This window comes from Lygodium microphyllum, chromosome 9, assembly GCF_053477565.2.
Source record: "Lygodium microphyllum isolate KBCC chromosome 9, Lygodium_microphyllum_v1.1.10, whole genome shotgun sequence".
In the NCBI taxonomy this organism is placed as follows: domain Eukaryota; kingdom Viridiplantae; phylum Streptophyta; class Polypodiopsida; order Schizaeales; family Lygodiaceae; genus Lygodium; species Lygodium microphyllum.
In genome coordinates this window covers 142,311,512-142,455,690 of record NC_141143.1, presented here as the reverse complement: position 1 = coordinate 142,455,690, position 144,179 = coordinate 142,311,512, and the positions used below count along the sequence as shown (strand labels likewise).

The following is a 144,179-nucleotide window of genomic DNA, read 5'->3' as shown; positions in this document are numbered from 1 at the left end:
TTGTCGTAGATAACCTTCTTTAAACCTGTCGGCCTAGAGGAAACTGGAGAGGGATCGCAAATAGGATATGCATGATATCCTGACATGGTTAAACCTGAAAAAACAAGTGAATTAATAAAATGCAATTGATTCAAGTCTTGAATTTCAAATATAGAGTTATATATATGTACCTGAACACTCTCCGTATATTTATCTTTTTCCTGTGTTTTTTTTGCAGATGTCGTATCGTGGTTCATGTAGCAATGACCCAGATGTGGATCGCATGAATGATACATTGGCCTCCTTTGGCAGGGGGGTCAATGCATTTTTTGGAGGTTTTCCTAGTAGGGAAGACTTCATGGGAGAGATGACCAGACACCTTGGCCGCTCTCCCACAATGGACGAGGTGTTCAGTGTCATGTCTGGGACGCCTCTAACGTCTTTGCCTGGCACTACTTCCCAAACTCCACATGCAGATACTCCACATACAGGTACTCCATATGCAAGTACTCCATTTGCAGGTACTCCACGTGCTCCACGTGCATCGGCTGAAGCACAAGCATCTGCAGAAGCATGTGCATCTGCAGAATCTTGTGCGTCCAGCGAGGCAGAGGGCAGTCGACAGAGAGGGAGGAGGGAGAGTCGAGGGGGAGGACGAGGGTTGTGTGGGGGTTGCCTAGGAGGTGGCGAGCGATCACCCTCACCAATAGATCATGTAGAGGAGGTTGTACGCCATTACTATAGAGTTACAGATGCTAGTGGCATCTTTCATGATGATGAGGGAAGGGATGTAATGGCGTACATGAGGAGCATCGTGCATGTGACGTATAAAGATTGTTTCATTGCCTTCAAAAATCAGAAAAGCGGCTTGTGGCAAGAGGTGTTGAGGGCAGTCCATAGGAGGTACCCAAATCCTGAGGGTCAGCGATTCTCAGATGATTGGGGACGTACAAAAGTGAGGGATATGCTTCACAACAAAAGATTCCACCTCATGACACGGGCCAGGGTCTCACTGCGGAGGCTGGAGGAGGGGCGTGGAGCCTTTAGCCAACCACCTATGTGCCACCGCGTAGAGTGGAAGAAAGCCAAGAAGAAAGCAGTTGAGAAAGTGAAGAGTCACCAGCACGCAGAGGCGTGACAGATCCAAATGGAAACCATGGGATCGCGGATCAGGCGACAGAGAGTCGTGGGAGGCAGAGTTTGTAAGTATATTTTGATTTCTAGTTTTTTTTAATGTGTATTTCTTTAAATTCTTTATATATTTTAGTCTAATATATTGTGACATCTAATTGTTTGTATATCTCTAAATGTTTTGCAGACTACCATTGTTGGTAGGACACCTACCCCTAGAGAGGTAGGTTACCATCGAGTCCATAACTGCGCAGCGACATGGCTTCACTTTTATGAGGAGGGTCTCATCACTGAGGACCAATACAACCGGGCCATGAGGATTTGACAGCCAGAGGAGGTATGTTTTTCTTACTTTTCTATTAAAAGTATAACTAATTATAACTTTTTCTCCACCTTGTCTATGTAAGCAACCCTAATCTTTTGTGTGTGTAGGCGAATCCGGATGTGGAGCACAGCGAGGAGGGGGATAGCGACGCTAGTAGCCATGGTGGTACTAGCGAGGATGTTTCCTCTTCAGATTCGTAGAGGAGCACCATACCTCCTCATGAGGCCTTCTTTTCTTGTATATGTATGATATCTCTTTGAGCCTACTGCTTGCGGCCACGCTTTAGGTCACAAGCACTCAAAACTTCCCTTGTAAATGCTTTGATATATAATGAATACATGGACTTTCACTTTCAATTCTCGTGCCCGTAAGATACATTGTCTTTTTCCCAAATACACAATCTGATGTATGGAAGGGGGAAAAAAAAACCAGAGAGCATGTGGTTGCTTTGCAAACACATGCTCTCTGGTTTTTTTTTTCTAGTTCTATTTTGCGCGTTTATCAGCGCGTCTAAATTGCAGGTAATTCGCGTTTATTCCCGCGTCTATAATGAAAACTACACGCGCTCATACAACGCTGCATAATTCAAATTAAAAAAGGAAATTAAATATCTTTTTAAAAAAAGACATTTCTTGTTTTTCGTTCGCGTCTATCAGTGCTTGTAAAAGCACGTATAAAAGCGTGTCTATATGCGCGTGTATATGTGCGTCTATTGCGCGTCTATTTGTGAGTGTAAATTCGTCGATGCATGCGATTATAGACACGAAATGATAGACGTGCAAATAGACGGGCAAATAGACACGCCCGTAAGTTTTTCTATGTATTCAAAAATCGCGTCTAAATGTGCGTGTATGAGGCCTTTTTGTTGTAGTGATATTTTGTTAGGCCAAGAGGAACCCTTGTTCTTGTAGAGAATTATTTTATTTCATTAGGCCAAAAGAGCTCTTTGTTCTTATAGTGAAATGGTTTATTTCATTAGGCCAAGAGGGCCATTTATTTGTTTGGTGCAAGTGAGGTTAATGGTTTTTATTTTAGTACTCTATTAAATAGATTTGAGGAGCATATAGAGAGAGCCTCTTGCTGTGCAGAAGCTTTTTGTGGCCAACTCTAGTTGATATCCTTCATTTACAAGTTCTTTCCCTTTATGTTCCTATACATATGTATGTACTTGGGGTATTTTTCTTTTGTTTGGGATTATTATCCACGACATGAAGTCCTAATATTAGGTTAGGTGTATTTGGGGAGGTTTGAGCAGTTGTCTATCTCTTGTAAAGACATTGTTTGGTACTCTAAGATTTGTTTTTAAGGGTAGTTCAAGTGATCATGTCCTGTGTACTTGTTGGGTGGTTGTTTCTAGGAATACCTTTTAGTCTTGAGGCAGCCAGGGAAGCTTGCCAAATAAAAGATAAAAAATAATAAATATATCTCAAATCTATAAGATACGAAGATGTTTATAAAGGGGTTCCAACCCCTAAGATAAGAAAATAAAGAAAGAAAAATCATAAGTGTAGATATTCATTGCCTTGTTGTAACGTGTCCCCTAGTATCATCCAGGACACGTCTTAGCAGTCCATCGGAAAGGATGTCTAGAAAGTCCCGCTCGGCACTCCCATGGAATGTTACAGGTTTTGTGATCTAGTTCTTCCCGCATCTGCCACGTAGCAGAAGTATCCTGGCTGTTCCTACTTAGGATCAACCGGAATTAGGGTTTTCCTAAAGGGGTCATTAGCTAACAGCAACTAGCGTCAGACCCGAGTGAACTACTTTACGCAGAAACGCCAGGTTCAAAGCGGATTCACGCTGCACTTGATTCAAAGAGAATGGGAAACGAGAGGGATGCAAAGCTCAACCTCTCTGCCATAAGGCATAGTCCCTTTCCGTTCCCCTAAAAGAGCGTAGATCGGGTAAGACATAACTCTAGGTCATCGTTCTCGTTATTCTTTTTGATGATGATGATCATTCCGCTGTTCTTCGAGATTTTTGAGAAAAGTTCCCGGCTAACCGGGACCACCCAACCGTAGGACGGACCCATGGCCCATCCTCCGCACTTTCCTCGATTTGTTTTAGTTATGTAATTATCTAACACATTAATTTGACATATAACAATCAGCTTCTTTAATTAACCTTGTTAAGCATTGGTTCCTTCACATAATCTTATCACGAGACATAGAAAAACAACATCAAGCAAGTTCTTTTAACATTTCATCATTTTATCTTTGAAATACAAGGAGTTCCGCTCGTAGGCTTTTCCATAATCTGCCCGAAGGCTAACCAGTAATCTCCAGGGATCACTATTCCAAGCTTCCGCCCGTCAACTAGTATGCGGGCCTCGAGATCCAATCCCGAGTCACGTTAGTCTCTTGTGTAGGACCCGGAAGGCAAGGGATTTACGGCCAGAGCCCCCCTGGCACCCAAGCGTCCTCCTGCTCCAAGTAGAACTCAACGGAGAGACCTCTCACGGCGGGTTCGGTCCACATTCCCGGCGCGGTCAAACAACCCCCTTGGTTAGGGTCAGGCAGGCAGTCGGGGGTAACTGAAGCTGCCTCTCCCTTCAGGCCTTCAACCTAAAGTATAGGTACTTATTTAATTTGTAATTCATAATTCAAACAGAGCCCTAAAATCTCTAGCAAGCACAGACATTTCCATTAATCAACCCAGTTGTATGGCAAACTGCTAAGGAAGTTTTCTTTCCTTTTTTTGAGTGTATCAGCACTCGTTCCCAAGGTGTCTTGTAACTTGGCAAGATCTCTTACATTCCGCTGTAGGGCGTACCCAACTTGGTTAACCCTAAGGTACCTTAGATATGCTAGTTTCTGGTTTACGACTTTCCTTATTTAAAAGGATATCCAAAAATACGTCTTTTTGCAAGATAACTAGCGTAAGGATTTGCCGTCCTTGATAAGGGTTTTTCCCTTTTCTCCTTGTGAATCAATCACAAAATGATTTCATACATGTTGCGCAAGCCCTGCGATGGAATAATCTGTCTAGATTCTTTAAGCTGACGAATGTCAGGCCTAGGGTTTCTTCTTTTAAGAACCTTAGGGACAAACCCTAGTTTCTTATCTTTATGAATTTATTGTCTCTATGGTAAGGAAAGTAGTCAAGTGTTTAGGGTATGAATGTTTCTATGTTTAGATTGGTTCAGTTATCTTTTGGAAGGTAATATTAATCGTCTTGTCACCGTTTTTTTTTTTTGCTATCCTTGTGACAATTTACTTTCCCAATCAATACAGTTTAAATTGGCATATAGCATAATGCCAAGGTGATACAAAGAGCGACAATACTCCTTGGGACAAAAAGGCATAGCTGAGAAATTGGTGTATACACACTTTATTAGTCCCAAGTCCTCAAATAGCAGGGGAAAAGTGTTAATAGAGTGTCATCCAGCAGTCCCCTTTTACATTTTCTTTCCAAATGAATTCGTATATCTAATTTTTATACTTGTTAATTCCTAACATTTAACTTCCATTTTCTTTAAAGATGAACTCATGCCAAATAACAACAATTTCCTTGCTAAGATGTGCAACTAGCAAAGATAACTCCCTAGTAATTTGAGCATCGAAAGAAACCTTTCTTGAATTTAGCTATTTACCATGAATCGTTGCGAAAGGAATAAGACTAATGGTGCAAGATATAATTTCTACACTTTAGGAATATATTACTATAGTAAATGATTAATCTTGCTTGTAATTTTATAATGCTTGATGCAATTTGAAGAAAGCTAAGTTGTATACATTGTCATTCATAAGCTAACTCCTTCGTTAAAAATAACTCGAACAAATATATCCTATCCTTAACAATTTTTCTTTGCATGATCGAGTTAAAACCGAATTAACACCAAGAAGAAAAAACTGGGCTTTGAGGTGAGATATCCACATGGATACCGAGAGATGACCCTCCCGCAGCTACACCTTGGACTTTCTTCGGCAGCATCGTAGTTCGAATGTGAGATAGCCTTTTCCTTTTTCTTCTTGGAATTCCACCGTCTTCTCCTTCCTTTTCTTTTACCTTTTTCCCACTCTTCCTCCTTCACTCCCTCTTTTCACTCCCTCTACTTCCCTCCCTATCTTTTATCTCATGGCTATTTCTTCCTTACGGGATACCATACGAGGCCATGATGATGAATTGGATTTTTAGGACATGGGAGTGTGTGGACATCGGCTTGTTTGATAAAACTAAGAACACAAAGCTCAACTAAGAGAGCACTTGCACAAAAAGATCTAAAAAGTGAGTGAAGGAATTAATGCAAGAGAATGGAAGTCCACAAGGTAGCCTAAGGACAAAGTAGGCCTATGGGTGTGACTTGAATAGTCTAAAGAGCTAAGAGGGGGTAAAAAGAACAAGGGCTTAGGGGGGAATTAAAACCCGGGAGGGGGGGGAAACAAGGGCTTAGGGGGGATTTAAAACCCGGAGGGGGGGAAAACAAGGGGTTAGCCCCCGGAGGGGGGAAACAAAGGGGGTTTAAAGAGAAACATAAGGGGGGGTGAAAGGGGGCTAAGAAGGTTCTTTTAGAAGCTTCCCCCCAGGAAGCTTCTAAAGCTTCCACGTGGGGGGGGGGGAGGGGGGAAGCTTATTTAGCAGACTACAGTGGCGTGTTGATGGAATGGACGGACTGCGACAGTCAATGGCGATGTGGTGGAGGGCAGATGTCAGCGTGATGATCGGCAGTGACGACTCATCTTCCTCCCTCGGCTCGGAGTTATGGCGGCACTTCTCCTCGTCTCGCTCGGCCTCTTCTCTCACGGCCCAGCCTCTCCCTGTAGAGCGGCCCCCCCCTTGGTTAAATAGTGGAAGGGAGGGGGATCTTTCCTCATGGTGTGTCAACACGCATGGTCCTCCTCCCTCCTAAGGCTCCACCAAGGAGCTTATAGCTCCTTCTATTCCCCTCCCCCTCCAGCTCGTCAGTCGGCTGGAGGGATAAGGGGGGGAATTTTTAAAAAAAATTCCATAAGTCCCATTTATTTTCTCAATGCGGAATATTACATTCTCGAGATAAACTGGGGATATTGATGGTTGAGAGTGCCTTCATCTACCCAGGTCGCATCCTCTTTGGAATAATCTTTCCACTGGACGAGGCATTCTCTTAAGGTTCTAGATCTTAACTGTCTTTCCCTAACATCTAAGATCCTTTCCGGCCTTAGTTCAAGGATTCCTTGACTAGGCATTACAATTTGTTGGTCATCAAGTACATGATTAGGATTGGGTACATATTTTTTTAACAAACTGATAGGGAATACATTGTGAACCTTTAGGTTCTCATGGAGTTGCAATCTATAAGCATTGGGTCCTAGGCATTTGAGGATTTTATATGGCCCACAATACCTTGGACTTAGCTTCTTGCATTCTCCTAGGGATAGAGAACTCTTTTTAGGGCGTACCCGAATGAAGACCATGTCTCCTTCTTCGAAGACTCTTTCTTGACGTTTCAAATCTGCATATGCATTTTGTCTATCCTTGGCCGCATGTATGTCTTGTCTTATTGACCTTATTTGATCATCCATGTCCTCCAACATTTCTCTTGAAGCTTCAACTCTTAGGGTTGGATCAGAAAAGTTTAGGGGACTTCAACAATGATGACCATACAATGCCTGGAAAGGGGTCATTTGAATGCTCTGCTGGTAAGAAGCATTGTAGGCAAATTCAACTAATGGCAAGTATTGAATCCACCTCTTTGGCTCTCGACAGCAGTATGCCCTAAGCATATCCTCAATGATTTGATTTACTCGCTCTGTTTGGCCATCTGTTTGGGGATGGTAGGCGGTGCTAAAACAGAGTTGAGTCCCCATAGCTTCAAAGATAGCTCTCCAGAAGTGTGATGTGAAGAGAGAATCTCGATCGCTAATGATTCTTCTAGGTAACCCATGTAGCTTGAATATCTCCTTGATAAACAATCTTCCAATGTCGGAGGCTTTATAGTTTGTCTTTACTGGAATCAGGTGTGCAAGCTTGGTAAGCATGTCAACCACAACCATAATGGAATTGTATCCTCCTTGGACTTGGGGTAAGCCCACAACAAAATCCATACTAATGAATTCCCATTTCATTTGGAGAATGTCAAGCGGTTGCAGTTTCCCTAGCATCATGACATGTTCGGCCTTGATACGTTGGCAAGACAAACATTCAATGATATACTTGAGAACGTCACCTTTAAGCCTCTCCCAATGGTAGCTCTTCCTAACTGCATTAAGAGTTTTTGCATAGCCAGGATGTCCTGCGAAAGGAGAATCATGAGCTTCCCATAATATCTTCTGCTTAAGTGACTGGCTTGCTGGTATACACAGCCTTGTTCTGTAGTAGACAAGTCCATTATCAATGGAAAATTCCTGATACTTAGCTTGCAACTTCTGATTTTGCTCCTTGGTAGATATTTCTTTTATCATTGTTTGGTAGGCCAAATCATGGCATGCTTCCTCTCTAGCTAATTCAGGTATAGGGTTGTTTGGCATAGATAGCTTTGTAGCTAGAGATTTGGCCGTTGATGGATTCTGCAAGATTAGGGAATTTAGGAATGCCTTGCGACTGAGTGCATCGGTAACTATATTCTCTTTCCCTGGTCGGTACTTGATTTCAAAATCATATTCCTCCAATACTTCAATCCACCGACGTTGCCTCATGTTGAGCTCGTTCTGGGTAAAAATCCATTTGAGACTCTTATGATCGGTTACTAGAGTAAACTTGTTACTCAACAGGTAGTGTCTCCAAAGCTTTAGAGCATGGATGACAGCTAGTAATTCCAGATCATGCATGGCATAATCCTTTTCATGACTCTTCAATTTCCTTGAAGAGTATGCTACTGGATGACCTTCCTGCATAAGTACACACCCCAAGGCAAGAATGCTAGCATCAGTTACTACCTCGAACTCCTTATTGAGGTCAGGGAGTTTTAGAATAGGTACTGATACCAAACTTTGCTTCAATTTGTCGAAGCTATTTTGTTCGGAAGTTGACCATGTAATAGAAGTCTGCTTCTTTAGTAAGTCTGTAAGAGGTGTTGCAATCAAAGCATAGTTTTTGATAAAGACCCTATACCATCCTGTCAAGCCAAGAAAGCTACGTATTTCTTTGACGGATACTGGTATTGGCCATTCAAGCACATCTCTGACTTTGGCTGGGTCTACTGATATTCCTTTTGATGATACTATGAATCCCAGATATTCAATCTGATGCTTGAAGAATGCACACTTCTTCATTTTTGCATACAGCTTATGGGCCCTCATTGTCTCCAGGACAAAATCCGAAGTTGAGGTTCATGATCTTCTTCCTATTTAGAATAGACTAAAGTGTCATCGAAGAAGACAAGCACAAAATCATCAAGATATGGTCTAAAAATATCCTGCATTAATCTATTGAAGGTGGCAGGTGCATTTGTAAGCCCGAATGACATAACCAAGAACTCAAAGTGCCCATATCTTGTATTGAAGGCCATTTTTGGAATATCTTCTTCCTTGATCCTTATTTGATAGTAACGTGACCTAAGATCAATCTTGGAGAAGATCTTTGCACCTTGAAGACGATCAAGAAGCTCATCTATTCTAGGAATAGGATACTTGTTCTTAACTGTTGATTGATTCAACCCTCGGTAATCAATACGTAGTCGAAGTGTCCCATCTTTGTTTTTCTGGAATAGTACTGGAGCTCCCCACGGTGAGTTGCTAGGCCGGATGTAACCCTGATCCAACAGTTGCTTGAGTTGTTCCTTCAACTCAATTGCTTCAGGTATGGACATTCTATAAGGTCTCTTTGCAATTGGTGCAGCTCCAGGCACTAGCCTAATTTCATGATCTACTTCTCTTGGAGGCCGAAGTTCAATCAATTCCTCAGGGAATACGTCAGCGTATTCCTTTAGCCAAGAAGGTCCTTCATGAGACTCTTGCTTTTGATCTAACTTGTTGAGTTTGATCAGGTAAACGGGTAATCATTTTCTGACTCCTTTTATGATCCGAGATACTTTAGCTAATTGGATTCTTGGCACTCCTGCCCCACCTTGAGTTGTGACAAATTCCCTTTCAGAGTTTCGAAAGGAAACTTCACCCTTTCCACAATGAATGTGGGTGTCATTAGGCTTAAGCCAATCCATCCCGAGTAGACACTCATGGATACCTAAATTCATGACTCTGAATTTGACTAAAGTCTTCTTTCCTCCCAGGAATAATTCCACCTTAGCAGTTTGCCTAGTACAAGTTACCTCACGACCGTTTGTCAATTCCACAAGTAGGGTAGGTGCTTCTACTGTGGCTATTCCTAATCTTTTTGCACATGCTGGTGAGATAAAGGAATGTGTACTACCACAATCAATCAAGGTTTTGAAACCTTTACCTTGATAGTCTGACGGTGTGTGAATCACCGCGAACTGGCGATTCGGCCCTTTCTTGTGTAAAGCGGAATGGACTGTCGATCTTTCGAATTCTGCTTCCATAGTCGGATCTTCCTCTTCTTCTTCTTTGCATCTTTTCCTATTGGCAATGCAGGCAGTTCTTCCTCTTCCACGGGTGGCGGCTCCTTGATCGCGGCCTGCACCTTGGAAAGGCATTTGACGATGTCCCCCGCTGAGCTTGGAACATTGCCTCTTGAAGTGACCGGGTTCGTTGCAATGGAAACATCGGAGGTTTCGGCCATTACTTTGAGTAGGAACAAAGTTATTGACGTTATTTGTCCTTGCTTTCTTCCTTTATCCGTGATTGTGACCTTGAACTCTCTTCACTTGAGGTCTGAATGCTCCTCTGTTCGGGTCATTATAGGACCAAGTTTTATTACCCCTTGGTCTAGCTTGCACCTCCTGAATTATAGGTGCCGCTCGAATGAGTGCATCCTGAAGATCTGATGGACGCATAGATTCGAGACGGGTATTTACGGGTGGATTTAAGCCCGCGCAAAATTTGGACACCTGCTGCGTCATGTCCATCTGTGGCGCATACTTTAAAAGTGAGACGAATTTAGAGTAGTATGCGTCCAGAGTGAGTCCTAGCTGTTTTAGCTCGTAGAACTCATTCATTTTCTGTGTACGATATGCAGGTGGAAAATATCTCCCCTGCACGGCTTTCTTTAACTTCTCCCAGGTAACGGACCCCTCTGAAGTCCCTTGATCCCTGCACCATTGTTTCCACCAAAGTCTGGCTTCGCTGGTGAGTTTTAACTTGGCGAGCATGGCCTGATTGGTAGGTACAATACCAGCTGCTTCAAAGTAATCCTCCATAGATTCAATCCAAATTTCAGCATCAGACTGGACGAATCTGCCTCTCCCGTCAAACTCGGGTGGCTTTATCTGCTTGAGGAGGAACTTCTTCTCCTGGGTCACAGCAGTACTTGATGTAGGGGGCGAATTTGGAACCTGTACCTGGGGTTGTGCCTGGATAAAAGTTTTCTTAACGTTATTATATGATAATTGACGTTAGCTTATCTTTAGTTCAGCTATCTCGTAAATAATGAAGCTAATTAACTTTTTAACAACTCTGATGCACAGCCAGATATTGATAAAAGAAATCTTTATTTATATTTACATGGGCGTAACCTTATACAACGTCTCGTGTGATGATAATCCAATCATTACATTCAGTTTGGGGAGTTAGGAATCAATAATTCATTGGAAGTTCAGGATACCCTTTTCGTTGGAATCCATACTTCTCATGGCGGCCCAACACTTTAATCCTGTCGGCTAGGATTACACGGGTTACTTTCTCACATACATATGAGTTCATTTCAACCCTCTGACCTTGAATATGTAAAGTCGAATTTACGTGAGCTTCCACAAAAATGAATAGCTTCACGACTTTCAAGTCTTCCAACCACTTGATCCTCTTTAGGTTGGTCTGTAGATAAGCGAACCGGTGGGCGACTATGTAGTAGATTCCTGAAGACCCTGTCCATCTTCGTTCTATGTATAAAGGTGATGGATTATAAATGTGCTCCAGGATGTTCATCATCCCAATTCTTTGTCTATAAAGCGGAGAATGCATTGCAGTCGTAAACATGACCTGAAACACCAAAAACTTGTTCCATGCTTCATAGTTCTGCAAGACAGCATTGAAGATGAGGAAATGTTTGGACAGCAACAATTTCTTTATTTCACTTTATTGAGATCTCATAAAAACAATTCCGTTGTTGGTCGGCTCTGATACCAACTGTAACGTGTCCCCTAGTATCATCCAGGACATGTCTTAGCAGTCCATCGGAAAGAATGTCTAGAAAGCTCCGCCCGGCACTCCCATGGAATGTTACAGGTTTTGCGATCTAGTTCTTCCCGTGTCTGCCACGTAGCGGAAGTATCCTGGCCGTTCCCACATAGGATCGACCAGAATTACGGTTTTCCTAAAGGGGTCATTAGCTAACAGCAACTAGCGTCAGACCCGAGCGAACTACTTTACGCAGAAACGCCAGGTCTGAAGCGGATTCACGCTGCACTTGATTCAAGGAGAATGGGAAACGAGAGGGATGCAAAGTTCAACCTCTCTACCATAAGGCATAGTCTCTTTCCGTTCCCCTAAAAGAGCGTAAATCGGGTAAGACGTAACTCTAGGTCATCGTTCTCGTTATTCTTTTTGATGATGATGATCATTCTGCTGTTCTTCGAGATTTTTGAGAAAAGTTCCCGGCTAACCGGGACCACCCAACCGTAGGATGGACCCATGGCCCATCCTCCGCACTTTCCTCGGTTTGTTTTAGTTATGTAATTATCTAACACATTAATTTGACATATAACAATCAGCTTCTTTAATTAACCTTGTTAAGCACTGGTTCCTTCACGTAATCTTATCACGAGACATAGAAAAACAACATCAAGCAAGTTCTTTTAACATTTCATCATTTTATCTTTGAAATACAAGGAGTTCTGCCCGTAGGCTTTTCCATAATCTGCCCGAAGGCTAACCAGTAATCTCCAGGTATCACTATTCCAAGCTTCCGCCCCGTCAACTAGTATGCGGGCCTCGAGATCCAATCCCGAGTCACGTTAGCCTCTTGTGCAGGACCCGAAAGGCAAGGGATTTACGGCCAGAGCCCCCCTGGCACCCAAGCATCCTCCTGCTCCAAGTAGAACTCAACGGAGAGACCTCTCGCGGCGGGTTCGGTCCACGTTCCTGGCGCAGTCAAACAACCCCCTTGGTTAGGGTCAGGCAGGCAGTCGGGGGTAACTGAAGCTGCCTCTCCCTTCAGGCCTTCAACCTGAAGTATAGGTACTTATTTAATTTGTAATTCATAATTCAAACAGAGCCCTAAAATCTCTAGCAAGCACAAACATTTCCATTAATCAACCCAGTTGTATGGCAAACTGCTAAGGAAGTGTTCTTTCCTTTTTTTGAGTGTATCAACACTCGTTCCCAAGGTGTCTTGTAACTTGGCAAGATCTCTTACATTCCGCTATAGGGCATACCCAACTTGGTTAACCCTAAGGTACCTTAGATATGCTAGTTTCTGGTTTACAACTTTCCTTATTTAAAAGGATATCCAAAAATACGTCTTTTTGCAAGATAACTTGCGTAAGGATTTGTCGTCCTTGATGAGGGTTTTTCCCTTTTCTCCTTGTGAATCAATCACAAAATGATTTCATACATGTTGCACAAGTCCTGCGATGGAATAATCTGTCTAGATTCTTTAAGCTGACGAATGTCAGGCCTAGGGTTTCTTCTTTTAAGAACCTTAGGGACAAACCCTAGTTTCTTATCTTTATGAATTTATTGTCTCTATGGTAAGGAAAGTAGTCAAGTGTTTAGGGTATGAATGTTTCTATGTTTAGAATGGTTCAGTTATCTTTTGGAAGGTAATATTAATCGTCTTGTCACAGTTTTTTTTTTTTGGCTATCCTTGTGACAATTTACTTTCCCAATCAATACAGTTTAAATTGGCATATAGCATAATGCCAAGGTGATACAAAGAGCGACAATACTCCTTGGGACAAAAAGGCCTAGCTAAGAAATTGGTGTATACACACTTTATTAGTCCCAAGTCCTCAAATAGCAGGGGAAAAGTGTTAATAGAGTGTCATCCAGCACACCCCTTTTACATTTTCTTTCCAAATGAATTCGTATATCTAATTTTTATACTTGTTAATTCCTAACATTTAACTTCCGTTTTCTTTAAAGATGAACTCATGCCAAATAACAACAATTTCCTTGCTAAGATGTGCAACTAGCAAAGGTAACTCCCTAGTAATTTGAGCATCGAAAGAAACCTTTCTTGAATTTAGCTATTTACCATGAATCGTTGCGAAAGGAATAAGACTAATGGTGCAAGATATAATTTCTACACTTTAGGAATATATTACTATAGTAAATGGTTAATCTTGCTTGTAATTTTATAATGCTTGATGCAATTTGAAGAAAGCTAAGTTGTATACATTGTCATTCATAAGCTAACTCCTTCGTTAAAAATAACTCGAAAAAATATATCCTATCCTTAACAATTTTTCTTTCCATGATCGACTTAAAACCGAATTAACACCAAGAAGAAAAAACCTGGCTTTGAGGTGAGATATCCACATGGATACCTGGAGATGACCCTCGCGCAGCTACAGCTTGGACTTTCTTCGGCGGCATCATAGTTCGACTGTGAGATAGCCTTTTCGTTTTTCTTCTTGGAATTCCACTGTCTTCTCCTTCCTTTTCTTTTACCTTTTTCCCACTCTTCCTCCTTCACTCCCTCTTTTCACTCCCTCTACTTCCCTCCCTATATTTTATCTCACGGCTATTTCTTCCTTACGGGATACCATACGAGGCCATGATGATGAATTGGATTTTTAGGACATGGGAGTGTGTGGACACCGGCTTGTTTGATAAAACTAAGAACACAAAACTCAACTAAGAGAGCACTTGCACAAAAATATCTAAAAAGTGAGTGAAGGAATTAATGCAAGAGAATGGAAGTCCACAAGGTAGCCTAAGGACAAAGTAGGCCTATGGGTGTGACTTGAATAGTCTAAAGAGCTAAGAGGGGGTAAAAAGAACAAGGGCTTAGGGGGGAATTAAAACCCGGGAGGGGGGGAAACAAGGGCTTAGGGGGGATTTAAAACCCGGAGGGGGGGAAAACAAGGGTTTAGCCCCCGGGGGATTATACCCAGGAGGGGGGAAACAAAGGGGGTTTAAAGAAAAACATAAGGGGGGGGTGAAAGGGGGCTAAGAAGGTTCTTTTAGAAGCTTCCCCCCAGGAAGCTTCTAAAGCTTCCACGTGGGGGGGGGGGGGGGGGGGAAGCTTATTCAGCAGACTACGGCGGCGTGTTGATGGAATGGACGGACTACGATAGTCGATGGCGATGTGGTGGAGGGCAGATGTCGGCGTGATGATCGGCAGTGATGACTCGTCTTCCTCCCTCGGCTCGGAGTTATGGCGGCACTTCTTCTCGTCTCGCTCAGCCTCTTCTCTCACGGCCCAGCCTCTCCCTATAGAGCGGCCCCCCCCTTGGTTAAATAGTGGAAGGGAGGGGGATCTTTCCTCATGGCGTGTCAACACGCATGGTCCTCCTCCCTCCTAAGGCTCCACCAAGGAGCTTACAGCTCCTTCTATTCCCCTCCCCCTCCAGCTCGTCAGTCGGCTGGAGGGATAAGGGGGGGAATTAAGAAAAAAATTCCATAAGTCCCATTTATTTTCTCAATGCGGAATATTACATTCTCTCCCCCTTGGAGGAATCGAGATGTCCTCATCTCGAGTTAAACTGGGGATATTAATGGTTGAGAGCACCTTCATCTACCCAGGTGGCATCCTCTTCGGAATAATCTTTCCACTGGACGAGGCAATCTCTTAAGGTTCTAGATCTTAACTGTCTTTCCCTAACATCTAAGATCCTTTCCGGCCTTAGTTCAAGGATTCCTTGACTAGGCATTACAATTTGTTGGTCATCAAGTACATGATTAGAATTGGGTACATATTTTTTTAATAGGCTGATATGGAATACATTGTGAATCTTTAGGTTCTCAGGGAGTTGCAATCTATAAGCATTGGGTCCTAGGCATTTGAGGATTTTATATGGCCCACAATACCTTAGACTTAGCTTCTTGCATTCTCCTAGGGATAGAGAACTCTTTTTAGGGCGTACCCGAATGAAGACCATGTCTCCTTCTTCGAAGACTCTTTCTTGACCTTTCAAATCTGCATATGCCTTTTTTCTATCCTTAGCTGCCTGTATGTCTTGTCTTATTGACCTTATTTGATCATCCATGTCCTCCAACATTTGTCTTGAAGCTTCAACTCTTAGGGTTGGATCAGAAAAGTTTAGGGGACTTCGACAATGATGACCATACAATGCCTGGAAAGGGGTCATTTGAATGCTCTGCTGGTAAGAAGCATTGTAGGCAAATTCAACTAATGGCAAGTATTGAATCCACCTCTTCGGCTCTCGACAGTAGTATGCCCTAAGCGTATCCTCAATGATTTGATTTACTCGCTCTATTTGGCCATCCGTTTGGGGATGGTAGGCGGTGCTAAAACAGAGTTGAGTCCCCATAGCTTCAAAGATAGCTCTCTAGAAGTGTGATGTGAAGAGAGAATCTCGATCGCTAATGATTCTTCTAGGTAACCCATGTAGCTTGAATATCTCCTTGAGAAACAATCTTGCAATGTCGGAGGCTTTATAGTTTGTCTTTACTAGAATCAGGTGTGCAAACTTGGTAAGCATGTCAACCACAACCATAATGGAATTGTATCCTCCTTGGACTTGGGGTAAGCCCACAACAAAATCCATACTGATGAATTCCCATTTCATTTGGAGAATGTCAAGCGGTTGCAGTTTCCCTAGCATCATGACATGTTCGGCCTTGATACGTTGGCAAGACAAACATTCAATGATATACTTGAGAACGTCACCTTTAAGCCTCTCCCAATGGTGGCTCTTCCTAACTGCATTAAGAGTTTTTGCATAGCCAGGATGTCCTGCGAAAGGAGAATCATGAGCTTCCCATAATATCTTCTGCTTAAGTGACTGGCTTGCTGGTATACACAGCCTTGTTCTATAGTAGACAAGTCCATTATCAATGGAAAATTCCTGATACTTAGCTTGCAGCTTCTGATTTTGCTCCTTGGTAGATATTTCTTTTATCATTGTTTGGTAGGCCAAATCATGGCATGCTTTCTCTCTAGCTAGTTCAAGTATAGGGTTGTTTGGCATAGATACCTTTGTAGCTAGAGATCTGGCCGTTGATGGATTCTGCACGATTAGGGAATTTAGGAATGCCTTGCAACTGAGTGCATCGGCAACTACATTCTCTTTCCCTGGTCGATACTTGATTTCAAAATCATATTCCTCCAATACTTCAATCCACCGATGTTGCCTCATGTTGAGCTCGTTCTGGGTAAAAATCCATTTGAGACTCTTATGATCGGTTACTAGAGTAAACTTGTTACCCAACAGGTAGTGTCTCCAAAGCTTTAGAGCATGGATGACAGCTAGTAATTCCAAATCATGCGTGGCATAATTCCTTTCATGACTCTTCAATTTCCTTGAAAAGTATGCTACTGGATGACCTTCCTACATAAGTACACACACCAAGGCAAGAATGCTAGTATCAGTTACTACCTCGAACTCCTTATTGAGGTCAGGGAGTTTTAGAATAGGTGCTGATACCAAACTTTACTTCAATTTGTCGAAGCTATTTTGTTCGAAAGTTGACCATGTAATAGAAGTCTGCTTCTTTAGTAAGTCTGTAAGAGGTGTTGCAATCAAAGCATAGTTTTTGATAAAGACCCTATACCATCCTGTCAAGCCAAGAAAGCTACGTATTTCTTTGATGGATACTGGTATTGGCCATTCAAGCACATCTCTGACTTTGGCTGGGTCTACTGATATTCCTTCTGATGATACTATGAATCCCAAATATTCAATCAAACGCTTGAAGAATGCACACTTCTTCATTTTTGCATACAGCTTATGGGCCCTCATTGTCTCAAGGACAAAATCCGAAGTTGAGGTTCATGATCTTCTTCCTGTTTACAATAGACTAAAGTGTCATCGAAGAAGACAAGCACAAAATCATCAAGATATGGTCTAAAAATATCCTGCATTAATCTATTGAAGGTGGCAGGTGCATTTGTAAGCCCGAATGACATAACCAAGAACTCAAAGTGCCCATATCTTGTATTGAAGGCCGTTTTTGGAATATCTTCTTCCTTGATCCTTATTTGATAGTAACCTGACTTGAGATCAATCTTGGAGAAGATCTTTGCACCTTGAAGACGATCAAGAAGCTCATCTATGCTAGGAATAGGATACTTGTTCTTAACTGTTGATTGATTCAACCCTCGGTAATCAATACGTAGTCGAAGTGTCCCATCTTTGTTTTTCTGGAATAGTACTGGAGCTCTCCACGGTGAGTTGCTAGGCCGGATATAACCCTGATCCAATAGTTGCTTGAGTTGTTCCTTCAACTCAATTGCTTCAGGTATGGACATTCTATAAGGTCTCTTTGCAATTGGTGCAGCTCCAGGCACTAGCCTAATTTCATGATCTACTTCTCTTGGAGGCCGAAGTTCAATCAATTCCTCAGGGAATACGTCAGCGTATTCCTTTAGCCAAGAAGGTCCTTCATGAGACTCTTGCTATTGATCTAACTTGTTGAGTTTGATCAGGTAAATGGGTAATCCTTGTCTGACTCCTTTTATGATCCGAGATATTTTGGCTAATTGGATTCTTGGCACTCCTGCCCCACCTTGAGTTGTGACAAATTCCCTTTCAGAGTTTCGAAAGGAAACTTCACCCTTTCCACAATGAATGTGGGCGTCATTAGGCTTAAGCCAATCCATCCCGAGTAGACACTCATGGACACCTAAATTCATGACTCTGAATTTGACTAAAGTCTTCTTTCCTCCTAGAAAGAATTCCACCTTAGCAGTTTGCCTAGTACAAGTTATCTCACGACCGTTTGCCAATTCCACAAGCAGGGTAGCTGCTTCTACTGTGGCTATTCCTAATCTTTTTGCACATGCTGGTGAGATAAAGGAATGTGTACTACCACAATCAATCAAGGTTTTGAAACCTTTACCTTGATAGTCTGACGGTGTTTGAATCACCGTGAACTGGCGATTCGGCCCTTTCTTGTGTAAAGCGGCATGGACTGTCGATCTTTCGAATTCTGCTTCCATAGTCGGATCTTCCTCTTCTTCTTCTTCTTCGCATCTTTTCCTATTGGCAATGCAGGCAGTTCTTCCTCTTCCACGGGTGGCGGCTCCTTGACCGCGGCCTGCACCTTGGAAAGGCGTTTGACGATGTCCCCCGCTGAGCTTGGAACATTGCCTCTTGAAGTGACCGGGTTCGTTGCAGTGGAAACATCGGAGGTTTCGGCCATTACTTTGAGTAGGAACAAAGTTATTGACGTTATTTGTCCTTGCTTTCTTCCTTTGTCCGTGATTGTGACCTTGAACTCTCTTCACTTGAGGTCTGAATGCTCCTCTGTTCGGGTCATTATAAGACCAAGTTTTATTACCCCTTGGTCTAGCTTGCACCTCCTGAATTATAGGTGCCGCTCGAATGAGTGCATCCTGAAGATCTGATGGACACATAGATTCGAGACGGGTATTTACGGGTGGATTTAAGCCCGCTGTCGTGTTGCTGCTCATCCGAGTCGTATACACCTCCATTTCTTTTATTGTGCATTTGTGTTAATTTCCGCATGTGATTCATTGTTTGTGTGATGCATTTTAATAATCCGCATCCAATGTATATATTCCCTTAGTGCATGCGCATGATTTTGTTTGGATGCATGATGTGCGTGTATTAGAAAAATATGAAAAACTGATGCCAAAGGATCTTTGTCCTGCTGCTATTTGTTCTAGCTCTATGTGCAATGACAGTCTTTAAGATCACCACATGCTATACATCTCGGTATGAAGGTCAAAAACCAGGAACTTCAGGGTTGAGGAAAAAGGTTACTGTTTTCAAACAATCAAATGAAGTTACTTTTGTTTCTGTAGTCAAAGTTTGCTCCAACATGATAGCCTTGGTGCAAGTGTTTTGAAGATATGCTACAAGAAGGACATTTAAAGGAGGAAGCAGAGTTGCTGCAAGATATGCCTCTTGTAAATAATCTTGGTTGCTTGGTTGTCAATGTTAAATTAATGCAAAAGGCATGGTGACATATTGCTAGCACAACAATACTTTGACAAAATTGTCTCATTGAATTCACATGATGCCTCATCTTATATGCTCATGTCAGACCTTTATACAAGGGCCGGAATGAGGGAAAAAGCTAAGAAAAGAGAGATATTTTTGAAATGCTATCAATGGCAGGCTTGCAGAAAAGCCAGGAAAAGGAAGGACGCTTTTGGAACGAAAAGAGGGGAGGAGCGGCCTGTGCAATATAGAAAAGTGTAGAATTCGAATAGTGGGCTCCTCCGGTCTCTCTCTCTGAGGTCTGTCTGTACAAGATGCTTGTGACATAGCTTAACTTTTGGTGGCGTTCGTGCAGGAAGACGCAACACTGTCACGCAGATACTCTATTGTCATTGTTTCACCGGCCAAAATGCAAGCAATTGCCAGGTTTTTTTCCATCAAAGGAAGGCTTCTCTAAGAATCCGTGCTGCAACATATTCAAGTTGTCAGTCCCTCTGCACGTCCTACCATTTTCCAGCGGTCTGAGTCTGGAGCCCCTGAGCGCCTGGGAAGAGCGGGCTCAAGCAGTGAGGCTTCTTGCCGTTCTTGTAGTCTTTGGGACTGTCGCTCTCTGGACATTCAGAAAGCAACGGTTATGGCAGATTGAGTTTCAAGTTATTCCTCGCTCGACAGTAGATGATGCCAAAGGAGGACGGGATGAGACACTGAAGACGAGATGAAGCAGGGTTTATGTGAGAAAGACTACAAGAGCCGCCAAGTCAACTGTGCAATTCACATGCGGATCAGAGGTCAAAAGTGTCAAACGAAATGTAAGTCGAAGCTGGTCCAAGCTAACCAGATGGCGCCTGTGATCAGTTCGGACGTCGTCTTGCAGCTCCAAGCGATCCTACCTTCAATCTTAGCAAAGCTCATTGAGAGAAGCAGAAGATCTGCATCAAGAAGTTCAGTTACAACATCCAGAAAGCTGGCCTGTCTCATCAACAGGGCGCAACCTGACAGCCGTCTTGCAGCAGCAATCGCATGCTCCTGACCTCCCCCCTCTGCTAATCCTCCAGAAATCAACAGCTAGTGAGTCTGCTGACTTCATGCTTGTGGTTCTTGATTATCAGCCCTGATAGCTGCTTTTGTATATTTGAAGACATTAAAGAGCTCCTTCAACCGTATGGAGGTGCTTTGAATGGTATGACCACTGGTATCTAATTGGCCGTGAAGGTGGCTATATACAGAAACATTGCAGCACCGCAGAGAATGAATTTCCACTCAAATTGTTTTACGTGACTACAATCGAATGAAACTGGTGGTTGAACAGATTTATCTGGGTCCTTCCAAGGGGGTGTCATTCAGCGACCTATTAAGTCACCAGAAGAGAGCACCTCCGAGAGTGATGGTTCTTCTGGAGAAGATGAGGTTTTACTTGGTAATGAACTGGAGGAACCTGCTGTCAATCCTCACAGTGAGAAGGAGAAGTATGAAAAGGAAACAAAGAGTGTGAGAAATACTAGAGTACCTGAGAGTCCTTGTGAAAGTGGTGTATTGATAGAAGGCAACCTGACCCTGTACCCTTACCTTGTTGTGAATATTGGGTCTGGAGATGCTCAAGCTTTCAGGAAGCTATTGTCCTTGCAGTTGAAGGTGATTCCACAGAGATTGACATGTTTGTGGGAGATGGCCATATTCAGGAGGTCTTACATGCTTCCCACATGGGGGGGGCGAGAGTACTGTAGATTATCTACTCAGACCGATCGATGGGATGCATACTATCGAGTCCTTTGGCCTTGGGAGACTTCCACTTGGTGCCGATCACACCTTTCTCAGTTTCTCACTCCTCACCTCATTACCATCACCACCTGCAGATATCATACCCCACATGCATACTACCACACACTTCACTCATGAGCTCTCACATGTTTACTCATAGCATGTGGAGGAGCACATCACGTCACTTGATCCATACGCACCCCTTGATACACTGACCACTAATATCACACGCGTTCTGCATGATTCTGCTACACTCAGTTTTCCACATCACACATACACGCACCCCCTCGGACCGGTACCATGCCACAGAACAGGTGGTATGATGATGAGTGCCGAGATCTACGTTGACAGCTACGCGATTTGGAGGCCAGAGGAGAGATCACACACAGATAGGCGCAGAGACGCATGCACCACTTGACCCACCGTAAAAAGCGGGAATGGGAGGAGGAGAGATATTGGGATATATACCACCTTCTTATGAGCAGAGATTGTGCAGAGGCATGGAGGCAGATCAGAGAACCACGCTCACCCACACCGATACATGACCCTGCAGTATGGCATGGATACGCATAGAGTTTATATCATGTACCCGCATAGCCGCCGCTGATACCCACACCATGTACACCAAGACCGGGTATTTCATCATTTTTCACCACTAGTATGGTGAAACATGTTATCTCACGATTACAGCATGGCCGCACTCTGATCTTCAGGCAGAGCATATTATATATGGCAGAGACACATTGGCTCCACTCATTGCTCACCTCTTCAACCGTGCATTGTCTGAGGGGTTCCCTGACTCGTGGACAGAGCACACAATTGTACCTATCCACAAGTCAGGGGATCCTATGGATCCTAACACGTATAGAACCATCATGATTGGGCCAATTTTGGCCAAACTTTATGGCACGGTGATGGAGGAGGAGCTCAGCACACTGGCAGAGAGAGAGTGCATGTGCGCACCCGGACAGGCAGGGTTCAGACGGGCATTTTCTACCATAGACCACATCTTCACTCTCCGTTGTCTGATCGACCAGACATGAGTGAAGAAACAGAGATTGTATTGTTGCTTTGTGGATTTCCGCAAAGCCTTTGACACGGTTCCGAGAGAGAGGCTTTTCAGACGCCTACTTGATCTGGGGGTGGATGATGACATGATGTGGGGTATTTATGCACTATATGAGTGGGTTACTGGCAGAGTCAGATGTCCGGGAGGTATATCAGATCCCCTTGTGAGCACCATTGGTGTGAAACAAGGATGCCCACTCTCACCGACTCTATTTGGGCTATACATTGATGAGATAGCAGAGTTTATTCAATAGCGAGCCAGTGGAGGTATGGATCTCAGTGGAGCCACAGTTCATATCTTACTATATGCAGATGACATTGTGTTGATCTCAGATTCAGGTCAGGGATTATAGCAGCATTTATTAGCATTGGATGATTTTTGCATATAGAGAGGCATGACAGTGAACCTTGGTAAAACCAAGGTTCTTATATTCCATATATGAGCTCAGATACGCAGACAGAGTATTTTCATGGCACTAGGAGGGAGTATTGAGGTCACTGGATCATATGTATATTTGGGAGTCACCTTTACAGCAGCTTCAGGGATTTTCTCAATGATACAAGGAGCTCGTGACCGCCTCACTAGAGGATACTCAGCATTGGCTCTTACGGAGTGACAGTGTCATCAGGCACATTTCCAGGAGCCCCGCACAAAGGGGTGGCTCTTTGATACTCTAGTCACTCCAGCACTGATGTATGGAGCAGCTATATGGGGGCCAGGCCTTGCCGATTATGTATGGACATTGATGGAGAGACCTCAGGTGATCATGATATCTAGATTGATTCGCAGCAAGGCCTCAGTCCCACATGACATTGTGCGAGCAGAGCTTGCCACACCGCCCATGCTAGTCGAGGCATTATTTCAGACAGTCTGCTTCCTACACAGATTTCAGGATATGAACAGAGATCGCATTGCATACAGAGTATATACGGCATCTCAGGAGATGGCTCGAGTGGGGGATACCACGTCATGGTATGCACAGACTAAAGCTTGGTTTGACAGACATGGGCTGGACATTGATAGACTCCCACCTCTTCTATATGATACTCAGGCTCCCACTTACACCCTCTCTCTCTCTGAGAGGAACAGAGTCATCAGACAGGAGATATGGCATATTTATATACAGAGGACATGGGTTAGCCCTGCATAGCCCCACTGCCATCGAAGATGGCACATTATTATACACAGTTCTTGAGCATATCAGAGCAGGGATTCATAGAGATTCCGAGATATATGCAGATCTATATGCCACATCGATTGAGAGTTCTTATTGGACAGCTCAGGGTATCATCACATCAGCTTATGATTGAGAGTGACAGAGCTTATGATATGATATCTCTCAATTTTACAATGAGATCATCAAGAATAATCATTCATAACCCCGATTAGGTCATGGATACCCCTTCCAAGAGGTATTTCTAGTATGAAAAGTTACTAGGACTACTACAGTATCCCCAGAGACCTCACTATTATCACTTCACTTCAGTCTTTACTTCAAGTCTTCAACAGCTACCTCTTAGAGCTAATTTCAACTTATATTCATCCCTTCCCAAGATTGGAAAACTTTTCCAAGCTTCACATCTATCCATCATCACTTTTACAGAGGCATTTAGAACATAGCAGAACAAAAAAACATCTCTACAGACACTCAACAGAGGGTCAATAGAAGGCATCAAAAAGCTTTTAGCTCGACTTAAATCATTCCAAACTATCAAGAATCAATCAAAAAGCTTCCAAAAACTCTCATCATTCATCAATCATCACTCCAACCCTTCATACATAAGAAAAATAAAGCAAAACAGAAGGTCAACAGACTCAAACAGGCACATTCAGACATTAATAGAACATCAACAAAACATGTCAAAACATCATTTCTCCACTAAAAACATCATGAGCTTTCAAAACATAGTCAACCTCATCCAAAAAACTCCCAAGCGCTACCAGAATAAATAAACATCATGAAAAATCCATAAAAAATCAACCATTCAGTCCACAAAAACAACAAAAATCAACCAAAAAATCAAGTCGTTTCAACCCTTAATATATCCCCACACTTAATTAGGGAGCACCCTCACGACCTAGAAAAAAGAGGATATAAGTTCAAAATAACTCTATCTTCTTTAGTATCTTCAATAAATACCATCCAGCCACGATCCCATATTATAACATGTATCTAATAAAGAATACAACGAAAGGAAAACACCTTTATCCATTATCATAACTTAAAAAGATAAAAGCATAACAAACTCTTAAAGGATATAAGAGGTTTGTTATCTTCCATCAAAAGCATCCATCCTGTGGATAAAATCTCGAACTACCATTAATCATGTTTTCAATCAGCTTTATCTTCATCTTCAACTCCACTCAAGAGGGATAAAATACAATATATACACCATAAAACATATACTCAACTCACATGGACACTAAACAATGTAGTCTAAATGGCACATGCTCCCAAAAACTGAAGTGCAAGGATAAATATTTTCATTGAAAAATATCAATACATCCAAGAGAGTGTCCATAGGCTATGCAGGATGAATATATTTTTTCTTGAACTTCATACTTAGCATGAGACGTTCCCTGACTCTTGTTCTCATCCACAAAATGTAGAGGCACATTTTGAAGAAATTGTAAGCAACACATCCTTTTCAACATGATAATGAACCAAGTAGGAAAAGCTTGTGCAAAATAATATAGAACATCCATCTGAGCAACAATCACATCCTCATTTGGATTAATCATAAAGTTCAAAATAGTCTTTCTAGTAATCAAGTGAGATTGTTGATGCTTAAAAGCAAGATACCAGCAAAAATTAGATTCCAAGCATACCAAAGTATCCTTAGAAGAAGCATGTCCTTTAGCAAATTTCAAATAAGAATTGGAACATTGCACCGAAGTGTCCCAAGAACCAGGAATGATCAGCCAATTAAACACTGGTCGTATCAAAGAATCATTCAATGTTCATTGCGATCGATGGCGGATATCACTATTATACCCAAGAGTATCCATCACACTGACTGGGGAGGATGATTAATATAATTTTATGGAGATGGTAAATGGATAATATGAGAACACTGAAGAGGGGGGTAAGATAAATCATAGAATGAAGATATCTAAAGAGATAACGAGGGTGAAAAAGAATGGAAAGATAATAGGAATTTTTGAAGAGATTCTGCTGGAAAGAGAGAAGGAATAGGTTCAACAACATAAGTAGTTTCAATAGGAGTAGGCAAGGATATAGGATTATGGGCATGTAGTAAAAACTAGAATGTGAGGGAAAACTATAGGAGTAAAAGATAAAATAGGGATACTATCTAGATTAGATTGGAGAATGGCAATATAAAAGGGTAATCAATAGGAGATTAAGGAATATGATAGGATATCATGAGGATCATAAGGAAAATAGAACAACAAAAATCAAAGGATGAGAAGAACTCTTCATTGAATAAAGGATTATTAGCAATATGGTTTAACTATTGATATCTCAAGGGCTGAACATGAGACTTGTGAAATACACTTTGTCGATGGCAACGCTCCAGAGCATTATCCTCCAAAGGAGGATGCCAAGCATAGCCTTTACACCATAATGTCTGCTGAAGATAAGTCTTCAAGCCATCCACCATATTCATTTCAGCTGAATGGATAAACATAATTTCCTGTAAAATCACATCTCCTACATAAAATTGCATATCCTCTTTATCAGGGATGTGCAAATCTCCTCAAAGATACATTAAAGATAAGAGTTGAGCTTCATGAAAGATCAAATCATCAAGAAATCTATCAAATACTGCTTTAAGTAAATCTGTTGACACATATTTACCTACCCATCCTCTAGAGGTTCTAAATCCACATTACTCAAAGAGATATACAACACAAAGCATTGCTATTGATATTGAATCCAAAAGGATGATGGAGGTGACACCAATTCAACACAGTGGGAAAAATCCTCCTTGACACAATTTATGTGCTACTAAAAGGTGTTCTACCTTTGCAAAAAATCCATCACACAATTTAGCCTTTTAGTACAAATGATCTAGTCCTTCCTTAGACAACAACGAAGACATTATAGGAGCTGGAGAAGGAACATAAAGAGTGGCAACTTTCTGATTAACTTCTTCAATAAAATTCTTTTGCGACTCTATAGTCTCTTGAGAATGCTACAATTGGCCCTCACAAACACCAAGTTGCGAGCTGATTCAATTATTTCCCTAAGGGCAACATCCTTCTCTTTGATTAAGGACACATTTTCTTCCTCTAAAGTAGCAACCTTGGCTTCTAACTCCTTAATCATGGGCTGTTGTGAATCCATCAAAGTCATAGCTACCATCATTTGGCTATGGATATCACCTAAAGCAGTCTTTTCCAAGGCTAAATCTACGAGAGCTTTACTAAGCTAACTCGTCAAAGAATCCACCTTATCTTGCAATGAAGTATACACTCCCCTATAAATGGTTTGAAGACATGAGTCATGAAGGTCTCCAAAGCATTTTAAACACCCGAAACTAGTTGTGACAGCATAGATCAAGAAATGATGGTTTGTAATGAAGAAAGAATCCATGGATCCAGTTGTCCTTCCCTTTATATAGCAAAAAGACTAGTACATGATAGGAATGAGGAAAGGGAGCTATGAGACACTTTAGGAATTGGAACCTGTGTCACAAAGGTTGGAATATGTAGAGGATCAGAAGGACCCTATATGCGGCACTTCTTTCAAATGAATCTGGTAGGGGGTTCATCTGCTAGATCAAAAGCTCCCGTCGGCGTCATATCCGCCCGCGCAACAAGCGTACCATTTCAAAGTCCTCGTCTTCAATATCAGTTGACGCGGCAGGCTGCCTTCCCGTCCTCCATGCCCTACCCTGGACTTACTTCGACGTCGGCACCCAGGTCCTCCTCGACAACCAACGCTCGCCCTTCCTCAAGCCCACCCACAACCCGCACTTCATCCATAACCTGGAGGTGTACCTGCACCTCATCGACGGCTATACCGGCCCCGAACTCCACCAAGGTTTTATACCCCACGGCCGAGACCCAGCTCTCGTAAACAAGCACACTGCCCTCCTCCTAGATGAGTATGGGATTCCATCGTCCTGGTGGCAGGAGCTTAACAAGGGTCTGCACAAGGATGCCAACGGGAGGTGGATGCTACCCCAAAGGGAACTCGAGTAACACCTCGACAGAACAAAACTATAGCGCGGGTGAAGCAATCTTGTGCTTTTACTTGTAAATATGCTAGAAAGACATATATATATGTGTGTGTACACGTGCATGCATGCATGTGCACGGGTGTACATATATACATATATGTGTTTGTGTGACCATCATATCACACTTCTCTAAACACAAGGATTGAAAGCACCTTGAAATCTTACAATAATGTGCATACATCTTCTTGCCTCCTATGGATATGGAAAGATGCTAATAGTGAGTATTGAAGCCCGAACATTAGCCAAAAGATAGAATTTGAGATACTCGATGTGAGTACAACTTGTTCAATCCATGCTACATGGCTTGTTAGAGAAGAAGCATCGTGACCCAACACATGGTTTGGAAAAGTTTGTTTATAAGTGAATTACCTAGTCACTCATTAAACTCAAAAAACCTCAATCCCACGTGCTTCTATTATTATGTTTGTTAAACAATCACATTAAAGAGATTCACTTCTTGAAAGAAATATATGAGAAATGAAGAAAGAAGAAGATGCCTAGTTTAACTTTCTTGAGTCTAATATGAGTATTCCCACACCTAGAAAATTTGGTTCCGACTTTGGGCCATGAAGATTTTCGTCTCAAAAATTTACTTGTTTGTAGTCTTAACTAACATAGCTATCCAATCATCTGCATATGCCATTTTAAGGGCCAAGGAAAAATCATATTCAAGTGCAACAATCTTAAAATCCAATAGTATTTGATGAAAATTAGGTTCTTTAAACTATGCTTAAATAGATTCAATCATGGCAGTTGTTAGGACTTAAAATGGGCTTGATACGAGCTCTAGGGCTCTATCCAAGCCTCTTATGCTCAACAAACTATCCTCATGGCCTCATGGCTAGGAGCTAGAAGCTATACACTACTCTAAATAAATCATGCATTTGTACCGATTCGTAGTCTTACAAATTTTCCCATCCCAATTCCAATAGAGGGACTATCCAAAGATTAAGGTGGCTAATACCATTATCCACTCTTTTGATAAAGCATTCCAGGAGAGAATTTTATTTCCTCACATAAGAGTCCCCACAGACAATCGTTCTATCCTACAGCTCGGGAATTCTCACACACTCTCATCATTGGTCAATCATTTTAGTAATCAAGTGCCATGCATCCAAGAGATTTTCTTTTAATACCATGTTTAAATGTAGATACACTGTGTAATACTATATAATGCTCAAACAAATTAGCAACAAATCAACCAACATGTCATGTATAAAATATTATTTCAATGATTTCCTTTCTAACATAGTGTTTCATTGCTCAGAAACAATACTGGACTAATCCATGCTATTGTCCCATTAAACTTAAATAAAGCGAGTCATATATGCTTAGTTCAATACACAAGCACTTATATTTTTATGTAAAATTCTTAACATTTTAACTTCTGTATGTATTCATTTATTATATAAGGTGTTTTCTATAGTTCACAATATTTTTCCATAAAAACACCCTCTAAATCGATTATTTTATCACCGAAATGGGTGTGACTAAGGGCAACCTCATGCTTTATAACCATTATATACTCATAGACCTTCCTCTAGTTTTCAATATTTTCTTTCATTCTTAAACTAATTTGTTTCATTAGAAATTCTATTTTTACAAATTTTATGATTTATTTAAACATGAATTACTATTTTTATTTTATTTTTAGATCTTATAGCTTATATGGATTGTGATTCAACAATATATTTAATATCACTCCATAAGAATACCATTGGAGTCATAAAAATCCATGAAATTATCATTTTACTATTTAATCTCGCATTGTGGATTTTACGATTTTAATTTTTATCATGTGAATTTCTAAAAATTGTGGTTTCTTCTATGATTTTAGATATATTCAAGCATATTCAACCATTTCCAACCACTTTCCATCACAAGAATGAAAGATTCATCATAAAAGTTAAATAAAATACACTTGCGCTATAATCCGCATACGCATATATTATATTTCTTTAAAAAAATCCATTTATGCTTTTTTACAGTCTCATTCATGTCTCATTTGCATTTCCTTAATCCATCCCTCACATTTCGTCATAAATGGGCACCCATTCTCCCTCACTTTCTCAGGCAATATGAGCCACGTTTATGGAGAGAGAGAGAGAGAGAGAGAGAGAGATTAAATTCTAAACTTTGTATTCCTTGCATCAAATTGTGTGTATTCTCGAGCAAATTGGAGCAAATAATTGTAGCAATCCATAGCCAGAATGAAAAAGCTTTATTCGAAGAGTTGCAAAATTGCCGAAAATAAAAAGAAATGGGATGTAAAAAATTTTGTACCCCCTCCCTCCTCACGACATCATTTCTTGATTTTTTGCTTCTTTAAATCAACATTCCCACTTAAACTTGAAAAACACTGGTTCATTCCTTCATGTTCACACTATCTTGTGGTTTTGGTCCGACAGAGGGACAAACAACCTTAGATTCCTTATTCGATTGGACAACAGGCTTCTTGGCATTGAAATTTATTACCTTGGCTTCCATCACTTGCTTTTCGGCTTTTGGATCGAATAGTTGATTCATAATACTAAACCTTATGGCCATTAATGGGGGGTCAAACTGACTATCGACAAATAGACACTTGCTTTGGATTCTCGGCATCGAAATGCATTTAGGAAAACTCTAGCTCCATTTTATTTTTTGCCAAAAATGTCTCTACTATGACTCTCATGCTATTTTTGCACATTAAATGCTGACTTAAAATTAGCTCTCATTGGCAACCACGGGATAGGGCAACTTATCCCATTGAATCCACGAACTGATCTACACAAATGGAAACCGTAAAGAGTGTCAAGCTACTATAAATAAGAATATACAACAAGATAAAAACACACTATCTCTTTACAAAATCAAAGCATGAAATCCACGATGGATAGGCCAAGTATAGTTTGACAGATATGTGAAGCTAGTTGCTTACCTCTAGAAAGTTACTATATGTATATCCTCTACATCATGTGCCTTCAAGGCCTATTCATAAATATCCTTATCTGTGAGTTTTTCTTGAATAAAACAAAACCCTTTTCTATTCAATCAGTAAATAACCCCTTTATATTATACCCTTCTATATGTAAAAAAATGTATAAAATTTTTATTTTAAAAATACCTTATTTTGAACCTACGTGATGTACACATATTCATGAGTAACTTACTCGAGTTGCTAATCAACTACTCAAACACATATCGACTAAAAAGAACTATCAAAGGAGTCATCCTAAGTGGTGGTCTTTAACCTACCTACTTGACCTAGGACAACCAGAGCAAGAACTCTTACTAGACGAGGACTCCTAAAACTTAGTCTATTGAAAATGATATAGCTTTTCGTTTTACCACATTATTTTTCTTCAGTATTTTATAGTTGGTGTGTAAAAAGGAGAGAGCTATGCATATTGTGACCCAAGGAGAACAAGGCATCGGCCTCAGGTCTTTTCTTAGTACCCAAGAATCTACCAAGCTCTCGCAAGGCGACATTAAATCATTTTTCTTTTACTCACTTTTTCTTCACTCCAACCGTCCTTATTTATTTTTTTGTCGACTAAATGCCCACCCCAAGAAGACAAGATATCAGCCCTATAGGAACTTACCAAGCCTTCACAAGTGTAATATTCTGCATTGAGAAAATAAATGGGACTTATGGAATTGTTTTCTTAAATTCCTCCCCTTATCCCTCCAGCCGACTGACGAGCTGGAGGGGGAGCGGAATAGAAGGAGCTGTAAGCTCCTTGATGGAGCCTTAGGAGGGAGGAGGACCATGCGTGTTGACACGCCATGAGGAAAGATCCCCCTCCCTTCCACTATTTAACCAAGGGGGGGGGGGGGGGCACTGTACAGGGAGAGGTTGGGCCGTGAGAGAAGAGGCTGAGCGAGACGAGGAGAAGTGCCGCCATAACTCCGAGCCAAGGGAGGAAGACGAGTCGCCACTGCCGATCATCACGCCGACATCTGCCCTCCACCACATCGCCATCGACTGTCGCAGTCCGTCCATTCCGTCAACACGCCGCCGTAGTCTCCTGAATAAGCTTTCCCCCCCCCACGTGGAAGCTCTTCTAAAAGAACCTTCTTAGCCCCCTTTCACCCCCCCCCCCCCCCCCCCCCCCTTATGTTTTTCTTTAAACCCCCTTTGTTTCCCCCTCTCGGGTATAATCCCCCCCTAAACCCTTGTTTTCCCCCCCTCCGGGTTTTAAATCCCCCCTAAGCCCTTGTTTCCCCCCCCTCCCGGGTTTTAATTCCCCCCTAAGCCCTTGTTCTTTTTCCCCCCTCTTAGCTCTTTAGACTATTCAAGTCACACCCATAGGCCTACTTTGTCCTTAGGCTACCTTGCGGACTTCCATTCTCTTGCATTAATTCCTTCACTCACTTTTTAGATCTTTTTGTGCAAGTGCTCTCTTAGTTGAGCTTTGTGTTCTTAGTTTTATCAAACAAGCCGGTGTCCACACACTCCCATGTCCTAAAAATCCAATTCATCATCATGGCTTCGTATGGTATCCCATAAGGAAGAAATAGCCGTGAGATAAAAGATAGGGAGGGAAGTAGAGGGAGTGAAAAGAGGGAGTGAAGGAGGAAGAGTGGGAAAAAGGTAAAAGAAAAGGAAGGAGAAGACGGTGGAATTCCAAGAAGAAAAAGGAAAAGGCTATCTCACATTCGAACTATGATGCTGCCGAAGAAAGTCCAAGGTGTAGCTGCGGGAGGGTCATCTCCTGGTATCCATGTGGATATCTCACCTCAAAGCCAGGTTTTTTCTTCTTGGTGTTAATTCGGTTTTAAGTCGATCATGCAAAGAAAAATTGTTAAGGATAGGATATATTTGTTCAAGTTATTTTTAACGAAGGAGTTAGCTTATGAATGACAATGTATACAACTTAGCTTTCTTCAAATTGCATCAAGCATTATAAAATTACAAGCAAGATTAACCATTTACTATAGTAATATATTCCTAAAGTGTAGAAATTATATCTTGCACCATTAGTCTTATTCCTTTCGCAACGATTCATGGTAAATAGCTAAATTCAAGAAAGGTTTCTTTCGATGCTCAAATTACTAGGGAGTTATCTTTGCTAGTTGCACATCTTAGCAAGGAAATTGTTGTTATTTGGCATGAGTTCATCTTTAAAGAAAACGGAAGTTAAATGTTAAGAATTAACAAGTATAAAAATTAGATATACGAATTCATTTGGAAAGAAAATGTAAAAGGGAACTGCTGGATGACACTCTATTAACACTTTTCCCCTACTATTTGAGGACTTGGGACTAATAAAGTGTGTATACACCAATTTCTCAGCTAGGCCTTTTTGTCCCAAGGAGTATTGTCGCTCTTTGTATCACCTTGGCATTATGCTATATGCCAATTTAAACTGTATTGATTGGGAAAGTAAATTGTCACAAGGATAGAAAAAAAAAAACCGTGACAAGACGATTAATATTACCTTCCAAAAGATAACAGAACCAATCTAAACATAGAAACATTCATACCCTAAACACTTGACTACTTTCCTTACCATAGAGACAATAAATTCATAAAGATAAGAAACTAGGGTTTGTCCCTAAGGTTCTTAAAAGAAGAAACCCTAGGCCTGACATTTGTCAGCTTAAAGAATCTAGACAGATTATTCCATCGTAGGACTTGCGTAACATGTATGAAATCATTTTGTGATTGATTCACAAGGAGAAAAGGGAAAAACCCTCATCAAGGACGACAAATCCTTACGCAAGTTATCTTGCAAAAAGACGTATTTTTGGATATCCTTTTAAATAAGGAAAGTTGTAAACCAGAAACTAGCATATCTAAGCCACCTTAGGGTTAACCAAGTTGGGTATGCCCTACAGCGGAATGTAAGAGATCTTGCCAAGTTACAAGACACCTTGGGAACGAGTGCTGATACACTCAAAAAAAGGAAAGAACACTTCCTTAGCAGTTTGCCATACAACTGGGTTGATTAGTGGAAATGTCTATGCTTGCTAGAGATTTCAGGGTTCTGTTTGAATTATGAATTACAAATTAAATAAGTACCTATACTTCAGGTTGAAGGCCTGAAGAGAGAGGCAGCTTTAGTTGCCCCCGACTACCTGCCTGACCCTAACCAAGGGGGTTGTTTGACCGCGCCGGGAACATGGACCGAACCCGCCACGAGAGGTCTCTCCGTTGAGTCCTACTTGGAGCAGGAGGACGCTTGGGTGCCAGGGGGGCTCTAGCCGTAAATCCCTCGCCTTCCAGGTCCTACACAAGAGGCTAACGTGACTCGGGATTGGATCTCGAGGCCCGCATACTAGTTGACGAGCGGAAGCTTGGAATAGTGATCCCTGGAGATTACTGGTTAGCCTTCGGGCAGATTATGGAAAAGCCTACGGGCGGAACTCCTTGTATTTCAAAGATAAAATGATGAAATGTTAAAAGAACTTGCTTGATGTTGTTTTTCTATGTCTCGTGATAAGATTACGTGAAGGAACCAGTGCTTAACAAGGTTAATTAAAGAAGCTGATTGTTATATGTCAAATTAATGTGTTAGATAATTACATAACTAAAACAAACCGAGGAAAGTGCGGAGGATGGGCCATGGGTCCGTCCTACGGTTGGGTGGTCCCGGTTAGCCTGGAACTTTTCTCAAAAATCTCGAAGAATAGCGGAATGATCATCATCATCAAAAAGAATAACGAGAACGATGACCTAGAGTTACATCTTACCCGATTTACGCTCTTTTAGGGGAATGGAAAGGGACTATGCCTTATGGCAGAGAGGTTGAGCTTTGCATCCCTCTCATTTCCCATTCTCCTTGAATCAAGTGCAGCGTGAATCCGCTTCGGACCTAGCGTTTCTGCGTAAAGTAGTTCGCTCGGGTCTTACGCTAGTTGTTGTTAGCTAATGACCCCTTTAGGAAAACCCTAATTCCAGTCGATCCTATGTGGAAACGGCCAGGATACTTCCACTACGTGGTAGACGCGGGAAGAACTAGATCGCAAAACCCGTAACATTCCATGGGAGTGCCGAGCGGAGCTTTCTAGACATCCTTTCCGATGGACTGCTAAGACGTGTCCTGGATGATACTAGGGGACACGTTACAGTTGGTATCAGAGCTGACCAACAACGGAATTGTTTTTATGAGATCTCAATAAAATGAAATAAAGAAATTGTTGCTGGCTAAACATTTCCTCATCTGTAGGTCTTAAACCATCTTATTAATGCCGATTAATTCTTAAATTGGCATTCGATATGGCTATGAACACAAGAGATGACTTAATGCCTTGTATCAAATGACTGGACTCAACTTTCACATTATTTGCTAGAAGCTATGAACACTTGGACCTAGCCCTACTACTTGAAGAACACATAGAAAATGAGGTTTGCTCCATGCCTTGTTCTTGGGAGGAATTTGAATTCATATTCAAAAAAAAAACTTCCACAATTGTAGAGGAGTTGATTGCCACTAAACTTTTTGAAGAAAAAGCCTTAAACCAGTGGTGGGTGGCTAATCATGCCCTTCAAAAAGAGTAAAATTCCAATGTTGCCCGATGAATTGGATGAGCTGAAAAGCTAATTGAATCCAAATCTAATTTCCTATGAAAATGCTATGCTCTTTGCAACCAATGGGAACAAGAGGGGTGCCAAATCATGACCAATGCAGAACAACAATGAACCATCAAGACTTTTGAATATGACTTCATCTATGTAGCCCCAACTTTGTTTAGAATGTTGACCTTGATATGAAATAGACCATTAGAGGACAATATCATGTTGAATCCATACTTAGATATGATCTTGATATAGAAGAAAAACTTCATATTGCTAGTAGAAAGAATTCACGTGATCTCTTGACGAATGTCTTGACCTATATCACACATATGGGCATGCACCCACAAGATATGGACCACCAAGCTACATTGGAGTATAATTCACACTTCTATGATTGGCTCTTGAAACACTAGAGCCCATCAAGAGCATACCAAATGCCCTTATCCCTTCATTCTCTAATCCTGGGAATGGTTGTCATTATTCCAAGAGGGGAGAGAAGGTGAAATGTGTGTAAAAATTACACGCCGCAACAAACAGAATCTGAGAAAGAGATAGAGAGTACACAATAGATAAAAGGAAAATAAAAATTTTATTTAGGTCCAAACAACTAATACAAAGATGACTCTGTCCACCTGTCTGCTTCCACTATGAAGCTTAGTAGATGGAGATCTAGACAAAAGATTGTAAAAATTACACGGCGCAGTGAACAAAATCTGAGAAAGAGATAGAGATAGAGAGTACACAAAAGATAAGAGGAGAATTAGAAAATTTCTTTAGCTCCAAACAACTGATACAGAAACCGTGTGCTTTCAGTGTGAAGCTTAGATGATGATCTAGACAGAAGATAGGTGAAGATCTTAAGGCTAGCTAGAACAACTCTAACTGGGTGAAAGATAGATGATTGATGGTTGTGAAGGGGTTTATCTTTTATAGCCTATGAAGATGGCTAGGTCGGCATGACCTATCTACCATATGAGCCTCCACTAGTTGGCTAGAGAATATTTCCTTTACCATCAAGCCGGGGGCATTGCCCCCGGACCCACACCAAGGGGGGCCCTGGCCCCCTTGGGACCCCCCCAGCTAGGGGCCGCTTTCGTGGCCCCCAGACCCCAAAATAGGGGCCCTTTTTAACTCCCTTACCCCGCAAATTGATGCAATGTGCCTCGAGTTGCTACTATCTTAACTACTCAGTCCAACCAAAAGATTAGACCCAAAATGGTTACCTTTTTGCCATCCGGTCACATAGACTTCATCTGATATACAAGTTAGGACTCAACCAATGTCCGGGCTCACATTTGTCTTCTCCTCATAATGGGGTCCTTACAACTTTGAGCACCATGGATCATTGGTGGCACCTTATGAGGGTGGGGCATCGAGTAACAAAGATAGGTGAAAATCTTAAGGCCATCTAGAATAACTCTGACTGGGTGAAAGATAGATGATTGATGGCTCTGAAGGGGTTTAACTTTTATAGCTTGTCAAGGGGGTCATGATGGATGACCTTCCATATGCACATGTTTCTATTGACCTTCCATATGCACCTCCACTAGTTGGCTAGGAAATATTCCTTGGAATATTCCCTTTACCATAGGCTAGGGCCCCTGATAACTCCCTTGTCTTGCAACTCGATGCAATGTGTCTTGAGTTGCAACCAGCTTAACTACTGCATCTAACCCAAATATTAGAGCCACAATGGTCACCTTTTTGCCATCCCATCACATAGACCTCATCTAACATACAAGTTAGGACTTAACCAATATTTGAGCTCACATGCATGTGGCTTCTCCTCATAATGGGGGACCTTACAACTTTGAGCACCATGGATCATTGGTGGCACCTTATGAGGGTGAGGCATTGAGTATATCTAACACCCCCCCTCAATATCCCACTTGCAGGTGAACTATCTCCTCGGCCCAATGTCGGAGTCTTTGATGATGAAATCGAGACAAATCCTTCATAAGTGCTTTGTTGAAGATATTTGCTCCATTCTCCTTTGTTGGATAGTAGACTGGTTCCACTATCCCATCCTCGATCAACTCACACACATAGTGATACTGGATCTCTATATCTTTGTTGCACACATGAAATACTAAATTTTTGGAAATAAAAATGCACATGTGATTGTCACATCTCAACATAATTGTTTCTTTATCCTGCACTCTCATATGCCATAGGATCCTTCTCAACCATACTACTACTTCACATGCAACAAAACAAGCTATCTTGTACTCTACTTCGGTAGAAGACAATGCCACTATTGGCTGCTTCTTACTAATCCAAGAGAAAACTCCTGAACCCAAAGAGAAACAATAACCAGAAACTAACTTTATGGAATCACTGTCTCGTGCCCAATCTAAGTCACAATTCCCCATAAGAGAAGTTTTAGAATTGTATGTGATATCATAGTCAAGATTTTCCTTCAAGTATTTGAGTACCTGCATCCTAGCTTTCTAATGACTCTCATGAGGTTTGTTTGAGAACTTGCTCAAAAAACCAACATCAAAACTAATATTTGTCTAGTGTTACATAAGTAGATCTAGACTGTCGACCAACCCCCTCTATCTTCCAACCTCCCACAAGTAGATCACAGATTGCTGACCAACCTTCTATACCTCCTAGTCTGCCAGTGCTAATGTATCCTCAATGGATAACTTTGCATTCACCTCCATAGGTGTAGCTATCTTTTTGCACTATGTCATGCCAAATGCCTTTAGCATCTCCCATGCATACTTCTTTTGAGAGATGAAGATCTTTCCTAGCTCTTGCAAGACTTTAATCCCCAAAAAATAGTGCAGCAAGCCCAAATGTGTCATTTCAAACTCAAAAATAAAATATTTTTGAGTTTGGTTGATCATATCTTCATAGTTACCTATAATAAGAAGGTCATCCACATATAGGACAATCACTACATACTTTTCACCATCCTTGTAAACATATAAGTTAGCATATGAGGCACACCTTTTGAATTTTAAGTTTAAAAATAGTTTATCTATCTGCTGGTACCATGCTCTGGGGGATTGCTTCAACCCATACAATGTCTTCTTCAACTTACATACTTTGTTCTCAGGATGGGGGGACCTCAAACCCTAGTGGCTAAGCCACGTACACCTCCTCCTTGAGGTCACCATTTAAGAACACTGACTTAACATCCATTTGGTAAACTGGCCATTGCTTGTGGGTGGCCACTTCAAGTACTATGCAAATAGTGATCATTCTAGCAGTTGGAGCAAATAACTCTTGAAAATCAAACCCTTCAACTTGTGAAAATTCATGTGCAACCAGTCTAGCCTTGTACTTTTCTAAGGTACCATCAGTCTTGTACTTTACATTCCAGATCCACTAGCTCCCAAGTATAATTCTTCATAATGCTATCATACTCGGCTTGCATAGCTGTCTTCCATGCTAGATCTGCAAGTTCTTCTTCTAAGTGAGTTGGCTCCTTTACTTCTCTCATAATCTCAACCATTAAAGCCATATTGACTATGTGACTAGAAGCCCTTCTTTGCTCCTCTATCCTCTGACACCTCCTTGGCCCGTCTGCCTTCTCCTTATGTAACACCAGACCATATACAAGAGGTTGGGAGGTACAGGAGGTTGGTTGGCAGTCTAGATCTACTTGTGTAACACTTGACCATATATCAATTTTTTTATTGGTGTTTTGAGCAGGTTCTCAAACAAACCTCACAAGAGTCATTGGAAAGCTGGGATGCTAGTGTCAAATACTATCTCCACTAGGTAGCAAGCTATGAGTGATTAAGTGATTTGGTCAAAATTATTGGGCATGTTGGTGTGAATTCTGTGTTGATAAGCTCTATTGCTCAATATGCTTGCATGTTTGGGATCCAGATTGGGTCATGCACCCAGGTCTTGGATCTAACTAGAGTGTTATGGTATTAGTAATCTTCTAATTTGGATGTCTGAGCTGCAAGTCTATGAGCATTTGAGTCTGAGACTTGATCATCTGAGTGGCGGTTTTAGCTTGTTCAAATGGTCAAACTCTCTGAGTAGACTTTCTTAAGTGTCCGAGTGGACTGAAGTGATTGAACCGTCCGAGACTGAGTTGAATTTTTCGTTTAAGTGTCTGAGTGGAACTGTTTGAGTCCGAGTGTCCGAATTTCACTGGGACTAAGGTGACTCGAACATCCAAGAGCCGGTGCGGATTCGACCATTTGAGGCCTAGGGACACCATCAGAGCAATGAAAAAGACACATTGAATGACAAAAAAATGATAGTAGTGATTCACTCAACCATACACATGACTAACTATGATCCTGTTCACATTCATCACTTTGCAATGAGGGTTCTAATCATACCTAGAACCACCGAGGGCAAAGACACATGAATCTCTGTTGCTCCTTTGGCCTACTACTCTCTGTCTCTCAATCTCTCACAAACTCCAATGAGCTATTCCCCCTTTTTTTTGCTCTCTCTCTCTCTCTCTTTCTTCCCTTACTATCTATTTTCCATCTTAGATATTCAAAATTGTTTTTCCTCCTTTCTCTGTTCACTTGTTTCCTGGTTGTTACAAAGTCCTATCTTTTCCTTCTTCTTTTTTTTCTTATTTTCCAAACTTAATGCATCCTAACTTGGACATTATGAAGGATATGACCAATTTTAAGCCATATTAAAGAGTCACCAACGTACGTGGCCCATGGCAAAGCACATTGTATACCATTATCGATAAGTCTATTATCGTGCATCTTAAATCTCCTAATTAGACTTTATAAAGTGTATGACCAATTTTTAGCCCTCTTAAGGAGTCGATGTAATGGTACCCATAAAAAAAGAAAAGTGCATACCATTACCATAATCATGGATATGTTATCATTCCAATATATACACACACAGGTGGACTACATCTTGAGTAGACAAAAGCTATCCATTTGAGTAGACATACATCTCCATAAAGCTATACATTTGAGTATACATCTCTTTCTCTTTCTCTCCCTCTCTCTCCCTCTCTCTCTCTTTCTCTCTCATTTCCTCTCCCTCTCATAATATATCCTAACACTCTCCGAAAGCAAAAGGGAGAGGGAGAGAGAGAATGCACTCTCCCTCCCTCTCCCTCTCCCTCTCTTTCTCTTTCTCTTTCTCCCTCTCTCTCTCTCTTTCTCTCCCTCCCTCTCCCTCTCCCTCTCTTTCTCTTTCTCTTTCTCCCTCTCTCTCTCTCTTTCTCTCCCTCCCTCTCCCTTTCCCTCTCTTTCTCTCTCATTTCCTCTCCCTCTCACAATATATCCTAACACGCGAGAGAATGCACTCTCCCTCCCTCTCCCTCTCTTTCTCTTTCTCTCCCTCTCTCATTTCCTCCCCTTCCCTCTCCCTCTTCCTCTCGTTCTCTTTCTCTTTCTCTTTCTCTCCCTCTCTTTCTCTCTCATTTCCTCTCCTAAACAAGCAAAAGAGAAAGTGATTTAAACCTTAAACAAGCAAAAGAAGGAGAGAGGGAGACTCACCGATGAGATATGGCGAGTGTGGGGCGACTCCTCTTTGCGATGAAGGCTCCTCCTCTCCTTCATGAACAACGGCGGTGGCAAGTCTTCTTCCTCTCCTTCTCTCACGATGGTCGCTCTCTTCCTCACTCTCGCTCTCAAAACACAAAATGCGAAAACGTAAAATAAACCGGCGCTCGATTTCGGCCCGTTTTTTTTCCCTGTGGAGTGTCGCTATTTGCGACGCAAATAGTAACGCCGCTACCCACCCGCTGTCGCTAATCACCCTCGCTATAAGCTTAAATCCTTGTAGTGACTCTTTTTTCATGGCTGGCCATCTGGCCTTGATGCTCTTTTCTACTTTCTTTTCTATTCTTTTTCTATTCTCATGGCTCTTTTACATGTGTCTTTTCATTTACAACTTTGCATAGGAGGGAGCCTGGTGCTCTATTTCTTACATGTCTTGTTCATGATTTTTAAACATTTTTTCCCACTCTTCTTAGTCTTCTTTTTCCAAGAAGCTATATTTTCATGCTTGTTCATAAGTCTCTTTGCACCTTGTGTTGTTTGTTTTTTTCCTTTTCACCTTATGTCATTTCGAGGGTTAACACATGAAGAGGGTGGTCCATCAAGATTTAGTTGTAAGTGGTGTGGTGGTCAGTACTTTTCGAGGAATTGTCCTAATGTCAAATGCAACATATGTGGGAAGTCTAGCCATCCGGTTAGTACTTGATTAGCTCTCTTTAGCAAGGGAATAAGTAGCCATGTCAGATTAATCATTAAGCAAAAGGGAATAATCTTCAGTAGGATGAGGGACCAAAGCAAATATTATAGAGATGAAAAGCTATTGTAGGAGAGCTTCCCAATGGTAGTGGTGTTAGCCTTATCAAAGTTGTGCATGTCAACACCATTGAGGCTTCCACATTATGAGCCATTACAATAGAAGATTAAAGAAGGCATAGGGATAATGTAAAACCTATTGAGGTAAACCCTAAATAGGAGGATAAGGGGACCTTAACCCTGATGTGGAAGCCAATCCTCTAAAAGCTAATGATGGTAAAGTTGACTCAAATAAGGTGTTGCCAAATAATAAGGTAAAAGCCAAGAAAGAGGCACCTAAGCTTGTTCAATGACCAAGAGAAAGAATGTTCTAGAAGGAAAAGAGAACCATTGCTAATTATCATGAATTTGACTTAGCCAATTCTCTTTGTGAGGTAAAGCATGATGTGAATCTATTATTGCAACTAATCAACTTATCTTCAGGAGTGCATATAGAGTTTAAGAACATCGTTGACATTGGGAATATCGTCGAACCCTTGGGAATAGCCCATGTGGGAGATGATTGGTTTGAACATGTTGAAAGGCATTATCCAAGGGTAATAGCATATGTTGATGATATATTAGTGGATCATGCCATTGTGGATATGGCATAATCCATCAACATTATGAGTTCATAATTGATTGAAACGCTAGGACTAAAAATCCAAAAGAATGCCTCCACAATTCTTTGGTTGGTTGATGATAGTTTAAGGCAATCAAAAGGTTGTATCACCAAAGTCCATGTGACTATTGCTAATTGGAATGCATTTTGGAATTTAGGGTTATTAGGTTTGCAAGGTGGCCAAGCTATCAAGTATTATTAGAAAGGCCATGGATCTTGCAATCTGAATGCTAAGTTGATATACTCGTTGGTCGTCTGATTTTTGACACAGAAGCCGAACGTGTAATAGTGGATGCATATCTTGAATCTCTTCTCTGCAAGAGAGTACCCTTATCTTTGACACGATTAGATACATTAGAGGATCCTTCTAGCAGTGAGACTTCGTCGAAAGTGATGAATCAAGAGAGGAGTCCACCACAAAAGATATCTACCAGGTGACTCAGAATGTGCTAGTAGAAGCTCAAGTCTGAATGAGAGACACATATGTTATTGAGCTAGACCTCAGTATATTGGATAATCCACAATAAATTAAATTAGGATCTATGCTTAGTCTAGAAGAGATGCAGGATAAAATTTCCTCAATCTAAGAACTCCATGAGATTTTTGCCTAGTGCATGAGCTAAGGGGTATTTCTCCTAGTCTTGATATGTATACTATTCCCCCAAAAGAAAGATGGTTGCCCTATTCGACAAAAATTTAGGCATATACCTTTTGAGCTAAGGGATGGACTGTTTAAGGAGCTACAAAAATTGCATTAAGGCTAGCTTGATATTTCCTATATAACACATGGAGTTGTGTTTGCTAGTAGTTATCAAGAAAGAAAAATCAAATCCAAATTGTTGTAGATTTTAGGTAGCTCAATAAATAGATGGTCAAAGATTGCTATCCCTTGCCATTTATTGATTAGATTCTAGATCAGTTAGTAGGTAGGATACGGATTCGTTTATGGACTACTTTACCGATTGTAACCAAATAGCTATCATAGAGGAAGATAAGTTGAAAATAACATTTTTAATCAGATTTGGCATCTTTAGGTATCATGTTATGGCTTTTGGATTATGCAATGTGCTAGGGTCTTAGCAACATGTGGCTGATAAAAATTTTGTGATATTTTCCCAAAGGAGTTGAATGTTTTAACTTTCTATCTCATCAGTCAAATATTATCGAGGATTTATTTATGCATTGGTTGAGAGGACATTGCCATTGATGAATCTATTGTCCTTTAATTGTTTGTTTGTTTGGAGTGATCCATGTCAAGTATCCTTTGAGGATGTGAAGCAAGGATTAGCAAAAGCGTGAATTCTAAAAGCATCTTAATGGGGTGTGATATTTTATATACTTTTAGCGGCTACCATGTATAGTATCAAAAACTGTTTATCCAAAATTTGGAAGGCGATGAGGTATCATCTGATTGCATTTGCTAGTCACGCATTTTGGGGATATCTAAGATTAATTATATCTCTGTGGAGAAACTCCGCCTTGGGATGGTCTTTGCAACAAAAATTTTCAAGTACTACATCATATATGAAAAGGTAGTACTTTATACAAAGATAGAGGAACTGAGACTATTGTTGAATAAGTTGCACTTGCATGACCACCTAGCAAAGTGGTTAATCACTTTGTAGGAATTTGACTATAAAATTAGGAGTAAGCTGCTGAAGTTGCAAGGCATGGTTGAATGTCTTGTGGATTTCAGGAAGCTGAAGGAAGTCTTGGTTGAAGATAGTGACCTCGAGGGTCTATTTAAAATTGATACGCTCTCCATTTGATCCTAATATGCTACCATAATGTACTATCTATCCACAAGAGATATTGAAGCTACTTTGTCAAAGGTTGAAAAGAGAAAAATTAGGCAATAAGCCTTGAAATTTACCTTGATTGTAGGAACACTAAATCGGAAAGGAGTCGATGATGTTTATGATCGATGTGTCATGCTTGATGAGGTTTTGTTTGTCTTGGAAGAGTGTGATGACTTTTCTCGTGGAGGGCCTTTTAAGAGCTGGATATTGGTAGTTGTCCATTTCCTAGGATGTATTTGCATATATTAGGAGATGTGAAACATCTACGAGACATGAAAATAGAGAGAATAGGAAGTGTTCACCGACTCTTACCATGGCTATACTACCATTTGAGAAGTGGAGCATTGATTTAGTTGAACCTATACAACACATGCTGACATTGATGATGGACCGCTTGGTTAGATGGGTCCACACGTCTACACTTAGCATGTCGGTGGTCATTATGACTCTCACATGGCCACTGACTCATTATTTATTATATTCAGGCTGTTACACCTATTAACAGCTGGCATAGTTATAGCGCCAGTCGACTAGTGTAGTCAGTTATGCATTGTTTGACTTAGTAGGCCACTTTCCTTTATGTTGTATCTTATCTATACTTTGTGTACATTGTAAAGAGTGTGGAAGAAGAAGAAGAAACCAACAAGAAAACGTTTTGGCCTCCATCTCTCTTCTTATCTCTTGAGTGAGCTTCTCCTTGTGCATTCTGTGTGTGTTCGACACAGCATCTTGAGCAAGTCCCCCCCACCACGTGATTCTTGACATGGTATCAGAGCCGTGCCACTGAGAGAGGCTGATTTTGAAGGCTGAAGTGAAAGAGAAGAAGCAAGGTTCGAGCAAGCAAGCCATGGATAAGAAGCTCTCCCATTCTTCCACTCTCTCTCTTGGATAGTGCCTGTGGAGGCACCGGAAGCAAGGTCAAGCAAAAATCTCAGATTGCAGTGAGATTTGGCGTGCGCGAAGAGTGCTGTGTATTCTATAGATATGCCCTTTAAGGCTTTTTCACAGTTATTTTGGGCATCTGAGGCCGTTTCAGGCCCCGTTTTAGACCCGCTAGGTTGTGGACAACAGTTTCAGGGTATACTGTGATTTCGGCTGTTTTGACCGAAAGTGGGTATGCAGGTTACAGATTGGGAATTTGTAATTCTTAAGGTGTTTGCAGGAAGCAAACATAAGGTTTATTTGCAAACATGTTGCAGATTGCATGTATTGTTGAGCAGACAGTGAAAAAGGCTGTCTGGTGTATTGCTGTGCACTACAAGTCGAGGGTTGTAGAAGATTTACTTGCTATTTGGTATTAGTTTTATGATAATGGCAGAGAACAGTGGAAGCCCCATCATTGAGAAGCTGAACAACTACCCTTCATGGAAGTTCCGTGTCACGAGCTTCCTTATTGGAAAAGGCCTCTACGAGTTTGTTTCAAGTGAAGAAAAGGAGCCGGAGGTGAGTGATCCTCCAACTGCAGAAGAGACAAAGGCAGGGAAGGAATGGAATGCAAAAGATAAAAAGGTCATGTATTGGTTGTCTGCAGTAATTGACAATAATATGCTGGGACATATTAGAAATGTAGAGAATTCATATGCAGCTTGGACCATACTTGAAAGTATATTTTCTATAAATACAAAGGCACGAAAGATTCAACTCAAGCAAGAGTTGAATACATTGAAGAAATGGAAGATGTCTATCAATGAGTATGCATTGAAGGTAAGGAGCATTGCAGATGCATTGGCAGCGATTGATGCAATGCCCGATGATGATGATTTGGTGTCGTCTACCTTGGGTGGACTTAACAATGAAAAGGCTTGGAAGTCTTTTGTAACTTCCGTATATGTCAGAAAGCCATTTCCAGATTTCGATGAGTTGGTCTTCCTTATGATCACTGAAGAGATCAACATGCAAAGTGAGACATCTGAAAGAAGTGGTGAACATGTCCAAGCTTTCTACTCCAGTTCAGGAAGGGGACGTGGCAGGTTCTCTTCAAGAGGCCATGGTACAGGACGTGGTAGTGACAACCAGCAAAACAGATTGAATCAACAATTTGGCGATATGCAGGTCTCAGGAGGTCATGGTAACTTTAGAGGCAAGGGGAGCTTTAAAGGAAGAGGTGGATGGCAGAACAGAGGTTCTAATAACTCTGGTATTGTGTGTCACTACTGTGGCAAAACAGGTCATATTGCAGCCCAATGTTATGCTAAGAAAGATGATATTCGCAGTGGTAAGTTGCAGCAAGAAAACTATGCATCCTCTTCACGACAGAATGAAGACAAAAATAAACGTCTTTTTGTTATGCAGCATATGTTGAATGCTATTACAGGAAAGGGAACACATGATGATGTTTGGTATGTTGATTCAGGTGCATCCAATCATATGACTAGTCATGCAGAATGGTTTGGAGAGATGCAAGATTTGCAAAATGCAGGTTATGTGCAGACGGGTGATGATTCATGCCACCCAATTTCACACATTGGAAAAGTTCCCTTGTCCTTGCATGATGGTAAGACAAAGAGTCTTTCAGATATATTACATGTGCCATCTATTACAAAGAACTTGGTGTCAGTCAGTCAAATGGTAGAGCAAGGGCTGCAAGTAAGATTTAATGCAAAGGGCTGCTTTGTAGAAGACTTCAATGGCAAGTGCAGGTTGGTAGCAAAGGGAAGTAGAGTTGGACGTATATTTACTGTGGATGCTAGAATTCCTACTATGAATGCTGCTATGTATGCTAAAGGAAAAGGTGTTGTTGCAAATATTGAAATTTGGCACAAACGCATTGGACATGCAAATGTACAAAGGCTGAAATTAATGCAGTCCAAAGGGTTGGTTACAGGTTTGCCTACATTTAGAGTTGTAGAATTTCATAAGGTATGCGAAGCATGTCAATTTGGTAAGCAGGCAAGATAACCCTTTTCACATGATAGAGATGTAAGCAGAAATATCCTTGATATTGTATATACAGACATTTGGGAGCCTACACAAAATGTATCTCTTGGAGGCAGTTCATACTTTGTCACATTCATTGATGATTGTTCTAGAAAGCTGTGGGTATATTTTATGAAGAAAAAGAGTGAAGCATTTGAGCACTTTAGAACTTTCAAGGCTGCAGTTGAAAGAGAAACAGGCTTGAAAGTAAAGTGCTTGAGGTTAGATGGAGGGGGAGAGTACCTCTCGAATGAGTTCAGTGATTTTCTAAGGTCTCATGGGATAAAGAGATAGTTCACATGCAGATATACCCCACAGAAAAATGGGGTTGCAGAAAGAAAAAACAGGCATATTGCAGAAGTTGCACGTGCCTTGATGGCTGAAAAGAATATGCCTAAGCATTTTTGGTCTGAGGCTGTTCATACTGCTGTTTATATTATGAATAGAACTCCCACAGCTGCTGTTCATGGTATGACCCTCGAAGAATATTTTACAGGTAAGAAGCCTGATGTCTCACACTTGAAAGTGTTTGGCTGCATTGCGTATGTTCATGTGCCAGATGAGTTGCAGAAGAAACTAGATCCAAAGGCTGAAAAGTGTGTCTTTGTTGGATACTCTTTAGAGCAGAAATGGTATCACTGTTATAACCCTATCACATGTAAGTTTAGAGTGAGCAGGGATGTCATCTTTGATTAAATGAGTAGTTGGTATGCATCTAGTGGCGATGCATTGGATGATGATGATGATCATGACACTCATGTGTAGGCTGAAAAGCAAGAATCACGAACTCTTAGTGGACCAGAGACATCATCTCGTAGTCCTTGGTCTGGGAGACTAAGGAGTACCTCTACATCTTCAAGCGCATCTAGTAGCACTACAGTTAAAGACAAAGGAAAGAATAAAGTGTCCGATGGCATTGATGCAGTTCTTGATGGAGACTCCAATGGCTCAAAGAGCTTAGATGATGAGCTTGGTATCCCTTCTGTCAAGACACCAGGTGTATAGAGAGCTCATAATAATGTAAAGGCTCCATTGAGTGATCTGGTGATACGCAGATCTAGCAGGGTCAGATACCTTGTTAAAAGATTTGGTTTTGAAGGTTATGCAACTGACCTTTATGCTTATATGGTGAAACTAGTTGAGGATGTTGAGCCCACATGTTTTGAGGAGGCTGCTGGTCATGCTCATTGGGATGCAGTAATGGATGAGGAGATGGCTGCATTAGAGGCCAATAAGACTTGGGATCTAGTATCATTGCCGAAGGGCAAGAAAGCTATTGGATGTAAGTGGGTTTATAAGATTAAGCGCAATGCAGATGGTTCTATTAGTAGGTACAAAGCTAGGCTGGTTGCAAAAGACTATGCCCGGACATATGGCATAGATTATGAAGAAACCTTCAATCCAATTGCTAGGATGGCAACTGTCAGATGTGTGATTGCTTTGGCAGCAGCCAAAGGTTGGAGGTTGCAGCAAATGGATGTGAAGAATGCCTTCTTGCATGGTGATTTGTAGGAAGAAGTGTATATGGATCAACCAGCAGGTTATGAAGATTTAGAGCATCCCACGTATGTGTGCAGGTTGAAGAAGGCGTTCTATGGGCTCAAGCAAGCACCTAGAGCATGGTCTGACAAGATCAGAGAGTATCTTGTCAATATTGGCTTTTATGTTTCTGATGATGATCACTCACTGTATATGAGAAAGGGAGATGCAGGTTTGTTCATCATAGTCATCTATGTGGATGACTTGATTATTACAGGTGATAGTGATAGTGGGTTTGTTGAAGTCAAGGAATTTTTGAAGAAGTTTGAAATGAAGGATTTAGGTGAGCTAAGGTACTTCCTTGGCATTGAGGTGTGCGGATACATGTTCTCTCTTGGTAGTGCAGCAATTTCTTGGAGCAGCAAAAAGCAATCTACAGTTGCTTTGTCGAGTATAGAGGCTGAGTATAGAGGTGCTGCTGTTGCAGCATGTGAGGTAGTATGGCTACAAAAGTTAATGGCTGATTTGGATGTGCAGGTGGAAGGTCTAGTTGTCATTTATTGTGACAACATGAGCAGTATACAGTTGGCTAGGAACCCTGTGTTCCATGCCAGGACAAAACATATTGAGGTACACTACCACTATGTGAGAGAGAAGGTACTAGCAGGTGAGATTGACTTGGTGTATGTCAGCACACAGGATCAGATAGCTGACATCTTCACGAAGGCATTGGGTACAGAGAAGCTTCAAAAGTTTCGAAGCTTACTTGGAGTTGCAGAGATGCAGTTGAGCTTAAGGGGGAGTGTTGAGATAACAAGCTCAACACATGTGGACATTGATGATGGACCGCCTGGTTAGATGGGTCCACACGCCTACACTTAGCATGTCAGTGGTGGTCATTATGACTCTCACATGGCCACTGACTCATTACTTATTATATTCAGGTTGTTACACCTATTTACAGCTGGCATAGTTATAGCGCCAGTCGACTAGTGTAGTCAATTATGCATTGTTTGACTTAGTAGGCCACTTTCCTTTATGTTGTATCTTATCTATACTTTGTGTACATTGTAAAGAGTGTGGAAGAAGAAGAAGAACCCAGCAAGAAAACGTTTTGGCCTCCATATCTCTTCTTGTCTCTTGAGTGAGCTTCTCCTTGTGCATTCTGTGTGTGTTCGGCGCAGTATCTTGAGCAAGTCCCCCCCACCACGCGATTCTTGACACTATACATCCTTCATTAACTACACAAAAGCATTATATCATTGTGGTGACAGACTATTTCACTAAGTGGTCTAAAACCTATGCTACAATGAAGGATGATAACAAGGAAATGACTAGTTTTATTTTAGAGGAGATTATTTATCATTTTTGTCCATCTAAGGAGCTTGTGTCTAACCGTAGGACACATTTTTTGAATAAAGTATTTGAGACTTTGAAGAAATCTTTGAAGATTAAACATAATAAGACCATGCCTTACAACCTTAAGCTAACGGATAAGTAGAGAGTTACCCAATAAGCAATTTTTGAGGATTTTATTCAAGATTGTATCTAAAGATAAGCGTGATTGGGATAAGAAGTTGTATGTGGCTGTTTGGGATTATAATACGACATTCAAAAGAGCTACAAGCCATACCCCTTTTAAATTAGCATATGTGAAAGAGTGTTCTCTACATTTGGAGAATGAGCTGCCTATAGTGAGGTTTACTCTAAATCATTCTTTGAGTGAGGAGAAAGAATTGCAAGAAAAGATCACTTCCCTTGCACATCTTGATGAGACTCAATTGCAAGCCTTGTTACATCATGAAGTAGGAAAGGAGCTAGTGAAAATACGTCATGATCTTCATACTAAGAAGTATAAGTGTGGTAATAGTCCAATTGGTCCTATATTATGATGCTAGTTGTGAGCTCTTCCCAGGCAAGTTCAAGCCCAAATGGGATGATCCTTATAAGATTGTTCGGTAATGTCCCCATTACTTAGTTTACTTTAATGTGTTTATACATTCCAAAGAAAATTGAATACTAGCTCTAATTATGAAATCAACCCTCATTATGAAGATAATTATTCATGGCCCTAAAGAAAAAGAATTCAAAAGCACAAATCACGAATGATCCTACTAACGTGGAAGCAACAATTGGAGTTGCGAGCACAGGAGTCACTGATAGAGTCACGGGAGCGGATAACAACCCTTTACCATTACAGTGTGAGGGATCCCATTTTAAGGATATACCATCATGTAACCTTGGACACCCTTGAGATCTTTGATGTAGTGACATGCCACTTATTCCCCAACGATAGTGGAATTTCTTTGTAGACTCCCTAGCTAATTATGTCTTAGTTGAACATGTTTTTCTTAACTGTGGTCTTGAGGGCCTTTTACAATTGCCTCTTAATGCTAGTCCAAGGAAACTTTGGGGACTACTTTGCTAACATGTCCTATTTTGGACCGATAATGGTTAGTATGGTTTACAAGTTAATTGGTAGCAATTGACCATCTTCCTATTCTATCATGGATGCATCGGATCGTTCAACAACATATTCATAGGACATCCCTTACTATTTTTGTAGGGGTTGTTGGCTAATGAAATCATGAGGAATTTTTCAAGACGGATTTATTAAGAACGAACCTTGAAGAAATTAGTCAAGGATTTAGTTTAATTTAGAAGCTTTGATAAAAGATTTTAAGACCGAAAATATCTCTAAGTTGAAAAAACGGACTTCAATACTATGCAAAGTGTATTTGATCCATCTTCAATACTATGCAAAGTGTATTTATGTCAAGTACCTTGATAATTCAGTCTAAGTGAAGAGCGAGAGTAAGCCTACCTCTTGCCATAGTATTAATGCTCCCTAGTAAACATGCATAAGAAGGGACTCTAGTTGGCTATAATGGTTATTGATAAATAAGTTTCCATCAATGCATGTTATTAGCATCAATAAAATATTGTTGATAGTTAAAAAGATTTTTAGAGTCCCCAAAATCTAGATACCCTAGGGGAAGAGCTCACTGCGTGAATCTCAAAGTTTGATTGCTATGAGATTAATCATCACTTGAAAGTTGCATGAGTGTTTGAAGTCATAATTGCTTAAAGACATCAATCTTGTTTGTGATTTTCTAGATTAGATCATCCTGATTGAATTAAGTATTGAAACATATATAAATTGAGGAACCCTATACCTCCCCCAAGGATAGGTTTTGAATCCCCATACCAAGAGGGGATGTCTTTACAGCCGTGGAAGCATGAACTGACTTTGATGGCGAGAGGTCTCCCAAGAGGGATTGTTTCAAGTAGGAGGTGGCTAAGGTGCTAGGAGGGGCTCTAGCTAGTAAATCCTTTATGCACCTAGGAACTACTTGGTCCCATGTATGACCCAAGTTCTACTTGGGACACCTAAAAATGCTAGCTATGGGTGGATTTGATCTTGGTGACATGCAGATGCGTCGAATGAGACAGCATGTAAAATTGTAATGTTTCTATTGTATGGGTAGGAGAACACACATTATGAAACAGAATCAATAAATTTATTTTATTCTGATTATATCTCTGTGAGTAAATTACACAAATGAACAACTATGCAAAAAATGATTATTTTTAATTAATAAAGATGTTTTTATATATTTCACGTAATGTGGTAGGTAATTAGATAACTAAGAACTTCCATAGATGGAAGCAGGTATATGGATTCTCGACGAATCTAGTCCTATGGCATAGTGATCTCAGTTTGTGAAGAAGTTTTCCCAAAAACAAACACCAGGAAGAAACTCTAAGAAGGGCCGATTGGTTGACTTACCTAGGGTTTGGTCTCAGAACCCAAACTGTAAATTATCTTAAGGGAAAGGTACAGTGATTGCGCCAGAGCACTACGAGGGATTTCATAAATCCTTAGTTTGCTCTTGGAAAAAAGTGTTGTACTCCATGAACCAAGGGTAATGGCAGTCACTCCTTCCGGACAATAAGCCTCTCGAAGGACGCCTTCGGATGAGTTGGTTGTTGATAGATGACTATTAGGTTAATTAGAAACCTTTAGGTCGATCCTCCATGGGTAACGACAAGATGCTTTCCCTGCGGGGTAGACCTAGGGTTATAGAGCCGGACAAAATTCAATCATTCTGGTTAGAATACGGATGGCGACGGTTGGAAGGTAAACTCTAGGCGACTACTTAAATGTAACTCGTCATATAATAAAGACGGATATGTTACAAGTGTTATCAAAACCAAAATAAATCAAAAACTTAGAAATTGTAGCCTGAGACATGAGTTGTTTTCCCTTTCCCTTGCTGATATGTGTTTTTTAATATTGCCCAGAGAGACAAAGATTGTGAGAAATTCCTAGTCTTCTGAGTAAAGTTTACATCAGCAATTCATTCTGCGGATTATGGATGGAGAATGCAAGTAATGTGGATTCTAGATCACATCTGCAATCCTTCTACACTATACCGGGAAAGATGATGGATGATAAGCTGTGGATATTGTTATATCGACACAAGCTACCTTGCCTTCTTTAGACCGATTTGAAGAGAATAAGATGAATGGAAAACCTTAAAGTCTTCAAGGTTTATTTATTCCATGAAGCCAAAGTGAATTCAACTTTATTCACTAGATGTCGAGAGGTTAAACTAAATCGATGTATTTATGAGGAAGCGACAAAGGTCATCCTAGCGGACCGAATTATAGTTGTTGGTTGCTCTAAAAATTGTAACTACATCAAAGATGGACTTCTTGATCTTCCTTTAAAGTATCAATTTTTAGATATCCATTCTTTAAAGCCCAATTATTACTTAATGGATGTATCCAAATTCCATGCTTAGATTGTATTAAGGAGATTTTCTCTCCCAAATAACCAGCCATCCCAAAATAAACCATGTATTTTTTTCCTTTAGCAAAGGAAATTATTTTTTCTATCCATTGAATATGAAATTGGTTACCACTTTAGCAATTAATAATTCCGAGTCAGTAGATATATCTGAAATCCATGGTTACATTCCTTAAGTTAATTCGAAAAACTCTATCATGATGTAACCTTCTTTGAAAATTTAATATAAGGTATTTCTATCATTGTGAAATGATTTCTCTTTTTGAAAAGATACGAGCAAATTATATGGTAACATTTGTAGAGCTAACTAGAGAAAATATTACGATACCATAAGAAGCTATTCCTACCCTTAATGCTACTAAGATCCAAGAAAAGAAGTTCATGCTTAAGCAAATCAAACCACCTGAGTTTGATGGCCAAGGAAAAAATGTCGAGGTTGAAGCAGAAATATGGGTCAAGTCCCAAGAAGATTATTTCATTTGCTATTGGAATTATCCCAGCGAATCAAGCAATGATTGGCAAGTTAAAGCTAACAAGAGAAGCCAGAATTTGGTGAAAACAATGGTGTAAAGACAAAGGAATCTCTGAAGCATCTATTAGTTGGAATGCATTAAAGGATGCAGTGCAAGGCCGGTAACTCTGGCCAGCATACCGTAAGCAAAAGATGAATGAATTCTTTGGTCTAAAGAAACTTGGAATGACATTAGAAGCCTATTACTTGAAGTTTGTAACACTTCTCAATTATGCACCACCTATGGATATTTCACAACAAGTATCCAAGTTTTGCCGGATGATCCCTTGAGCATATGGCTTGAAGCAATGCATCCATCCGACCTCCAAGATGCATTGATAAGAGCAAGACTGATTGTAAAGGAACTCCTGTCCAAACCAAGAAACAATAAGCCTTGGAATAATAAGTTCCAAAATAAAAATATAACTAGGGGCTATGCAAAAAGAGCCCAATGTCAATTCCAATCTGCTAATAGCAAGAAGGCTAAGATGTCGATGGTAGAGAACTTTACTAGTGATAATAAGGATACTTTCTTTCAGGTACTATTATTATAACGAACCTGGCCACATCTAAAGGTGATGCCCAAAACTCAAACAAAAAAAATGCCAAAAAAAGTTTCGTAATGACCAAAGACTCGCAAAACCATAGCTAGAGGAAGAGTTTCTGGCATAACCCTCAAGGAAGTAGAAGATGATGAGGGTTCCACTTTGGAAACCGACATGGAGAGAGTGAGAATTCACGCCTCTCTCAACAAGAAGGGACCAAATCGATAGTTCTTAGTGATTCAAACACCATCAATCTATAATGGTAAACCCTTTAAAATTTTGATTGATTTTGGAATCACACATTCATTCATATCACCAAGGTGTGCTAGAAAACTAGTAAGGTGGAGTTTAATTTGGGTGGTAATCAGACCAACATGCAATTCTGAGTGATGAACCTGGGAACCTATAAGTGCCTGTTAGGAATTGACTAGTTAATTCCAAATGATTCTCAATATATTCATTGTGAAAAGGGCCATGTCACATTCTTGAATCTTGTAGGACAACAAGTGACCACACAAGGAGAAGCAGAAAAACCAAAGATTCAATTAGCAAAAGCTTCTCAAATCGCTAAAGGTTTAAGAAAAGGCTTACCTGTATACCTAATCAAATTAAATAAAATTGAATAGGATAAAGAAGCTGGAGATGAACCGTCATCCCTTAGGAAACATGCTGATGTATTTCTTGAAGAATTAACAAAACTTCCATCATAGAGAGAAGTCGACCACAAAATCAAACTAGTACTAGGAGCTGCACCAGTTGCAAAGAAACCATATTGAATGTCCATTCCGAAAGCCATAGAACTAAAGGAAAAACTCAAAAAAAATTTAAATCAAGGATACATTAGACCTACTAACTCACCCTAGGGAGCTCCAATGTTATTTCAAAAAAAGAAGGATGGGACTCTTCGTCTCTGCATTGATTATCGAGGGCTAAATTAGGTAACGATCAAGAATAAGTATCTGATTCCAAGAATCGATGAACTACTTGATCAACTACACGGAGCGAAGATTTTCTCCAAGATTGATCTTAGATTAGGGTATTGCCAAATCATAATCAAGCAAGAAGATATCCCAAAAACCGCTTTTAGCATAAGGTATGGATTACGAGTTTATCATAATGTCATTTGGATTAATAAATGCACCTGCTACCTTCAACAAATTAATGCCAGATATATTTAGACCTTATCTTGATGATCTCGTCCTTGTATTCTTTGACGGCATCTTAACATATTCCAAGGATGAAGGAAGTCACGAGTCACAACTGTGGACAGTTCTTGAGACAATGCGAACTCACAAGCTATATGCTAAGAAAAAGAAGTGTGTGTTCTTCAAGGAGCAAATCGAGTATTTAGGGTTTATAGATTCAACAAAGGGAATTTCAGTAGATCCAAGGTCAAGGATTTACAAGATTGGTCGCCTCCAACCACCGTAAGTGAAGTTCATAGCTTTTTGGGTTTAATAGGATGGTATCAAATCTTTATCAAGAATTATGCTTTGATCATTATACCCCTCATAGACCTACTCAAGAAGCAAGTTGCCATTAAATGGACCCAAGTTGAACAGTCTAGCTTGTCAAGCTTAGTCACAACCTTGATCCTCAAACTACCCAATTTTAGCAAAGAATTTGAAGTGGTGACCAATGCGAGTTCTCTTGCTTGGGGATGCGTACTTATGCACAAAGGATATCCAATAGCATATTCCTCCAAAAAATTAAAGAGTCACAAGAGAAATTATGCTACTCATGACCTAGAATTACTTGCAATTATCCACGCTCTTAAGTTATGGAGACATTATCTACTTAGGAAGAAATTCTCACTAGTAAATGACCATAAAAATCTTAAATGGATCTTCACTCAACCAGATCTAAATATGAGGCAACGTTTTTGGATCAAAGACTTGCAAGAGTATGATTTTGAGATCAAATATAGATCGGGCAAAGAGAATGTAATTGCAGATGCTTTAAGCCGCAAATAATTTCTCAATGCACTTATCTCAGAAGAACCTCTTAGAGCTAAAACACTAGCTACAATGATATCAATGCCTAGCAATTCCGTCATTGAGCTAGCCAATGAGAAGGTGAATAATGATCCCAAATATCAGCAAATGCTGAAAGAAACTCAGAATAAAGAACAAAATTCTAAGCTCAAGACAAAGTATCTTAACTTCTCTATTGACGAATGTCTTATTTACTTCACGAGAAGATTATATATTTCTTCAAGTCAAAAACTTAAGAAGAAGATACTATGGGAAGCTCATGATTTCCCATTTTTAGGACATCCTGGCTATGCCAAAACTCTCAATGCAATTAGGAAAATCTATCATTGGGAGAAACTCAAAAGTGGCATACTTAAATACAGAACCAAATCCTTGAGTTGCCAACGAATAAAAGGCGAACAAGTTAAGCTACCATGAAAGCTATAACCACTTGATATTCCTTAGATGAAATGGGAATCTGTTAGTATGGATTTTGTAGTTGGATTACCATCAGTTCAAGGAGGATACAACTCGATCATGGTAATTGTGGACACGTTGACTAAGGTTATCCACCTTATTCTAGTAAAAACCAATTACAAAGCCTCAAATCTTGCTAGGTTATTTGTCAAAGAAATCTTTAGACTTCATGGACTGCCAAAAAGAATTATCAGTGATCATGATTCTCTATTCACTTCACATTTTTGGAAGGGATTATTTGAAGCTCTTGGTACATATCTTTGTTTTAGTACAACTTATCACCCTCAAACAAATGGGAAGACCGAGCATATAAATTAGGTCATTGAAGACATACTTAAGGCATATTGTTACAAAGAACCTAGACGATGCATACAATATCTACCTTTGGTGGAATTTTCTTACAATGCGTCCTATCATCAGAGCATTCAAATGACCCCATTTCAAGCTTTATATGGGCAAGAATGTCTAACTCCGCTAAACTTCTTCGACCCTACCTTGAAGGTTGAAGCTTCTGAGAAGATTCTTGAAGAGATGGACAAACAAGTTAAAACCATCAAGCAAGATATACAAGCTACCAAGGATCGCAAGATATAGAAGCTGCAAATGATCGGCATAAAGCCTATGCTGACCTAGGGAGAAAATAGTGAATCTTCCAAGAAAGGAACAAGGTTTTCATCCGTGTACGCCCAAAGAGGAGTTCTTTATCCTTTAGAAAATTCAAGAAGATAAGCCCAAGATACTGTGGACCTTACAAAGTCATAAAGGCTCTTGGACCTAATGCTTATAAACTGCAACTTCCTCAAATCCTAAAAGTTCATGATGTATTCCATGTCAGTCTCTTGAAACCCTGTATGCCTAATCTTGATCATATTCTTGATGATCAAGAAGTTGTAATGTCGAGCCAAAGTTTACTTGAACTTCAACCTGCTAGAATCTTGGTTGTAAAAGAAAAAATCCTTAGGAATAGGACCCTTAGAGAATATCTCATCTACTGAAAGGATTATCCTGAAGAGGATGCCACTTGGATCGATGAGATAACCCTTATGAAAGAATACCCTCAATTTCTCTCGAGATGAGGACATCTTGATTTCTCTAAGGAGGGAAGAATCTAATGTCCCCATTACTTAATTTATTTTAATGTACGTATCCATTCCAAAGAAAATTGAATATTAGCTCTACTTATAAAATTGACCCTCATTATGAAGATAATTATTATTATTAATGAGGTATTATATGCCAGGTCATGGAAGAAAGACTTGGGAGACCCTCCCAAGACTAGCTTATTAAAACTATGTTTGTAGTATAGAACAACAAAAAATAACTAGCCTAGGGGATAGTCACTTGGCAGTTAAGTGCACTTGCGTGATAACACTACCAAGATGGGTGACCTCCCAAGAAGCTTTTCCTATAGGTTTGTGGGAGTTTCTCGCGCGTAGCCAACAGCGCCAATGAAGCCTTCGTAGCCTGTTTCCAAGTATTCCAAGGTCTATGCCTTGGTGGCTACCTTACAGTGATGGCCGGCCGACGACGTGCCACGTGGTGCTCACCCATATATTCATAATTTTTTATCTTCGTGCTGCAAAAATGGAGCTCCCTCTCTGACATCATCAATGATGTCATAAAAAAAACTAAAAGAAAGTGTTCTATCTTTGACAGTTATGATATCATCGAGAACCACAAAAAAAGCAAGCGTCCTCTCTTTTACTCCCCCCCAGCAAAACTAGAAATTGAGGGCTTGGGGATGACTAGAAGGAGGGACAAGAGAAATCTTGATGAGGAAGAGATGCTAATCAAGAAGGAGGAGACTCAATTCCATGAGACAAAGAGATATCATTTCATTCAACCCAAGGAAGGTGATATGCAAAAGGTCTCTCATCCTCTTCTACTCTAATCCAATAAGAGGATACTGAAGAAATTTATCGTATTCTATCAATTCAATTAAAATTCATACCTCTACTCTTGTCCCTATTCCGTCTACTAGAGAGAGAGAAGTATTGCTCTCCACGAGGCAAGAAGAACCATCCCTGAGGTCTACATCATTAAATTCCATAATAACCATCATCATCATTGAGAGTCTTACACCCTTGCTAACAGGTACTACTATCGTGTTCTTCTTCTTCTAGAAATCATATTTCCGTCATGGGCCCAAAGAAAAACAATTCAAAAGCACAAATCACGAATGACCATTCTAACGTGGAAGCAACAATTGGAGTTGCGAGCATGGGAGTCATTGATAGAGTCATGGGCACGGATAACAACCCTTTACCAATTTCGATACCACAAGTTTTCTAAAAATTTCTAACCAAATTCAATAGAAATAAGATAAGTCTCTTAAGAAATACTGCGATCTTAGAGTATTCACTTGGAAAATTATTAGAACATATTATAGGTTAGAAACTATTAGGGAAACTAGAAAATTCTAGAACTCAAGAGAAATCATGAGGAATGTTTCAAGACGAAATTATTAAAAACGAACCCTAAAGAAATTAGTCAAGGATTTGGTTTAATCTAGAAGATTTGATAGAAGATTTTAAGATCGAAAATATCTCTAAATTGAAGAAACGGACTTAAGGCCAAGAAACTTGGTTACAAGAATGCCATTATAAACCTTAAATTCAGAGGTTAGAGACCCCAAAATCTAGATATCCTAGGGGAAGAGCTCACTACGTGAATTTCAAAGGTCGATTGCTATGAGATTAATCATCACTTGAATGTTGCATGTGTTAGAAGTCATAATTGCTTGAATACATCAATTTTGTTTGTGATTTTCTAGATTAGATCCTGATTGAATTAAGTATTGAAATAAATATAAATTGAGGAGCCCTATACCTCCCCCAAGGATAGATGCTAAATCCCCATACCAAGAGGGGATGTTTTTACTGCTATAGAAGCATGGACCAACTCCAATGGTGAGAGGTCTCCCAACAAGGATCGTATTAAGTAGGAGGTGGTTAAGCTGCCACCAGGGGGGCTCTCGCTAGTAAATCCTTTACGCATGTAGGAACTACTCGGTCCCCTGTATGGCCCAAGTTCTACTTGGGGTACCTAAAAACGCTAGCTATAAGTGGATTTGATCTTGGTGACATGCAGATGCACTGGATGAGACAGCATGTGAAATTGAAAACTTTCTCTTATATGGGCAGGAGAATACACATTATGGAACATAATCAATGAATTTCTTTTATTCTGATTGTATGTCCGTAAGTAAATTATGCAAAAGAACAACTATGCATAAAATGATTTTTTTAAATTAATGAAGTTGTTTTTAAATGTTTCATGTAATGTGGTAGGTAATTAGATAACTAAGAACTTCCATAGAGGGAAGTGGGTGGATGGATTCCCAACGAATCTAGTCATATGGCAGGGTAGTCTTTGTTAGCGAGAGATTTTTCCAAAAATAAACACGAGGAAGAAACTCTAGGAAGGGCCGATTAGCTGACTTAGCTAGGGTTTGGTCTTAGAACCCGAACTGTAAATTATCTTGGGGAAAAGGTATGACAACTGTGCGAGAGTACTGCGAGGGATTTCATAAATCCTTAGTCTACTACTGGAAAAACGTGTTGTACTCCATGAACCAAGGGTAATGGCAATCACTCCTTCCAGACAAGAAGCCTCTAGAAGGACACCTGCAGATGTGAGCTAGTTGTTGATAGGTGGCTGCTAGGTTAATTAGGAACCTTCAGGTTGGTCCTTTGTGGATAACAGTAGGATGCTTCCCCTGTGGGGTAGACCTAGGATTATAGAGCCAAACAAAATACGATCATTCTGGTTAGAGTATCGATGGCGACGGCTAGAAGGTAAAACTTTGGGCGACTATTAAAACGTTACTCGTCACGTAATAAAGACCAGTACGTTACATATTTGTATAGGAATAAATGGTTCTATAGTCCTTTTAGTAGATTTACAAGGGGTATATTTCAAAACTAAATTAAATTTCGATAAATTGAAGATGTATTATGTATAGAGACTGACATCAGACTTGGTGCCTTTGCAGGTCCTTCAGGATCTAGCTTAAACTTGGAGAGGGTCCCAAGACCATTGGATTGAAAAAATCATTTATTATCTTGAGTGTCCATATTTAGAGCAATGTTATCACTAAGGCAAAGTGATCTGGTGGAGCAAGGGTTATCACATTATTAAGTGGCAAGACGTCTCTTTCATGTGGGATATTAATGTTTATTACTATCACTATCACTAGGTTCTTACTAGTGTCCCTATTGAGTTTAGTGAGAAAGGAGGGATCTAGCTATCTTACACCCCCTCTCTCGATTAGAATTTGGCTATCATTAGTACAAATAGGTTGATTGCCATGGTAGGTTATATCAATGAAGCATTGATTCATACATTACATTTCAATGGAGCTTCTCGTGAGGACCTGCTAAGTATACAAGTATAGGGATTGTCATAAAAGACCCCCATCGTTGAGTGATTTGAAAAATGAGAGTGTATCTAAGCACTGCTTTTATGAATAACATGGCGAAATACAAGGCCTTGCTTATGGGGTTGAATCTAGCCAAACGTGGTGTTACTCACTAGTTATTGGTGGAAGATGACTCATAGTTAGTGATCAACCAATTGAATGGAACCTATAGTGTGAGGGATTCCATTCTTAGGAAGTACTATTGTGTAACATTTGACACCCTTGAGATCATTGAGGCAATAACTTGCTAGCTGATTCCCCAAGAGTAGAATCACTTTACACACTCCCTTGCTAATTATGCCTTTGTTGAAAATGTATTTCTTAACTGTAGGCCTGAAGGGCTTTTATAATTACCTGTTGATGTTAGTACATGGCTAATATGGAGACTGATTGTTGCTGACATACCCTGTTTTGGTAACCAACGATTAGTATGGGTTATGCTAGGTAGCGATTGATTCTTTTTCTATTATTTCATGGACGCATTGGATCATTCAATGATATATTTGTCAAATATCCCTTACCATTTAAGTAGAAGGTTAGCTACTAATAATTTGATGCATTTAGTGTAGAGCCTAAATGGCCCATCCCCTTGGTCTCGTTTTGTGCTTCATTACGGTTTATGTGGGGACCAAGGGTTTATTTTTAGCAATCAGATGATGCTGAATGATGTACTGCATGGCTATATTTTGTTAGGCCAAGAGGAACCCTTGTTCTTGTAGAGAATTATTTTATTTTGTTAGGCCAAAAGAGCTCTTTGTTCTTATAGTGAAATGGTTTATTTCATTAGGCCAAGAGGGCTATTTATTTATTTGGTGCAAGTGAGGTTAATGGTTTTTATTTTAGTACTCTAGTAAATAGATTTGAGAAGCATATAGAGAGAGCCTCTTGCTATGCAGAAGCTTTTTGTGGCCAACTCTAGGTGATATCCTTCATTTACAAGTTCTTTCCCTTTATGTTCCTATACATATGTATGTACTTGGGGTATTTTTCTTTTGTTTGGGATTATTATCCCCGACATGAAGTCCTAATGTTAGGTTAGGTGTATTTGGGGAGGTTTGAGCAGTTGTCTATCTCTTGTAAAGACATTGTTTGGTACTCTAAGATTTGTTTTTAAGGGTAGTTCAAGTGATCCTGTCCTATGCACTTGTTGGGTGGTTGTTTCTAGGAATACCTATTAGTTCTGAGTCACCCAGGGAAGCTTGCCAAATAAAAGATAAAAAACAATAAATATATCTCAGATCTATAAGATACAAAGATGTTTATAAAGGGGTTCCAACCCCTAAGATAAGAAAATAAAGAAAGAAAAATCATAAGTGTAGATATTCATTGCCTTGTGAGGCTTGGTAGGTTCCTATGGGGTTGATATCTTGTCTTCTTGGGGTGGGCATTTAGCCAACAAAAAAATAAATAAGGATGGTTGGAGTGAAAAAAAAAGTGAGTAAAAGAAAAATGATTTAATGTCGCCTTGCGAGAGCTTGGTAGATACTTGGGTACTAAGAAAAGACCTGAGGCCGATGCCCTATTCTCCTTGGGTCACAATATGCATAACTCTCTCCTTTTTACACACCAACTATAAAATACTGAAGAAAAATAATGTGGTAAAATGAAAAGCTATATCATTTTCAATAGACTAGGTTTTAGAAGTCCTCGTCTAGTAAGAGTTCTTGCTCTGGTTGTCCTAGGTCAAGTAGGTAGGTTAAAGACCACCACTTAGGATGACTCCTTTGATAGTTCTTTTTAGTCGATATGTGTTGGAGTAGTTGATTAGCAACTCAGGTAAGTTACTCATGAATATGTGTGCATCACATAGGTTCAAAATAATGTATTTTTAAAATAAAAAATTTATACATTTTTTAACATATAAAAGGGTATAATATAAAGGGGTTATTTACTGATTGAATAGAAAAGGGTTTTGTTTTATTCAAGAAAAATTCATAGATAAGGATATTTCTAAATAGGCCTTGAAGGCACATGATGTAGAGGATATACATATAGTAACTTCCTAGAGGTAAGCAACTAGCTTTGGATATCTGTCAAACTATACTTGGCCTATCCATCGTGGATTTCATGCTTTGATTTTGTAAAGAGATAGTGTGTTTTTATATTGTTGTATATTATTATTTATAGTAGCTTGACACTCTTTATGGTTTCCATTTGTGTAGATCAGTTCATGGATTCAATGGGATAAGTTGCCCTATCCCGTGGTTGCCAATGAGAGCTAATTTGAAGTCAGCATTTAATGTGCAAAAATAGCATGAGAGTTGTAGTAGAGACATTTTTGGCAAAAAAGAAAATGGAGCTAGAGTTTTCCTAAATGCGTTTCGATGCCGAGAATCCAAAGCAAGTGTCTATTTGTTGATCGGATCAGTCAGTTTGACCCCCCATTAATGGCCATAAGGTTTAGTATTATGAAGCAACTATTCGATCCAAAAGCCGAAAAGCAAGTGATGGAAGCCAAGTAATAGATTTCAATGCCAAGAAGCCAGTTGTCCAATCAGATAACGAATCTAAGGTTGTTTGTCCCTCTGTCGGGTCAAAACCACATAGGATAGTGTGAACATGAAGGAATGAACCAGTGTTTTTCAAGTTTAAGTGGGAATGTTGATTTAAAGAAACAAAAAATCAAGAAATGATGTCGTGAGGAGGGAGGGGTAACAAAATTTTTTACATCCCATTTCTTTTTATTTTCGGCATTTTTGCAGCTCTGCGAATAAAGCTTTTTCATTGTGGCTATGGATTGCTACAATTATTTGCTCCAATTTGCTCGAGAATACACACAATTTGATGCAAGGAATACAAAGTTTAGAATTTAATCTCTCTCTCTCTCTCTCTCTCTCTCTCTCTCTCTCTCTCTCTCTCTCTCTCTCTCTCTCTCGCCATAAACGTGGCTCATATTGCTTGAGAAAGTGAGGGAGAATGGGTGCCCATTTATGATGAAATGTGAGGGATGGATTAAGGAAGTGCAAAGGAGACATGAATGAGACTGTAAAAAAGCATAAATGGCTTTTTTAAAAGAAATATAATATATGCGTATGCGGATTAAAGCGCAAGTGTATTTTATTTAACTTTTATGATGAATCTTTCATTCTTGTGATGGAAAGTGGTTGGAAATGGTTGAATATGCTTGAATATATCTAAAATCATAGAAGAATCCACAATTTTCAGAAATTCACATGATAAAAATTAAAATCGTAAAATCCACAATGCGAGATTAAATAGTAAAATGATAATTTCATGGATTTTTATGACTCCAATTGTGTTCTTATGGAGTGATACGAAATATGTTGTTGAATCACAATCCATATAAGCTACAAGATCTAAAAATAAAATAAAAATAGTAATTCATATTTAAATAAATCATAAAATTTGTAAAAAATAAAAATTCTAATGAAACAAATTAGTTTAAGAATGAAAGAAAATATTGAAAACTAGAGGAAGGTCTATGAGTATATAATGGTTATAAAGCATGAGGTTGCCCTTAGTCACACCCATTTGGGTGATAAAATAGTTGATTTAGAGGGTGTTTTTATGGAAAAATATTGTGAACTATAGAAAACACCTTATATAATAAATGAATACATACAAAAGTTAAAATGTTAAGAATTTTACATAAAAATATAAGTTTGTGCATTGAACTAAGCATATATGACTCGCTTTATTTAAGTTTAATGGGACAATAGCATGGATTAGTCCAGTATTGTTTCTGAGCAATGAAACACTATGTTAGAAAGGAAATCATTGAAAGAATATTTTATACATGACATGTTGGTTGATTTGTGACTAATTTGTTTGAGCATTATATAGTATTACACAGTGTATCTACATTTAAACATGGTATTAAAAGAAAATCTCTTGGATGCATGGCACTTGATTGCTAAAATAATTGACCAATGATGAGAGTGTGTGAGAATTCTCGAGCTGTAAGATAGAATGATTGTCGTTGGGGACTCTTATGTGAGGGAATAAAATTCTCTCCTGGAATGCTTTATCAAAATAGTGGATAATGTTATGATTATGTTTATATTTAGATGGCGCATCCTAGGGCTAATCCCCATGGTGTAGGAGAGTTGTAAGAGCCATAACACTCGGTTGGGGAGGAGCTCTTTGTGTATGTGATATGAGGTATTAGCCACCTTAATGTTTGGATACTCCCTCTATTGGAATTGGGATGGGAAATTTTGTAAGACTACGAATCGATACAAATACATGATTTATTTAGAGTAGTGTATAGCTTCTAGCTCCTAGCTATGAGGCCATGAGGATAGTTTGTTGAGTATAAGAGGCTTGGCTAGACCCCTAGAGCTTGTATCAAGCCCATTTTAAGTCCTAACAACTGCCATAATTGAATCTATTCAAGCATGGTTTAAAGGACCTAATTTTCACCTATTACTATTGGATTTTAAGATTGTTGCATAGCTTGAATATGATTTTTCCTTGGCCCTTAAAATGGCATATGCAGATGATTGGATAGCTATGTTAGTTAAGACTACAAACAAGCAAATTTTTGAGAGGAAAATCTTCATGGCCCAAAGTCAGAACCAAATTTTCTAGGTGTGGGAATACTCATCTTAGACTCAAGAAAGTTAAACTAGGCATCTTCTTCCTTTCTTCATTTCTCATCTATTTCTTTCAAGAAGTGAATCTCTTTAATGTGATTGTTTAACAAACATAATAATAGAAGCACATATAATGTGATTGCTTTCAATCCTTGTGTTTAGAGAAGTGTGATATGAGGGTACCCGCGCTATAGTTTTGTTCTGCCGAGGTGTTACTCGAGTTCCCTTTGGGGTAGCATCCACCTCCCGTTGGCATCCTTGTGCAGACCCTTGTTAAGCTCCTGCCACCAGGACGATGGAATCCCATACTCATCTAGGAGAAGGGCAGTGTGCTTGTTTACGAGAGCTGGGTCTCGGCCGTGGGGTATAAAACCTTGGTGGAGTTTGGGGCCGGTATAGCCGTCGATGAGGTGCAGGTACACCTCCAGGTTATGGATGAAGTGCGGGTTGTGGGTGGGCTTGAGGAAGGGCGAGCGTTGGTTGTCGAGGAGTACCTGGGTGCCGACGTCGAAGTAAGTCCAGGGTAGGGCATGGAGGACGGGAAGGCAGCCTGCCGCGTCAACTGATATTGAAGATTAGGACCTTGAAATGGTACGCTTGTTGCGGGGGCGGATATGACGCCGACGGGAGCCGCTGGTAAGCTGGACGGCGTGGAAGAAACGGGAGATGAGTGTCTCATTGACAAGGACGCCCGGGACCTTGGGGACGATGTCGCGCTGGTTGACAAAGCGGAGAATCTTGAGGTGGTTGAGCCTGCCACAGTGACGCTTGAAGGCAGCGTTGCCCACGCGGGGGCTGCCGAAGGTAATGGCGGTGATGGGAATCATAGTTGTTGTACTAATACCAGAGGCTGCTGGTATAGCCACATCTGGTCCACGTACTGTGAGGCCGGCGAGAGCCAGGTCGTAGGCGCTGACGGTGGCGAGAGCCCCCCCGAGGCTGTGGCCCATGATGGTGATGCTCAGCTCCTCCTCGTCCTTGTACTCCTCCAGCAGCCGCTGGATCTCTCCCCTCAATTGATCTCGGGCACTCACGTGCGTGAACGGCCACGAGCCCAGGTGCTCGGTGCGCTCATCTTTACTCGTCGACACGTACACACTGAGGAAGCCCTCCTCCACCTTGACGTCCTCCTCCACGTTGTCGACATGCAGAAAGTCATGGTCTGAGTCGAAGCTGTCGTAGCACACTTGCGTCAGCTCGCCATAGCGGATGACTTCCGCGCGCAAGGTATCGTTCATAGTCGGCTCGAGCAGGCCCTCCCAGTCCGAAGGGCCCTGGATCTTCCTCCAGATTGGGCCACCACTGGTCTATCTTCAAGTTGGCTGCGGGCGCGACTACTACTGAGCTCATCATCGCGAATCATGCTTCCCAACTGATGAGGGACGTGCATATCGCGGTTGGCGTTGCAATGAAGTTGATCTGTACTGGCTGGCTGCACGCCCTTTGTCATATTTGCGAGCACGCATGCGCACGCGAGAGAGAGAGAGAGAGAGAGAGAGAGAGAGAGAGAGAGAGGGATTTTGTTACTGTTATAATCGTGTACAATATCTTGAACACTGAGAGCAGATTCCTAGTCGAGAGAGTGTATATGCGAGAGAGAGAGAGAGAGAGAGAGAGATTATTTTGGAGTGACAAATTAAACATGCGATTCTCTCTCGATACCACCCCCCTTCGCTTTATATACGCTGCGAGCTCCGCCGTGAATAACTAGATGCCGTAACTCCGTCAACAATGGCTCGTTCCACCTTGACAGACGTAAGGTGCTGACCTCTTCTGGACGTGGTACAGTATATGAGGGACTCACCGGCTCTCGTGGTGGGCGCATGGTAGTCGCCACCAGTTCGCAGCCACTTCAAAATTGAGCTACGCCCACAACTTACAAAAAAACCACAATTTTCAAAATTGAGCAGAAGATCGTGGTGCCGTGCGGAAGCCACTACATACGGCGATTGATCTGGCGCCTCACCCGGCTGTCGATGGCTGTGATCTCCTTTCGTCGCCCTTTCCTTGGTCAGAACTCAGAAGCAAATCGCTGCCGTTGCTCCTGTCAACTGCCTAATGCGTGATATTCACTCCTTATCATCGTTGACTTTGTTATTTGAAACAAGTATGCATATTAATTTGGCTTCCTATATGGCAATATCAACTTTCTTAAGTCATCACAAACGCCTTTTACAAAGGTGAAGAGTTTATTTATTATTTTAATGTCAACGCTACAAATTCAGGTTTCCTAAGAATTTCGTGAGAGCTTATTATTTAATCTCAAGCTTACATCATTTTTGCATGTGTCACATGATATTCATGATCATGCATCAATTGGGAAGAGGGTGGTATCATTAGAAGTGCTTATTCCAAAAGTTGAATATTCGACTTGCAACATTTTTTAGCAAAATCAATGTACTATAGTTTATGTTTTCCCTACAACTTTTTCCAATGACCATGTCTCTTACGAGAGTGTACAAGAAATTAATGTCATATCAAAAGAATATATATTTTTTACTTCCAGCCATCCAAAGGAGCTCCTATTATCTATATGTGCACCTGTATACACAAACATGAATAGTACATAGGGTAGAGGTGCCAATAAAAAGTAGGAGTGTTGGCTAGGTGGCACTTTTAGAGCATGACAAGCCTTATTATATACTAAGGTAGACTAGTTGCATTAAGAAGCTTGTGAGTGGCGTGTTAGTTTTAGCAAAGTGTCTAGACTTTAAAGCACCCTCATGAGTTTGAGACTAGGTTTTTGGTCATACCATTGCTGTGTATGATGGATCAATGCTCTCTTGAATCACAGTGCCATCTATGATGGATAGATGTCCATTTTATCTTATCATGGATTGCACATTTTCTACCCTCATTGATTCATAACAAAGGTTTTGTGGAATGATGTCATGGCGATAGATCAAGTCCTCTCTCTCTCTCTCTCTCTCTACACACACACACACACACACACACACACACACGAAGTTCCATATATCATAACTAGAACAATTAAGGAGAGAAAGTTGCTCAGAATGAAGATTTATTGTACAAACTTGTATATATTCTTGGCCTTAAAATTCTAAAATTGTCAAATTCTTCATTATGGATAGATCTAACAATATGTAACCCTTAATGTCCGTGTGATTAGACATCTTTAAGAAATGGTTATACAAACTATAGTGATTCTATTATCATTTCTTGTAATAAGTGTATGCTATCATGTTGATTAGGGGACCTTTCATGGTTTAGAGGGGAGAAATATCCCTAGTTAGGTAGTACTATGTAGACTTTTTAAAAAATTATTATTTTTGAAAATGTATTGACTATTTCCCTTCTAAACTACAAAAACTAGCATGAGAAAATTTAAGGAAAAACTAGCATAGAGTATCAGTCTTGGGGGTTGCACCTCAAAAAGAGTAAGTGTACCACATGATTGTTAAAAAGTTTATTTGATCCAATATAATGTGGATAATTGATAGGATTATGCTTGTAAAAGGGTATTTTCAAATTGCAATTTAAGCGAAGGTGAGTTTCTTGAGTAAAGGGGTCATTTTAGTGCCTTCATATAACATCTAAGTACATGTAATTTTTAATATCATGTGAACACTTGTGATATACATGGGTTTCTATCAGTGCACCCCCCAAGTCATTAACATTAGTGTTGTAGAAAAAAAGCCAAAATCCTATATATTTGTATATCTTCTTAGAATATTCAATTCCCTTCACATACATATTGTACATGAGATTCCTTTCTAGAACTCGTTGTCAACAAAATAATATAGGAGCAAAATAAATGTACTAATTTTCCATTTGCTCAAGAATGTGCACTTTTCAAGGAGGTCATTGGACGTGTTTTACCAAAAGGACAGCTCAATTTGACAAATTCCTTAATAGCTTGATCAATACATTTTCTAACATTTCAAAATATCAATAAAAAATGCTTTGACATGTACTAAACTCATTCATAAAGGTATTTATATATTGGTTGAAGAAAAATTGTCAATGTTATTTTAACCACTTGTGTGGCTTTAATCCCATTTTATGACTCCCTTGGGTAAGTTACTCATGAATATATGTGTGCATCATGTGCGTTGGTTATATTTTATTTAGAAAAAATTCACAGATAAGGATATTTATAAATAGGCCTTGAATGTACGTGATGTAGAGGATATACATATAGTAACTTCCGCGAGATGACTCCCTAACAAGACTAGTGTCGATGCTCTAGCATATAATTCAATGCACTTATTCGATCAAAGAATACTTTAATTATAGTAATATGTATTTTACTTACAGAGCATGTATTATACATTAAAAAAATACACACACTTTGTGTAATGAATATCTCACATATCAGGCTTACTATAATCATATACATTTTAATTTTTCAACTTGGTTGTGTGTATAAGCAATGTGAACACAGTCAATTATGAAGCATGCAAGTTTTTCAAGGGTGTTGACTTTTTTCTATTTTTACTTTATGATAAAATAATAACTTAACTCCCAAATCAAATTATGATAGCTTCATAATTATCTACATTTGTTGAGAGATTAGAGTACAAAGTTGAATAACGTATTCTAAGTTTTTGCAATAAGATATAATATATGTAGATATAGGTCATATCCAAATACCTTATGTATGATTAGTATTCATATGAGTATCTACATCTCCTTTCAGGGTTTTTGTTCAACCAATAATACTCCCATCTAAAGGGGCATCCTTTATAAATGTGTATAAAATTTGTGGAAATATATTTAGTTTAACTTGCTTGATAATTTTTGTATATTTATCAATGGCCCCAATAGCATAAGAAAGAAATTTGTACTTAGAACTCTAGCTTTTTATTAGTAGTATTGGTATTATGCATAACTTAAAACAAGTTGTGTATATGCAAGAAAATCAATCATGTGGATTTGGATTAGTACTTTAGACTTTAATAATTCTAAAATGATAAAAAGAGTCAAACAAGCAAGATCGGGGTAATAGTACTAAAAGGGTCTAGAAAATGGCCTTGGAGGGGTATTATGTATTTCAATAACATGACATAGAGAGAGCCTACATATCTCACACGTGACATTTCATGATGGGTTTAATATCCATCATGTGAGCCATGATAGATGCATCTTTTAGACTTACAAAAGCCTCCTAACATAGCATCTCATTTCCCAATAGTTGCCACCTAAAATAATTTCTTCAAACTATTCTCATTGAAATGATTACAATAAAACCTCAAGGGATTCACCTAAAATTACGTAGATTATGTAGCACATGAGTTAATTTGGCCTAGTTTTATTCAACATCTAGTGTTGGAAATATATAGTTACAAATCATGGAAGGGTAATTAAAACCAAAATTAATAGAATACTATAATTCTGAGAAAACAAGGATTAACAAGGGATATTTTTATTCGTGGACAAATGAAATGATAAATGATATTTCTATTGCCTCTTGGATATAGGAAAACTATTTGTAAGTATTTTTGTTGGAACTTTATATCTTGATAGGAAACATTCATCAAATTACAATTGGATATTTGAGTTATTATAATATACCAAAGTTTTGACTCACAAAACTAATATATGCCAAATATTGTAAGACTATTTTCTTCAACTATAGTCTTACATGATATGGCACTTTCAAGTGTTCTCTTAGATAAAGCTAAAAATAACAATAGTTATAAACAAAAGTAAAAAATTATGGTTAGTACAAGTTAGTTAATGGGCTTGTTAGTTGAATAAGTTAGTTATCACCAACAAAATACTAATTAAGGTAAGTTAGAAGTAGTAAGTCTAGTTATTTAGCTAGTCACCAAGGTTTAGAGATTAGTTATTGAAAATTAATTATGAAGGTTAGTAGCATTAGTTAGTAGGGTCAATAAATCAAAGCCCCCCCTTCTCATTCTTATCATTGATGTAGTAAACCCAACCCCAAACCACCCCACACACCCCATTGTCGTGCCGCTACGTGCACACTGTGTAAAAACATCTAGAGTGTGGCTTCCTTTTAGATTTAGAGAGACAATGCCACTTTAGGAATAGGTATTAGTGTCTATGGTTCAAAATATTAGATTTTTTTGGACAAGTTTTTAGTCAATCTTTTATATTCTAGATATTATCTCTTGTAAAAATCCATAAAACTATAGATAACTTCTAGATTATGAGAACATGTAAAAGAAAGAATGTAGCTTTCAACCAATTTGAGAGGATTTTATGTAAAAAAAGAGATTAGCGAAATCGCGCGACGCACGATCACTATTTTCAAGCAGTGAATAGCACTTTGAAAGTGGGATATGAAGAAGGAGTGATCTGGCAGGATTCTAGCCAGGTGTCCTGGTATTTAACCCCCCTTTCGGAGCCATTGAAAGCATCAGATTGGCGATTTGAGCAGCATAGAGGAAGGTATTATTTTCTACGCATTTTTGTCTATTAGAGTTATATTTTCTCATAATGCTGAAAGAAACTGACATGCTTCATCTTTGTTAGTATTCTTCTATATTTTCTAATTCTTTTTGGGAGTATTCTTCTATATCTTCAATCTCTTCAAACCCCTTCTCCTTCGCCTACTCCTCTCCTTAAATCTACCTACACCCTGCTGTTTCTTATCTTCAAGAACTTGGCTTGAAACCTTCAACCCTTCTCTTATCTCTACCATCTTTGAAGTCTAAGATCTTGAACCCCCGTACATTTTTCTCTTGCCAAACCCCTATGGTGACCTTCAACCCTACGCGCTGCAACATTGGTGAACCTGACGTGAAGGTCGGTGTAAGAGAACTCCAAGATGGGGGATTCTTCAAGAGATACTCTACAACAATTGGTGCGCATATTACAATAGACTCAACAACAACAAATCCAAATGTTACAACAACAACAACAACAACAAAGGCAAGATGAAGAGAAGATTGATTCCACAGCTATCAAGGCCCTAGAGGAAGTTGGGCGTGAATTAAAACAATTTAATGGTAAAAATGTCTCTATTTTTATTTGCTTATATGTTGAAAAATTTCTCTTCTTTGGTGTACCACAACATGCATGGAGGCATTATTTTGCCAGACTAGCTAAGCATGGTCTTCAAGAAAGAATCCATGGTCTTTTTCAACAAGATGCAGATTGGGTTGCATTCAAAAAAGCCCTACGCGAAGAATTCTTCTTAGAAGACTCTGGCCTAATGACAAAGAAAAGTTACATTGAATGGGTTGAAAAACCCAACAAAGGTTTAGCTGCAACAGCTCTATACCATGAGTTTGAAAGTAAATTTGGACAACTTGATGCTGAAGACTAACAACGTATGGAAGGTCAGAAGATTGAATTATTCCTTAAGGTTGCACATTCCATTCTGCAAGAGAAGCTTGTTGATCGCCTAGAAGACGCTACCTCCGAATCAGGAGTCAAGACTGTATGGATAGATGTCACTGATGGAGTTAACATGATTGCTCAAAGAGAGCGGATGCGACTAATATTGGGCTCTACTTCAATTGCAACAACTCCATTGATGGAGCTTGCTCCACCTTCAAAATCCCCTATTCCTTTGACTAATCAACTAACTCTTTCTTCTTCTATTCCTTCTAAAAATGATGTAATGGATGAACTCATTAAAATCATGTGTGACCTTCATCTGAATCTTACAAAAATTAGTTCCAAAGTAGAGAAGCTGGATGTCAAAGTCGAAGAGCGAGGACGAGCATCAACTCAAAGACCCATGAGAGAAGGCTTTAAGAGGCATTGTATTTGGTGTGACCGCCAACAACATGACAAGAGGGAGTGTTCTGCCTTCCGTGAGGTTGAAGCACAGAAGTTCATATTTTGAAAAGACGGAAAATTTCATGCGACTAAAACTGATCTTCCACTAGAGCCAAAATTTGACAATGGTGGAATGAAGAAAAGATTAGAAGATTTAGCTCTAAAGAATGTCTATGAAGCAATTGATGCAGCTACCTATGGCTACAAATTGAGCCAATTAAATCAAGTTTGAAAGCATGTAATGCTAATGTGTAATCTAAAGTATGGATGCAGGCACTAGATCAAATGAAACGTGGTAAAGTATCCAAAGAAGATTTGGCTAACTCCAGTCAGTATATTCGACAAATAACTAGTTGGAAAGAATCGGTAGATTTTTTTTCTACCTTTGCACATTTGGCTGGCGTCAATCATAAAGAAGTCTTGATTGAAGAAAAGAGAAGAAGAGAAGATGAACCAGTGCCTTCCTCTTCTGGCCCTCCGAAACGGGTAACCAGAAGAACGCCTGAACAACCAAAGCTTGCTGAAAATATAACCCGAAATCAAGAGATCGAAGATGTGCCACAAACAAAGAAGACTAAAGGAAAGAAGAAAGGCAAGCAGCCAGGCTACAAATTGCAGTCTGACATAGAATCTGCAATTGATCTCAAACGAGTCCTAGAGGAACAAATTCTAGGAAGCAAAATTGGATTCACCTTAGGTGAAATTCTTGGAATTGCCAAACGTGAATTCCATGATATAATTATTAATATAATCAAAAGGAAAAGACAATATGTTGGTGATGAAGCTGAAGAAATAGTGCATGCTTTTTTGCAAGTTCTTCGAGTTTTTGTGCAAGATGAAGAGAAGCTGACTTCACAAGGAATTCAACTTGAAGCAGTTAAAGAACCAATTGCAGCAATTGAAGCTGAAGTTAAGAAAACATGAATGCAAAAATTGAAGAAGTGAAAGCTGAAAATGTAATTGTCAGTTGGTCCAAACCAGTTGGGCAGCCCACCGCTCAAAAAGAAGGCTGTCTACAGCACATACATGAGGAAAAAGAGGCTTGGTTCATTCCAAGTAGTCACTACTCCCGTACGCATTGGGCAAGAGCAACAACGGAGACAGTCGTCAAAATTGGAGAAAAAGAAACACCATGTATTGCACTCTTAGACCATGGCTCGGAGATAAATGTCATGGCAAGGAGTCTCTATGAAAGTTACAGATGGCCCATAGATGTTGATCCAGGTTGGCGAATGAGAGCTACAAATAACTCTTCTGGAGAGTTATATGCTGCATGTCCTAATGTGCAGGTAACTATTGGAGACATAAAAGACATTATTCACTTTTTTGTTCAAGACTCTTGTAGTTACCCTATCATTCTTAGGCAACCTTACATTTCTGAAGCCCGCTTTGAAACAAAAGCTCTTGATGATGGTTCTTTCTATGCTCGAATTCGAAGCAAGGATAATGAACGAGCTATCCAATTTCTTACTGTGTGTGTTAACCATCATCGAAACAGAGATCGACTGCGTGATTATCCTGTGCCTCCTAATGCCCGGGAATTCAAGGGTTTTCGAGCTGCACTACTATAAAGGGAGACTATGGCAGTGCGACATGTAAAAAGATTGAACTCCTCATGCTACAGAAACTGTGTCTCTAGCAAATTTGTATGTATGTACAGCCAATAGTATGGGCTGTTATAAGTCTCTTCTGGCCATGACTAAGGCTCAAAGAAAATATTTATGTCATGTAAAAAGGGAGTTGAAAACTTATGACATGATGGTTGAAAATGAAGATATTTCGGGCTTTTTTTTAAACTGATTACTACTGACACATTGGCTAAAATATATGCAGCTACTCATACTGAAAATCAGGCTAAAAATCAGTCCATAGAAGTATGTACATTGGATTTTTATCAAACAATTCAAGAATTTGTTGAGAAGGAAGACAATGGTTTACTCAACAAGGCTGAAGCACAAGTGGAGACAAAATACAAGATAGTGGATAAGAAAGTCAAACCTGTGGCAATCCCACTGCCTCCTGAAAGTGAAGGGCTCGCTGATAGGGTAGCAAATCAGCCAAGTCTTCATGATCCTTCCAACATTGGTCACAAGTTCATATATGAAAGTATAAAAGAGCTCAAAATAGGTGAAAATTATTTCCTTTCGCCGACTGAAAAACACTCTTTTATGCAAATGCTAATGAAACATGGAAAAGATTTTGCATTTCAACCAATCAAAATAGGTTGTGTGGATCCAAATATTGTGGCTCCTATGGTCATTTTTACGGTCCAACATGTGCCTTGGAACCTCAAGCCCATTCCCGTTCCAAGGGAGCATCTGCCCAAATTGTTGGAACTTCTAAATGAGAAGATCAGAATGAAGATTTTAGAACCTTCTTCAACACCTTACTCAAATTGATGGTTTACTGTGCCTAAGAAAAATGGATCTTTATGATTCATTCAAGATCTACAGCCTGTCAATCATGTCACAATCCGAAATTTTGGTTCAGGTCCAATTGTTGATGAGTTTGCTGAAGCTTTTGCAGGTAGAGCAATTTATTCTATGGGCAACCTATATTCAGGATATGACCAATTTCAGCTTTCATTAGAAAGCAGAGACATTACCACAATGAAGACACCTCTTGGATTGGTCTGCATGTGCACTCTACCACAAGGTGCAACAAACTCCATAGCCCATATGATGAATGCCATGCACAAAGTCTTAAGGGACTTTATTCCATAACTTAACCTTCCATTTCTTGATGATGTACCTATCAAGGGATGTGAAGTCAATGAAAAGAATGAGGAGCTTGACGAAGATGGTTGCAGGTCATTTGTAGTTAACCATATTCATGATTGTGATAGGATTTTGACAATGCTAGAAGAGGTACATCTTACCCTTTCTGGAGCTAGGTCAATTTTTGGAGACAAAAAGTCCTAGTGGTCAGTCATCTATGTGGCCCCTATGGATGCAAACCTTCTGCAATCAAGAAATATGCCATTAGCAAAATGCAAGAAAAATGCACAAATGTTTCATAGGTGAAGATTTCTTGGTGCATGTGTATTCTATCTCATATGGATACCACATTTTACTCATGTAGCTGAAAATCTTTATCAATTATTAAGAAAAGGTCAAATATTCTCTTGGAATAAAGAGCATACTCTCACTATGCGTAAATTAAAGAAGCTATTAATTTCAGCCCCCACTCTCAAAAGGGCTGACTATTCAAATGGTCAACCCATCATCCTTACTGTGGATACAAGTCCCATTGGGATAGGATGGGCTGTTGGCCAAGAGGATCTTAAAGGTAACAAGTATGCAATTTGTTTTGGAGAAAAAGTTCTCAATTAAAGTTAAAGAAGGTATGCACAAGTAAAAAGGGAATTTTGGGGAGTTGCATTAGCATTAAAGTGTGATCATGAATACTTTATAGGTACTTGTGTAGTGGTAGAAACTGATTGTCTTCCACTCTTAGGCATGATTGCCAACTGCTCTACACCCGACATTGCTATACTAAGATGGATTGCATATATTAAGTCTCTCAACCCCGAATTAAAGCATATTGCAGGAAAGGCGAATCTAGTTGCTGACATGCTATCACGTGCAAGATATGACAATGAAGAAGAGCTGATAGAAGAAGATGAAGTTGAAGAATCTATACTTGCTGAATTTCATTCCATGGTTGCTGAAAATACCTTTTCAGTTAATGTATATACTGGTCCAAAGTTGAAAACAATAGGATGGTCAACTAGAAGCCAGCATGCTCATTGCATAGCTCAAGTTCTAGTTCATTTCCTTGAAGAAGATTGGCTAAAGATCGGCCAATATTTGAGCACAATGAAGAAGAAGGAGACTTGGACTGATGAGGAATTCAAGCATATCAAGAGGAAAGCTTATGGCTTTTTTCTTAAAGAAGGACATCTATGGAAGCACGCAAAGAAGAAGAAAGGAGCGCCTGTTTGAGTTTTAGGTAACAAAATATTGCAACAACAGGTAACGAAGGAATTTCATGAAAGCCTGTGGGCTGGCCATAGAGGCATATGGGGAACATTTAGTAAAGTCAAAGAAAAATATTGGTGGCAAAACATGTATCGGGACATAGTACTTTTTTTGAAACCTGTTATGTGTGTCAAATGTATTCTATGGTCAAGCATCGAGATGGGTTACAACCAAATTATCCTTTGTCTATACATTATAGATGGGTTATTGATCTTGTAACCATGCCTACAGGAATATGGAATATGCGGTATTTAGTGCTTGCAAGAGAGGATCTAATCAATCAAGTTGAAGGCAAAGCCTTAACAACCAAATCCACTCAAGTTGTTTGTCATTTTTTGCTTGAAGAAGTGTTTTGTAGATATGGTTGTGTGGGTAAAGTAATTACTGCAGATAGAGGAGAGTTGGATGCTAATGAGGCACGCAACTTCTTCGCTCAATTGGGTATTAAGTTGGCTTTAACATCATCCTACAACCCTGAAGGAAATGGAAAGAGTGAGAGAGGTTATCAACCTATTCTCAAAGCTCTAGCAAAGTCTTGTAGAGGAAAGATCAAAGAATGGCCTAAAATGCTACCTTTTGCATTATGGGCTGATCGGACTACTCACAGTTCAGTGACTGGCTATATGCCAGCTAAACTTATGCATGGACAACAACCAATTATGCCAATTGAAGAATCTATTCTCACATGGAGTCTTCTACCTTAGGAGGAAGGCATCGATAGAGAAGAGTTGCTGACTTTGCGCATATGGCAGCTAGAAAGAAGGCTTGAAGATGTTCAAGTAGCTATTGAGAAGCTAAAGACAGCAAGACTTAAGAACAAAAGAAGATTTGATAAGCGACATCGACTTCCGCCAAGAGCAATTCAAGAAAATGACTGGGTCCTTGTCTATGAGAGCAGCCTAGACAATCAATACAGTGCTTTTAGGAAGATGGTAAAGTGTTGGTTTGGCCCATATGTGGTAAAGGTCGTTCATGACAATGCCACATATTCATTGGTTGAATTGGATGGAACAAGCATGAAGATACACATAGCTGGAAAAAAAATCAAGCTCTTCAAACGAAGAGAGAGTTCAACATATGAGCTAGAAGACTTGAATATAATTTGAGAGCATGAAGACATAGAGGAAGAAGAAGAGGTAGAAGATGAAGACATTGACATGGCAGAAGATACTTCTTCTGACACTGCAAATCCATAAGAATTTGGCACATGCCAGAGGATGTGCAGGTTAAGAGGGGGTGGATGTTGTGCTGCTACGCGTACACCGTGTAAAAAAATCTAGAGTGTGGCCTTATTTTAGATTTAGAGAGCCAATGCCACTTTAGGCATTGGTATTAGTGTCCATGGTTCAAAATATTAGATTTCTTTGAACAAGTTTTTAGTCAATTTTTTATATTCTAGATATTATCTCTTGTAAAAATCCATAAAACTATAGATAACTTCTAGACTAGGAGGACAAGTAAAAGAAAGCATGTAGCTTTCAGCCAATTTGAGAGGATTTTATGTAAAAAAAAGAGATTAGCAAAATCGCGCGACCCGCGATCACTGTTTTTAGGCAGTGAACAACACTTTGAAAGTGGGAGATGAAGAAGGAGTGATCTGGCAGGATTTTGGCCAGGTGTCCTGGTATTTAACCCCCCTTTTAGAGCCATTGGAAGCATCAGATTGGCGATCTGAGCAGCATAGATGAAGGTATTATTTTGTACACGTTTTTGTCTATTAGAGTTATATTTTCTAATAATGCTGAAAGAAATTGACAAGCTTCATCTCTATTAGTATTCTTCTATATTTTCTAATTCTTTTTGGCAGTAATCTTCTATATCTTCAATCTCTTTCGTCTACTCCTCTCCTTGAATCTACCTACACCCTGTTGTCTCTTATCTTCAAGAACTTAGCTTGAAACCTTCAACCCTTCTCTTATCTCTACCATATCCGAAGTCTAAGCTCTTGAACCCCCATACATTCTTCTCTTGCAAAACCCCTGTGGTGACCTTCAACCCTACGCGCTGCGACACCGTGCCCCTTGTTGGTATTATCACCCCCTTCCCTATTATTAGCTTAGCTCACCCATAAAAGCTAACTATACAACAAAATGGAGTGCCCCACATCAGCAACCTCCACCTCCCCTTAAATAACTTCCTATCAAATGTTGGCTATGAGTGTGACTAGAAATGCAGCTAGCTAAACCAAAGACCCCCTTCTCATACTCATGGTTGATGTAATAATCCAAACCCCCCTCCTCCCACCTTCTGGTGTTGTCACCCCCTTCCCTATTAGCTTAGCTCACCACATCAAAGATAACTATACAACAAAATGGAGTGCACACATGCTTGGCCACCACATCTACAAAATCCTCCTTCCCCCAACTAGCTTCCTATTAAACATTGGCTATGAGGGTGACTAGAAACATAGCAAGCTTGGCCTATTTGTTCCCCCTACTTAAGTATGGAAATCCCTTCCCTTACCCTTAATCAATAGGTAGGGAGGGTAGACTACTATTTTTTCACACGCGCACACACACACACACACAATAATATACAAGATAGTATAGGTAATATAAGGAGATATGACTAGAACCAAATGGAAGCATAGATGTGCATAGTAGACATGCATAAGCCAACATGTTTCATTGCATTTTAAAAACTATGTTTAAACTTGTGGACAATAAAAAGTATATTGCACACACTTAAAATGCATTTATAAATGAAAAAAATTATTAGTTATGTAAGTATTTTTAAACATATTTTGAAACATCCTCTATGTCAAATCTAGGCATTCTCAAAACAAAAAAGAGGACATTTAGACCAAATACATAGTAAGCATGCATTATTAGGCATTGTCACAAAATAAGAAAACCCCTAGTACTACATGTAGTTGTTAGGATTTGGCATTATTGTTATGTACATGGTTGATTACTTTGCCTTTTTGTTATGGATTTTTATTGTGTGTACTTTAACTATAATGTTAGTGATGGTTTTGATTTGTCTTTGCATAACACACATTAACTTATTGGCCAAGGGTGCGTTTGTTTAGCAAGTTATTCAAAGATCATGATTAGAGTTGTAATTGTCATAGATCAAGTACATTTTCAAAACCTTTCCTTGCACATTCATGGGTCACGGATTCACATTTATCATCACTTGCAATCATTGTCATGTCACTACACTTGAGGGTCATCTCCCATTGAATTCAATATCAAATCTATTCCAAGGATAGGGTTTACACATGTTGCATCGTAGTTGATCACTATAAGGCATGAGGCTTGTTGCAACCATATGCAGTAAAACTTAGATTGCACAAGGACATTGAGGGCACACCATTCAATGAGCACATAGTTTCCTTGCACATGTACATTTGGAAAAATATTCCACTTGAATAGGAAGGTTGAGTTAAGATGGTAAGGTTGAAAGGTGAATGGAGAGATGTGAAGGGATCCATCAATTGTAACAAAGGGCTATTCATTTTGGTCATCATCAAATTGGTGGACTTTTTTCTTTGAGCAACTAGGAGATTGGGTGGGAGGAGTGGATCATTAGTTTCACATTTGATTGATGGGTGAGGTTAATAATAAATGATTGATTTAATTAAGTAACTATCTCTTGCATGGTTGAATAGGATACAATCACTCTAGCTAAGCTAGCCATGAGAATCTTGGATACATTTATATCCTTTTATGTTTATTGTGTATTTGACTTGTGTAGCATTGATTCTTGGTTGTATATCTTCAAAAATCATGAGTGTTTGAGCAAGTTGTTCATCATCATCAAAGCAATTTATATTTATGCCAATTCATAGAAGGAGGTGATTAAAAGACATGCAAGAAGCTAGTGAGATTAAAGATAATGGGAAAAATACAAGACCTTTAGCAAATTAACACTAGTAACTCTACCATGCTTTAGGCATAGAAAATCTTATCACACCTATTTAGAGAACTATTCAACCATGGTTATAACTTGGGGAAGTTACTATATGTATATCCCCTACATCATGTATGTTCAAGGCCTATTTATAAATATAATTATTTGTGAATTTTTTCTAAATAAAAAATAATCCTTTTCTATTCAATATGTAAATAAAACCTTTATGTTACACCTTTCTATATGTAAAAAATGTATAAAAATGGTATTTTAAAAATAGCTTATTTTGAATGCACGTGATGTACACACATATTCATGAGTAACTTACCCAAGGGTTATAAGCACAAAAACAATTTGGAATTACCTTTGGAACCATATAACCATGCAAAAATAAAGTAATAATCAATGAAAGTCATGAAATAAAGGTAGTTTCAAAAATATAGTGTTTACTTTGGACCACAAACATCACTATGTACAAGTTGTAGTATGCAAACAACTCTCAAATGAATCATCTTTTGTAAAGGAAGTATGCTACATTTTATCGCATATACAACCCTTAAAAATGTGTTTTATAGGTGCCTTAGGAGTAGGCAATGAAGACACCATATCGTATTTCCATGGGCATAGAAAATAAGAAAAACTTAGATTACCAAAACATGCATGCTAAAGTTTTGCATTTGAAATGACATGTGAATCTACAACTACATATGCCATGTTTTGCACACATTTTCCATAGTTATTGAGCTTGCACAAACAAACTTGAGATATTCTAGTATGCATTTTGTTTATGCTCATTCTTTTAAGTTACTTGAGGAAATAGAGATTGTTGTATTGTTATTTCTCTTGTATTTGGTCGAACATATTTGCCCATTTTTTAGGTTGATAAGTCAAGTTCACACCATTTACTAGCAGTTCTTTATCTTACAATGCTAGGTTTTGAATCACATTTTCATTGTCCACCACTCATACATATTTTATAGAGCCCCTATTGAGGAGTGCTAAATGGACTTGCACTATTTGGTTGTGACCATTGATTGAAGAAAAAATGGTCAATTCTTTTCTAGAGTTCCAAGGGACAAGGATTGAAAGCTATCAATGCTTTATAGAAAAACTTCAGTTTGGCATGCATAGTGCAAATGATAATTGATCCAACTTTGAAACTTTAGATTTTAAAGTACTGACCATTAAACAAATGGCAGAATTGGGTAGAGGATAATGAGTGATACCTGCATGAGGTGATCAAGCAAGCTTTCCTCAAGTATTTTAGGGAGACTTAGACTTCTCGAGAAAATTGGTGAAAAATAGAGCTTTGTTAGAAGAAAGATTATCATTCCAGTTATTTCTTTGCCTTGAGTTCACTTGATGGTGGAATAGATGCTCAATAGATGGAATAGTTTTTTGAAAGAAGGAGAAAGACCACCAACAATGTTGAAAGTTGAACATGTTTTAGGGAGAATGAAGGACCAAATTAGAGACCAAAGGACCTGATACCTTCAAGGAGGCTATGTGGATCACTATGGAGAAGGGGAGGAAAATTAAAAAGTTAAAAGACTTGGGATCCATTGAGAGACCAAGGAAAATAGGGAGTTAAGATTGGTGACGATAATTGTAAAATTTTATATAGGAATGTAGTGTAGTTAGACCCACACAAAGAGGATCGATTAGTTAAGAAAGTGTAGAACATGAGTTGAAATGCTCTAAGAGGTGGTAAGAACTCAGTGGGAAGTAGGGGAAGGGAGCTAGAGGATTAGTTACTTAGGAAGTGCAGAGAGGAGTTGGTAGGTGAATGGCAACTTGGGGCAAGTTTTTCTAACCCTACCCCTTTTGATTTCAAGAGTCGGTCATGTTTTAAGTGTGGGGATGTATGTGTATGAGTTGTGGTCAAGTGTAAGGCCCCTTTTGCGTAGTTAATCGGATCTATTAAGGTTTTAAGTATGCGGACACATCCCTACATGTCTGCTTTGCATGCCATTATAGAAACCACCCTATGAGATGACTTAAGCATACCATATCCTAATTTTTAGTGAGGGGGTTCCTTTTCAACCCATCAGTCCCATTTTCACCCCATCTTGGGGTTGTTCCTTGTCCTTTTGGCCTTCTCCTTTGTTTTGCCGCTTTTCCATAAGAATGCATCCTATGTTTCCTAAAATAAACATCTGGCCTTATAGGCATGTTTGTTACTTTGAAATGGCCACTTTTCCTTTTAACCACCCTCAGTTTTGGGCCACGAATCATGACTTATTAATTGTTAAAGAATTTTCTATCAAATTCACGTATTTCTATGCGAATGGGTCTTTTTTGCTTTGGAATTGCGATCTTTTGATATAACCTTAACCTACACCTTCCGTGGAAATTTTTCCTTTTTACTGCCCATCATTCCAATGTCTCATTTTTCCATTATTAAATTTTTTGTCCTTTCGAGAATTCTCATGTGCCTTTTTGACTGTTTTTCCATGCAAACATGCCTTAGCCACCTTGGAATTCAATTCCGATTTGACGGCCCCATCTACATTGCTCCCTTGTATACTTTTTTTTTCCTCCCTCCTGTTTTGGCCTACCAATTTTATTTTATTAATTTTTCAGTAGGTTTTCATACTTGTTTTTCCTAAATTTTCCATGTAAACACCTCCAAATGCAATCAAAACCACATTTTGACCTGACAAACCTCTCCCACAAGCTTCTTTGGACATTTTCTCTTTTTTTTGCACTCCTTTTTGATGCACGGATTTTCTCATCTTAATTCTTGACTCTGTTTTTATATGTGTTTTTGTTGTTTTTCCCATGTGAACACGCTCTACCACCCTCGAACGTGCATTCTACCTTACCCATCCTATCTGAATCCTTAGTGCCGACCTTTTTTGTTTCCATCTTGCTGGGTTTTGCATGACATATCTCTCCATATTAATTTTTATTTTCCATTTCGAGTGCAATTTTTTTATTCTTCCCATGCGAATGAGTCCTATCCATGTCGAAACTATGCTCTCATTTGACAAGCATGTCTGTCACATCATTCTGCACACTTTTTCTTCTTTCCACGCTTCATTTCAATGGTCAAAATTTTTAGATTTTTTTTTTCTATGAGTTTTCGTTCCGATATTCCACGTATTTGGACATGAACGTCCTTGTTTATGTCTTCTGATGCAAGTTGATGCATCTGTCATGCCGTCCTCCACCTATGCATGTACGTGAGACGCCCTCTTAGTCCCAATAACACAAATTTTTTTACCCTTGCCCCACGCACACACACGGGATGAGAGAGACGATGGTTGTCTTAAAACAAATAAAAAACGCAAATACCCCCCACAACATTCCCGCCCCCCCCATTTGATACCCCCGCCCCTAATATGATCCCCCCACTCCATTTCCACCCCCCCTTTACTATACCCCCTGCCTCTCCTAGTGACCCCCGCCCCTAATACGACCCCCCTTCCCACGTGCCCCCCAACCCCGTCCCCTCTTTCCCCCTTCCCCTTCTCTCTCTTTTGTCCTCCTCCATCTCTCATCCTCCCCCTCTTCTCCCTTGGTCGCTCCTCCTTGATGCGCTATTAATCTCCTCCTTCTACGCCGCTGGCCTCCTCCTTCTCCCGCCGTCATCAACCTCCCTCCTCTCCACCCTCGCCGTTGTTGTCGTCTCCCTCCTCTCCACTCCCATGCCGCCATCAACCACCCTACCCGCCGACGTGCCGCCTCCCTCGGACCTGTGCCGCCCACCGCGCCTCGCCTTGCCCTGACAGATGGCCTTCCTTTCCTGTGCCGCCCCCCGTGATCGGCCATTCTCTCCTGCCACTCCTCCTTCCCAAAGCGGCTGCCCACCCAACCACAAGGCGCCCCCCCCCCCCCCCCCAAAAAAAATCTCCAAGCCGCCCACCCTCCATCAGGTAACCCCCATTTTAATCTACTTTACTTTCTTTTTAAAAAAAAGCACACATTAAAAAATTTTTTACACACACACCCAACCCACATCTTTAAAAAAAAAAAAAAGACAAACCAAAAAAGAAAAATAACAACTTTTAAAAACCAACCCCCTTTTATAAAAAAAACCAAAACTTGAAACAACAAAACCACGTAATCACCACAGGTTTTTCCCATCTCGTTGGTATGTGATCCCCTAAGGTTTGTTTGTAAGAGGGGTTTTGGAGTCGTTATGCGTGTTTGGGATCGTCGTCGTTTATGTGTGAGGACGCACGTGTGGTTTTGTCTATGTGGTGACGAGCTTGTAGCTGTTCATGCGTAGTCCATGTTGTTTGTGATCATGTACCATATTTCCCGCCTTTTTAATTTTTGACAACAAACCATAAAAACATTACAAAAATATGTCTAAAATCCATAAAAATTCAATTAAAATGCAAAAAATTACCCAAAAAATCATAGAAAAAAATTGTAATCTTTTGAAAATTTTGTAATACTTCATATTAATAGAAAATGCTAATATAAAATTTAAAAATTTATTATAATATTAAATAAAAATGGCAAAAAATCACAAACCTTTAATATGTCATATAAATTTTGAAAAAAATTGAAAATTAATAAAAATTTTACCATTACATTTCCATTATGATTTTGACTTGTTAAAATTACATAAAAATTAGTAAACATATTCGAAATGCTTTATTTGAAAAGAAAATAACTTCAACAAAAAGACATTGCGAAAATTTTCCAAATGGCTGTTTTCATGCCTTAAAACATATCAACTATATTTATTTTATATTCCTAATATTTGTTGCCATGTGGATACTCATATTCATTTATTCACAAAAAGAAAAAACACAAACACCCAAATCAACAAAAAAAAAAGGACAACAAAACCAAACCCAACTTAAAATGCATAAATAAAAATCTTTTTTAAAAAATAAAATTAAAAAAACATGCAAACCTAATATATAATTACCTAAATACAAAACTCTCTTTTTTCCCCATTCATTTTTATACTAGGATGTGGTTTTTTATAAATGTTAGGAGGCTGACTTCTCCATGGTCACCTTGTTGGTTGTGTACAAGGATTTTACTATCTTTTGGATTGTTTACAAATGGGATTTTGCACAACATATCTTGTGGGTGTCCACACCACGCTAGGTTTTTCTCTTTCCCTCCTTCACATGCACCGACACACACAAGTAATTGTAATAAAAATTAACTGTCCGTTATACCCAAAAATTTAACAAATGCACTTTTCAATTTTTAAATTAAATAAATAGGCTATTAACTTATAAAAGGAACCCCGCTGTTGCGCAAGCACAATTGCACCATAACTCACTTAATTTGGTAACGTAAAATTTATTCACATGTGCATGTGCACACGCACTATATATACAACTAATTTATAATTAATAATAATGAAGCTTCCAAAGTGCATGTGCTTGGCACCAAAGATCATGTAATTTTCTAAAAATGATTTGCATTTGTAGAGACCCCCTAGTCTAGTCAAGTTAATATGAGTTGTTGGGATTGGGCTATGCAAATGACTCATCATGTATTGGTGGATTATTTTAATAATGAACTGAGCTTAATTGATCATCTAATAAAATGAATCGTATATTTTTCACTCACCCACTTCACTGTACTCTAGGCATATGCCTTACGTTTACGGGGATTGGGATTTTTCATGGTCAAATATAAGATATTGTTTGTCCATATTTATTGATGGTCATAGTCTATGGTGGTTTCATCTTGATTTGTGTATTATGTTTGGTATATGGAATGCGTGAAATTTTATTTCCTTTTGAGTGCTTGATCATAAGGTTTATGGGTGCTTGAATGTTTGCATTGCATGAAGCTTTCGGACACCATGTGCGTAGGTCATGTCAAATTTTTCGTAGGATATGAAATGCTTGCTTGGGAAGGTCTGGTTGAGTCTGCAGTCAATATCTTGTTGTTACTATTTTTGTTTCCCTTATTATCTACTTAGTGGTATTATGTGTGGGTTTTGCAGGAATCCTTCCTCTTTCCCTGGTTCTATGTGTGTGGATACTCTACTGTGGTCTAAATGGCATCTTATTCCACTCCTCCACTTGTTATCTAGCATATATCATTACCAGTTCATGACTATTCCCTTATTTTGGATGCTAAATGTATTCGAAAGGTTGCCTTCATCTTTTTGTGGCCTTGAAGTTCCCTCCAGTGGATGCAAAGCTTTGTCATTCTTTCTTGAAGACTTACAAGAAGTAATCATGCTTGGTTTATGGCCATCAATTCTTCGATCTCCTGTTATTGTCAATGAGGCCTTACTCATGCCTTTTGCTGCTTTTCTTATGCCTAATGGCAATCAATTATATCCACTACGGAGATCCTTGCCTTGTTTCAGAAGGAAACCTCTACTTCTTTGGTAGCACATAAAGTTATTACTAGTTCAGGAGTATTAGTGGCCCATAGTACCTCTCTGTTATGGAAACAATTATGCCAATGCCTCTAGGACCGATTCATGTTAGGCAAGCCTGCTTCAAAGTGTTTGTCCAAAGAACTCTTCATAGCCTTTGTCACAATCCTAGAACGGGTTAAACTTAATTGGAAAACCTTTATGTTGGCCAAGATGGATCAACATTTTCAACGAGTCATGAAATGTCAACTCAGTAATGTATCCTATGGAGTTTTCCTACAGAAAATCATTCATTTGGCACCTCCCCCATGTGACATTCCACCGCTTGATCATGTTCCCCATCCACAATAGTCTCCTCCACGTGTTCCTTCTCTTCCTATGGAAGTCCATTTTGATCTAGTAGATGAACCCCCTACCAGATTCATTTGAAAGAAGCGCCACATACAGGGTCCTTCTGATCCTCTACATATTCCAACCTTTGTGACACAGATTCCAATTCCTAAAGTGTCTCATAGCTCCCTTCCCTCATTCCTATCATGTACTAATCTTTTTGCTGTATAAAGGGAAGGACAACTGGATCCATGGATTCTTTCTTCATTACAAACCATCCTTTCTTGATCTATGCTGTCACAACTAGTTTCGGGTGTTTAAAATGCTTTGGAGACCTCCATGACTCATGTCTTCAAACCATTTATAGGGGAGTGTATACTTCATTGCAAGATAAGGTGGATTCTTTGACGAGTTAGCTTAGTAAAGCTCTCGTAGATTTAGCCTTGGAAAAGACTGCTTTAGGTGATATCCATAGCCAAATGACGGTAGCTATGACTTTGATGGATTCATAGCAGCCCATGATTAAGGAGTTAGAAGCCAAGGTTGCTACTTTAGAGGAAGAAAATGTGTCCTTAATCAAAGAGAAGGATGTTGCCCTTAGGGAAATGATTGAATCAGCTCGCAACTTGGTGTTTGTGAGGGCTAATTGTAGCATTCTCAAGAGACTATAGAGTCGCAAAAGAATTTTATTGAAGAAGTTAATCAGAAAGTTGCCACTCTTTATGTTTCTTCTCCAGCTCCTATAATGTCTTCGTTGTTGTCTAAGGAAGAACTAGATCATTTGTACTAAAAGGCTAAATTGTGTGATGGATTTTTTGCAAAGGTAGAACACCTTTCAGTAGCACATAAATTGTGTTGAGGAGGATTTTTCCCACTATGTTGAATTGGTGTCACCTCCATCATCCTTTTGGATTCAATATCAATAGCAATGCTTTGCGTTGTATATCTCTTTGAGTAATGTGGATTTAGAACCTCTAGAGGATGGGTAGCTAAATATGTGTCAATAGATTTACTTAAAGCAGTATTTGATAGAGTTCTTGATTATTTGATCTTTCATGAAGCTCAACTCTTATCTTTTATGTATCTTTGAGGAGATTTGCACATCCCTGATAAAGAGGATATGCAATTTTATGTAGGAGATGTGATTTTACAGGAAATTATGTTTATCCATTTAGCTGAAATGAATATGGTGGATGGCTTGAAAACTTATCTTCAGCAAACATTATGGTGTAAAGGCTATGCTTGGCATCCTCCTTTGGAGGATAATGCTCTGGATTGTTGCCATCGACAAAGTGTATTTCACAAGTCTCATGTTCAGCCCTTGAGATATCAATAGTTAAACCATATTGCTAATAATCCTTTATTCAATGAAGAGTTCTTCTTAGCCTTTGATTTTTGTTGTTCTATTTTCCTTATGATCCTCATGATATCCTATCGTATTCCTTAATCTCCTATTGATTACCCTTTTATATTGCCATTCTCCAATCTAATCTAGATAGTATCCCTATTTTATCTTTTACTCCTATAGTTTTCCCTCACATTCTAGTTTTTACTACATGCCCATAATCCTATATCCTTGCCTACTCCTATTGAAACTACTTATGTTGTTGAACCTATTCCTTCTCTCTTTCCAGTAGAATCCCTTCAAAAATTCCTATTATCTTTCCATTCTTTTTCACCCTCATTATCTCTTTAGATATCTTCATTCTATGATTCATCTTACCCCCCTCTTCAGTGTTCTCATATTATCCATTTACCATCTCCATAAAAGTATATTAATCATCCTCCCTAGTCAGTGTGATGGATACTCTTGGGTATAATAGTGATATCCGCCATCGATGGCAATGAACATTGAATGATTCTTTGATACGACCAGTGTTTAATTGGCCGATCATTCCTGGTTCTTGGGACACTTCGGTGCAATGTTCCAATTCTTATTTGAAATTTGCTAAAGGAAATGCTTCTTCTAAGGATACTTTGGTATGCTTGGCATCTAATTTTTGCTGGTATCTTGCTTTTATGCATCAACAGTCTCACTTGATTACTAGAAAGAGTATTCTGAACTTTATGATTAATCCAAATGAGGATGTGATTGTTGCTCAGATGGATGTTCTATATTATTTTGCACGAGCTTTTCCTACTTGGTTCATTATCATGTTGGAAAGGATGTGTTGCTTACAATTTCTTCAAAATGTGCCTCTATATTTTGTGGATGAGAACAAGAGTCAGGGAACGTCTCATGCTAAGTATGAAGTTCAAGAAAAAATATATTCATCCTGCATAGCCTATGGACACTCTCTTGGATGTATTGATATTTTTCAATGAAAATATTTCTCCTTGCACTCCAGTTTTTGGGAGCATGTGCCATTTAGACTACATTGTTTAGTGTCCATGTGAGTTGAGTATATGTTTTATGGTGTATATGTTGTATTTTATCCCTCTTGAGTGGAGTTGAAGATGAAGATAAAGCTGATTGAAAACATGATTAATGGTAGTTCGAGATTTTATCCACAGGATGGATGCTTTTGATGGAAGATAACAAACCTCTTATATCCTTTAACAATTTGTTATGCTTTTATCTTTTTAAGTTATGATAATAGATAAAGGTGTTTTCCTTTCGTTGTATTCTTTATTAGATACATGTTATAAGATGGGATCGTGGCTGGATGGTATTTATTGAAGATACTAAAGAAGATAGAGTTATTTTGAACTTATATCCTCTTTTTCCTAGGTCGTGAGGGCGCTCCCTAATTAAGTGTGGGGATATATTAAGGGTTGAAATGACTTGATTTTTTGCTTGATTTTTGTTGTTTTTGTGGACTGAATGGTTGATTTTTTATGGATTTTTCATGATGTTTATTTATTTTGGTAGCGTTTGGGAGTTTTTTGGATGAGGTTGACTATGTTTTGAAAGCTCATGATGTTTTATAGTGGAGAAATTATGTTCTGACATGTTCTGTTGATGTTCTATTAATGTCTGAATGTGCCTGTTTGAGTGTTTTGCTTTCCTTTTCTTATGTATGAAGGGTTGGAGTGATGATTGATGAATGATGAGAGTTTTTGGAAGCTTTTTGATTGATTCTTGATAGTTTGGAATGATTTAAGTCGAGCTAAAAGCTTTTTGATGCCTTCTATTGACCCTCTGTTGAGTGTCTGTAGAGATGTTTTTTTTGTTCTGCTATGTTCTAAATGTCTCTGTAAAAGTGATGATGGATAGATGTGAAGCTTGGAAAAGTTTTCCAATCTTTTGAAGGGATGAATATAAGTTGAAATTAGCTCTAAGATGTAGCTATTGAAGACTTGAAGTAAAGACTGAAGTGAAGTGATAATAGTGAGCTCTCTGGGGACACTGTAGTAGTCTTAGTAAATTTTCATACTAGAAATACCTCTTGGAAGGGGTATCCATGACCTAATTGGGGTTATGAATGATTATTCTTGATGATCTCATTGTAAAATTGAGAGATATCATATATGAGAGAGAGAGAGAGAGAGAGAGAGAGAGAGAGAGAGAGAGAGAGAGAGAGAGAGAGAGAGAGAGAGAGAGAGAGAGAGAGAGAGAGAGAGAGAGAGAGAGAGAGAGAGAGAGCCAAATTCTATGAAAAACAATGTATCTATGAGTGAGAAATTGTGAGAGAAAGTTATGAAACCTTTGAAGAAGAATATTATGTGATGATTTCCATTCAAAGTGGTATATTATCTTGTGTCTTTGTGGTTTCTTAAAGAATTGAATGAAGATTATGAAGATCATAATCAATTTGGTTCAAGTTAAAGCCATGGGAGAATTGTTTCTATGAAGCTGCGTGAAGATTTATTGTTCTTGGTGTTCTTTTCCTTGTTGTTGACATATCAAATATGAAAAAGATGTTTGTTGATGATACAAGATAGATTTTCTTGTAGTATAATCCTCATTTTCTTGGTGTTCCTCTTGGGGCTTCAGAAAAACTAATCATCTATAGGTCTTAAACCATCTTATTAATGCCGATTAATTCTCAAATTGGCATTCGATATGGCTATGAACACGAGAGATGACTTAATGACTTGTATCAAATGACTGGACTCAACTTTCACATTATTTGCTAGAAGCTATGAACACTTGGACCGAGCCCTACTACTTGAAGAACACATAGAAAATGAGGTTTGCTCCATGCCTTGTTCTTGGGAGGAATTTGAATTCATATTCACAAAAAAAAACTTCCACAATTCTAGAGGAGTTGATTGCCACTGAACTTTTTGAAGAAAAAGCCTTAAACCAATGGTGGGTGGCTAATCATGCCCTTCAAAAAGAGTAAAATTCCAATGTTGCCCGATGAATCAGATGAGCTGAAAAGCTAATTGAATCCAAATCTAATTTCCTATGAAAATGCTATGCTCTTTGCAACCAATGGGAATAAGAGGGGTGCCAAATCATGACCAATGCAGAACAACAATGAACCATCAAGACTTTTGAATATGACTTCATCTATGTAGCCCCAACTTTGTTTAGAATATTGACCTTGATATGAAATAGACCATTAGAGGACAATATCATGTTGAATCCATACTTAGATATGATCTTGATATAGAAGAAAAACTTCATATTGCTAGTAGAAAGAATTCACGTGATCTCTTGACGAATGTCTTGACCTATATCACACATATGGGCATGCATCCACAAGATATGGACCACCAAGCTACATTGGAGTATAACTCACACTTCTATGATTGGCTCTTGAAACACTAGAGCCCATCAAGAGCATGCCAAATGCCCTTATTCCTTCATTCTCCAATCCTGGGAATGATTGTCATTATTCCAAGAGGGGAGAGAAGGTGAAATGTGTGTAAAAATTACACGCCGCAACAAACAGAATTTGAGAAAGAGATAGAGAGTACACAACAGATAAAAGGAAAATAAAAATTTTCTTTAGGTCCAAACAACTAATACAAAGATGGCTCTGTCCACCTGTCTGCTTCCACTATGAAGCTTAGTAGATGGAGATCTAGACAAAAGATTGTAAAAATTACACGGCAGTGAATAGAATCTAAGAAAGAGATAGAGATAGAGAGTACACAAAAGATAAGAGGAGAATTAGAAAATTTCTTTAGCTCCAAACAACTGATACAGAGATGGCTCTGTCCACCGTGTGCTTTCACTGTGAAGCTTAGATGACGATCTAGACAGAAGATAGGTGAAGATCTTAAGGCTAGCTGGAACAACTCTGACTGGGTGAAAGATAGATGATTGATGGTTGTGAAGGGGTTTATCTTTTATAGCCTGTGAAGATGGCTAGGTCGGCATGACCTATCTACCATATGAGCCTCCATTAGTTGGCTAGAGAATATTTCCTTTACCGTCAAGCCGGGGGCATTGCCCCCGGACCCGCACCAGGGGGGGCCTTGGCCCCCTTGGGACCCCCCCAGCTAGGGGCCGCTTTCATGGCTCCCAGACCCCAAAATAGGGGCCCCTTTTAACTCCCTTACCACGAAAATTGATGCAATGTGCCTCGAGTTGCTACTAGCTTAACTACTCAGTCCAACCCAAAGATTAGACCCAAAATGGTTACCTTTTTGCCATCCGGTCACATAGACTTCATCTGATATACAAGTTAGGACTCAACCAATGTCCAGGCTCACATTTGTCTTCTCCTCATAATGGGGGCCTTACAACTTTGAGCACCATGGATCATTGGTGGCACGTTATGAGGGTGGGGCATCGAGTAACAAAGATAGGTGAAAATCTTAAGGCCATCTAGAATAACTCTGACTTAAAGATAGATGATTGATGGCTCTGAGGGAGTTTAGCTTTTATAGCTTGTCAAGGGGGTCATGATGGATGACCTTCCATATGCACATGTTTCTATTGACCTTCCATATGCACCTCCACTAGTTAGCTAGTAAATATTCCTTAGAATATTCCCTTTACCATAGGCTAGGGCCCCTAATAACTCCCTTGTCTTGCAACTCGATGTAATGTGTCCACGTGTCTGCTTCCACTATGAAGCTTAGTAGATGGAGATCTAGACAAAAGATTGTAAAAATTACACGGCACAGTGAACAGAATCTGAGAAAGAGATAGAGATAGAGAGTACACAAAAGATAAGAGGAGAATTAGAAAATTTCTTTAGCTCCAAACAACTGATACAGAGATGGCTCTGTCCACCGTGTGCTTTCACTGTGAAGCTTAGATGACGATCTAGACAGAAGATAGGTGAAGATCTTAAGGCTTGCTAGAACAACTCTGATTGGGTGAAAGATAGATGATTGATGGCTGTGAAGGGGTTTATCTTTTATAGCCTGTGAAGATGGCTAGGTTGACATGACCTATCTACCATATAAGCCTCCACTAGTTGGCTAGAGAATATTTCCTTTACCGTCAAGCCGGGGGCATTGCCCCCAGACCCGCATCAGGGGGGCCCTGGCCCCCTTGGGACCCCCCCAGCTAGCGGCTGCTTTCGTGGCCCCCAGACCCCAAAATAGGGGCCCCTTTTAACTCCCTACCCCGCAAATTGATGCAATGTGCCTCGAGTTGCTACTAGCTTAACTACTCAGTCCAATCCAAAGATTAGACCCAAAATGGTTACCTTTTTGCCATCCGGTCACATAGACTTCATCTGATATACAAGTTAGGACTCAACCAATGTCCGTGCTCACATTTGTCTTCTCCTCATAATGGGGGCCTTACAACTTTGAGCACCATGGATCATTAGTGGCACCTTATGAGCGTGGGGCATCGAGTAACAAAGATAGGTGAAAATATTAAGGCCATCTAGAATAACTCTGACTGGGTGAAAGATAGATGATTGATGGCTCTGAAGGGGTTTAGCTTTTATAGCTTGTCAAGGGGGTCATGATGGATGACCTTCCATATGCACATGTTTCTATTGACCTTCCATATGCACCTCCACTAGTTGGCTAGGAAATATTCCTTGGAATATTCCCTTTACCATAGGCTAGGGCCCCTGGTAACTCCCTTGTCTTGCAACTCGATGCAATGTGTCTTGAGTTGCAACCAGCTTAACTACTGGATCTAACCCAAATATTAGAGCCACAATGGTCACCTTTTTGCCATCCCATCACATAGACCTCATCTAACATACAAGTTAGGACTTAACCAATATTTGAGCTCACATGCATGTGGCTTCTCCTCATAATGGGGGACCTTACAACTTTGAGCACCATGGATCATTGGTGGCACCTTATGAGGGTGAGGCATTGAGTATATCTAACACCCCCCCTCAATGTCCCACTTGCAGGTGAACTATCTCCTCGGCCCAATGTCAGAGTCTTTGATGATGAACTCGAGACAAATCCTTCGTAAGTGTTTTGTTGAAGATATTTGCTCCATTCTCCTTTGTTGGATAGTAGACTGGTTCCACTATCCCATCCTCAATCAACTCACACATAGTGATACTGGATCTCTATATGTTTGTTGCACACATGAAATACTAAACTTTTGGAAATAAAAATGCACATGTGATTGTCACATCTCAACTGAATTGGTTCTTTATCCTGCACTCTCATATGCCATAGGATCCTTCTCAACCATACTACTGCTTCACATGCAACAAAACAAGCTATCTTGTACTCTACTTCGGTAGAAGACAATGCCACTATTGGCTGCTTCTTACTAATCCAAGAGAAAACTCCTGAACCCAAAGAGAAACAATAACCAGAAACTAACTTCATGGAATCACTGTCTCGTGCCCAATCTAAGTCATAATTCCCCATAAGAGAAGTTTTAGAATTGTATGTGATATCATAGTCAAGATTTTCCTTCAAGTATTTGAGTACCTGCATCCTAGCTTTGGAATGACTCTCATGAGGTTTGTTTGAGAGCTTGCTCAAAAAACCAACATCAAAACTGATATTTGTCTAGTGTTACACAAGTAGATCTAGACTGTCGACCAACCCCCTCTATCTTCCAACCTCCTGTATCTAGTCTGGTGTTACACAAGTAGATCACAGATTGCTGACCAACCTTCTATACCTCCTAGTCTGCTAGTGCTAATGTATCCTCAATGGATAACTTTGCATTCACCTCCATAGGTGTAGCTATCTTCTTGCACTATGTCATGCCAAATGCCTTTAGCATCTCCCATGCATACTTCTTTTGAGAGATGAAGATCTTTCCTGGCACTTGCCAGAATTTAATCCCCAAAAAATAGTGTAGCAAGTCCAAGTGTGTTATTTCAAACTCAAAACTCAAAGCTTTTCGAGTTTGGTTGATCATATCTTCATAGTTACCTATAATAAGAAGGTCATCCACATATAGGACAATCACTACATACTTTTCACCATCCTTGTAAACATATAAGTTAGCATATGAGGCACATCTTTTGAATTTTAAGTTTAAAAATAGCTTATCTATCTGCTGGTACCATGCTCTGGGGGATTGCTTCAACCCATACAATGTCTTCTTCAACTTACACACTTTGTTCTCAGGATGGGGGGACCTCAAACCCTAGTGGCTAAGCCACGTACACCTCCTCCTTGAGGTCACCATTTAAGAACACTGACTTAACATCCATTTGGTAAACTGGCCATTGCTTGTGGGTGGCCACTGCAAGTACTGTGCAAATAGTGATCATTCTAGCAGTTGGAGCAAATGACTCTTGAAAATCAAACCCTTCAACTTGTGAAAATTCATGTGCAACCAGTCTAGCTTTGTACTTTTCTCAGGTACCATCAGTCTTGTACTTTACATTCTAGATCCACTAGCTCCCAAGTATAATTCTTCATAATGCTATCATACTCGGCTTGCATTACCATCTTCCATGCTAGATTTGCAAGTTCTTCTTCTAAGTGAGTTGGATCCTTTACTTCTCTCATAATCTCAACCATTAAAGCCATATTGACTATGTGACTAGAAGCCCTTCTTTGCTCCTCTATCCTCTGACACCTCCTTGGTCTGTTTGCCTTCTCCTTATGTAACACCAGACCAGATACAAGAGGTTGGGAGGTACAAGAGGTTGGTTGGCAGTCTAGATCTACTTGTGTAACACTTGACCATATATCAAAATTTTTATTGGTGTTTTGAGCAGGTTCTCAAAAAAACCTCACAAGAGTCATTGGAAAGCTGGGATGCTGGTGTCAAATACTATCTCCACTGGGTAGCAAGCTATGAGTGATTAAGTGACTTGGTCAAAATTATTGGGCATGTTGGTGTGAATTCTGTGTTGATAAGCTCTGTTGCTCAATATGCTTGCATGTTTGGGATCCAGATTGGGTCATGCACCCAGGTCTCGGATCTAACTAGAGTGTTATGGTATTAGTAATCTTCTAATTTGGATGTCTGAACTGCAAGTCTATGAGCATTTGAGTCCGATACTTGACCATCTGAGTGGTGGTTTTAGCTTGTTCGAATGGTCAAACTCTCCGAGTAGACTTTCTTAAGTGTCCGAGTGGGCTGAAGTGACTGAACCATCCGAGACTGAGTTGAATTTTTCGTTTAAGTGTCTGAGTGGAACTGTTTGAGTTCGAGTGTCCGAATTTGACTGGGACTAAGGTGACTCGAACATCCAAGAGCCGGTGCGGATTCGACCATTCGAGGCCTAGGGACACCATCAAGGCAATGAAAAAGACACATTGAATGACAAAAAAATGATAGTAGTGATTCACTCAACCATACACATGACTAACTATGATCCTGTTCACATTCATCACTTTGCAATGAGGGTTCTAATCATACCTAGAACCACCGAGGGCAAAGACACATGAATCTCTGTTGCTCCTTTGGCCTACTACTCTCTGTCTCTCAATCTCTCACAAACTCAAATGAGCTATTCCCCCCTTTTTTTTGCTCTCTCTCTTCTTCTCTTTCTTCCCTTACTATCTATTTTCCTTCCTAGATATTCAAAATTGTTTTTCCTCCTTTCTCTGTTCACTTCTTTCCTGGTTGTTACAAAGTCCTATCTTTTCCTTCTTCTTTTTTTTCTTATTTTCCAAACTTAATGCATCCTACTAATGAAAAAAAATATACTATTGATCTAACTAATGCTCCTAAATCTTCAAGCATGTAAACTATCAAGCAAAGGGGATCTAATACCCTCTGACTTCCTTGTTTCCTATCCAAACCAAGCACCGTTTTAGAGACGAACTCCTACTCTGTTGCTTGATTTGGAGCATGCAAGCACTCGAGCTTGAATTTTTCGATCATGTCTATGGAACCAAAATATCGTCACTATTACTAGAGCAATCCCTTGTAAGACCCTATGGACCACTTATCAAGTCAAGTGAGTGGCAATAGCTACCTATCACATAGTCATGCACGCTCCCACCCAAAGATGTAGTGAGATTACCATTGAATCCGATTATTATAGTCCTACTTCTCGAATCCTTCAATGACTCTATAATTTAAGATGCTAGCTCAAGCAAGATCCACCATCCCCAAGCTCCAAGCCCCATAGCTATGTGCGAAAGACAAGAGAATGTAATAAAGGAGAAAAAGAGCTTCTCCACGGTCCCTCACTCTCACACACTCACACACTCTATTTTTCACACTTCCTCTCTCATGCATTCGGAAGGAAGCAAGAAAAAGAATAAGAAGAGAGCTGGTTTACACACACGCCAAGAATGAGCTCATCCATTCACTTTTTGACTTTTATACATGCCCTTCTCCCTTTAGACATCCAACTCACTACAAGATATAGATCTTATATCGACGTTTAAAGCGATGAAAATACTAACAAAAAAAATTGTCCCCATTGTCGCAAAAAGCGTCGTTATTAATGATGCCATAGAAAGGTCGCTATCAACATTGTTATTAACGTCGCTATTGGCATACACGAGCAGTAAAATTTGCGACGCTAATAGCGACAGTAACAGGGATAAAAAAAATTTTGTGTGTGCTATATGAGAGCCATACAAAATAGTTTCTGCACTACTGTATACAAAGCGCTTGCAAACAAAAATAATGTATACTAAAATCATAAAACTAATACATGAAATAAATACATGATCGCATAAAAAGAGATTGGTACAATCATGACAAGATATCACTAATACATAGAAAATGTCTACATAGATCAGGCGACAAAAAAATAAAGGTGTGTCAGCTCCAAGGATCCAAGGGCGAGCTACAAATCCTCATCCCCCGAAAGCTCGTCCCGCCGTAAAGGAGCATCGAACGGACTCTGCAGAAAAAGAAACAGCACATCAATCCACCATACAATAATGCATTCAAATATCTCATGGTAACTATGGACAAGAAATATGAGTGACTTACAGGGCCGCCGCGTCTATACAATCGGTGGATCAATGCATTGAGACCGTGCCTCTCTGCATATCGAGTCTCAAAGCCTACCGAATCGCGATTTGTAATGGAGTGCTGCAAAGAAAACAAAATGCTAACTGTTAGAAACATGATTGTTAGTACAAAGAATATTTCAAAAAAACAAACAAGCAAAACAAAAGAAAAACTTACAAAGTCCTCCAAATATGTCCTGTGGCTTCCACTCCCAAGATGATGGACCACTCTGGTCTCCAGTTGTGCCCTCGCCGCCTCACGCTACTGACTCCAACATCTTGGAGAATCTGTAGCCTCCTCCCTTAGTCGGCGCCAGTCGTCTGCATCTAACCACTCGGGCTTTGCAGCCCCACTCTTGATTGCCTTGCGTGCATCAGATCGTCTGTGTGACATGTATGCATGCATGCAATCCATCATCCAGTCCATAGAGAATCGATCTATTGCGGCTGGCACTGGAAACTCCTCGTGCAAGGATGCTACTATGTAGTCCTTGCTCCCCTCCGTTATGCTCTTCCAATGATCCAGGAGGTTGTGCCAAAAAACTTGTTGGCACAACTCTCTCATGCGAGCCATCACCCTCCTCCCCTCATCATTCATGATGATGGCTCCTGACCTACTATCGACCAGATATCCATAACCCCTAGGAGTCTACCTAAGATGGGTCCTCTCCCATCTGCGTCCACGCTCCTGAGCATATCCAGGAGACCCCTCTACATCTAGTGTACCGATGGGGGTAATCTCTCTCGGAGTGGCACCCAAAGGGGTGGCGCCTGCTGGCGGCTGCACAAAAGCCGGAGTAACTGGAGTAGACGTCTCCACAGGTGTGACAAATCCTGGAGGTGTTGCAGCTCCAGTTGAACGATGAAACGGAGACACCACATCCGTGTCTCCACAACAGCATCCCCATGATCTCGATGCACTCCCTCCCTCAGGCCCAAGTTGTGAGCGTCGAGATCGTTTGCTCGAAGCCGAAGCATCCGATCGCGCTGAAGCAAATCTAGCAAAGCACCTTGACGAAGAACGAGAAAACTCCTGGTCTTCCATCTCTCTGAATCTCGCGAGCTGGTCTGGAGACATGCGTGCGAAGATGTCCTGCAACTCCTCATCACTCATCCCTCGACTCATCCTGAAAATATCACCTGCACAGATAAAAAATGATGTTAGAATAATCAATTTAAATCATACAAAGCAGAGTAATATAAATCATTTTTAAAAAATCTCTCTTAAAATGCATATCTTATGTACCTTTATAAGAGATTGGTCAATGAATTAAGTGGATGCTCCAAGTATGAAGTATCCTATGGTCCCATGTTAATCTCCTGACACAACTCGGCATACACTCGAAGGTCGATAGACATGTCACCACAAAATAATGAGTCCGCCTCGTTCTCAAAAAATTCTTGGACTCCTGTATTTCCATCATTGTTAGCCGATGCTGGCTCCAAGCTTTCGACGGCCTCCATCCCTTGCAATATCGACCCCTCTATTTTCATATTATCTTCATCTATACTCGGAACATCGCTTTGATCATATACTCTCGCACTTCGGGGAGTTGAAGGTATAACATACCACCATCGAGGTTGTTAGTGGTTTGGATAGAAGATTACCTATTCACAAACACGTATAAAAAAGTTCAAACCATTGTGACATAAACCATGTCGTAATATAATTAGCAAGCAAATGACTCCATGCACCTGTTCACAATGGGCCGACAACACAAAGGTGTCGTGCAAATCCGTCCATTTTTTTTCAGAATCTATTTCCAGAAATCTAGATGGACCTCGTCGAACAGTTGCTCCAGCTCCTCCAAGTGCCACTTTGAACTACCGCACATGGAATAATATCATGGAGAAGCTACGGTAATCCACCGTAATAATACTTTGCAAGTTCCCAAAATACTCCATCTCATCCACAACCGTGTTTGGATCCGTTGCTCGTCACCAACTCTCTTGCTCAAACCTTGCCATGACACCACAGTCCATTATGGAGCGCATTTTGTCAATACGCTCCATGCAAAAATGCCGTCCGCGCGACCACGCTGCACTATATATTTTGTACTGTACATTGAAATACTCAAATTAGATGTCACATATAAAATTTAGATACGACAGATTCTAAACCCCTAATCACCTTTGGACTACATCCCCTCGAGAATTCCCACTCCTCCATTGAGACCTCTGTCCCTTCGCGAGATGCTGCGGTTAAGGCTCCATGCAATCATCGCGTTGACATAAACCGCGGCATCTCCTCCATGCCTTCAGGATATTGAATCGGTCGATGACACGTACTACGTCGGAATTCAGCTTGCGCTTCCTCTCGATCTTGCCTTGCAATCTGGTACTTGGCGAGCCACGTCTCCATGGAGGCATGGTGCAACATACAAAAGCGATTCACCTTCTCTTCCATTGAGGCATCCATTCTTTTTTCTACCCCATTTCCAACCACCACATCTCCAGTCAGTCTATCATCGTCCTTCAGCATCCATAGCATTTCATTGTCTGGTTCCATCGTTGATAGCCATTTTGAAATATGCACTAATGTCTCTGACACCAACCAATCTTCGGCCATGCTACCTTCTGGCCAAGCTCGTTGTCGCATAAAGCCTTTCAGGGTTTTCATGAAGCGCTCCAGGAAGAACATCCATCTCGTATGGACAGGTCCAGCAATCTCCACTTCGTCCACAAGATGCACAAGAAGGTGGATTTGTATAGTGAGCATGCTAGTGGGCGGGTATTTCTCAAAGAGACAGACCGTCTCCACTACTCCCCGCCTCACGGATTCAATAGAGGACGTCTTAAAATCTTTCTAGATCTCATTGCACCAAAGTCGACAACTTGTAAATGGCCCCACGAATTTCTGGAGTAAGGCATCCTACGATCGCGATCAGTAGGACAAACTGCCACAAATGAGAAAGCATTATGAATAATGGCCACTTTTAAAATTGCAAAATGCCCACGCTAATTACAATCCATTCGCAGCACAAACCTAACATATCTTATGCCAATCATGGGATTTTAGCCTCGATAATTGGTCGTCTTTAGAAAATGTGGACCTAAGAGAATGCATCATACCCGTGGAGTGCGGATAGACTTGATTACTTGCTTCACAATGCGCTCTTCTTTAATGGAAAAAACCCAAGGAGCGCGAGGAAGCTGCACGCGACCATCAGCACTTGACTGCGGCCAAAGCGCCTCCATCTTACCTACCTCCTTCAAATCCATTCGTGCCCCTATAGTATCTCTCTTTCCTGTGATGTGGTCCCATAGCAAGCTGCCCACATTCTTGAAAATATGCATTGGATCCAACAAGTGGTTGACCTATAAGTGGGTCCAATATGGCAACTCGTAGAAAACTGAGAACTGTTGCATTCCATTTGGATGTGATTCCGCGTGGATCATTTTCAGCTCGTACCAGCTTGCGGCGTTCATATGTGTAGGAGGTCGTCCAAGGAAACATTCCCTAAGTTTATGATCCTCTGGCAAGAAAGTGGCGTGCCCTTGATATACCATCTTCTTCATGGTTCGTGACCTTCAGGAGTCTAACTGTGGCCCGCACAATGGACATGCATGATAACCTGAGGTAACCAAACCTGTTCAAACACCACGACCTAGTGAATACTTGATTGAATGAGATAAATTATAGATATTACCAATGAGAACGGAGGCCTGCTCACCTGAGCACTCTCCCAATCCCAGAAAGTCATGCATCGTCCACATGAGAATGGCTCGAATATTGACTGACCGCCAACCATCGCGCCTACTCATATCTTGCACACCTCCTCCCACAAAATCTTAAGCTCATCGACTAATGGATAAAGATACACGTCCATATTTTTTTACTTTGTAGCGGCTTGGGATGAGCAAGCTAAGGATGAGATGTCATTTCTTCGTAGAAAGCCATGGAGGGATGTTGTAGTTGACAAGGACTGTAGGCCACACACTGTAAGAAATTGAGCATAGACGGAATGGGTTCACGCCATCCATTGCGAGATCGAGCCGAAGATTCCTTGGCTTTCGCGCAAAGCCTGGGAAGGTAGAGTCAATGTGGCTCCATGCAAGTGAATCTGCTGATATTCGTTGAGCTCCATCCGTGGACCTATTCTGCACATGCCACATTGTCAAGCTCGCCATGCCGGATGTACGAAACATGTGGTTTATGAGGGGGATGAGCGGAAAGTGTCTGAGAACTTCTTGAGGGATGGTTTGTCCTTGCAAGTCCTATCGATACCTGTGAGCACCACACTTTGGACATGCCTCCATAGTCTCGTATTCTCCTCGAAACAGTATGCAATCATTGATACATGCATGGATGTTATTGTAGTCCATGCCAAGCTTCCGTAAAACATGTCGTGCATCATCACAAGACTTAGGCATGGTATTTGCAGGTGGTAATATATGATATTTCAATAACCTGAAAAAAATCATAAAACACCTTGAAAAAGCACAAATGTTTGTAATAATAGTGTCAAAAAAAAAAATCAATGAAGCCTATGTGCAAGGTACCTGAATAACTCGGTCACACTAGTATCGCTCCACCCGTATTTTGCTTGCACACTTAAGAATGCAAGCAGTGTCTTCAACCGAGATACTTGGCACCCATCATATAATGGTATGGATTCTTCCTCTCTAAGCGGATCAAAAGTCTCGACATCCATGGGAATCAATGCATTAATAATTGCCTCCATCTCAGGCTCCAAGATTGTAGGTAGGTCTGGAAGGTTGTCTGTCTCCTCTGGCATTGACGGTATAGATTGGCCTTGCGAGTGGTGGATTGGCTCCTGCACTCTATCCATCGCACGCCCACGAACTCTTCTAATTGGCCACAAAGGATGCACTCCCCCTTGGGACGAGACATCACCTCCCTGGATAGAAAATTTGCCAACAAGACCCAATCTTATTGTATATGGTTTTCAATTAGCTTGCGAGTACAATGCATGATTGATATTAACTTTAAATTACCGTTTGCTGAAAATCCGCAATTGCCTGATCAATGATCTCAGATTGAAACTCGCCAAATTTTCGTACGTGTTAAACAAACAATTTAATGACTTGTAATACAAATTGGGAAAATGAGGCTCAAATGGATAGCTTTATGGAGATGTATGTCAAGTTGAAAGTTGACCATAAGCTCTTGCTTGAGAGGTTTTAGCCTCTGCAAGAGATTGAGAAGCAAATTTTGTAAAACATTGAGGTTGATATTGATGCATCCATGGTGTTGAAATCTAAACTTCAAGATATAAGAAATGCTTTACTGATTGATGTAAAGAATGCATGGGACATAGTAGTTGAGAGATTTATTGGTGTTATATCTCGGCCATATACCATGCTCAAGGATTTGTTTGTCCCGGTAGATAATTATTCATTATTGTACAAAAAAAAAGCATTGGTTCATAAGGTTCATGAGTTGAAGACTAAATGTTTGGACTTGACTAAAAGATTGGATAATGCCTTAGATGCTAAAAGGAAAAGTGATGAATATGTTACTTCATCATTGCAACAAAAAGATTGGTGACAAGGATGCTATGATTAATGAAGTTCTTCACGAGGTGAATATAGAGTTGAAGGGGATGGAAGACGATTCTTCTTTGGGATTTAGTGGTGAGCAGTCAATTATTGAGGTGTCTTCTTGTATGGCCATTATACCTTATATACCTAGCTACGGTCTCTAGGTTATGTACTTTGAGTATCTTTGAGGGGCTCTACTAGGATTACTTATACAACTACACTAGAGGGCTTTGAGTATAAGTAATCTTAGTCAACAAAATTTATGAGCATCATTGAGGATCTCTTAGTCTAATAATAAATCATTCTCAACAAAAAGCATCTTAGTAATGTGGTTTTTTTGTCCTAGGTCCATGTATAAAAATTAATGCCATCTATGAAATTTATCAACTATAGTTATAAATTTTTTTCCAATCAATTCTACTCATAGTTAGAACATTTGAAGAACATATCCTATGCTCAATTTAAGGGATTCTTCTTCTATAGCAATACTTTTGGGTTCATTTTGATGAAGTACCATAATGACCATTAGCTAGGGTATCATTTTCTTTTAGTCCTTTCGTTGACTAGTTGGCATGATTACTAATTTGTTATGCCTATAAAGTTAATACAAAAACAAGGAATTATGCATATCACAATTAGATCCCCTACTTGGACATTATGAAGGATATGACCAATTTTAAGCCATCTTAAAGAGTCACCAATGTACGTGGCCCATGGCAAAGCACATTGCATACCATTATCGATAAGTCTATTATCGTGCAACTTAAATCTCCTAATTAGACTTTATAAAGTGTATGACCAATTTTTAGCCCTCTTAAGGAGTCGATGTAATGGTACCCATAAAAAAAGCAAAGTGCATACCATTACCATAATCATGGATATGTTATCGTTCCAATATATACACACACAGGTGGACTACATCTTGAGTAGACAAAAGCTATCCATTTGAGTAGACATACATCTCCATAAAGCTATCCATTTGAGTATACATATCTTTCTCTTTCTCTCCCTCTCCCTCTCTTTCTCTCTCATTTTCTCTCCCTCTCACAATATATCCTAACACTCTCCAAAAGCAAAAGGGAGAGGGAGAGAGAGAATGCACTCTCCCTCCTTCTTCCTCTCCCTCTCCCTCTCTCTCTCCCTCTCCCTCTCTTTCTCTCCCTCTCTCATTTCCTCCCCCTCCCTCTCCCTCTCTTTCTCTTTCTCTTTCTCCCTCTCTCTCTCTCTTTCTCTCCCTCTCCCTCCCTCTCCCTTTCCCTCTCTTTCTCTCTCATTTCCTCTCTCTCTCACAATATATCCTAACACGCGAGAGAATGCACTCTCCCTCCCTCTCCCTCTCCCTCTCCCTCTCTTTCTCTTTCTCTCCCTCTCTCATTTCCTCCCCCTCCCTCTCCCTCTTCCTCTCGTTCTCTTTCTCTTTCTCTTTCTCTCCCTCTCTCTCCCTCTCCCTCTCCCTCTCTTTCTCTCTCATTTCCTCTCCTAAACAAGCAAAAGAGAAAGTGATTTAAACCTTAAACAAGCAAAAGAAGGAGAGAGGGAGACTCATCGATGAGATATGGCGAGTGTGGGGCGACTCCTCTTTGCGATGAAGGCTCCTCCTCTCCTTCGTGAACAACGGCAGCGGCAAGTCTTCTTCCTCTCCTTCTCTCACGATGGTTGCTCTCTTCCTCGCTCTCGCTCTCAAAACACAAAATGCGAAAACACGAAATAAAGCCGCGCTCAGTTTCGGCCCGTTTTTTTCCCCTGTGGAGTGTCGCTATTTGCGTCGCTTTTGTGATGCAAATAGTGACGCCGCTACCCGCCCTCGCTATAAGCTTAAATCCTTGTAGTGACTCTTTTTTCATGGCTGGCCATGTGGCCTTGATGCTCTTTTCTACTTTCTTTTCTATTCTTTTTCTATTCTCATGGCTCTTTTACATGTGTCTTTTCATTTACAACTTTGCATAGGAGGGAGCCTCGTGCTCTATTTCTTACATGTCTTGTTCATGATTTTTAAACTTTTTTTCCTACTCTTCTTAGTCTTCTTTTTCCAAGAAGCTATCTTTTCATGCTTGTTCATAAGTCTCTTTGCACCTTGTGTTGTTTGTTTTTTGCCTTTTCACCTTATGTCATTTCAAGGGTTAACACATGAAGAGGGTGGTCCATCAAGATTTAGTTGTAAGTGGTGTGGTGGTCAGTACTTTTCGAGGAATTGTCCTAATGTCAAATGCAACATATGTGGAAAGTCTAGCCATCCAGCTAGTACTTGATTAGCTCTCTTTAGCAAGGGAATAAGTAGCCATGTTAGATTAATCATTAAGCAAAAGGGAATAATCTTCAGTAGGATGAGGGACCAAAGCAAATATTATAGAGATGAAAAGCTATCGTAGGAGAGCTTCCCAATGGTAGTGGTGTTAGCCTTATCAAAGTTGTGCATGTCAACACCATTGAGGCTTCCAAATTATGAGCCATTACAATAAAAGATTAAAGAAGGCATAGGGATAATGTAAAACCTATTGAGGTAAACCCTAAATAGGAGGATAAGGGGACCTTAACCCTGATGTGGAAGCCAATCCTCTAAAAGCTAATGATGCTAAAGTTGACTCAAATAAGGTGTTGCCAAAGAATAAGGTAAAAGCCAAGAAAGAGGAACCTAAGCTTGTTCAATGACCAAGAGAAAGAATGTTCTAAAAGGAAAAGAGAACCATTGCTAATTATCATGAATTTGACTTAGCCAATTCTCTTTGTGAGGTAAAGCATGATGTGAATTTGTTATTGCAACTAATCGACTTATCTTCAAGAGTGCATATAGAGTTTAAGAAGATCGTTGACATTGGGAATATCGTCGAACCCTTGGGAATAGCCCATGTGGGAGATGATTGGTTTGAACATGTTGAAAGGCATTATCCAAGGGTAGTAGCATATGTTGATGATATACTAGTGGATCATGCCATTGTGGATATGGGATCCTCCATCAACATTATGAGTTCATAATTGATTGAAACGCTAGGACTAAAAATCCAAAAGAATGCCTCCATAATTCTTTGGTTGGTTGATGATAGTTTAAGGCAATCAAAAGGTTGTATCACCAGAGTCCATGTGACTATTGCTAATTTGAATGCATTCACTACAAGATATAGACCTTATAGCGACGAAAATACAAACAACAAAATTTGCCCCCGTTGTCGCAAAAAGCGTCGTTATTGACGACGCCATAGAATTGTCGCTATATGCGTCGCATTTGCGACGCATATAACGACGCATATAGCGACGGTTACAGAAAATTTGTGACGCTGATAGCGACGACAATAGCGACGCATGCAGTAAATTTGTGACGCAAATAGCGACGGTAACAGAGAAAAAAAAAAATTGTGATAGCACTGTGTGCTGTATGAGAGCCATACAAAATAGTTTCTACACTGCTGCATACAAAGCGTTTGCAAACAAAAAGAATGTATACTGAAATCATAAAACTGATAGATGAAATAAATACATGATATCGCATAAAATACGATTGGTACAATCATAAAACAATATCACTAATACATAGAAAATGTCTACATAGATTGGGCGACTAAAAACTAAAGGTATGTGAGCTCTAAGGATCCAAGGGCGAGCTACAAATCCTCGTCCCCCGAAAGCTCTTCCCGCTACAAAGGAGCATCAAACGGATTCTGCAGAAAAAGAAACAACATATCAATCCACCATACAATAATGCATTCAAATATCTCATGGTAACTACAGACAAGAAAGATGAGTGACTTACTGGGCCGCCGCGTCTATACAATCGGTTGATCAATGATCTAAGATTGTGCCTCTCTGCATATCGAGTCTCAAGGCCTTGCGGATCGCGATTTGTAATGGAGTGCTGCAAAGAAAACAAAATGCTAACTGTTAGAAACATGATTGTCAGTACAAAGAATATCTCAAAAAAACAAATAAGCAAAACAAAAGAGAAACTTACAAAGTCCTCCAAATATGTCTTGTGGCCGCCACTTCCAAGATGATGTACCGATCCGGCCTCGATTCGTGACCTCGCCGCCTCCAGCTGCTGACTCCAACGTCCTGGCGAATTTGTAGCCTCCTCCCTCAGTCGCGCTAGTCGTCTGCATCTAACTACTCGGGCTTTGGAGCCCCACTCTTGATTGCCTTGCGTGCGTCGGATCGTCTATGTGACATGTATGCATGCATGCAATCCATCATCCAGCCCGTAGAGAATCTATCCACTGCGGCTGGCACCGAGAACTCCTCGTACAAGGATGCTACTATGTACTCCTTGCTCCCCTCCGGTATGTTCCTCCAATGATCCAGGACGTTGTGCCGAAAAACTTGTTGGCACAACTCCCTCATGCGAGCCATCACCCTCCTCCCCTCATCATTCATGATGATGGCTCCTGACCTGCCATCCACTAGGTATCCATAACCCTTAGGAGTATGCCTAAGATGGGCCCTCTCCCATCTCCATCCACGCTCCTGGGCATATCCAGGAGACCCCTGTACATCCGGTGTACCGACGGGGGTACCCTCTCCCGGAGTCCCACTCAAAGGGGTGCCACCAAAAGGGGTGCCACCAAAAGGAGTGCCACCAAAAGGCGTGCCATCTGCCAACGGCTGCGCAAAAGCCAGAGTAACTGGAGTGGACATCCCCACAGGTGTGACAAATCCTGGAGGCGATGCAGCTCCAGCTGGACGACAAGACGGAGACACCGCGTCCGTGTCTCCACAGCAGCACCCCCTGATCCTCCTGCAGTCGCAGTTCCTCCCTCTGGCCCAAGTCGCGAGCGTCGAGCTCGTCTACTCAAAGCTGAAGCAACTGATCGCGCTAAAGCTGATCTAGCAGAGCGCCCTGACGAAGAATGAGACAGCTCCTGATCTGCCATCTCTCTGAATCTCGCGAGCTGATCTGGAGACATGCGTGCCATCATGTCCTGAAACTCCTCATCGCTCATCCCTCGACTCATCCTGAAAATGTCGATACCTGTACATATAAAAAATGATGTTAGAATAATCAATTTAAACTATACAAAGCACATTAATATAAATCATTTTTGAAAAATCCCTCTTAAAATGCATATCTTATCTACCTTTATGGAAGATCTAAACAACGAATTGAGTAATACAATTCTCCAAGAATGAAGTATTCTATGGTCCCATGTTAATCTCCTGACACAACTCTGCATACACTGGAAGGTCGATAGACATGTCACCACAAAAGAACGAGTCTACCTCGTTCTCAAAAAATTCTACGACTTCTGTATTTCCATCATTGTTAGCTGATGCGGGCTCCAAGCTTGCGGTGGCCTCCACCCCTTGTAATTTCGATCCCTCTATTTGCATATTTTCTTCATCTATGCCTGGAACATCGCTTCGATCGTATACTCTCGCACCTCGAGGAGTTGAAGGTATAACATACCACCATCGAGGTTGTCGGGGATTTGGATAGAAGATTACCTGTTCACAAACACTTACAAAGTGGCTTCAAACCATTGTGACATAAACCATGTCGTATTACAATTAGCAAGCAAATGACTATTTGTACATGTTCACAATGGGCCGACAACACAAAGGTGTCGCGCAAATCCATCCATTTTTTTTCAGAATCTATTTCAAGAAATCCAGATGGACCTCGCCGAACTGTTGCGCCAGCTCCTCCAAGTACCACTTTGAACCACTGCACATCGAATATTATCATGGAGAAGCTACGGTAATCTACCGTAATAATACTTTGCAAGTTCCCAAAATACTCTATCTCATCTACAACCGTGTTCGGATCCGTTGCTCGTCGCCGGCTCTCTTGTCAAACCTTGCCATGACACCACAGTCCATTGTGGAGTACATTTGGTCAATACGCTCCACCCGAAAATGCCGTCCGCGCGACCACGCTGCACTATATATTTTGTATTGCACATTGAAACACTCAAATTAGATGTAGCAAGAAAATTTAGATATGACACATTCTAAACCCCTCATTACCTTTGGACTACATCCCCTCGAGAACTCCTACTCCTCCATTGAGACCTCTGTCCCTTCACTGGATGCTGCGGTCAAGGCTCCATGCAACCATCGTGTTGACATAAACCGCGGCATCTGCTCCATGCCTTCGGGATATCGAATCTGTCGGTGATGCGTACTACGTCGAAATTCAGCTCGCGCTTCCTCTCGATCTTGCCTTGCAATCTGGTACTTGGCAAGCCACGTCTCCATGGAGGCATGGTGCAACATACAAAAGCGATTCACCTTCTCTTCCATTGAGGCATCCATTCTTTTGTCTACCCCATTTCCAACCACCACATCTCCAGTCAGCCTGTCATCGTCCTTCAGCGTCCATAGCATTTCATTGTCTGGTTCCACCGTTGGTAGCCATTGTGAGATATGCACTAACGCCTCTGACACCAACCAACCTTCCGCCATGCTACCTTCCGGAAGAGCTCGTTGTCGCACAAAGCCTTTCAGGGTTTTCATGAAGCGCTCCAAGAAGAACATCCATCGCATATGGATAGGTCCAGCAATCTCCACTTCATCCACAAGATGCACAAGAAGGTGAACTTGTATCGTGAGCATGCTAGTGGGCAGGTATTTCTCAAAGAGAGAGACCGTCTCAACTGCTCCCTACCTTGCGGATTCAATAGAGGACGTCTTAATCTCTTTCTGTGAGATCCATTGCACCAAAGTCAACAACTTGTAAATGGCCCCGCGAATTTCTGGAGTTAGGCATCCCGCAATCGCGATCGGTAGGACAAACTGCCACAAATGAGAAAGCATTAAGAATAATGGTCACTTTTCAAATTTCAAAATGTCCACGCTAATTAAAATCCATTTTGTTCACAAACCTGACATATCTTATGCCAATCATGGGATTTTAGCCCAGACATTTGGTCATCTTTAGAAAATGCGGACTGAGAGAACGCATCATACCCGTCGGAGTGCGGATAGACTTAATTACTTGCTTCACAATGCGCTCTTCTTTGGTAGATAAAACTGAGGGAGCGCGAGGAAGCTGCACTCCCCCTTCAGCACTCCACTGCGGCCAAAGCGCCTCCATCTTACCTACCTCCTTTAAATCCATTCATGACCCTATAGTGTCTCTCTTTCCTGTGATGTGGTCCCATAGCAAGCTGCCCACATTTTTGAAAATATGCATGGGATCCAACAAGTGGTTGACCTGTATGTGGGTCCAATATGGCAACTCATAGAAAACTGAGAACCGTCGCATTCCATTTGGATGTGATTCCGGGTTTACCATTTTCAGCACGTACCAGCTTGTAGCGTTCATACGTGCTGGAGGTCGTCCAAGAAAGCCTTCCCTGAGTTCATGATCCTCCGGAAAGAAAGTGGCGTGTCCTTGATATACCATCTTCTTCATGGTTCGTGACCTTCGGGAGTCTAACTGTGGCCCACACAATGGACATGCATGATAACCTGAGGTAACGAGACCTGCAAGGCGATCCACGACCTAGTGAATACTTGATTGAATGAAATAAAATATAGATATTACCAGCAAGAACAAAGGTCTGCTCACCTGAGCACTCTCCCAATCCCGGAAAGTCATGCATTGTCCACATGAGAATGGCTCGAATGTTGGCTGACTGCTGACCATCGCGCCTGCTCATATCTTGCACCCTGACCCCCTCCTCCCACAAAATCTTAAGCTCATTGACTAATGGACGAAGATACACGTCCATATTTTTTACTTTGTAGCGGCCCGGGACGAGCAAGCTAAGGATGAGATGTCCTTTCTTCGTAGAAAGCCATGGAGGAAAGTTGTAGTTGACAAGCACTATAGGCCACACACTGTAAGAAGTCGAGTGCAGACCGAATGGGTTCACACCATCCATGGCGAGATCGAGCCGAAGATTCCTTGGCTCTCGAGCAAAGCCTGGGAAGGTAGAGTCAATGTGGCTCCATGCGCGCGAATCTGTTGATATTCGTTGCACTCCATCCGTGGACCTATTCTGCACATGCCACGTTGTCAAGCTTGCCATGGCAGACGTGCGAAACATGTGGTTTATGCGAGGGATGAGCGGAAAGTGTCTGAGAACTTTTTGAGGGATGGTCTGCCCTTGCAAGTCCTGTCGATACCTGTGAGCACCACACTTTGGACATGTCTCCATAGTCTCGTATTCATCTCGAAACAATATGTAGTCGTTGATACATGCATGGATGTTATTGTAGTCCATGCCAAGCTTCCGTAAAACATGTCGTGCATCATCACGAGACTCAGGCATGGTGTTTGTAGGTGGCAATATATGATATTTCAATAACCTGAAAAAATCATAAAACACCTTGAAAAATCCATCCATGTTTGTAATAATACTGTTTTTTTTTTAAAACAATGAAGTCTGTGTGCAAGGTACCTGAATAACTCAGTCACACTCGTATCGCTCCAACCGTATTTTGCTTGCACACTTAAGAGTGCAAGCAATGTCTTCAACCGAGATACTCGGCACCCATCATATAATGGTATGGATGCTTCCTCTCTAAGCGGGTCAGATGTCTCAACATCCATTGGAATCAATGCATCGATCATTGCCTCCATCTCAGGCTCCAAGATTGTAGGCAAGTCGGGAAGGTTGTCTGTCTCCTATGGCATTGACGGTATAGATGGGCCTTGCGAGTGGTCGATTGGCTCCTGCAATCCATCCATCGCACATCCACGAACTCTTATAATTGGCCGCAAAGGGTGCACTCCCCCTTGGGTCGAGACATCACCCCCCTGGATACAAAATTTGCCAATAAGACCCAATCTTATTGTGTATGGTTTTCAATTAGCTTGAGAGTACAATGCATGAAAAATGCTAACTTCAAATTACCGTTTGCTGAAAATCTGCAATCGCCTGATCAATGATCTCAGATTGAAACTCACCAAATCGTCGTACGTGTTCTATAGACAATCGGCATTTTCATCTAATTGCCAACTTGCATTGAGAGCAAGGACATGGGACACGCTGATTAAGATACGTCTCGCGGTCTTGAACAATAAGACCTTCTTCGTTTGCCATCTTATCTACATTACAGCAAACGAGGCTTAAATGGATAGCTTTATGGAGATGTACGTCAAGTTGCAAGTTGACCATAAACCTTGCATTGTATATAGTAGTCGAGAGATTTTCCGATGTTATATCTCAGCCTTGTATCATGCTCAACGATTTGTTTGTCTCGGTAGATAATTATTTGTTATATCTCGGCTTTGAGTATAAGTAATCCATTTTAAAATTAATGCGCGCCATCTATTAAAGTTTATAACTATAGTAATAGAATTTATTTCAATCAATTCTACTCATAGTCATAAGACCTGAGAGAAATTATCCTATACTCAATTTAAGGGTTTCTTCTTCTATAACAATAATTTTGGGTTCATGTTGATGAAGTACATGGCCCATGGCAAAGCACATTGCATACCATTATCAATAAGTATATTATCTTAAATTTCCTTCCCCTCCCTCTCCCTCTCTTTCTCTCCCTCTCCCTCTCTTTCTCTCTTTCTCTCACCCTCTCCCTCTCCCTCTCGTTCTCTTTCTCTCCCTCTCTCATTTCCTTCCCCTCCCCCTCCCTCTCCCTCTCCCTCTCCCTCTCTTTATCTTTTTCTCCCTCTCCCTCTCTATCTCTCTTTCTCTCTCATTTCCTAAACAAGCAAAAAATAAAGTGATTTAAACATCCTCCAAGCAAAAGGGAGAGGGAGAGATACAATGCACTCTCCCTCTCTTTCTCTTTCTATCCCTCTCTCATTTCCTTCCCCTTCCTCTCCCTCTCACTCTCTTTCTCTCTCATTTCCTCTCCTAAACAAGCAAAAAATAAAGTGATTCAAACATTAAACAAGCAAAAGGGAGAGGGAGAGAGAGAATGCACTCTCCCTCCTTCTCCCTCTCTTTCTCTTTCTCTCCCTCTCTTATTTCCTCCCCCTCCCTCTCCCTCTCCCTCTATTTCTCTTTCTCTTTCTCTTTCTCTTTCTTTCCTTCTCCCTCTCCCTCTCCCTCTCTCTCTCCCTCTCTCTCTCCCTCTCTTTCTCTCTTACTCTCTCGTTTCCTCTCCTAAACAAGCAAAAAAGAAAGTAATTTAAACATTAAACAAGCAAAAGGGAGAGAGAGAGAGAGAATGCACTCTCCCTCTCTTTCTCTCCCTCTCCCTCTCCCTCTCCCTCTCCCTCTCTTTCTCTCCCTCTCTCTCCCTCTCCCTCTCCTTCTCTTTCATTTCCTCTCCTAAACAAACAAAAGAGAACGATTTAAACCTTCAACAAGTAAAAGAAAGAGAGAGGGAGACTCACCAATGAGATATGGCGAGCGTGGGCGGATTCTCTTTGCAACGAGGGCTCGTCCTCTCCTTCGCGAACAACGGCGGTGGCGGTGGCGGCGGCAGCAAGACTCTTCCTCTTCTTATCTCACAAAGCCTTGCCTCTCTCCCTCGCTCTCGCTCTCAAAAGGCGAAGAAAAGAAAATGAAAACGGTGCTTGGTTTCGGCCGCGCTTTTTTTCCCTGCGGCGTCGCTACTGGCATCGCTATTTGCATCGCAGTTGCGACGCCAGTTGCGACGCCCATAGCGACGCCTTTAGCGACGCCGATATCCGCCGTCGCTAATCAGTGTCGCTAATTGCCCAATTCCTTGTAGTGATTTTGGAATTTAGGGTTATTAGGTTTGCAAGGTGGCCAAGCTATCAAGTATTATTAGAAAGGCCATGGATCTTGCAATCTGAATGCTAAGTTGATATACTCGTTGGTCGTCTGATTTTTGACACAGAAGCCGAACGTGTAATAGTGGATGCATATCTTGAATCTCTTCTCTACAAGAGAGTACCCTTATCTGACACGATTAGATACATTAGAGGATCCTTCTGGTAGTGAGACTTCGTCGAAAGTGATGAATCAAGAAAGGAGTCCACCACAAAAGATATCTACTAGGTGACTCAGAATGTGCTAGTAGAAGCTCAAGTCTGAATGAGAGACACAGATGTTATTGAGCTAGACCTCAGTATATTGGATGATCCACAATAAATTAAATTAGGATCTATGCTTAGTCTAGAAGAGATGCAGGACAATGTTTCCTCGATCTAAGAACTCCATGATATTTTTGCCTAGTGGATGAGCTAAGGGGTATTTCTCCTAGTCTTGATATGTATACTATTCCCCCAAAAGAAAGATGGTTGCCCTATTCGACAAAAAATTAGGCATATACCTTTTGAGCTAAGGGATGGACTATTTAAGGAGCTACAAAAATTGCATTAAGGCTAGCTTGATATTTCCTATATAACACATGGAGTTGTGTTTGCTAGTAGTTATTAAGAAAGAAAAATCAAATCGAAATTGTTGTAGATTTTAGGTAGCTCAATAAATAGATGGTCAAAGATTGCTATCCCTTGCCATTTATTGATTAGATTCTAAATCAGTTAGTAGGTAGGATACGGATTCGTTTATGGACTACTTTACCGATTGTAACGAAATAGCTATCATAGAGGAAGATAAGTTGAAAATAACATTTTTAATCATATTTGGCATCTTTAGGTATCATGTTATGGCTTTTGGATTATGCAATGTGCTAGGGTCTTGGCAACATCTGGCTGATAAAACTTTTGTGATATTTTCCCAAAGGAGTTGAATGTTTTAACTTTTTATCTCATCAGTCAAATATTATCAAGGATTTATTTATGCATTGGTTGAGAGGACATTGCCATTAATGAATCTATTGTCCTTTAATTGTTTGTTTGTTTGGAGTGATCCATGTCAAGTATCCTTTGAGGATGTGAAGCAAGGATTAGCAAAAGCGTGAATTCTAAAAGCACCTAAATGGGGTGTGATATTTTATATACTTTTAGCGGCTACTCTACCATGTATAGCATCAACAATTATTTATCCCAAATCTGGAAGGCGATGTGGTATCATCCGATTGCATTTGCTAGTCATGCATTTTGGGGATATCTAAGATTAATTATATCTCCGTGGAGAAAATCCACCTTGGGATGGTCTTTATGACAAAAAATTTCAAGTACTACATCATGTATGAAAAGGTAGTACTTTATACAAAGACAGAGGAACTGAGACTATTGTTGAATAAGTTGCACTTGCTTGACCACCTAGCAAAGTGGTTAATCACTTTGTAGGAATTTGACTATAAAATTAGGAGTAAGTCGCCGAATTTGCAAGGCATTGTTGAATGTCTTGTGGATTTTAGGAAGCCGAAGGAAGTCTTGGTTGAAGGTAGTGACCTCAAGGGTCTATTTAAAATTGATACGCTCTCCATTCGATCCTAATATACTGCCATAATGTACTATCTATCCACAAGAGAGATTGAAGCTACTTTGTCAAAGGTTGAAAAGAGAAAATTTAGGCAATAAGCCTTGAAATTTACCTTGATTGTAGGAACACTACATCGGCAAGGAGTCGATGATGTTTATGACTGATATGTCATGCTTGATGAGGTTTTTTTTGTCTTGGAAGAGTGTAATGACTTTTCTCGTGGAGGGCCTTTTAAGAGCTAGATATTGGTGGTTGTCCATTTCCTAGGATGTATTTGCGTATATTAAGAGATGTGAAACATCTCAGAGCATGACAATAGAGAGAATAGGAAGTGTTCACCGACTCTTACCATGGCTATACTACCATTTGAGAAGTGGAGCATTGATTTAATTGAACCTATACATCCTTCATTAACTACACAAAAGCATTATATCATTGTGGTGACAGACTATTTCACTAAGTGGTCTAAAACCTATGCTACAATGAAGGATGATAACAAGGAAATGACTAGTTTTATTTTGGAGGATATTATTTATCATTTTCGTCCATCTAAGGAGCTTGTGTCTAACCATAGGACACATTTTTTGAATAAAGGATTTGAGACTTTAAAGAAATCTTTGAAGATTAAACATAATAAGACCATGCCTTACAATCCCAAGCTAACAGATAAGTAGAGAGTTGCCGAATAAGCAACTTCTGAGGATTTTATTCAAGATTGTATCTAAAGATAACCATGATTGGGATAAGAAGTTGTATGTGGCTATTTGGGATTATAATACAACATTCAAAAGAGCTACAAGCCATACCCCTTTTAAATTAGCATATGTGAAAGAGTGTTCTCTACATTTGAAGAATGAGCTACCTATAGTGAGGTTTACTCTAAATCATTCTTTGAGTGAGGAGAAAGAATTGCAAGAAAAGCTCACTTCCCTTGTACATCTTGATGAGACAATTGCAAGCCTTATTAAATCATGAAGTAGGAAAGGAGTGTTGAGATGACAAGCTCAACACATGCGGACATTGATGATGGACCGCCTGGTTAGATGGGTCCACACGTCTACACTTAGCACGTCGGTGGTCATTATGCATCTCACATGGCCACTGACTCATTACTTATTATATTCAGGTCATTACACCTATTTACAGCTGGCATAGTTATAGTGCCAGTCGACTATTGTAGTCGGTTAGTCATTGTTTGACTTAGTAGGCCACTTTCCTTTTATGTTGTATCTTATCTATACTTTGAGTACATTGTAAAGTGTGTGGAAGAAGAAGAAGAAATCAGCAAGAAAACGTTTTGGCCTCCATCTCTCTTCTTGTCTCTTGAGTGAGCTTCTCCTTGTGCACTCTGTGTGTGTTCGGCACAGCATCTTGAGCAACCCCCTCCACCACGCGATTCTTGACATGGTATTAGAGCCACGCCATTGAGAGAGGCTGATTTCGAAGGTTGAAGCAAAGGAGAAGAAGCAAGGTTCGAGCAAGCAAGCCACGGGTAAGAAGCTCTCCCATCCTTAAACTCTTTCTCTTGGATAGTGCCTGTGGAGGCACCGGAAGCAGGGCAGAGCAAAAACCTCAGATTGCAGTGAGATTTGGTGTGCGCAAAGAGCACTGTGTATTGTGCAGATAGGTCCTTCAGGGCTTTCCCGCAGTTATTTTGGGCATCTGAGGCCGTTTCAGGGCCCGTTTTAGAGCCGCAAGGTTGCGGATAGTAGTTTCAAGGTACGCTGCGACTTCGACTGTATTGACCGAAAGTTAGTGCGCAGGTTACAGATTTCAGATCTATAAGTTCAAAGGTGTTTACCAGTGAGTAAACACAAGGTTCATCTGCAAACAGCTTGCAGATTTCATGTATTGTTGAGCAAACAGTGAAAAAGGCTGTCTGGTGTATTGCTGTGCACTACAGGTCGAGGGTTGAAGAAGATTTGCTTGCTGTTGGTATTAATTTTGTAATAATGGCAGAGAACAGTGGAAGCCCCATCATTGAGAAGCTTGACAAGAACAACTACCCTTCATGGAAGTTCCGTGTCACGAACTTCCTTATTGGAAAAGGCCTCTACGAGTTCGTTTCAGGTGAAGAAAAGGAGCCAGAAATGAGTAATCCTCCAACTGCAGAAGAGACAAAGGCATGGAAAGAATGGAATGCAAAGGATAAAAAGGTCATGTATTGGTTGTCTGCAGTAATTGACAATAATATGCTGGGACACATTAGAAATACATAGAATTCATATGCAGCTTGGACCATACTTGAAAGTATGTTTTCTGTAAATACAAAGGCACGAAAGATTCAACTCAAGCAAGAGTTGAATACATTAAAGAAAGGGAAGATGTCTATCAATGAGTATGCACTGAAGGTAAGAAGCATTGCAGATGCATTGGCAGCGATTGATGCAATGCCCGATGATGATGATTTGGTGTCGTCTACCTTGGGTGGACTTAACAATGAAAAGGCTTGGAAGTCTTTTGTAACTTCCGTATATGTCAGAAAGCCATTTTCAGATTTCGATGAATTGGTCTCCCTTATGATTACTAAAGAGATCAACATGCAGAGTGAGACATCTGAAAGAAGTGGTGAACAGGTCCAAGCTTTCTACTCCAGTTCTGGAAGGGGATGTGGTAGGTTCTCTTCAAGAGGCCGTGGTACAGGATGTGGTAGTGACAACCAGCAAAACAGATTGGATCAGCAATTTGGCAATATGCAGGTTTCAGGAGGTCGTGGTAACTTTAGAGGCACGGGGAGCTTTAGAGGAAGAGGTGGATGGCAGAACAGAGGTTCTAACAACTCTGGTATTGTGTGCCACTACTGTGGCAAAACAAGTCACATTGCCGCCCAATGTTATGCTAAGAAAGATGATATCCGCAGTGGTAAGTTGCAGCAAGGAAACTATGCATCGTCTTCACGACAGAATGAAGACAAAAATGAACGTTTGTTTGTTAAGCAGCATATGTTGAATGCTGTTACAGGAAAGAGAACACATGAAGATGTTTGGTATGTTGATTCAGGTGCATCCAATCATATGACCAGCCATGCAGAATGGTTTGGAGAGATGCAGGATTTGCAGAATGCAGGTTATGTGCAGGCAGGTGATGACTCATGCCACCCAATTTCACACATTGGAAAAGTTCCTTTGTCCTTTCATGATGGTAAGACAAAGAGTCTTTCAGATGTATTACATGTGCCATCTATTACAAAGAACTTGGTGTCAGTCGGTCAAATGGTAGAGCAAGGGCTGTAAGTCAGATTTAATGCAAAGGGCTGCTTTGTAGAAGACTTCAATGACAAGTGCAGTTTGGTAGCAAAGGGAAGTAGAGTTGGACGTATGTTCACTCTAGATGCTAGAATTCGTACTATGAATGCTGCTATGTATACCAAAGGAAAAGGTGTTGTTGCAGACATTGAAATTTGGCACAAATGCATTGGACATGCAAATGTACAAAGGCTGAAATTAATGCAGTCCAAAGGGTTGGTTACAGGTTTGCCTACATTTAAAGTTGCAGAATTTCAGAAGGTATGTGAAGCATGTCAGTTTGGTAAGCAGGCAAGACAACCCTTTTCACATGACAGAGATGTAAGCAGAAATATCCTTGATGTTGTGCATACAAACATTTGGGGGCCTACACAAAATGTATCTCTTGGAGGTAGTTCATACTTCGTCACATTCATTAATGATTGTTCTAGAAAGCTGTGGGTATATTTTATGAAGGAAAAGAGTGAAGCGTTTGAGCACTTTAGAACTTTCAAGGCTGCAGTTGAAAGAGAAACAAGCTTGAAAGTAAAGTGCCTGAGGTCAGATGGAGGGGGAGAGTACCTCTCAAATGAGTTCAGTGATTTTCTGAGGTCTCATGGGATAAAGATACAGTTCACATGCAAGTATACCCCACAGCAAAATGGGGTTGCAGAAAGGAAAAACAGGCATATTGCAGAAGTTGCACGCGCCTTGATGGCTGAAAAGAATATGCCTAAGCATTTTTGGTCTGAGGCTGTTCATACTGCTGTTTATATTATGAACAGAACTCCCACAGCTGCAGTTCATGGTATGACCCCCGAAGAATGTTTTACAGGTAAGAAGCCTGATGTTTCACACTTGAAAGTATTTGGCTGCATTGCGTATGTTCATGTGCCGGATGAGTTGCGGAAGAAACTGGATCCAAAGGCTGAAACGTGTGTCTTTATTGGATACTCTTTAGAGCAGAAAGGGTATCGCTGTTACAATCCTGTCACATGTAAGTCCAGAGTGAGCAGGGATGTCATCTTTGATGAAATGAATAGTTGGTATGCATCTAGTGGTGATGCATTGGATGATGATGATGATCATGACACTCATGTGCAGGCTGAAAAGCAAGAATCACGAACTCTTAGTGGACCAGAGACATCATCTGGTAGTCCTTGGTCTGGGAGACCAAGGAGTACCTCTACATCTTCGGGTGCATCTAGTAGCACTACAGGTAAAGACAAAGGAAAGAATAAAGTGTCAGAAGGAATTGATGCAGTTCTTGATGGAGACTCCAGTGGCTCAGAGAGCTTGGATGATGAGCTTGGCATTCCTTCAGTGAGGACTCTAGGTGTGCAGAGAGTATGCGTTAATGCAAAGACTCCATTGAGTGATCCAGTGGTACGCAAGTCTAGCAGGGTGAGATACCCTGTTAAAAGATTTGGTTTTGAAGGTTATGCAGCTCACCATTATGCTTATATGGTGAAACTAGTTGAGGATGTTGAGCCCACATGTTTTGAGGAGGCTGTTGGTCATGCTCATTGGGATGCAGCAATGGATGAGGAGATGGCTGCATTAGAGGCCAATAAGACTTGGGATCTAGTATCATTGCCGAAGGGAAAGAAAGCTATTGGATGTAAGTGGGTTTATAAGATTAAGCACAATGCAGATGGTTCTATTAGCAGGTACAAAGCTAGGCTGGTTGCAAAAGGCTATGCTCAGACATATGGCATAGATTATGATGAAACTTTCAGTTCAGTTGCTAGGATGGCAACTGTCAGATGTGTGATTGCTTTGGCAGCAGCCAAAGGTTTGAGGTTGCAGCAAATGGATGTAAAGAATGCCTTCTTGCATGGTGATTTGCAGGAAGAAGTGTATATGGATCAGCCAGTAGGTTATGAAGATTTAGAGCATCCCACGTATGTGTGTAGGTTGAAGAAGGCACTCTATGGGCTCAAGCAAGCACCTAGAGCATGGTCTGACAAGATTAGAGAGTATATTGTCAATATTGTCTTTTATGTTTCTAATGTTGATCACTCACTTTATGTCAGAAAGGGAGATGCAGGTTTGGTCATCATAGTCATCTATGTGGATGACTTGATTATTACGGGTGATAGTGATAGTGGGATTGCTGAAGTCAAGGGCTGTTTGAAGATGAAGTTTGAGATGAAGGATTTAGGTGAGCTAAGGTACTTCCTTGGCATTGAGGTGATCAGATGTGATGATGGTATATGGCTGTCCCAAAGACAGTATGGCTTGGATATGTTGTCCAAGTATGGTATGACTGCATGCAAACCACTTTCAGTCCTGTTGGAGCAGAATGTAAAGTTGAGTGCTGATGTTGGGGATGAGATAGAAGACCCTACTATGTTCAGGAGGATAGTGGGGAGTTTGATCTACATGACCATTACAAGGCTAGACTTGAGCTATGCTGTTGGTCTTGTGAGTCAGTTTATGCAAGTACCTAGAAAGCCACATTTGGATGCAGTTAGACGCATATTGAGATATGCATCTAACTGCATCCAAATGTGGCTTTTCTATGAGGCAGGTATAGATGTACAGGTATTTGGATACACAGATGCAGATTGGGCTGGTAGTATGTCTGATAGAAGATCTACCAGCGGATACATGTTCTCTCTTGGTAGTGTAGCAGTTGCATGGAGCAGCAAAAAGCAATCTACAGTTGCTTTGTTGAGTATAGAGGCTGAGTATAGAGGTGCTGCTATTGCAGCATGTGAGGTAGTATGGCTGCAAAAGCTATTGGCTGATTTGGATGTCCAAGTGGAAGGTCCAGTTGTCATTTATTGTGACAACATGAGTAGTATACAATTGGCTAGGAACCCTGTGTTCCATGCTAGGACAAAACATATTGAGGTACATTACCACTTTGTGAGAGAGAAGATACTAGCAGGTGAGATTGACTTGGTGTATGTCAGCACGCAGGATCAGATAGATGACATATTCACGAAGGCATTGGGTACAGAGAAGCTTCCAAAGTTTCGAAGCTTACTTGGAGTTGTAGAGATACAGTTGAGCTTGAGGCGGAGTGTTGAGATGACAAGCTCAACACATGCGGACATTGATGATGGACCGCCTGGTTAGATGGGTCCATACGTCTATACTTAGCACGTCAGTGGTCATTATACATCTCACATGGCCACTGACTCATTACTTATTATATTCAAGTCGTTACACCTATTTACAGCTGACATAGTTATAGTGCCAGTCGACTAGTGTAGTCGGTTAGTCATTGTTTGACTTAGTAGGCCACTTTCCTTTTATGTTGTATCTTATCTATACTTTGTGTACATTGTAAAGTGTGTGGAAGAAGAAGAAGAAATCAACAAGAAAACGTTTTGGCCTCCATCTCTCTTCTTGTCTCTTGAGTGAGCTTCTCCTTGTGCACTCTGTGTGTGTTCGGCGCAGCTTCTTGAGCAACCCCCTCCACCACGCGATTTTTGACAAGGAGCTAATGAAAATACATCATGATCTTCATACTAAGAAATATAAGTTTGGTAATAGTCCTAGTCCAATTGGTCCTATATTATGATGCTAGTTGTGAGCTCTTCCCAGGCAAGTTCAAACCCAAATGGGATGATTATTTTATAAGATTGTTCGACAATGTCCCTATTACTTAGTTTACTTTAATGTGTGTATACATTCCAAAGAAAATTGAATACTAGCTCTAATTATGAAATTGACCCTCATTATGAAGATAATTATTCATGGCCCTAAAGAAAAAGAATTCAAAAGCGCAAATCACGAATGACCCTACTAACATGGAAGCAACAATTGGAGTTGCGAGCACAGGAGTCACTGATAGAGTCACAGGAGCGGATAACAACCCTTTACCATTACAGTGTGAGGGATCCCATTTTAAGGATATACCATCATGTAACCTTGGACACCCTTGAGATCTTTGATGTAGTGACATGCCACTTATTCCCCAACGATAGTGGAATTTCTTTGTAGACTCCCTAGCTAATTATGTCTTAGTTGAACATGTTTTTCTTAACTGTGGTCTTGAGGGCCTTTTACAATTGCCTCTTAATGTTAGTCCAAGGAAACTTTGGGGACTACTTTGCTGACATGTCCTATTTTGGACTGCTAATGGTTAGTATGGGTTACAAGTTAATTGGTAGCGATTGACCATCTTCCTATTCTATCATGGATGCATCGGATCGTTCAACGACATATTCGTAGGACATCCCTTACTATTTTTGTAGGGGTTGTTGGTGGCTGATGAAATCATGGGGATTTTTTCAAGATGGATTTATTAAGAACGAACCCCAAAGAAATTAGTCAAGGATTTAGTTTAATCTAGAAGCTTTGATAAAAGATTTTAAGATCGGAAATATCTCTAAGTTGAAAAAACAGACTTCAATACTATGCAAAGTGTATTTGATCCATCTTCAATACTATGCAAAGTGTATTTATGTCAAGTACCTTGCTAATTTAGTCTAAGTGAAGAGCGAGAGTAAGCCTACCTCTTGCCATAGTATTAATGCTCCCTAGTAAACATGCATAAGAAGGGACTCTAGTTGGCTATAATGGTTATTGATAGATAAGTTTCCATCAATGCATGTTATTAGCATCAATAAAATATTGTTGATAGTTAAAACGATTTTTAGAGTCCCCAAAATCTAGATACCCTAGGGGAAGAGCTCACTGCGTAAATCTCAAAGTTCGATTGCTACGAGATTAATCATCACTTGAAAGTTGCATGAGTGTTTGAAGTCATAATTGCTTAAAGACATCAACCTTGTTTGTGATTTTCTAGATTAGATCATCCTGATTGAATTAAGTATTGAAACATATAAAAATTGAGGAACCCTATACCTCCCCCAAGGATAGGTGTGGAATCCCCATACCAAGAGGGGATGTCTTTACAGTCGTGGAAGCATGAACTGACTCCGATGGCGAGAGGTCTCCCAAGAGGGATTGTTTTAAGTAGGAGGTGGTTAAGGTGCTAGGAGGGGCTCTAGCTAGTAAATCCTTTATGCACCTAGGAACTACTTGGTCCCATGTATGACCCAAGTTTTACGTGGGACACCTAAAAATGCTAGCTATGGGTGGATTTGATCTTGGTGACATGCAAATGCGTCGAATGAGGCAGCACGTATAATTGTAATGTTTCTATTGTATGGGTAGGAGAACACACATTATGAAACATAATCAATAAATTTATTTTATTCTGATTAATGTCTATGAGTAAATTACACACATGAACAACTATGCAAAAAATGATTATTTTTAATCAATAAATATTTTTTAATATATTTCACGTAATGTGGTAGGTAATTGATAAGAACTTCCATAGATGGAAGCAGGTAGATGGATTCTCGACGAATCTAGTCCTATGGCATAGTGATCTCAATTTGTGAAGAGGTTTTCCCAAAAACAAACACCAGGAAGAAACTCTAAGAAGGGCCGATTGGCTGACTTACCTAGGGTTTGGTCTCAGAACCCGGACTGTAAATTATCTTAGGGAAAAGGTACAATGACTGCGCCAGAGCACTGTGAGGGATTTTATAAATCCTTAGTCTACTCCTGGAAAAAAGTGTTGTACTCCATGAACCAAGGGTAATGGCAGTCACTCCTTCCGGACAATAAGCCTCTCGAAGGACGCCTCCGGATATGAGCTGGTTGTTGATAGATGACTATTAGGTCAATTAGAAACCTTCAGGTGGATCCTCCATGGGTAACGACAAGATGCTTCCCCTGCGGGGTAGACCTAGGGTTATAGAGCCGGACAAAATTCGATCATTCTAGTTAGAGTACGAATGGTGATGGTTGGAAGGTAAACTCTAGGCGACTACTTAAATGTAACTCGTCATGTAATAAAGACGGATATATTACAACTATTATCAAAACCAAAAGAAATCAAAAACTTAGTAATTGTAGCTTGAGATATGAGTTGTTTTCCCTTTCCCTTGCAGATATGTGTTTTTTTATATTACCTAGAGAGACAAAGATTGTGAGAAATTCCTAGTCTTTTGAGTAATGTTTACATCAGCAATTCATTCTAGGGATTATGGATGGAGAATGCAAGTAATGTGGATTCTAGATCACATCTACAATCCTTCTACAATATACCGGGAAAGATGCTGGATGTTAAGATGTGGATATTGTTATATCAACACAAGCTGTCTTGCCTTCTTCAGACCAATTTGAAGAGAATAAGATGAATGGAAAACCTTAAAGTCTTCAAGGTTTATTTATTCCATGAAGCCAAAGTGAATTCAACTTTATTCACTAGAGGTCGAGAGGTTAAACTAAATCGATGTATTTATGAGGAAGTGACAAAGGTCATCCTAGCGGACCGAATTATAGTTGTTGGTTGCTCTAAAAATTGTAACTACATCAAAGATGGACTTCCTAATCTTCCTTTAAAGTATCAATTTTTAGACATCCATTCTTCAAAGCCCAATTATTACCTAATGGATGTATCCAAATGCCATGCCTAGATTGTATTAAGGAGATCTTCTCTCCCAAATAACCAGTCATCCCAAAATAAACCATGTATTTTTTTCCTTTAGCAAAGGAAATTATTTTTTCTATCCATTAAATATGAAATTGGTTACCACTTTAGCAATTAAGATTTACGAGTCAGTAGATATATCTGAAATCCATGGTTACATTCCTTAAGTTAATTAGAAAAACTCTATCATGATGTAACCTTCTTTGAAAATTTAATATAAGGTATTTCTATCCTTGTGAAATGATTTCTCTTTTTGAAAAGATACGAGCAAATTATATGGTAACATTTGTAGAGCTAACTAGAGAAAATATTACGATACCATGGGAAGCTATTCCTACCCTTAATGCTACTGAGATCCAAGAAAAGAAGTTCATGCTTAAGCAAATCAAACCACCTGAGTTTGATGGCCAAGGAAAAAATGTCGAGGTTGAAGCAGAAATATGGGTCAAGTCCCTAGAAGATTATTTCATTTGCTGTTGGAATTATCCCAGCGAATCAAGCAATGATTAGCAAGTTAAAGCTAACAAGAGAAGCCAGAATTTGGTGAAAACAATGGTGTAAAGACCAAGGAATCTCCGAAGCATCTATTAGTTGGAACGTATTAAAGGATACAGTGTAAGGCCGGTAACTCTGGCCAGCATACCGTATGCAAAAGATGAATGAATTCTTTGGTGGAATGAAATTAGAAGCCTATTACTTGAAGTTTGTAACACTTCTCGAGTATGCACCAGTATGGATATTTCACAACAAGTATCCAAGTTTTGCCATGGATTGGATGATCCCTTGAGCACATGGCTTGAAGCAATGCATCCATCCGACCTCCAAGATGCATTGATAAGAGCAAGACTAATTGTACAAGAACTCCAGTCCAAACCAAGAAACAATAAGCCTTGGAATAATAAGTTCGAAAACAAAAATATAACTAGGGGCTATGCAAAAAGAGCCCAAGGTCAATTCCAATCTGCTAATAGCAAGAAGGCTAAGATGTCGATGGTAGAGAACTTTACTAGTGATAATAAGGATACTTTCAGGTACTATTATTATAACGAACCTGGCCACATCCAAAGGTGATGCCCAAAACTCAAACAAAACAAATGCCAAAGCAAGTTCCATAACGACCTGAGACTCGCACAACCATAGCTAGAGGAAGATTTTCTGGCATAACCCTCAAGGAAGGAAGATGATGAGGGTCCCACTTTGGAAATCAACATGGAGAGAGTGAGAATTCACGCCTCTCTCAACAAGAAGGGACCAAATCGACAGTTCTTAGTGATTCAAACACCATCAATCTATAACAGTAAACCCTTTAAAATTTTGATTAATTTTGGAATCACACATTCATTCATATCACCAAGGTGTGCTAGAAAACTAGGTGTAGACACAATGTATGCACCAGGGCTGATTGTTGAGTTAGCTGATGGAAAAGAAGTTTCCTCAATACAATAGACAAGTAAGGTGGAGTTTAATTTGGGTGGCAATCAGACCAACATGCAATTCTGAGTGATGAACCTGGGAACCTATGAGTGCCTGTTAGGAATCGACTAGTTAACTCCAAATGATGCTCATATTCATTGTGAAAAGGGCCAAGTCACATTCTTGAATCTTGTAGGACAACAAGTGACCACACAGGGAGAAGTAGAAAAACCAAAGATTCAATTAGAAAAAGCTTCTCAAATCACTAAAGGTTTAAGAAAAGGCTTCCCTGTATACCTAATCAAATTAAATAAAATTGAACAGGATAAAGAAGCTGAAGATGAACCATCATGGCTAAGGAAACATGCTGATGTATCTCCTGAAGAATTAACTAAACTTCCACCATAGAGAGAAGTCGACCACAAAATCAAACTAGTACTAAGAGCTGCACCAATTGCAAAGAAACTATATTGAATGTCCATTCGGAAAGCCATAGAACTAAAGGAAAAACTCAAAAAACTTTTAGATTAGGGATACATTAGACCTAGTAACTCACCCTAGGGAGCTCCAATGTTATTTCAAAAAAAGAAGGATGGGACTCTCCGTCTCTGCATTGATTATCGAGGGCTAAATTAGGTAACAATCAAGAATAAGTATCTGATTCCAAGAATCGATGAACTACTTGATCAACTACAAGGAGTGAAGATTTTCTCCAAGATTGATCTCAGATTATGTAACGTGTCCACTAGCATCCTCTAGGACACGTCTTAGCAGTCCATCGGAAAGGTTGTCTAGAAGACTCCACCCGGCACTCCCATGGAATGTTGCGGGTTTTTGTAATCTAGGACTTTCCGCGTCTGCCCCGTAACGGAAGTGTCCTGGGCGCTCTCCACTTAGGATCGAACGGAATTGTTTGGTTGTTTGCTAACAGCGTCTAGCGTCAGACCTGATCGAACTACTTTACGCAGAATGCCCGGTCTGAAGCAGATTCATGCTGCACTTGGTTCAAGGAGAATGGGAAACGAGAGGGATGCAAGGCTCGACCTCTCTGCCAAAAGGCATAGTCCCATTCCGTTCCCCTAAAACAGCCTGAATCGGTTAATTGGTATTTCTAAATCATCGTTCTCCTTTCTTACTTCGGTGATGACAATCATCCTCTGTCTGTTGAAGACCTTGAGAAAAGTTCCCGGCTAACCGGGACCACCCATCCGTAGGACGGACCCATGGTCCATCCTCCGCACTTTCCTCGGTTTGTTTTAGTTATGTAATTACCTACCACATTAGTTTGACACATACAAACAGCTTCTTTGATTAACCCTGTTATGCACTGGTTCCTTCACGTAATCTTATCACAGGACATAAAGAAAACAATGTCAAACAACTTCTTTGTTATCATTTTATCCTTTTATCTTTGAAATACAAGGAGTTCTCGCCCGTAGGCGCTTTCATAATCCGCCCGAAGGCTATCCAGTAATCCTTCCTGTGATTACTATCCCAAGTTTCCGCTCGTAGACTAGTATGTGGGCCTCGAGATCCAATCCCAAGTCATGTTAGTCTCTTGTGCAGGACCCGGAAGGCGAGGGATTTACAGCCAGAGCCCCCCCTGGCACCCAAGCGTCCTCCTGCTCCAAGCAGAACTCAACGGAGAGACCTCTCACGGCGGGTTCGGTCCACGTTCCCGGCGCGGTTCACAACCCCCTTAGTTAGGGTTAGGCAGGCAGTCGGGGGTAACTGAAGCTGCCTCTCCCTTCAGGCCTTCAACCTGAAGCATTTAGATATGTTTTCCTCCTTTAGTTCATTGAGCAAACAATGCAAACAGTGCTTTTCTAACTGTTACAAGCACAATCAAATTCCAATGGTCGTTTGGCTGGCAAACTGTTAAGGATTGACTCCTTATCTCCGAATGCAACCCGCATTCGATCCGGAATCAATTGCAACTTAGCAAGATTCCTATTATTCTTGGATTAGGGTCATACCCTTCCAATACATTAGGTTTGCTGTGGCAGGATCCAGCGACCATGTCGCTTTAGTTTATTGTCGGTCATTTGCTTCAAGGCAAATACTTAACTTTCCTTTTCCTTGGCAAACTTTTCCCAAGAAAAGTGAATAACAGGATGATTACTCATCCTCAATAAATTAACTTCCTTCAATAACTTGTCAACCTCATTTCGAGAGATGACAAGACTCTTTACGGACAAATTCCAAGACTATACAATGTTGCGGCTTGTGCGCAAGTATTGCATCTATTCTACGAAATCCTCCTACCCATTTCTTAGTGTTCCGACCACGGGTTTTAACCCTAGCCGAGTAACAGGATTTTGGGGTATCCTTCAAGTCATTTCTAATTAGGTTTGGCTCATGGTTCTAGAATATGCAACTCCGTCGGAGTTCCATCATGATCCTTAGGTTCACAGTTTTTGTCTTAAGCGAGGTCGAATTATCCTTGCACTAAATCCTAGTTATCTCTTAGGACTCCTATGTTTATACGATTCCTTGTGGTTTATATTACTTAGCCAATTCAATTATGCCTGTTTGCGACAAGGATGATCCTTCTAGGGTGATAAACCAAATCTAACGGAATCGAATCTGCGTAAACATGCGATTGATTGCCGTTTCCTTGGTGAGGTAAAATTACTTACTAATATGTACACTAACTTTCCTAATTAATCAAGCCTACTACTTTGTAGTCTATGCTCTCGAAACTTATGCCTTGACGAATCATACAATCTTTCCTTGGTGCACGATAATTTGGTTACTAACTTTTCCTAGGACCTCCTACTAGGTCTTACATCAATAGTCGTACCCACAACCTTGTTGTTTACCCTTTTTCATTCTATGCTCTTACACCTAATTACGGCTCTTAATGATTGACCTTTTTCTCATGACGACTACGCAATTCCTAACATTCTCCTAGCCACGAAGTCGTTGATGATACTCAAGCGAAACTAGTGTTATCCTATTCCATCTTATAACTAATTTGCAAGTCATACGTTCACTTTAGTACCCTATTAATTCTTTCCGAATGAAACCTTATGGTGCTAGCCTTTTCCTATGAAATCATTACGAGAGGTATGTTACCTAATGTGCAGTATACGCTTAATCTACCATATCTAGGATGACAAATAATGCACATATAAATTCCGTTTCCTTGCTTAGGATTAGATTCCTTACCTTGATAAGGTACCAACTACATGCATCTAACCCTTTAATCGTTCAATCTTTCATAATGTTCAAAAGATGCATTTCTTTCAATTTCCATATGCTTTTAATTTAAACGTAAACATGAAATTCCCTTTCTAAGCGCGCCTAATCATTTCCTTATGCGGAATTAACACGAAGAACCTGGACTTGTGGAGTCGGAGTGATGTCCACTTGCACATTCGGAGTCGAGCCTCCCGCGGTCGCATCTTGGGATCTTTTTGGAGCCATCGTGGTCGTAAATTCGACTTCCGATCTACCTTTGTGCTTGTATGCGGTTGGGTTCCTCTTCGGGATAGAGCTTGCGACAAAAGCTTAGGAGTCCCCACGAACTCGAATCGGCACGGTATTTGGACGGCTTGCGGATTTAATGTCTTTGTCCGAAGTCTTGTCGAAGGTTCTTGTCGAAGGTTCTTGTGAGGTCTTTATGACCTCACCGTCTCCTTCTTTAGAAGTCCCGGGGTATTTAATGGATCCTCGGGAAGATGCCGTGGGAAAGGTCCTTTGGGACAAGTGCCTTTTGGCCAGGTGGTGGGAAAGGGGGTTATAGAGGCCCCCTTTGGAAGCTTCTAAAGAAGCTTCTTTAAAGAAGCTTCTGCTTCTTCACAGATCCACGTGGGCAGGGGGGTCGTGACAGCGTGGCGGCGGTGGATCAGTCTGGCGCTGTGGCAGGGGCGTTTGGCGGCAACGACTGGCGGCCTTGCGGCCTGGCGGCAGCAGCGGCGGACTGGCGGCGACCTACGCCCTCCCACGATGGCCTCTCCTCCTCACAGAGTCTTCTCTCCTCCTCTTCCTAAGCACGTCCCGACGGCCTTCTTCCTTCACATTGGCAGCGACTCACGATCTGCCTGCGGCCTCTTCCTTTAGAGTCTTCCCTCCTCCTTCTCTAAGCACCCTCCTTAATGGGGGTGTTTTTATAGCCTTGGGGGGTGGGGAAGGGGTCTCCACCCACGTGGGGAACTTCCCATGCAAACCCCCACTTTGCCATCCCCCCCCCCACACACTCCCTTTCCTCCAGCCATGCATCGGCTGGGGGAAGGGATAAATATAAAAAAATTTGCACTTATTTAATTAAATTGCCCCTCCCAAGAGGGTGTTTTCGTGTGGCTTGCGGTTTTGAACACCCGGTTCGATTTACCATTCGCAGAGGACCCTATTTCCCTCGTGCGGCTTCACACATTACGTGGCCAATAATTTAAATGCGAGAGATACCCTTTGCACAGGGTTTGCACGGTGTGTGGGAAGTAATATTTATGATACGATCACGCGGAAATATTACATTCTCTCCCCCTTAGAAGAATCGAGATGTCCTCATCTCGAAATAAACTGGGGATATTGAAGATTGAGAGAGCTTTCATCCATCCAGGTAGCATCTTCTTCGGGGTAATCTTTCCACTGGACGAGGCATTCTCTCAAGGTCCTCGATCTCAACTGTCTCTCCCTAACATCTAAAATCTTTTCCGGCCTTAGTTCAAGGATTCCTTGACTAGGCATTACAATTTGTTGGTCATCAAGTACATGATTTGGGTTGGGTACATACTTTTTCAAGAGACTAATATGGAATACATTGTGAACTTTTGGGTTATCAGGAAGTTGCAATTTATAAGCATTGGGTCCTAGGCATTTGAGGATTTTATATGGTCCACAGTACCTTGGACTTAGCTTCTTGCATTTACCTAGAGATAAAGAACTCTTCTTTGGGCGTACACGAATGAATACCATGTCTCCTTCTTCGAAGATCCTCTCTTGGCGCTTCAAATCCGCATATGCCTTTTGTCTATCTTTGGCTGCTTGTATGTCTTGTCTTATTGACCTTATTTGGTCATCCATGTCCTCCAACATTTGTCTTGAGGCTTCCACTCTCAGGGTAGGATCAGAAAAATTTAGAGGACCATACAATGCCTGAAAAGGAGTCATTTGAATGCTCTACTAATAAGAAGCATTGTAGGCAAATTCTACCAATGGTAAGTATTGAATCCACCTCTTTGGCTCTCGACAGCAGTAAGCCCTAAGAATATCCTCAATGATTTGATTTACCCGCTCTGTTTGTCCATCTGTTTGGGGATGGTAGGCAGTGCTAAAACAGAGTTGGGTCCCAATAGCTTCAAAGATAGCTTTCCAAAAGTGAGAAGTGAAAAGAGAATCTCGATCGCTAATGATCCTTCTAGGTAAACCATGTAGCTTGAATATCTCCTTGATAAACACTATTGCGATATCGGAGGCTTTATAGTTTGTCTTTACTGGAATCAGGTGTGCAACCTTAGTAAGCATGTCAACTACAACCATAATGGAGTTGTATCCTCCTTGGACTTGGGGTAAACCCACGACAAAATCCATACTGATGAATTCCCATTTCATTTGGGGAATGTCAAGTGGTTGCAATTTCCCTGGCATCATGACATGTTCAGCCTTGATACGTTGGCAAGACAAACATTCGGTGACATATTTGAGGACGTCACCTTTGAGTCTCTCCCAATAATAACTCTTCCTGACTGCATTAAGAGTCTTTGCATAGTCGGGATGTCCTGCAAAAGGGGAATCATGAGCTTCCCACAATATCTTCTGCTTAAGTGACTGGCTTGCTGGTATACATAGCCTTGTTCTATAGTAAATAAGCCCATTGTCAATAGAAAATTCATGATACTTTGCCTGCAACTTCGGATTCTGATCCTTGGTAGATATTTCTTTTATCATTGCTTTGTAGGCTAAGTCATGGCATGCTTCCTCTCTAGCTAGTTCAAGTATAGGGTTGCTTGGCATAGATACTTTCGTAGCTAGGGATCTGGCCTTTGATGGATTCTGCAAGATTAGAGAGTTTAGGAATGCCTTGCGACTAAGTGCATCGGCAACCACATTCTCTTTACCTGGTCGATACTTGATTTCAAAGTCATATTCCTCCAATACTTCAATCCATCGACATTGCCTCATGTTGAGCTCATTCTGGGTAAAAATCCATTTGAGACTCTTATGATCGGTTACTAAAGTGAACTTGTTTCCCAACAAGTAGTGTCTCCAAAGCTTTAGAGCATGGATGACAGCTAATAACTCCAGATCATGAGTAGCATAATTCTTTTCGTGACTCTTCAATTTCCTTGAAGAATACGCTACTGGATGACCTTCCTGCATAAGAACACACCCCAATGCAAGAATGCTAGCATCAGTTACTACCTCGAACTCCTTACTGAGATCAGGAAGTTTCAGAATAGGTGCTGATACCAAACATTGCTTCAATTTGTCGAAGCTATTTTGCTCGGGAGTTGACCATGCAATAGAAGTCTGCTTCTTTAGTAAGTCGGTAAGAGGTGCTGCAATCAAAGCATAGTTTTTGATAAAGATCCTATACCATCCTGTCAAGCCAAGAAAACTACGTATCTCCTTGACAGATACTGGTATTGGCCATTCAAGCACATCTCTGACTTTGGCTGGATCCACTGATATTCCTTCTGATGATACTATGAATCCTAGATATTCAATCTGACGTTTGAAGAATGCACATTTCTTCATTTTTGCATACAGCTTATGAGACCGCATTGTCTCTAACACAATCCGCAGTTGGGGTTCATGATCTTCTTCCTGTTTAGAATAAACTAAAATGTCGTCGAAGAAGACAAGCACGAAATCATCAAGATATGGCCTAAAAATATCCTGCCTCACCTTGAGTCGTAACAAACTCTTTGTCAGAGTTTCGAAAGGAAACTTGACCCTTTCCACAGTGGATGTGAGTGTTATTGGGCTTAAGCCAATCCATCCCGAGTAGGCACTCATGGATACCCAAATTCATGACTCTGAATTTGACTGAGGTTTTCTTTCCTCCCAGATAGAACTCCTCCTTAGCAGTTTGCCTAGCACAAGTTACCTCACGACCATTTGCCAATTCCACAAGTAGGGTAGGTGCTTCTACTGTGGCTATTCCTAATCTCCTAGCACACGCTGGTGAGATAAAAGAATGGGTACTTAGACTGCATGAGTTCTTCATAAAAGAACGCGTACAGCTGTTGAACACAGGTTGTCACTGACAATTCAAATGCCACAATCAATCAAGGTTTTGAACCCTTTACCTTGATATTCCGATGGCGTTTGAATTATCGAGAACTCGCGATTTGGACCCTTCCTGTGTAAAGCGGCATGGACTATTGCTCTTTCAAATTCCGCTTCCATAGTCGGGTCTTCCTCTTCTTCTGCATTACATCTTTGCCTATGGGTGATGCAGGCAGCTCTTCCTCTACCACGGTTGGCGGTTCCCTCTCCGCGGCCAACACCTTGACGGTGTCCCTCGCTAAGCTTGGGACATTCCCTTCTGTAGTGACCGAGTTCATTGCAGTGGAAACATCGGATGTTTCGGCCATTACCGTGAGTAGGAACAAAGTTGTTGATGTTATTTGCCCTTGCTTTCTTCCTTTGTCCCTCATTGTGGCCTTGAACTCTCTTAACCTGAGGTCTGAATGCTCCTCTGCTTGGATTGCTATAAGTCCAGCTCTTAATACTCCTTGGTTTAGCTTGCACTTCCTGGATTATAGGTGCTGCTCGGATGAGTGCATCCTGAAGATCTGATGGTCTCATAGATTCGAGACGAGTATTTACATGTGGATTTAAGCCTGCACAAAATTTGGACACCTGCTGTGTCGTATCCATTTGTGGCGCATACTTCAAGAGTGAGACAAACTTAGAGTAATATGCGTCCAGCGTGAGTCCTAACTGTTTTAACTCATAAAACTCATTCATTTTCTGAGTATGATATGCTGGTGGCAAATATCTCCCTTGTACGGCTTGCTTTAACTTCTCCCAAGTAACGGAACCCTCTGAGATCCCTTGATCCCTGCACCATTGCTTCCACCATAGTCTGGCTTCACCGGTGAGTTTCAATTTGGTGAGCATGGCCTGATTGGTAGGTGCAGTGCCAGCGGCTTCGAAGTAGTCCTCCATAGATTCAATCCAAATCTCAGCGTCTGACTGGACGAATCTGCCTCTCCCGTCAAACTCGGGTGGCTTAATCTGCTTGAGGAGGAACTTCTTCTCCTGGATCACAGTCGTACTTGCCGTAGGGGACGAATTTGAAACTTGTACCTGGGTTTGCGCCTGAGTAAAAGTTCTTAACGTTATTTCATGATTATCTTATCTTTATTTCAACTTATTTCGTAACTCATGAAGCAACTTAACTTTTTGCAACAACTTGATGCACAATCGGATAGTGAAAAGAAGTCCTTATTTATTTATATGGCGTAGCCTCATACAACATCTCGAGTGATGATTACATTTAGTTTGGGGCGAACAACATGGTATTGGATTTGTCTACAAGAACTGTGTAGTAATAGGGTTTTGGGTCATGTATCTTTAGGAATCGATAATTCATCGGAAGTTCGGGATATCCTTTCCGCTGGAAACCATACTTCCCATGACGGCCCAATACCTTAATTCTATCAGCTGGGATTACACAGGTTACTTCCTCATATACATATGAGTTTAACTCAACTCTACGACCTCGAATATGCAAAGTCGAGTTCACGTGAGCTTCCACGAAAATGAACAGCTTCACGACTTTCAAATCTTCCAACCACTTGATCCTCTTCAAGTTGGTCTGTAGATAGGCGAACCGGTGGGCAGCTATGTAGTAGATCCCTGAAGACCCAGTCCATCTTCGCTCTATATATAGAGGTGATGGGTTATAAATTTGCTCCAAGATGTTCATCATCTCAATTCTCTGCCTATAATGCGGAGAATGCATCGCAGTCATGAACATGATCCGGAACACCAGAAATTTATTCCACGCCTCGTAATTCTGCAAGACAGTATTGAAGATGAGAAAATGTTTGGACAGGAACAAATTCTTTACTTCACTTCTAATGAAATCTTATGAAAACAATTCCATTTTAAGTCGGCTCTGATACCAACTGTAACGTGTCCACTAGCATCCTCTAGGACACGTTTTAGCAGTCCATCGGAAAGGTTGTCTAGAAGACTCCACCCAGCACTCCCATGGAATGTTGCGGGTTTTTGTAATCTAGGACTTTCCGCGTCTGCCCCGTAACGGAAGTGTCCTGGGCGCTCTCCACTTAGGATCGAACGGAATTGTTTGGTTGTTTGCTAACAGCGTCTAGCGTCAGACCTGATCGAACTACTTTACACAGAATGCCCGGTCTGAAGCGGATTCATGCTGCACTTGGTTCAAGGAGAATGGGAAACGAGAGGGATGCAAGGCTCGACCTCTCTGCCAAAAGGCATAGTCCCATTCCGTTCCCCTGAAATAGCCTGAATCGGTTAATTGGTATTTCTAAATCATCGTTCTCCTTTCTTACTTCGGTGATGACAATCATCCTCTGCCTGTTGAAGACCTTGAGAAAAGTTCCCGGCTAACCGGGACCACCCATCCGTAGGACGGACCCATGGTCCATCCTCCGCACTTTCCTCGGTTTGTTTTAGTTATGTAATTACCTACCACATTAGTTTGACACATACAAACAGCTTCTTTGATTAACCCTGTTATGCACTGGTTCCTTCACGTAATCTTATCACAGGACATAAAGAAAACAATGTCAAACAACTTCTTTGTTATCATTTTGTCCTTTTATCTTTGAAATACAAGGAGTTCCTGCCCGTAGGCGCTTTCATAATCCGCCCGAAGGCTATCCAGTAATCCTTCCTGTGATTACTATCCCAAGTTTCCGCCCGTAGACTAGTATGTGGGCCTCGAGATCCAATCCCGAGTCACGTTAGTCTCTTGTGCAGGACCCGGAAGGCGAGGGATTTACAGCCAGAGGCCCCCCTGGCACCCAAGCGTCCTCCTGCTCCAAGCAGAACTCAACGGAGAGACCTCTCACGGCGGGTTCGGTCCACGTTCCCGGCGCGGTTCACAACCCCCTTGGTTAGGGTTAGGCAGGCAGTCGGGGGTAACTGAAGCTGCCTCTCCCTTCAGGCCTTCAACCTGAAGCATTTAGATATGTTTTCCTCCTTTAGTTCATTGAGCAAACAATGCAAACAGTGCTTTTCTAACTGTTACAAGCACAATCAAATTCCAATGGTCGTTTGGCTGGCAAACTGTTAAGGATTGACTCCTTATCTCCGAATGCAACCCGCATTCGATCCGGAATCAATTGCAACTTAGCAAGATTCCTATTATTCTTGGATTAGGGTCATACCCTTCCAATACATTAGGTTTGCTGTGGCAGGATCCAGCGACCATGTCGCTTTAGTTTATTGTCGGTCATTTGCTTCAAGGCAAATACTTAACTTTCCTTTTCCTTGGCAAACTTTTCCCAAGAAAAGTGAATAACAGGATGATTACTCATCCTCAATAAATTAACTTCCTCCAATAACTTGTCAACCTCATTTCGAGAGATGACAAGACTCTTTGCGGACAAATTCCAAGACTATAAAATGTTGCGGCTTGTGCGCAAGTATTGCATCTATTCTACGAAATCCTCCTACCCATTTCTTAGTGTTCCGACCACGGGTTTTAACCCTAGCCGAGTAACAGGATTTTGGGGTATCCTTCAAGTCATTTCTAATTAGGTTTGGCTCATGGTTCTAGAATATGCAACTCCGTCGGAGTTCCATCATGATCCTTAGGTTCACAGTTTTTGTCTTAAGCGAGGTCGAATTATCCTTGCACTAAATCCTAGTTATCTCTTAGGACTCCTATGTTTATACGATTCCTTGTGGTTTATATTACTTAGCCAATTCAATTATGCCTGTTTGCGACAAGGATGATCCTTCTAGGGTGATAAACCAAATCTAACGGAATCGAATCTGCGTAAACATGCGATTGATTGCCGTTTCCTTGGTGAGGTAAAATTACTTACTAATATGTACGCTAACTTTCCTAATTAATCAAGCCTACTACTTTGTAGTCTATGCTCTCGAAACTTATGCCTTGACGAATCATACAATCTTTCCTTGGTGCACGATAATTTGGTTACTAACTTTTCCTAGGACCTCCTACTAGGTCTTACATCAATAGTCGTACCCACAACCTTGTTGTTTACCCTTTTTCATTCTATGCTCTTACACCTAATTACGGCTCTTAATGATTGACCTTTTTCTCATGACGACTATGCAATTCCTAACATTCTCCTAGCCACGAAGTCGTTGATGATACTCAAGCGAAACTAGTGTTATCCTATTCCATCTTATAACTAATTTGCAAGTCATACGTTCACTTTAGTACCCTATTAATTCTTTCCGAATGAAACCTTATGGTGCTAGCCTTTTCCTATGAAATCATTACGAGAGGTATGTTACCTAATGTGCAGTATACGCTTAATCTACCATATCTAGGATGACAAATAATGCACATATAAATTCCGTTTCCTTGCTTAGGATTAGATTCCTTACCTTGATAAGGTACCAACTACATGCATCTAACCCTTTAATCGTTCAATCTTTCATAATGTTCAAAAGATGCATTTCTTTCAATTTCCATATGCTTTTAATTTAAACGTAAACATGAAATTCCCTTTCTAAGCACGCCTAATCATTTCCTTATGCGGAATTAACACGAAGAACCTGGACTTGTGGAGTCGGAGTGATGTCCACTTGCACATTCGGAGTCGAGCCTCTCGCGGTCGCATCTTGGGATCTTTTTGGAGCCATCGTAGTCGTAAATTCGACTTCCGATCTGCCTTTGTGCTTGTATATGGTTGGGTTGCTCTTCGGGATAGAGCTTGCGACAAAAGCTTAGGAGTCCCCACGAACTCGAATCGGCACGGTATTTGGACGGCTTGCGGATTTAATGTCTTTGTCCGAAGTCTTGTCGAAGGTTCTTGTCGAAGGTTCTTGTGAGGTCTTTATGGCCTCACTGTCTCCTTCTTTAGAAGTCCCGGGGTATTTAATGGATCCTCGGGAAGATGCCGTGGGAAAGGTCCTTTGGGACAAGTGCCTTTTGGCTAGGTGGTGGGAAAGGGGGTTTTAGAGGCCCCCTTTGGAAGCTTCTAAAGAAGCTTCTTTAAAGAAGCTTCTGATTCTTCACAGATCCATGTGGGCAGGGGGGGGTCGTGACAGCGTGGCGGCGGTGGATCAGTCTGGCGCTGTGGCAAGGGGGTTTGGCGGCAACGACTGGCGGCCTGGCGGCCTGGCGGCAGCAGCGGTGGACTGGTGGCGACCTACGCCCTCCCACGATGGCCTCTCCTCCTCACAGAGTCTTCTCTCCTCCTCTTCCTAAGCACGTCCCGACGGCCTTCTTCCTTCACGTTAGCAGCGACTCACGATCTGCCTCCGGCCTCTTCCTTCAGAGTCTTCCCTCCTCCTTCTCTAAGCACCCTCCTTAATGGGGGTGTTTTTATAGCCTTGGGGGGTGGGGAAGGGGTCTCCACCCACGTGGGGAACTTCCCATGCAAACCCCCACTTTGCCATCCCCCCCCCACACACTCCCTTTCCTCCAGCCATGCATCGGCTGGGGGAAGGGATAAATATAAAAAAATTTGCACTTATTTAATTAAATTCCCCCTCCCAAGAGGGTGTTTTCGTGCGGCTTGCGGTTTTGAACACCCGGTTCGATTTACCATTCGCAGAGGACCCTATTTCCCTCGTGCGGCTCACACATTACGTGGCCAATAATTTAAATGCGAGAGATACCCTTTGCACAGGGTTTGCACGGTGTGTGGGAAGTAATATTTACGATACAATCACACGGAAATATTACAGATTAGGGTATTGCCAAATCATAATCAAGCAAGAAGATATCCCAAAAATAGCTTTTAGCACAAGGTATGGATTACGAGTTTATCATAATGTCATTTGGATTAACAAATGCCCTTGCTACCTTCAAAAAATTAATGCAAGATATATTTAGACCTTATCTTGATGATCTCGTCCTTGTATTCTTTGACGGCATCTTAACATATTCCAAGCATGAAGGAAGTCACGAGTCACAGTTGTGGATAGTTCTTGAGACAATGCGAACTCACAAGCTGTATGCTAAGAAAAAGAAGTGTGTGTTCTTCAAGGAGCAAATCGAGTATTTAGGGTTTATAGTTTCAACAAAGGGAATTTCAGTAGATCCAAGGTCAAGGATTTGCAAGATTGGTCGCCTCCAACCACCGTAAGTGAAGTTCGTAGCTTTTTGGATTTAATAGGATGGTATCAAATCTTTATCAAGAATCATGCTTTGATCATTGTACCCCTCATCGACCTACTCAAGAAGCGAGTTGCCATTAAATGGACCCAAGTTGAACAATCTAGCTTGTCAAGCTTAGTCACAACCTTGATCCTCAAACTACCCAATTTTAGCAAAGAATTTGAAGTGGTGACCCATGCGAGTTCTCTTGCTTGGGGATGCGTACTCATGCACAAAGGACATCCAATAGCATATTCCTCCAAAAAATTGAAGACTCACAAGAGAAATTACGCTACTCATGACCTAGAATTACTTGCAATTATCCATGCTCTTAAGTTATGGAGACATTATCTACTCAGGAAGAAATTCTCACTAGTAAAAGACCATAAAATTATTAAATGGATCTTCACTCAACCAGATCTAAATATGAGGCAACGTTTTTGGATCAAAATCTTGCAAGAGTATGATTTTGAGATCAAATATAGATCGGGCAAAGAGAATGTCATTGCAAATGCTTTAAGATGCAAATAATTTCTCAATGCACTTATCTCAGAAGAACCTCTTAGAGCTAAAACACTAGCTACAATCAATGCCTAGCAATCCCATCATTGAGCTAGCCAATGAGAAGGTGAATAATGATCCCAAATATCAGCAAATGCTAAAAGAAACTCAGAATAAAGAACAAAATTCTAAGCTTAAGACAAAGTATCTTAACTTCTCTATTGATGAATGTCTTATTTACTTCAGGACAAGATTATATATTTCTTCAAGTCAAGAACTTAAGAAGAAGATACTATGGGAAGCTCATGATTTCCCATTTTTAGGACATCCTAGCTATGTCAAAACTCTCAATGCAATTAGGAAAATCTATCATTGGGAGAAACTCAAAAGTGGCATACTTAAATACGTAACCAAATCCTTGAGTTGCCAACTAATAAAAGGCGAACAAGTTAAGATACCAGGAAAGCTATAACCACTTGATATTCCTTAGATGAAATGGGAATCTGTTAGTATGGATTTTGTAGTTGGATTACCATCAGTTCAAGGAGGATACAACTCGATCAAGGTAATTGTGGACATGTTGACTAAGGTTATCCACCTTATTCTAGTCAAAACGAGTTACAAAGCCTCAAATCTTGCTAGGTTATTTGTCAAAGAAATCTTTAGACTTCATGGACTGCCAAAAAGGATTATCAACGATCATGATTCTCTATTCACTTCACATTTTTGGAAGGGATTATTTGAAGCTCTCAGTACATATCTTTGTTTTAGTACAACTTATCACCCTCAAACTAATGGGAAGACGGAGCATATAAATCAGGCCATTGAAGACATACTTAAGGCATATTGTTGCAATAACCTAGATGATGCATACAATATCTACCTTTGGTGGAATTTTCTTACATTCAGATGACCCCATTTCAAGCTTTATATGGGCAAGAATGCCTAACTCCGCTAAACTTCTTTGACCCTACCTTGAAGGTTGAAGCTTCTAAGAAGATTCTTGAAGAGATGGACAAACAAGTTAAAACCATCAAGCAAGATATACAAGCTGCCAAGGATCGCAAGATATAGAAGTTGCAAATGATTGGCATAACGCCTATGCTGACCTAGGGAGAAAACAGTGAATCTTCCAAGAAAGGAACAAGGTTTTTATCCGTGTACGCCCAAAGAGGAGTTCTTTATCCTTTAGAAAATTCAAGAAGCTAAGCCCAAGATACTGTGGACCTTACAAAGTCATAAAGGCTCTTGGACCTAATGCTTATAAACTGCAACTTCCTCAAACCCTAAAAGTTCATGATGTATTCCATGTTAGTCTCTTGAAACCCTGTATGCCTAATCCTGATCATATTCTTGATGATCAAGAAGTTGTATTGTCGAGCCAAAGTTTACTTGAACTTCAACCTGCTAGAATCTTGGTTGTAAAAGAAAAAATCCTTAGGAATAGGACCCTTAGAGAATATCTCATCTAGTGGAAGGATTATCCTGAAGAGGATGCCACTTGGATCGATAAGATAACCCTTATGAAAGAATACCCCCAATTTCTCTTGAGATAAGGACATCTTGATTTCTCTAAGGAGGGAAGAATCTAATGTCCCCATTACTTAATTTATTTTAATGTACGTATCCATTCCAAAGAAAATTGAATATTAGCTCTAGTTATAAAACCGACCCTCATTATGAAGATAATTATTATTATTAATGAGGTATTATATGCCAGTTTATGGAAGAAAGACTTGGGAGACCCTCCCAAGACTAGCTTATTAAAACTATGTTTGTAGTATAGAACAACAAAAAAGGACTAGCCTAGGGGATAGTCACTTGGCAGTTAAGTGCACTTGCGTGATAACACTGCCAGGATGGGTGACCTCCCAAGAAGCTTTTCCTATAAGTTAGTGGGATTTTCTCGCACGTAGCCAACGACGCCAATGAAGCCTTCCTAGCCCGTTGCCAAGTATGCCAAGGTCTATGCCTTGGTGGCCACCTTACAGTGACGACCGGCAAACAATGTGCCACGTGGTGCTCGCCCATATATTCATAAATTTTTATCTTTGTGCTACAAAAATGGAGCTCCCTCTTTGACATCATCAATGATGTCATAAAAAAACTAAAAGAAAGTGTTCTATCTTTGACATTTATGATATGATCGAAAACCACAAAAAAAGCAAGCGTCCTCTCTTTTACTCCCCCCAGCAAAACTAAAAATTGAGGCCTTGGGGATGACCAGAAGGAGGGACAAGAGAAATCTTGATGAGGAAGAGATGCTGATCAAGAAGGAGGAGAATCAATTCCACGAGACAAAGAGACATCATTTCATTCAACCCAAGGAAGGTGATATGTAGAAGGTCTCTCATCCTCTTCTACTATAATCTAATAAGAGGATACTGAAGAACTTTATCCTATTCTATCAATTCAATTAAAATTCATACCTCTACTCTTGTCCCTATTCCGTCTACTAGAGAGAGAGAAGTATTGCTCTCCATGAGGCAAGAAGAACCATCACTAAGGCCTACATCATTAAATCCCAAAATAACCATCATCATCATTGAGAGTCTTACACCCTTGCAAACTGGTATTATTATCATGTTCTTCTTCTTCTAGAAATCATATTTCCGTCATGGGCCTAAAGAAAAACAATTCAAAAGCACAAATCACGAATGACCCTACTAATGTGGAAGCAACAATTGGAGTTGCGAGCATGGGATTCACTGATAGAGTCATGGGCACAAATAACAACCCTTTACCAGCTTTGATACCACAAGTTTTCTAAAAATTTCTAACCAAATTCAATAGAAATAAGATAAGTCTCTTAAGAAATATTGCGATCTTAGAGTATTCACTCGGCAAATT

At 40.4% G+C, this 144,179-nt stretch overlaps 1 protein-coding gene across 1 annotated transcript; it reads right to left on the bottom strand.

Annotated features, from left to right (window-relative positions):
• Positions 1–65,783: 65,783 nt before the first annotated feature.
• On the bottom strand, positions 65,784–66,985 carry LOC148031663 (phospholipase A1-Igamma1, chloroplastic-like). Its single transcript, XM_087685779.1, has one exon. It carries the CDS (start codon positions 66,590–66,592, stop codon positions 65,930–65,932), a length of 663 nt encoding a protein of 220 aa, XP_087541905.1. The 5' UTR covers positions 66,593–66,985; the 3' UTR covers positions 65,784–65,929.
• Positions 66,986–144,179: the final 77,194 nt, after the last annotated feature.

Excerpts from the sequence above, each read along its gene's own strand:
- LOC148031663 (XM_087685779.1), bottom strand. The coding sequence starts at position 66,592 with ATGAACGATACCTTGCGCGCGGAAGTCATCCGCTATGGCGAGCTGACG.